The sequence below is a fragment of the Urocampus carinirostris genome, chromosome 5 (assembly GCF_059441175.1).
Source record: "Urocampus carinirostris isolate Australia breed hairy pipefish chromosome 5, RoL_Ucar_1.0, whole genome shotgun sequence".
NCBI classification, from domain to species: domain Eukaryota; kingdom Metazoa; phylum Chordata; class Actinopteri; order Syngnathiformes; family Syngnathidae; genus Urocampus; species Urocampus carinirostris.
The window spans coordinates 27,705,038-27,826,933 of record NC_142353.1 but is presented as its reverse complement, the minus strand read 5'-3'; the positions used below and the strand labels follow the sequence as shown (position 1 = coordinate 27,826,933).

General features: G+C 38.3%; 1 protein-coding gene across 1 annotated transcript; it reads left to right on the top strand.

The window, feature by feature from the left end:
• The first annotated feature begins 274 nt into the window (after window positions 1–274).
• On the top strand, window positions 275–64,046 carry LOC148365909 (uncharacterized). Its single transcript, XM_088336376.1, has 16 exons — window positions 275–501; window positions 34,619–34,674; window positions 36,802–36,914; window positions 37,858–37,932; window positions 44,295–44,432; window positions 44,542–44,619; window positions 45,080–45,231; window positions 45,305–45,359; window positions 46,616–46,690; window positions 46,760–46,868; window positions 48,188–48,676; window positions 49,810–50,217; window positions 51,764–51,844; window positions 51,914–52,038; window positions 57,846–57,894; window positions 58,003–64,046. The coding sequence occupies exons 1-16, from the start codon at window positions 410–412 to the stop codon at window positions 58,137–58,139; spliced, it is 2,232 nt and encodes a 743-aa protein (XP_088192502.1). The 5' UTR covers window positions 275–409; the 3' UTR covers window positions 58,140–64,046.
• Window positions 64,047–121,896: the final 57,850 nt, after the last annotated feature.

Sequence of the window (121,896 nt, the reverse complement as noted above, 5' to 3'; positions counted from 1 at the left end):
ATTTCACTCATAATTTTTTACGGTAGATATTTAATTTTACTTTATCTTATATCAACGCAACAAATCATTCAACAAAATAAAAAATAATGAGAGTTTAATGTACTTAAATAAGTTAGACGACAAATTCTAGCCCACGTTTTGCTGTATTCACGAGCCAATGAAGTCATTAAGATTTCCACTCACTCAACAGGAGGTGGAGCCTTTTTTTCCTCCTTTTTTCTGCTACTAACTTATTCCGCTGCCCACAAAGCGTGCACTCTTGCGGGGACTGCAAGGCTGCTCGTTCCGAACACTCGGAAACTTTAAACCACGGTGCACAGTCTGCGTGGAAATCCTTCCGTGGATTCTTATTTATTTTTTCTTCGTGCGGTGGCTCCAAGAGAGACGAGTTCCCGACTCTGAACGCACCATGAGCAGGCAAACGGTCAACCTGGATACTTACAGCCTGTCATTGCTCACGGCCAAGGAGGACATCCTCAACCAGCGATCATCTACCAACTGGTAAACGAATCTCTGTTTTTTCTTATTCCGATACTTTCTTAATCCTTAAGTGTTGCACAATTGGAGAGAGAGAAGAGTTTAATTTTGCCGATTTGAGAAAATGGCTCATGAACGCACCACCGTGAGCTTTTTGGTCAACTTTGGATCATTTCTAACCTCCAGTGATGGGAATTTCGGCTCTATTAAAAACGGCTCTTTTGGCTCGACTCACTGACAAGAGTCGGCTCCCTAACGGTTCTCCAGATTTTTTTCAATGATATGATACCCAGAATAATAAAACATGCACAAATTGATACCATTTTAAAAACATTTTACGCTACTATACTATAATATCCTTCTCTTGTTTTAATATGCAGTGACTTTCAAATTGTTTGTACTGAGCAACAACACAGAAATGACTCATATTGACCAAAGTGAGAGGATGATTGAGAAAGAAAGGAAGAGAGAACGAAAGACAAAGAGAGAAAAAAAGAGAGACGGGGGAGAGAGAAACAAATAGAGGGAGAGGGATTGAGAAGAGAGAGCGAAGGGCAGTGAGAAAGAGAGAGAAAATGAGAGATCTAATTATTGAAAGAGAGAAATAAAAATAGATAGATAGATACTTTATTCATCCCCGAAGGGAAATTCACAATATAGGGCAAGAAAGAACAATTGAGAAAGAGGCAGATAGAAACAGAGGGAGAGAGAGGAAGGGGAAGGGAGAGAGAGATAGAGAAAAGAGATGGTGTGAGAGAGGAATTAAAAAAAACAGAATCAGAGAGAGAGAAAAGAGAGCAAATCATAAGAAGAAAGAAAGAAAAAGAAGGAAAAAGTTTCGAAAGAAGTCCGAAAGAAAGAGAAAGAGGAAAAATAGAGAACTATATAAAATGAGAAAATGAGAAAGAGGAAGGGAGAAACAGAGGGAGAGAGCAAGAGAAGAGATGGGGTGGGACGAAGAGCGAGAGAGAGAAAACAGAGGGAAAGAAAGAACGAGAACAGGGAGAGAAATTGAGAAAAAAAAGAGAGAAAGATATTCAGAAAGCTAAAGACAGAGAGAAATAAATACAGTGAGAAAAAGAAAGAGCAATGAAGAAAGATAAAGATAGAAATAAGATGGAGTGAGAGAGAAAGAAAAATAAACAGAAAAGAGAGACAGAAATGGGAGGTTCTCAAAGCAAGAAAAAAGAATCAAGAAAAAAACGTTTCAAAGGAAGTCGGCTCCCTATCGATAGGGATCTTGCTCTAGTTGTTAACTTAAAAGAGCTGGCTCAAAGAGCCATTTCTTTCAATCTCATTTTTATTACCTATACTTTGCCTATACCTAGTACTGTGCAATCGGAAAATGCCCCACGAACGCACCACCGTGGGTGTTTTTAGACATCTTTAGGGAGTTTCTAACCTCCCTCCAGACTTAACGGGGATGATGCTTGATGATTAGGCTCGCAAACTGCATGACTCACGGCCTTTAATGTGCACAATTCAAGTTTCCTTTGCGCAAAAGTGACGTCGGCATCAACTTCTTTGCAGATCGGGTTTCAATTCGAATTAGGTGCACACATGACGATCTCATGATTTTTTTTTTTTTTGGTTCCCAGTCACCATGCATTTGCAAAATAATAAAGCCCGATATAAGAAATGAAGTCAGCTCAATATAATTTGTTTGTACGATCTAGAGATGTCTAGTTGTTTAAATTAACTGCATTTGTTTGCGTAAAACCCTATTGGTTGAAATAATAAATAAAATAAACACATGAACTATCTCACAATTTTCATTTGAGGTTGACAAATTGTATTACGCAACTTGAAGTTTAAATGTTTGGCCACCATATACTACAGAAGCCTGAATGATCAACCTTTTTTCACTGATTCCTTCTCCAGCCTCTCATGTTAGCCATTTAGCTGCTGGTTATGGGTCGCCATTAGTGTTAGCTGCTACAGCTTCGTCCCTCGGTGTAACTCGCCTTCCACAGTTCTGTGTTTTATTCTGATATCCCGCTCTTGTCATTTTTTTACTTTTTTCACATTTCCCTCTCTAGCCACTTATAGCTTACCATGAGATGCTATTGTTATTATTACTACTCCTGCTTTATCCTTGGTGTCACTTGCCTTCCACAGTTGATCCCTGTGATATAGGCATCCGATGCTTGTCATCTTCAACATTTTCTCCCCTCTGCCCAATGTTTCCCCCTCTAGCCAGTCATGTTAGCTATGCCTTGTGATGAAGGATCATTGATTCTGATCTTGTCCTTCGCGTTTTAATTGAATTCGGTTGAGGAGAATGTTGGTAAATTAAGACACTGGAGATGAACTCATTTTCAAGATATTATCATTGGCATAATATATTCTGGAGACCACCACAATCAAAGTCATCAATCGGACAATATTAGCAATAGTCTCTCTATGACAGTTTGAAGCAGATTCTATACCTTTTTTGAGGCGTTGTATAGGTCAACAGGAAACTGCAACTTCAGTTTTCTGCTTGTCTACGTTCGCAATTTTTGTGTTATCAGCCAGTTCTCAGTTTCGTTTTGACGTGGTCTCTGTGTTTCTTGACATCAGACTGAACTTTTTTATTTTGCTTAAAGTTCCTGACATTAGTTTGATCATGTATTTTACATTGAAAATATCAATTTGTAATAAAAGGTGATATACTTCATGTACAATAGGTATAGACTTGACATTATTATCAGCTCTCAAAGCTACTTCTACAGTTGAGTTCTGTGTGATTCAGACATCTAGCGCTTGTCATCTTTTACTTTTTTCCCCTACATTTCTTTACTTAGCCACTTATGCTAGCCGCCTGGCTATTGTTATTGTTAGCTGCTCCTGCTTTATTCTTCAATGTCATTCGCCATCCGCAACTGAACGTCGCTGAGTTCCGTGATTCTCGGTCTTGATGACTCAGTCTTTTAGTGGCATTTTTTAGTAGCTTCTCCTGCTTGCTGCTAAAGGTTAGGTTTTCACAGCAGTATCAGGTAATTGCTCTTTTAAGTGTCTTTTTATCGTTTTAGTTGCTTCTCCTACTAGTCGCTAAATTTAGCTGCTTCCAGCTTTTCTGACCAACTCCAGCTATTGTCTCTTTTCAGTTGCTTCGGATGTATCCAGCTTTTGTTGTCCTTTCACACGAAGTTTTACACACTGTCACGTTCAAGGTTGGGAATAAAACCCTTCTAAATAACGCTGTTATGTAACTGCGTTATCTTTTCAGTAACAAAGTAATCTAACAAATTATCTTTTTCGCCGTTACATCATTATCATTACTGACGGCCTAATTTGGTGTGTTACTTTGACTGCAAAAGGACAACGGCGGCTGTCCTCGCACAGTTCACGTCATTATTCAAAATGTTGACTACCATATGATTAGATAGCGATTTAGAATACAGTGTTACCTCTATTTACAAATTTATTTTGTTCTGGGAGTAGCTTTTTCACCTGAAAACTTTGTAAGTAGAGACACATTTTGAATGTAAATGCACTGATACGTTCCAAGCTCCGCAAAAGTACAGTATGATATTTCTTTAATAAATCACAAAAGAGCATCATAACATGAAACAAGTACATGTTAAAACTAAATTACCTCACAATAAACATAAAATGAGAGGTACTCAATGTAAAAAAACAAAGAATAAAGGAAATAATAATATTTTTAGTTTCCTTTTTTGCCTCGCGCTTCCTGAAAAAACTGATCCAATGACATCAGCTTTTGCCAGGTTTTGACAATCTGTCAGAAATGCGAGAGGCAGACGAAACGATAGCCCCACTTGTCAACACTTTTTCTGCGGGATTCTATTCCACATATTCTGAGACTTCATAGAGTTTTGTTATAATGTCTTTCATTTGAGCTAAATGAATGATGGCTCCGTCCCCCTGCCAGCTATCTTGCAGGACCATTTGCTCCTGTTCATCTCTAATCTCTGGACTGTGATGGTGACACGAAGAGGATGGTGGGAGGATGCATGAGCACGGATTTTCCAGGGAGATTTAAAGCAATAGCCAGTTTTTTTACGTTCGGGAAACTCTCGAAGCAGCTAATAGATAGATAGATAGATAGATACTTTATTCATCCCCGAAGGGAAATTCACTTTTCCAGCAGCATCCCTAAGCTGAGAACAATCGAAAATAACTTAGAACAATCGAAAATAACACGGGAGCTGCTGGAGTGGCTGCCATTCGTGACGGCGCCGGAGAAACGATTCAATTTGAATCATGTACAAACAAACAAATAGCAGCGCGTACTGTATTCTTGACTTTGTATCTTGAAACGCCTTTATAACTAGAGGCAATATTTTCCAGTTCAGGTACTTTGTAACCTGAAATTTTCGTATATAGAGACATTTGTAATTAGAGGTACCACTGTATAATATTTACTATAACGCCGAAAGAAAAGGCAAATGAGGGCTGATTTGAGAAAAACGTCAGCCCAATATTTGACAACAACCCGACTCTGTGTCATTCGCGAACGAAACGTCTCTATGAGTCGGCTCTTGGAAGTGAACAAAGAGAGCCAGCTCACTACCAATCAAGAGCTGGTTCCTTCTGGGAGGCCTTTTTTTGTTGTGATTTGTCAATACGCTTTTCGGGGGGATTCCGTGTTGGGGACTTTAAATTAAAAAATGTGAAATTTTTTTGTATTTTATCTATTTTTGTAGATGTGTTTGAATAAATATTAAAAGTGTATTCTTTTTCTTCTATCTTTCTTTTTCTTTTTGTTGTTGTATTTTTATTTGGTTTTCTTATTTTTTAAGTTTGTCTTTTCTTCTATATTTTTCTCCCTTTTACTTGCACAATGTTACATATATAAAGGTAATGTAGGGATTAAAGTGACAAAAACAACCTGAAGAGCCGTTTGGGACCTGAAAATCAAGTCAAGTCACATTTATTTGTATAGCCCTTAATCACAAAATATCTCATAGGACTGCACGGGATTACATTTACACCACCCCCTGATCTTAAACCAACATGCGGGCAAGGAAAAACTCAAAACCTTAGCACGAGGAAAAAAAGAAGCCTTAAAAAGGGGCTTCACAAGTTGTAATCCCCCTGTCACAAAAGAGCCTGCTCTTTTTAGCGTGCCAAGCCGGAAAAAAAATAAGTCGTAATTCCCATCTCTTTTAGTAAACTCCAGTCGAAGACGTCACAACATTGTTTCGTATTTGCTTGTAGAAAATTTCAAATTCTTTGACTTACAACTTCTTTATCAAGTAATGGAAATAGTTACTTTCCCCGGGACCTAGTTACTTTTACTATCGAATAATTCAGTAGCTAGCTTTACTGCTTTTTGGAAGAAGTAGTGAGTAACTATAATTATGATCTAAAGTTATGTGTGGAACACTGGTCACCTTAATAAATACTAGGACGATTGAGAAGAGAGAGAGAGAGCGAAGGACAGTGATAAAGAGAGAGAAAAAGAGAGAACAAATTAGAAACAGAGAGAAATAAAAAAGAGGGTGAAAAAGAACAATTGAGAAAGAGAAAGATAGAAACAGAGAGAGGGAGAGAGAGAAAGAGAGAGAGAGAGACAAAAAGAGGGAGAGTGATTGAGAAGAGAGAGCAAAGGACAGAGAGAAAGAGAGAACTAATTAGAGACAGAGAGAAATAAAAATAGAGAGGGCGAAAACAGACACACAGAGAGAGAGAGAGAGAGACAGAGAGAGAGAGAGAGAGAGAGCAATTGACAGTGAGAAAGAGAGAGAAAAAGAGAACTAATTAGAGAGAGAGAAATAAAAATAGAGGGAGAGGGAGAGAGAGTGAGAGGAACAGAATAAGAGAGAGAGACAGAAAAGGGAACAAATAGAAAGAAAGAAAGAAAGTAAGAAGGAAAAAAAAAGTCGGAATTCCTATCTCTTTAAGTAAACTCCGTTTTCTATTTGCTTGTAGAAAATTTCAAATTCTTTGACTTACAACTTCTTTATCAAGTAATGGAAATAGTTACTTTCCCCGGTACCTAGTTATTTTACTATCGAATAATTCAGTAGCTAACTTTACTACTTTTTGAAAAAAGTAGTGAGTAACTATAATTATGATCTAAAGTTACGTTACTGATCAACTTAATAAATACTAGTTAGAGTATGCAATAACACTCAGCTCGAGGCAAATGAATCGCGACTGCTATACACTCCGACCCAGATGAAAGAATTCTGTGTGTTATCGCGTGTGTGCTGCTTGAAAGATGACGCATGACGTTTTGTGTCCTCGGGATAAATCGGAGACGATTGTGTGCACGAGATTTGTTTGACAGGCGGCGGATGGTAAAGCAAACAATTTGATGACAGGATGACTGAAAGTTCAATACCGTGCTGCTGCGTGGGATCGGATTGCCTCGGCAAACACGATGATCGTCGAGCCCAACATGTCAGTAAAATTATATCAAACAGACAAAAATCAAAGGAAAAGTTTTCTATAAAAATACAAGTTTTCAAATTGAAAATTAAACACAAAATAATTGAAAAAATATTTTTAAAAGCAATAGAAAATAAGAACACAATCATATCCAGAATCACATAGTATATAATCAAATAGATGATGAAATCATTAAAGAAATGATAAAATCTATTTGAGTGACTGAGAGCGAGCGAGAGAGAGAGAGAGAGAGAGAGAGAGAGAGAGAGTGAGCAAGAAAAGAGGGAGAGAGATTGAGAAAAGGAGAGAGAGATTGAGAAAGAAGGAGAAAGAGAGACTGACAGAGAAAGAAAGAGATTAGGAAAGTCGGAGAGAGACAGAGCAAGAAGAGTGGGAAAGAGAGAGAGCAAGAGTGAGATTGAGAAAGAGAGAGAGAGAAAAGGACAGAGAGAAAGAGGGATTGTGAAAGACAGAGAGACAAATAATGATGGATAAATAGAGAAAGAGCAAGACATGGAGAGAGAAAGCAAGAAAAGTGGAAGAGAGAGATTGAGAAAGAGAGAAATAATGAGAAAGAGAGATTGAGAAAGAGAGAGGGAAACCCAAAGACATCAAAAATACATAGCAAATTTATAAATGAAATGACGTTTTTTCGGCAGGGGGTTTTGCTCCACCACATGAAACAGATAGTACTTGTTTCCAAGATTACCAGTGGCAGGAGAAACCTCCTGATCTTACTCGGATACAACACCTCATCATCTGGTCGCCATTGTTTTTCATTTTCCCGCCCATACTTTATTTTTATTTGTTTTCATTTTAATGTAGATTGCCTTCTCGGATCCCTTGCATAAGGCGCGATGCTTAGGCCGGGATGCAACTTGAAATTTGTGTTTTTAAGAGTTTGACTCGTGAAGTCGTCTTTGCACCCTCAACTGCAGTGGAACAAGAGCCGGCTGTTGTTGCGCGTTACCATGGTGAGGTGCCGTGTCGGGTTGCCAGGTTGCAAGGTATCACACGGGATGGATTCATGTTGATAACTGAGCTTTGAAAACTTCATTGGGTACACCTGCACAATTTAAATACGTGGGAAATTATATCGCGTTCATATTATAAAGAAAAGGAGAAATTGGAGAATTGAATCGCCCTTTGTTAGGCTACTACCTGCCTCATTAACTTTTTTCGGTTAGCATGTGAGCTCTCAACTTTTAAGTTGTTGATACGAAGTAGCACTGATATCACTTTGATACCAAGCCACTAAAATTAAACATTGACAATTTGACAGAATAACCCACAATGGGAAACTCTTTGTTTCCTGTTACTAGTAGTGCCTTTATATAAACTGGCCACAAGAGGGCAATAAAGATAGGATGTGTATTGTTAACGTATCATTTTTTTCACCTAGACATCAGTGACGATCACGATAATGGTTTACAGCACTGGTTGGAAACCTATGGCTTGCGAGACCGATGTGGCTCTTTTCATAAGTACATATGGCTCGCAGATAAAATCCTCCGCATGCAAATGTTCTTTGCGTTGTTCCGATTCTGGGTTGAGTGATGCATATTTTTGTTTATGCGGCGCCAAAGGCACACTGACCACCGAATTGATTCCATCCAGTATATATATATAGGGCACAGTCTCAACTACTGTTACACTAAAAAAAAACATGTTTGTTGTCATTCATGAATATTTATATAGGAGCTCGATAAACAATTTATGTTCATTGTTAAGACATCTTATAATGAAAAGCAACAGAACAACCTGTAAACACCCAAAAATACCAGACAAGCCTTCAGTGCAGTGTGTTTGGGTAAGTGGTAAGAGTAGGCAGATCTCTGCACACAAAGTACTCCTGCACTGAAGGGAAATACTATATTGTTTATTAAAGTGATTATTTTAATCTATTTTAAATTAAAAGTAATGTATTGTTGTTAGGAAAAAAATCGATGATTTGATGACCCGATTTAATTGTTTAAAAACAAATTTTTGCTGTAGTTGAGTCGTTTTTTTCACCAAGTACTTTTTTTCTAAATTAATTATTTGGATGAATACTTTTTAGTTCTACTTGAGTCACATCCTTTTAAAGTAACAATAATTTTACCTGAGCACTCTTTTTGACTACTCTATCTACCTCAGAGTAACAACCCAGAATACAACATGAATCCGTCCTAAGGCGGGATCGCAAAATGAAATTGCTGTATGGCGGGGGATAGAAACATATAGTAATGCCTTTGAAAACCCTGATGCACAAACAAAATCCTTAGAAATGCAAAAGGGTATACAGTGAGGACTTATGTTTAGTATACATGCATATGATTTAAATAACAAAAATGTACATGTTATTAAACATGAAACTAGATTGACCTTTGGTGTCACATAACGTGAGGTGGTATATTGGAGTAGTGGGTGGATGCAAAGCGGGGGAAGGAAGACGGTGATAGCAGATTAAAAATTATACTGATTTTAAAACTTCTTGTGAGGAATGACAATCCTTACAGGATGTCCTTAGTTCAATCACAGCCATATTTCTAAGACTCCTAATTTTTAACAGACCATATTCTTTAATAAAGTTAACAATTTCTGTGTCTCATTCACATGTTTTTATTATCTCAGGTTTCGTTTTCCAGCATGTTTTTGCCCCTCGTGTTAGCCTTGGGACACATAGCGCATACAGTCCAAAAAATACAATATTATATTGCCTACTCACTAACTCTTTATGAAAGACGCAAAAAACTAAACTTAAGGAAGAGAGAGGCATTGTGGGATGTAGTTCAGCCAATAGCATACCTGTATTTTTATGATTCCATGGCACATGCCTATAGTAGACCAGTATTTTATATGATGTGGACCGATAGCAAACAGACATCTTGAAGATATAACTTGGCGTACTCCATAAAATTTTGTTGTACATGAAATACTTCATTGATGACCTATTTTGGGGAGAGTACTGTAAAGTGGGGTTCAAACAAGTTAATCATAATCTTATTCCACACTGTGAAGTATATAGGTCTTAAGGTGGTACGCCATATCCTGAGTTTTTCCTGCACTTGCCCTTTTGTAACTTTCTGGATTTGGATAAGATGGATTGATATACTGTATGTTTTTTTTTTTTTTTGCATACTTTCAAATCAAGAGTAAGGAAAGGTCAAATCCCAAATGCCAAACAGTACCTCATCTTGTACTTTCCATGTCCGTGGAATTCCGGGAAAAGCATTTAGCCTAGCATATTGCATTAATTTTCAACAACCCCGCCAATAAAGACATATTGCTGCCAAGTGCAAAAAATGTGAATCAGCTGAGAGAAACGTTTGCAGTGTTGTTAGCGCTAAGCTGATTTGAGGCCTGCGATTATCTGGAGATGGTATTCGTCACGAATATCGAGCTTTTCGTTTTCTCAGTGCACGGCTCCGATTTGGCACGATCGGGGTTACAGACACGGCAGTGACAGAATAAATAAAACAGTCGCTATAGCGATACCTTGGGCTGTTTTGATTGCTGTTTTTGTTCACGAGAGATCCAGAGCAAGTAACGCTTCAAATATTTCGAGCAAGTTCATGCCAGTGAAGAACATATGTAGTCATTATGATGGCTTACTACAATGCAGTATTCTTTTCTGGAGCTTTTTTTGATGCAATCTCGTAATATACAATTTTTATAACATACAAAGGATTTAGGTACATTTTAATAGAAAGTTAATTAATTTTATTTTTTTATTTTATTATATTTTTAAATGTTATATTTTTTATTTATCAATATATATATATAAGCAATTACATGCATGACTTTTTATATTATATTTTGGTTTTCCAAATTATTTTTATTTAGATTTTGATTTCAAATCCAGCTCCAGACTTACTGTGCGGAGTTTGTATGTTCTCCTCGTGCTTGCGTGGGTTTCCTCCGGGCACTCCGGTTTCCTCCCATATTCCAAAAACATGCATTTCAGGTGAATTGGCCGGTCCAAATTGTCCCTAGGTGTGAATGAGCGAGTGAGTTGTCTGTCCCCTTGTGCCCTGCGATTGGCTGGCAACCAGTTTAGGGTGTCCCCTGCCCACTGCCCGATGATTGCTGGGATGGGCTCCAGCGCCCCCGCGACCCTACCGAGGATAAGCGGTGTAGCTAATGAGATGAGATGAGATTTTGATTTCAGGTTGAGATAACACATTGAATAAACTAAGAAAAACATAATACGATGTTTTTTTCTTTTTTTTTCATTTATTGTGTATTTGCTCTCATCTATTTATTTATCTATTATTCATAATTTTCTACTTATTCAAGTCAGTATTTCAGTTATGTTAAGAAATTGATCAAATAAGAAAAATTATATAAAATATATAAATATATATATACATTTCTATTTATTCTATTATTTAATATGATGTCTTATTACATTTCTATTTATTTTGTATTTAACATATATTCATTTTATTTTTATTTGTATTATTCTTCTGATTCTTCTTTTTCTTCTTATTCTTATTATCATTATTTTTCTACTTCTTCGTATTCCTCTTCGTATTCTTATTATATCATACTATTTTTATTCAAGTTTAGTGTTTCAGTTTTTCTGTTTCAGGTATCGATTGAGAAACTGATTGAATAAGAAGAAAATACAATTTGTATTTTCCTATTCATATTCATGAATGTATCATTATATTCATCTATTTTTAACTCATTTTTTTACGTTTTTATTCAAAGTTAGAGTTTCAGATTTACAGTATATTAAGGAGAGTAAAATACTGAAAGTATTACAAATATAAAACTAACAATTCATATAATTTCTTACATAACATCTTTTATTTCATTCGTCTTTATAATTTTATTTGTTTTACTTTTTTATTGTTTTTATTCATGTTTTAATGTTTATTCAAGGTGAGTGTTTTAAGAAATTAAGCATGATATGAAAAACAATGCAAAAAAAATAAGTGAAATCATTTGATTTGGCTTTTTTAAAATATGATACATTTTTACCTGTCAAGTTATATTTAAAATCTAAAATTTTACTTATTGTGTGTTCAGAGATGTAGAGCTGTACTGACAAAAAATATACTTAAAATAATAAAAAAAGTAACCTAAATGCAAAAAGTTGATTTTTTCTATATCATATGAATTTAATGTATAATACTTAAAATGTCATCCGAAAATACATTGAGTAATTCGTATTGAAAAATAATTATTTCGTAATTTACTTATTAACTAACATTTTTTGTTATTTGTAGAACTTCCCACTCGACCACGATGCAAAACAATACCATGAAATGTTTAAATCATGCACACTCTCATAAATTATTTCCGTTTGATGATCTTTTGTCCTGGTGCAGTTTCTTTTGAGCTGAGGTGACCGATTTTCCACTCGTTTATGCATGAGCACACGGAAACAAATGAGGTGTAAAGTTACCGGTATGATGAAAACACTTTAGCGGAGTTAGCGTGCATGGACAGGTGATTTCTTCACGTAAGGGGGAACTAAAGGAAGAACAAAAATGGCATTTTTTCAGGAATTTACTACGAAAATTTAGGTTGACATAAGATTAGGGCTGCACGATTAATCAAAATCATATCGATATCGCGATGTGACGTAGTGCGATAATTGTAACCGCAAAACACTGCTTTTTTTAAGAGTTCCAGTTTAACAGCGCTGGCCAATCAGGAGCAGGTTTTAATGGCACCAGCCCATAAAGGCCAGGAAAAGTTTGGAAGATATGTGTGCGCGACTTTGATAGGCGGGTGTAAAGCTGCCAGTCAATCAAACGGCTCTTGCACAAATGGCCAACAAAACGAACGCCACAGCTCGTAGCTTTAGTGGCTCGTTACATTAAAAATACATTCATTATTACCGTAAATTCCGGACTATAGAGCGCACCTGTATATAAGCCGCATGCGCCCACATTAAAAAATGTAACACAAACACAAAATTAACCCAAACCCGACTTTAAGTCCCGCGATTGAAACTGAATGTCCTTCATTAAAGTACACAGTCCAAAAATCACAGCCGGCAAAATGAACGGAAAATGATACCGGTACTTAAGGTTTGATGCAGACCTGCAGAGTCTGGGTCCCGTTGAAAGTAATCCAAGGAAAAAAGTGTATATTTCCAAAGGTAAGAGTGGGAAAAATATATATCCACTATTGTCCGCTGCGTCCACAAACACGTCTCACCTTTACTCCACTTTCCGTCAGCCCCCGTTTTTTTCACCCCTTCTTTTTGATTTGCCCGTGCAAAACATATCAGAATAAGTCTCTAAAACATACATTACAAAAATATACAGTTGCAAATACATATTATACATGGTTACACATATTTACAAAGAAAGACGGTACACCGAGAGAGTTTTCAAAGCTTTAATAATAATAATAATAGAACTTTCATTCCAAACGGTGCCTGTGACAGGGGAGTTAATGGTAGCAACACGCTAGCAACACGCTCGCAACACAGTAAACGGGTCTGATAAAAAAACCATACCGTACTTGTAAAAATCACGGTAAACCGTCCTCATTTTCCTCCTTAGAACTGAAGCCATCAAAGTCGTCTTCCTCAGTGTCGGAAAGAAACTTTGTCATATAGACGTCGTCCCACGCTCCCGCAGCCGGACTCGCACTGTCACTGTCGCTTGAACTCTAATCCACTCCTGATTCTGTGCCCTCCTCTCTGTCACGCAGCAGACCGGCTTTTTGGAACCCGTTGGTGATGGTGGATTTTTTAATGTGCCTTTCTTTTTGCATTTTGCATGATGAAGGTCTGTTAATGCTAATTCTAAATCTTACCTTTTGTACTCGAGCGCCGCTGGCGGCCGTTAGAAAAATTACATAAATTGGCCGCATCACTGAATAAGCCGCAGGGTTGAACGTTTGGGAAAAAAGTAGCGGCGTATAGTCCGGAATTTATGGTAAATCAGACATTGAGAAAAGTCAGACAAGAGCAGATAAAAGCTAAACACCAGCGTGTGCCGCCTGGATTTTTATCCTGACTGAGGCGGATGGGAAAGCTAACAGTCAGGCTAAGAACTCTTAAGCCACCACTTGCGTGGCCAGATCAATTACCCATGAAACGGACGACTTGGAGCTACTACTCGTGGAAAACTGCGACATTTATGTATCTTGTATTATAGATCATCACAAAGACCTTTCCGAAGTCGTGGTTACCCAACACTATCGTGTGGCTACAGACAGCCTCTATCTTAATCGCTTTCACAATCTTTAAGGAGTAGCCCTCCAATTCGTGGTGCTTTTTTATAATGAGAATAAAGACTACTTATTCAACTGCAATTCCGTTTTTATTTGTAGATCTATAGTTATTTTGTTTGTCGTATACTCTCAGCCTCATACTCAGGACATAATCTCGAGGTAAGCTTGCAAGTCACTATGTTTAAGTCTTTCCCAAAAACAAAACAAGCACAGAATTGTCCTTTTCTTGTAAAATCGAAAACCGCATCGGAATTGCAATACAGGTCTGAAACATCGCAATTATTTTTTTTCCAAAATCGTGCAGCCCTATTTTGAATCATTAATTAATATGGACTGTAGAATAGGAAATGACGATGGCTATGAGAGCATTTTTTGTCAATTTGAAGTGTTAACACGCTGGCTTTTAGAAAATAAAACATTTGATTATGTTCTCATTTTTTTGCTCAGATGAATAAGGAACTCAAAAATGGTATGATTTGCCTATCACTGGTCTTTTTAAGTGGTAATAGAATCGACCCGCTGGTTACAAAGTCCCTAGCTTATGATGTTTGCATGTTACGATGTGGAATAAGGATAACAGTTTTAACAAAAAAAAACTAATACATTTAAAAAAAATGTTTTGCTTGACGATGTCAAAATATAATTTTTTAATTGTGTATTTTTCATCAAATGCATTGTAAAGTATTTTTTGTATCAAGATATTTATCAAATGTCATGTAAAAGAAAAGTTTTTGAATTAAGTTCTTGAAAAAGGTGCTTAAACAATTCGATAAAATGCTCTAACAATAAAAGAAAAATAAAAGTATAGGATCATGTTCATTCATAAATTTTCGTAAGAAAAATAGGATATTGGCCTTTCTCATGCAATGCCAATACAACGGATTTGAGACTCTTTATCAGCAGATGCAAAAAAATCAAATTACTGTATTTACTCGTGTACAACGCGAGCCCCTAATTTAGGATTAATAATTGGTATGAAATTTGGTTTCACCTTTTATCAGCTCAAAATAACTTTGTAAGTGACAAATGTTGTTGATTATGTGCAGCCATGACTGCAACAAGTAATTGCTATTTTAAATTATGAACACAATACCAACATAGAATGTTGAACGTATTCATTGAATGCCCTTTAAAGTCTGATTCATGATCAGATTCCATCGTCCATGTTCGTCATCACATATTATCATCTTTTAGTGTTGCCTGACTTGACCTGGTTGAGTGGAGTAGTGGGTGGATGCAGCATGGTACGTGTTTGATGCTTACTTTTATCGCCTTCTTATTTTTATTAAAAGTACCAATCGATTGGTCTGCCTCTACAGTTAAGCGAGGGAAGTGATTCCTGTGCCCTCTTTGTATTTCTTATTAATCACAAGTTTTGTTTCTATGGTTGTCATACTTCTCTCTTAAGCGTCGTCACAAGCATTAGGACCCACAGAGAATAAACACAGCACAACAAAACACAGTATTGTATAGCTAAATAGCAATGTCTTGATGTCGCAAACAAGATTCTGATCGGCATGGATAGAGAGGCATTGTGGGAGGGAGCTCAGCCTATAGGCAATTTCATAATGCCTGACAAATAGTTTTAGTTTTTTTGAATAGTCATTTTTTTTTGCCACACTGTAAAGGGAAACAGTTTTAAGACAGGAAAGGCACATGGTAAAGCGAAAATGCTGTAAAGCGGGGTTTCCATATCCCTGGGGTCTTCTGCATACAGTAAACGTCACTTCGCGTGTACGACAAATCACCACGGAATCATTATTTATACCTTTCAGGAAGACATTCTATTTTCTCCCTTCCTTTAACATTTGTGTCTGGTACCGTGAATAAAAATAGTGTGATACTGAGTGTTAAAGTTAGTCATTATTAAGACTATTTCGTGGCTGTATTTACACAGATAAAATACATATAATGTTAAAAAGTAAAACGTGATACCAGGAGCAAGTACTTACACGAGGCTTCCATGTTCGTTGAAACAGAAAAAGAGACCGCCCCCAGAGAGGGTGTGGTTTATTATTCGTCAGTGTAAACACATGAGTACGACTTCAAAATAAAAGAATATAAGATTGATAAACGTACAAGAGATATAATTAGACTGATTATTGAAACGTTGTTTTATGTGTGTGTGTGTGTGAAAAAGATTGCTTTTGTATTTAGGAATATAAAAACAAATTATTTACATAATAGAAAATTCTGAGAGATTTAACATCTAAAACCGCCACCTTGACACTGAGATAAAAGCTAATGCGTGGTCATAAGTTATCTATTTCCCTGGTTGTCTAGGGTTTGGGATTTTGCGCCCTTATTTTCGACACCCGGGTTCGATTTTTGTTCCATCCAATGTTTCGTGCTTGTGGTAAGCAAAATTTTTGTAAAGATACATGTTTGCACAAATATGTGATATGCGTAAAAATGTTGTGTATTGTGTGCACCCAAACTTTGAGTTCTTATTAAGGTAAAAAAAAAAAAAAGAATAAATATGGTAATTTGCCCACCTCTGCCATTAACAGTTGCTTAATTGTTGCCTTTTATATTTATGTGACTGCCAGTCATGTTTGTCTCTCATCGCCACGGTTACGAAAGTCTGCTCCTTGGTGCCATCACATAGGAAAATCACACTTAACTCTGATGCCGGTCGGACGAGGAGGGTCCCCGTTGTTGTGGTAACAGTCAGTTTGTTAGCGTTAATTCCATGAGAGCGCACGTCGTAAAACAAAAGCACGCTTAAAGGAAATGTAGACGAAAAAGTTGGGTGGTCCTCAGGGAATGTGAGGATGATGGAGGGCACAGGTGGAGGAAGCAAAGATTAGCTTGAAGGGGGAATTCAACTTTAGGCTTGTTTACATGGAAATGGTTATGTTAAGATAAGTTAATGAGTGCATTTTTGTGGATGTGTGTGTATGGGGGGCACAATGTGCAAGCGGAAATGCCAGTGTAACTGACTATTTTATAAAGTTTATCACACTTTTCTCTTGTATATCCGCTATTTCCTCTCCATCTTCTAAAACCATCTTCCAAAACATTCCAGCTCAGGCTGCAGATGAAAGTCATTGTAACATTTATTATAATATATGTAATGTGGGGGAGCAAAACCCGACCCCCAAAAAACGGAGGGATGGGCGTTGCCAGGCTGTACTTTCCCAAGGCACACCACAGACAGTGGTGCCACTACAAACCTGGCAGTTAAGGCATCCATGAACTATGATCACTTCCTTCATTTATTCATTTATTTATCAGCTGCACTGCTTATCCTCAGTAGGGTTGCGGGGGTGCTGGAGCCCATCCCAGGGGTTTTCGGGCAGAAGGGCAGGGCACACAAAGACAGACAACTCACTCGCTCATTCACACCTAGGGACACTTTGGACCGCCCAATTAACCTGACATGCATGCTTTTGGGAATGTGGGAGGAAACCCACATAAGCACAGAGAGAACATGCAAACTCCACACAGGAAGGTTCGATCTCATTACCTCAGAACTGTGCCGCAAAACCACTGCCCTCCATGATTACTTATTAATGATTATTTAATAGGGCCTGGTGACATACCCCAACATTTTTTGATCATTTTTAATTAAGTCAAGTCATGTCTAGTCATTTTTATTTGTATAGTCCTTAATCACAAAGATTCTCAAAGGGCTTCACAGGTTATTACACAGACTATTTTTTCAGGCTATTATTACACCATGACCGCACATGTGGCATCCCCTTTTCACGATTACCAGACAGCAAAGGATGTTGCATTCACAAATAATACAGAGATATTGTCCAAGAAAAGTATAGGTTATTCATATGCTATAGAGTAGAAGTTATACATTAAAATACTGTTTCCGAGTCAAGATTTTTTTTCTGGTTGTTGTTTGAATTTGAAAAAGTGGTGTATTTAAAAAAAAAAAAGGTAGTTGTTCTCAATGGGTACCAACCTGTCGTGTAACGACTAAATTGATCATGTTGGTTGTAGGTAATGGTAGGAAATACAGATTTGCGAGTGACGCCTGTCTCTGGCGACATCCAGTGGACGTATTTAAAACTGCAAGTCATTGTTTGATGCGATGAGATTACTTTTCTCTTGTGTCTCTCTCAGCATCTTGTCGCGAGCCACATAAAATGACGTGGACCATTAGTTTGACACATGTACCCTAAGACGAATGCAATGGACAATTTTTATTACACATTATAAATACATAATAATCAATTTGTTCAAACTAAAATAAATTCCTGCCCTAAATTTCTCACTTGCGAAAATGTACGAGTTTTAAAGTAAAGATATATTTAATTCTTAAAAATATTCTCTTATGATTTATTACTGGCCATGTTTCCGTAGTGCAGTGTTTAGCAAAGAAAGGTCCCCAGTTTGGGACCAGGTGGAAACATTTGTTGGCCTCGAGAAGGATGAGGGCCACTAGGCTGTACTTGCCCAAGACACACTACAGGAAATGTTGTCCCTGCGACCCTATTGGTTTAGAGATCCAACAAACCAACCAACAATTGACAACCACTACACCTCTCATCAATGTCAACAACCAATGTCCATATTTAAAGAGTTGGACCCTCTTAAAAAATGCATGCTGCTTAGCTACCCTGGCAACCATACGTTTACAAAGCTTTCCCATTTGCATCTTTCCATCCCCCTTGGGTCCCTTGGTGTGAACTCTGTGATGTGTTTGACAGTTTGACAGACCTCCCCTTTTTCTCGGACCCTCAAACAGAGCTTCTCTTAGGAGGAACTAACAAGAGTGTAAAGGAAGTTCCAACCAAGACTAAATTCAGAGTTGTGAGGATCTTGAGAAGTTGAGATAGAACGGCAGAAACACTTGAGACAGGCCAAGTCTCAAGACTTTGAAGCACAAATCAAAGTCAAGTCCAAGTTGTTATGTTCTAAGTCAATACGTTCTACTTTAGCTAAGAAAAACCTCAACAGATGGAAGTCAGATTAAGAAGTTCAAAGTCCCGCTTTAGTTCAAAAGAACCTAAACAGTTGTGAACAAAGTAAGATGCAGTAGACCCCGATAAGCGACATTAATCCGGTTTAAGGTGGGGATCACAAAGTGAAATTGCCATATAGCAAGAGATAGGACCATATGGTAATTAGCAAATGCGTTCCAAATCCTTGAAACCCCCAAATTAAACCAATAAAATAACAAAATAGCACATAGTAGGTACCACTTATGTGTAATAAACATAGATATGATTAAAGAATATCATGAATAAATAGACATGAAAAGGAAAACTGCTTCATTTTGGCAGACATGGCAACAACAAAAAAACAAATTTAAAATTTCCACTTGGAAGATTAAACAATGTCCTGGTTTTAATCACCTTCTTACTTGTAATGGTTCCAATCGTCGATCAGTAATGACGATGCAACTTAGCGAGTGTAGCGATTTATTGATAATCACAGGTTTTTCTTTTTTTTTCTTATTGTGTTTTTGCTTCTCTCTTTAGCATCACTGCTAGTCCTAGGAACTATGGCGAATAAATACAGTACAAACAATACATTGTATTTAAGACTAATACATTAGCAGAATATTTTTTTCTGGTGGCTGTTTTATAGATGAAGGAAAATAAAGTGTTCAAGAGTCTGAACGAATAAAACACCTTCTGAAATTTGCGTGACTGTGTTTGAACATGGTTTCAAAAACTGATGATTGACAGCTGTCAATATGTTTTTTATCCTTTGACTTGACCTGAGCTGATACAGTGGAGTGGCCTTCGTTGTATGTCCTGATAATTGCAAGCTTTGTTTTCATGGTTATTATTTATTTGTTTTTTCCTTTAGCATCACTGTAAACCATTGTGACCCATAACAAATAAATACAAAAGAAAAAATATTGTAATAGCTCGCAAAGTATTGGCGAAGCACACAAAATTCTGAACTGAATGAAAAGAAGTGCATGGTGGGAGGTAATTCAGACAATAGCATATGAGCATTTTTATTAAGCAGTAACGCAAAACAACAGTAGACCTTCATTTATATTTGATCTCCATGAATAAAAACAAGCGTTTTACAAACTCACTTAGTAACTCACTTTACACACTAAATAACATTTTTGAGACTGTGAATAAAGAAATAGTGGTGTATGTCCTACAGTAAGGAATATGCCATAAATGGGGTCTCAAAAAACATTTTATTCCATATCTTAAAGCGAAAACATCACAAGGTGGGACTCCAAGTCAAGTTTCAAGCCCTACCTACAAGTCAAGTCTAAGTCAAAAAGTTCTACTTTAGTCAAGAACAACTTTAACATGTGTGAATGAGGGTAAGAAGATATACTTTAGTTGAAAAGGACCTTAACAGGTGTGAGTATGGTTAAATAGAAATACAGCAACTAATCAATGTTAGCTCATAGTTCTTATTTGAACATGTTAGCTTCCGCTGCTATTGCACTCGAGTCTCCAGTCTGACTTATCATTAGGTGAACTTTAACTTTCTTATCAGCCTCCAAAAGATGAAAAGTCTAGACTTCTTCCTGTTGAATTAGCCATTTTTTTAACTTTCCCAGAATTTTCCTCACAATGTCCAGGTCCTCGAATTACAGTCGAGCCCCAGGATAAGGCATTAATTGGTTCTGAAATGAATATAGTAACCTATGGTAATTACCTAATGACTTTCAACAATATTAAAACACGATACAGTAAGTACTAATTTTGTGGATATGATTAAATAACCCAATAAATAAATATACATTTAAGAGAAAACATATTTTCCTTTGTACGGTGGAGTAGTGGGTGAATGCAGGAGACAGCTGATTGAAGTTCAACTAATTTTATAACTTTCTCTTGCGAACAATGTTATGTCCTTGTAACAGATGTAGACAAACTTTTTGAGACAAGAGCCAAACAGGGATTTGTGTGCCTTGTGTAATTCTTGATGACCGCAAGCTTTGTTTCCATGGTTATCATGTGTTTGCTTTTCTTTTTAGCATCATTTCAAGCCTTGGACCCATAATGAATAAATACAGTACAAAAAATACACAATTTTATCACCAACTCGCAATATGTTTACGAAGCACTTGAGATTCTGAACTAAATTAAGAGAGCATTGTGGGAAGGAGTTCAGCCAATAGCATTTTGGCATTTCAATGTTGCTGTGATGCAAACCAATCGTAGACTAGCATTTTATGTGATCTACCTAAAGCATACAGGGATCTTGGAGACGTACCCCATGAACTCTGCAAAGTTTTTATAAGAATTCAGGAACATGAAATATATTGTTGTTGATGTTGTTGTTGCCCTACAAAACATCTTGTTCCACAATGTGAGGTGGAATTGTCCCCTTAAAGTGGGGTTGCCATATCCTGGGTTCCACTGTGTTAAGAATTACCATTAAACGAAAGAAAAAAAAAATCTTGGGACTGCAAATGGTTCTGGTTGAACTCGTTTTAGGTGTTTGGTGGTAATTGAGGATTCGATCGTTGCTGAAACACTAGAGCCACTGTTGGAACGATTCACACAGCTTCAATATTGGTCACTCGACCTGGACTAATAAGCATAGTTCGAAAAAAAAAACCCCTACGTAATTTGCATTTTGTTTTTTTCACATGCTGCTCTTCCCTTGTAATCTTGCATCAATTTTGTTATCCCTTCAGCCTTGCCCCTCCCCCTTAAAAATTACCATTCCCCTCAAAGAGCCTCTGTGGCGTGATAATCGTCTCCAGGGGCCGATGCTATGCGCTCCACCCAGCAAATATCACGATAATCGGTCACTGTGAATTAATGGGTGGACCCGACTAGGACATGCTTGAGAAGATACATGCTCGAATTCAAACTGATTTACATGGTTTCTGTTTGAAGTTGTATGCAAATGAGGAAGCTTTTATAATGTCATTGATCTTAAAGCTGCAGTGTGTATTATATAGCGTCTCCTGGAGTAAACATGTCATTGCTTCGAATGAAATTTCATAGCATGTCGGTTCGGTGTTTTGACCACAGCATTACCTCATTGTCGCTATTGGCCAATTGTGTGGCTGTTTGGATTCCACATCCTTTAGGGGTGATCTGTTTTTTGCAACCTTGAAGATTTCATAAAAAGTGGGGGCTCGGAGGAGGGCTATGGGTATGGCTGGATTTTTTTTTTATATTTGAGAGCCTTTTTCCTGGTCCTTCATGCAAGTTTAAAATCCATTTAAGTCATTACGCCTTATTTTAAGTGTCTACCAAAGTTTAAACTTAACAAAGACACTGACTTGATTACGAAGATGAATGAACCTAGAGGAGAGGTTTTAAGAGAGTCTTTACTAGGGGTAAGACAAAAAAAATTGCTTCATGTAGTCAAGTCAAGTCACATTCATTTGTATAGCCCTTATTTAAGATCAAGACCAGAAGAGTAGCTTCTGGTGTCACAGTCTTGTTCCACGGACAGACTGAGGAGATCATTTCTTCCTTATGTCATGAGTCTCTTTAATTCCACCCGGGGGAGTAAAAGCCCACATTAAACCCCACCCCCACATTTGCATATACCCCTATTTTTATTACAGTGTGTATTTTCCGTAGCACTATTTTAATACTTTATAAGAAAACGTTATATTGGGTATTTTTGTATTCTATATCTCTATTTTATTATTTTATTTTTCAACACAAGAATACTGCTGGATACGGGGATGAACGTCTGTCTGTCTGTCTGTCTGTCTGTCTGTCTGTCTGTCTGTCTGTCTGTCCGCCCGTCTAATCACAAGATATCTCGAAGGACTGCACACGGTTACAATTACACCATTGCCTGATCTTAAACCAACATGCGGGCAAGGAAAAACTTAAAACCTCAGCATGAGGAAAAAAGAAACCTTGAGAAGGGGCCTCACAAGTAGTAATCCCCCTTCCAGGATGACCAGGGTGCATTTCATGTTGAACATTTCTGTGAATTGTTTGTTAATGCTACATCCATTGCAACCTGGTCATCCTTTTTATTTGATTTTTTGTTTGATATGACACTATAATTATTTTATTTATAATTTTCTTGTCTGTTAATGCAACATCCATTGCAGCCTGGTATTCTGGAAGGGGTATTACCTCATGTGCGGTCCCTTCTCAAGGTTTCTTCATTTTCCTCATGTTGAGGTTTTTGAGTTTTTCCTTGCCCTCATGTAGGTTTGAGATCAGGTGGTGGTGTGATAAAAGTCTGTAGTTTGCAATAATCTGTGGTCTGTGCAGCCCTTAGAGACTCCTTGTGATCAAGGAATATACAAATAAACATGACTTGACTTGACTTGACTATTACACGAGTACAACACTGGACCAAAAAGAGGAGAGACTGGCAATGATTTTACTTTGATTTTATTTCCCCTTGTTTGGAGAGAGGACATGAGCTCTCCGTGCCGCTGGGGACATCTCGGACTTCCACCGAAAGGCAGACGGTGAGCTCGTCTCAAGGCTAAAAATAGCACGGGGAGCTCAGGTCGCCACCTAACCGAGATTTAGGGGTGACTAGGTTTGTGGGTGAGAGGGGAGGGGTAAGGTTGTAATACGGATAGGGGAAAAAGTGGAACAAGTCGACCTTAAAGATGAGGTGTGTCATTTGATGTGTGCTTACATTTTTTAAAGTTAAATATTTCTCTATAAAGTATGTGTTAACAAAGCCCAGGTGAGTTTAAAGAGCACCTATGCTTTTATTTCTACTATCTACTTTTTTAGCAGAGCTGTTTGGGGCGGAACACATTAGGTTTGAGGAGTCAGGGCTATTGCTTGTCCCTGCAGGTTTGTAAATGTAAATGGTTAGCATTTATATATCACTTTTCAAGTCAATAAAGACCTCCCAAAGCGCTTTACAATGTGCTTCACACTTCTCCTAATTAAACACTAACTAACCGATAGCAGCATCAGCCATGCAAGGCGACTAACTACCTGCTATCAGGGGAAGTAGGGATTCAGTGTCTTGCCCAAGGACATTTCGACATTGAACACGGATGAGCCGGGAATTGAACCTGCGACCTCTTGATCCCAAGACCTCCTGAGCTAATGGCGCCCTTTACCAGTGTAGCATGAAAATGGCAAAAGTAAAAAAGGCCTGTTTCAAGTAGAGTCTAAACAGCATGTACTTGCACATGCAGCATAAATGAACTGACTGAGACCGCAATGTTGACACAAGCTAGGAGATAGCGGCAGAGAGTAACTAAGGTCCAAATTCAGTACAGTTTTAATAAAAAAACGATGTAAATATTGACGTTAATGACGTTTAACAGACTTTTCAGTGACAGTATTTATGATCACGTTTTCCAGTTTTTAAGGATTTTTTTTGCGAAATATTTTTTCCAGAAGAGTATATACAGAGCTTTTTTACAGCCTTTTTTACAGCTTTATTTTCAAAACTTTTTTTAAATACACTGTTTCAACAGACTTTTTACAGATTTTTTAGTTTTTCAAATAGCTGCAAAATGGCTTTTAAGTTTTCAACAGACCTTTTTACAGACTTTTTTAAAAATCAAGTTTTCTTTTTACATACGTTTTTACCAAACTTTTTCATGGCAACTTTCTAACAATTTTACAGACTTTTTTTAGATACTTTTTTTTCGACCATATTTTTAGACAATTACCAAATTATTGTTACAGACTTTTTTACAAACCTTTTTTCCTATGGAATTTTTTTTCTGACAGCTATTTTCCATACTTAGTTTTAACTGTCTGCTTCTGTACAGGCTGTTTTCACAGCTTTTTGTTTTTTTTGTTTTTTTGTTTTGTTTTTTGTTTTTACAAATTCTTATTGCAGAAGTTTTTAAAATCAGATAAATTTGTGTCATGGCTGTTTAAATTTCTCCTATATAGAAATTTCAGAAGGATGCCTCCTATGCAATCTCATTATTGATGGAAATACTACAGTTTAAACTATGTTTGAGTTCGTTTTACTTAAGGAATCCGTGAAAAAGGTGAGTTTGTTTTTCCTCAAACAGCTTTCATTTCAAATACCCAAATATGGTTCCTTGCCTTATGCATGGAAAAGAGTATATGAGTGATGCTCTTCTATTCATCCATTTTCATTCTTTTTTAATGTCCACGTAATCCGTCAAAAACAGTTAACCACGCCCGCTGGCATGGGTGACACGAACGAAGAACATGGAATATTTTTCTGTCTCCAGGAAAAGTGCATTCCTAAGTTTGAGCATGAGGATTTGCTTAACTCGATGTAATAGCGTAATTTATGAAGAGGAGGTAAAACATGAACCATAAATTTTGATTTTACACGTATGCGATGACAGTCGACCGTTTTATTCCTTTAGTGTGCTTACACCAGGACTATGGTTACAGACGCCATCCGTTTCTGTTATGTTCCTCTCCATAAAGTATTCGTGTTACATTGGTTCTGAAGGTCCAAAATAAACCGTCCTCATTCCTACTGGCTTGGGTACTGTACTGTATTTTGTCATTTGTTGCCCCAAATGAACATTTGGAATTGAGATGATGACATCATTGTGTTTTCCTGGCCTTGGCTCCCCCCCTTTTCTTTTTGCTCGCGTCTTGTCTTCCTCTGAGGTCATAGCTGGCTCAGGTTCATCCGTGAGTCTGTTTTTCACATTAGAGTAGGTACGTTTACACCTACTGGGTGTGCTTTTCATGAATATTTTGCAAGTTATGTTCATGCGTAGTGCTATCGCATGCCTTTGGTAATAATCCTAATTATTAGTGGTGTGTTAAAACATAACAGATGTTTCTATGGGATACAACATTAATCTGTTCTGAGGTTGGGCATGGAGATCATAATTGCCATATAGCGGGGGATACAATACTATTTTGTTTAGCTAATGCATTCCAACCCATTCCTTTATCCGCGTCCTTATTTTTGATAGCTACTTTGCGAGGGTATCAATTTCTTCTCAATTTTGTCATCTTTAAAATGTTATTGGAGTATTTTCATAACCTGAAAACTTCCTAGGTAGAAAAGAATTGTGTATGTTAATGCACTAACACGTTACAAAAGTACAGTATGCTATTTTTTTAAAAAAGAAATCATAAAAGATAATCAGAACATGAAACAAATATATGTTGAAATTAGATTACTGCACAATAAACATAGAATGAAAGGCACATAATGTAAAAAACGTAGAATAAAGAATACAATGAAAATGTTAGTTTAACTTTTTGCCTCACGTTTATTAAAAAACTGATCCAATGACATCTGCTTTTGCCAGCTTTTGACATTCCGTCAGACATGTGGGAGGCAGATGTAGTGATATCTCGACTTGTCAACACTTTTTCCGGGTGATTCCTTTCGACAACTTAGTGGAATTTTGCTTAAATGTCATTCATTTGAGCTAATGGAATGATTTATTCTCCCCGCTATCTTGCCGGACCCTTTCACTTGTTCATCTGTGAACTCTGAACTGAACACGTAAAGCATGCTGGGAGCGCCCATGATCACTGGTTGCCAAGCAGATTTGAAGCAATGTGTACTGAACTGTATTTTTGACTTCGGAACTAGAAGCAATCTTTGGAATTGAAGGCAATATTTTCCTGTTCAAGTACTTTGTAACTTGAAACTTTCATATATAAAGACATTTGTAAGTAGAGGTACCACTGTATGCTTTTTGCAACCGACCAGATTGCATTGTCTGAGCGCAAACACACAACACACAGACTTGGGTTAGCCTTTTGTTCATTGTTTGTTACTGACCTTTCATATCAGCATGCTAGTCACACAATTGTAAGCTATTGTCCACATACTGCTTGGCTGGAGGAGTCGAGCTTATAAATGTGGACACAAAATTATTTAGTTACAGAAAATAAATTTGTATTGAATAGGGTAAAGATGGCCTGGAGAGGGATGGGCGCCCCCCAGTCTATACTTGCCTAAGACACACCAAAGGAAATGGTGCGTCTACGACCCTAGTGGTTAAGGGATCCAACCAACCAACCAACCAACCAACCAACCAACCAACCAACCAACCAACCAACCAACCAACCAACCAACCAACCAACCAACCAACCGACCATAGTGTAAAGAAACAGATCGGCATTTAAAACCATCTCCAGAATTCAAAGAAATCAAAACTGCTTCAACACATGGTTGACTACACACCTAAGAAACTAGGTCTAAAAGAACAAAACATGAAAATAAGCCAATGCAGAATATGTTGGAACATAAACCAGCTCTAACTGAAAAAAATCATAACAAACAACACAGGATTTTTAGTAATACCCCAACTAGTTGCAACTGAACAAAACACAACCGGAAGAGAACATAGTCAAAGAACAAAGCTGCACTCGTATTAAACAACGACATAATGTTCCAACACTAACTCGCTCTAACAGAACAAAACATAAAAGGGGGACAACATTAACTTTTTTCCAAACAGTCATAGAACAATTATGAGAATTTCATGACGACAACAAAATGAAATGTAATGCAGGCTCACAAGTTCAAACAGAACAAAACATGAACATCCCTACACACCCCTGATACATAAGGTTGAAAGACCAACAAAACCTAAATTAATAAAACAAGAAAATAAGAAGATGCATGATGTGTTGGAATACAAACTATCTCTAACTGAACAAAATGTAAAAGGCAGTGCAGGATGTGTAGTAATACCAACTAGTTCTACTTGAACAAAACACAATAGAAGACTCAGAGAACACACTGGCAATTGGATAGAATAACGACATAGTATTTCAACACCAACCAGCTCTAACAAAATACAACATGAAAGAAAGACTATATGAAAAACCCTTACACATGTGTACGGAACTATAACAAAAATGGCATGACGACAAGATCATGAAATATAGTGTACTAGCTCTAACTGAACAAAACACGAAAGGAACCATGGAGGATATTTGAAGACATTGATGTTACTCTAAAAATAGCTCCCCTGCAAATAATATGTCGGAATACATAGTATCTTATGCTAAAACACTAATTTTAAGGAAACAAAAAACATGAACGAGAATATATTAGAATACAGTCGGCATTTTTGTTATTGATATCAAAGTTGTGAACCATTGTATGCAAGAGATTAGACACGACATTCCAGGGTAAAGCATGTAATGAAGACTTTGAAGAAAAAACATTTTAAAAGAAGAAAAAGACAGTATAGGATATGTTGGACTTTCCTATCTCTAACTGAATAAAAGCTGAAAGTAAGACGAGGCTGGACCCCAGAAAAATAATTTTCCGACCAAACCATGAGTGCTCATATATACTACATTTTGTGACATGATATCTTCAAGACACCAAAGAGCAAAATTCTACTGAACGCACAAATACGATGACAGTACAGAACATGAAAGTAATTGTGTGAGGTACAAGACACCAGCATTAACACAATGGTTGAGTTCTGTCAAACGAACATTTTTACGATCGGATTATTAGCATTCTTTTCACCAGTTCTAACTATCCGATATTCGTAGTTCGCTATGTGGATTTCAACATTGAGTCTGTGAGAGGAATGTGGGAGGAAACCGCGAGAGTCAGGACACGGAGAAGACCTACACAAACACGTGAAGAATTTCGAGTCCTTGTGAGTGCCCTCCAGTTCACATATGAAGCAATTCACTGGAAGGCGCTAGTTCCAACATAACTCGATGATGTATTTAAAATAATAACCAAAAACACCTAAAAACCCGTATTAAAGTCCGTTATTTAAAACCCTCAGCCTGAAATTACGACTTTAGGCTAGATGGCAGCAGAGTAAACTCATGTTTTGAGTTTATTTCCTAGACAAACTCTAACAAACTCTTCTTTTTTCATCTTTTTGGGGGTTTGTTCCGCCAGCGCAGGCCTGATAAAATAACAGAAAATAGAGGCAATGGAGAAAAAAAGCACAAGGGCTCTTTGAACTCATTTGAGTATTGGTGACACACTTAATAGAGAAAAATATTTGAGTTTCAACTTTTTAAGGACACCTCAAACTACGCACCTTTAATGATAATGTTAAAATATGGTAGGGTGTTCTGCTTCACTGGCCTTGGGGTAGGGTGCCCGCCCGACTGGGAGGTCATTAGTTCTGAGTCATACATAAGACTTATAATATTGGTACCCATTATCTCCCTGATTGGCGCTCGGCATTAGGGTTTGGTCACCTAATGACTCCCACCGTTACGTGGCGCGACACATCTGTTGGGTAGAACTATCGTCGCAAGACTACTGGGCACGGTCATACGAATGTGTATCGGTGCCAACCCCTGATTAATCAGGGATGAGGCGGGGAATATGGAATCGAGGGCTTTCTGCTTTCTCCAGTGCACAAGATACAAAATACATTATTGTACCAGTCACCAGGAATCGTACTCTCCTTGAAGAAACTGTTGCTGACTGGTAACACATTTTTGCACTTTACTGCATTTCAATCCCGGTATATTGAGACATATTTTAGTTGAGGTAATGATATAAATTGACCTGGAGAGTGATGGGCGCCACCAGGCTGTACTTGCCCAAGACACACGACAGGAATCGGTGCCCCTATGACCCTAGTGGTTCAGGGATCCAACCAACCAAACAATGAGATGATTTTTTTTTTCTTGAAATTCAATTTATCACACTTTTGATAAGTTAAAAATTATAAGCTACTGATGGTGCTCGGGCGATAGCTTCTAGCATCAGTCTTTTAGAAGAAAATTGCAAATGAATGCACATAATACACTGCAAAAATAATTATTTTAAGTAGCAAAAACATATTTAGCTTTGGCAGTTTGCTATTAGATTCTGTATCTGTATTGTCATTAGATGGTAAGGCGCCCGCTTTGAGACTGGGAGGTCGGTGGTTCGCGCCCCGGCCGAGTCATTCCTAAGACTTAAAAAGTGGTCGGCGGCGCCCTCTGTTGGCTGCGGCTGCATCGGCTCGCTACAATGGGTCAGGTGCAATCGACATTTCGTTCTGTGTACATTGTTACACAGAATGACAATACAAGGAAATTATTATTATTATTATTACTGAGGGGTCGCTAGTTGCAACTAGCACAACATTTGCAACTTTTTAAAGCATTGACATCACAGATGATGTCATTAGCTGTGTTAGTATTAGCAACTAGCCTTGGCATCTAGCGTGGCCTTATTAAAATGTTTGAAATCTGAAAATAGATTGCAAAAATAATTTTTGTTCTTATTTCAACTATTATGTCTTTTGATACTTGGCTGTCGTCAGCCAGGGCATGTATTTATCTATAGCAGTTAGCTGTTAGCTTTAGTAATGTCTAGCATTGCTTCTGGGGTTACTAGCTGCAACGAGTACAGAATTGTCAGCTTATTTCATTTTCAACAATCAATCAGTCTTTGTAATCAATTTTATTTTATATGGCCCTGTGTCAATTTGAGTTGGAGACAAAAATCTGGCTAAAATTAAAGCTAATTCATCTTATTCGCGCATTTAAACGTCAGAATAAATCATACAATCGTTTCACATGCACACCTCCTTCACCTTTGAACTTGCTAGCGGCCTCGTGCACTCGCTAGGCGTCTCCAGATGTTATCGACATCCCCTCAGGAGCCGGAGGGATTTTTTTAAATTTTTTTTTACTGACAACGGCAGACGCATGCACATTCCAACTAGCGTTCGTTTTGAGATTAATGACTGAGATTTATGACCTTATAACGCAAAGGATACTTGCTAAAAGCACATTGGTACGTTCATGCAAAGTTGCGGTAAAGATTTCAAACCTTTTTTTTTTGATGGACTGTCACAGGGTAATGGATCTCAATTCTCGGTCGTTCTCGCCAACTATGATTTCCATCGATTTGTAAACATTTTTTTTTTCTTCAAAACAATCGCTTCCCAAAAAAATTGTTTTGAAATAAACTTAGCATTCTGCCATATGTGTCCAAGGATGGGAATACATTAGATACATTTAATTATTTTGTTGTTTTTTTCTGGGAAAAACCTTTATTAATGTATTTAAACAGGAAAAACGTACATAGATTAATCAACACAGCCCAGAAAATAATTGGCTGCGCTCTGCCCAGTCTGGAGGACATTGCCTGCTGTTGCCTCCTGGTAGGTTCTGCAGGTCCCTTAAAACAAGGACTAACAGGCTCAGAGAGAGTTTATTCCCCAGGGCCATCACCACCCTAAACTGTGAGATATATATATATATATATATATATATATATATATATATATATATATATATATATATATATATATATATATATATATATATATAATCTTGTGAACTGTTTGGGAATGTCTGTTGCTGCCTAATTTCATTGCACTACTTTTTATTGCACTAGTGTTACAATGCACTAGGTGAGGATCATTTTGCGTACAGTATGTAGTACATTTCCCCTCTTGGTCCAAGGATACATGTATGCTATTAAATCAAGTTTTCACCTGCAAAATATCACTTTTTCTTTTCCTCTGTTTTACTTGTCAGTATGATGTACAAAACTCAATTCCAATGAAGTTGGGAAAGTGTGTTAATTGCAAATAAAAATTGATCCAAGTAAATTGCAAATTCTTTTCAACCCATATTTAAATGAATGCACAGCAAAGACAACATATTTATTGTCTTCACTCATAAACTTTATTGTTTTGGGAGAAAATCATCAACTCTGTAATTTGATGACAGCAACACGTGCCAAAATAGTTGGGACAGGTGTCAATAACTACTCAGAAAGTGGATGAATGGAAATCAACCAACTATTTGCAGGTGAACAGATGAATTAGCAACAGGTGAGAGTTGTTACTGGGTATAAAAAAGGGAGACCCGAACAAGCTAAGTCATTCACATGCAAGGATGGGGCGAGGTTCACCTCTTTGTGAACAACTGCGTGAGCAAATTGTTGAACAGTTTAAAAACAACATTCCTCAAAGTACAATTGCAAGGAATTTAGGGATATCATCATCTACAGTCCATAATATTGTGAAAAGGTTCAGGGAATCTGGAGAAATCACTGTGCGTAAACGGCATGGCCGTAAACCATTATTGAATGCCCGTGACCTCCGAGCCCTCAAGCGGTACTGCATTAAGAACCGACATCAATGTGTAAAGGACATCACCACATGGGCTCAGGAACACTTTGGAAAACCACTGTCAGTCAATACAGTTCGACGCTATATCCGTAAGTGTGGGTTAAAACTTTATGTTGCAAAGCGTAAGCCATTCATCAACAACATCCAGAAACGCCGCAGGGTTCTCTGGGCCCGAGCCCATCTAAAATGGACTGATACAAAGTGGAAAAGTGTTCTGTGGTCTGATGAGTCAGTTTTCCAAATTGTGTTTGGAAATTGTGGACGTCGTGTCCTCCGGTCCAAAGAAGAACAGAACCACCCAGACTGTTATGCACGCAAAGTGCAAAAGCCAGCATCTGTGATGGTATGGGGGTGCATGAGTGGCCAAGGAATGGGTAACCTGCACATCTGTGAAGGCACCATTAATGCAGAAAAGTACATTCAGGTTTTGGAACAAAGTATGTTGCCATCCAAACAGAATCTTTACCATGGGCGCCCTTGCTTCTTCCAGCAGGATAATGCCAAGCCACACACTGCACGTCTCACGACAGCGTGGCTTCGTAGTAAGAGGGTGCGGGTGCTTGACTGGCCTGCCTGCAGTCCTGACCTGTCTCCCATTGAAAATGTGTGGCGCATTATAAAGCGCAGAATAAGACAAAGGAGACCCCGGACTGTTGAACAGCTGAAGCTGTACATAAAGCAAGAATGGGAAAGGATTCCACTATCAACGATTCAACAACTAGTCTCCTCACTTCCTAAACGTTTATTGAGTGTTATTAAAAGGAAAGGTGATGTAACACAATGGTGAAGAAGCCCCTTTCCCAACTACTTTGGCACTTGTTGCAATTATAAAATTCTAAGTTTATCATTATTTGCTTATGGAAATAAAGTTTATGAGTTTGAACATGGATAATCTTGTCTTTGTGGTGTATTCATTTAAATATGGGTTAGAAAAGGTTTGCAAGTCATTCTATTCTAATTTTACTGACATTTTAAACTTTTTCCCAACTTCAATGGAATTGACTTTTGTATGTCACTTCCAAAGCTATTAAAGAAAATATAATGATCGATGGTTACAGTTTCTACGATCATCTTTGCAAAATGCAGTTTACCCCCAGGTTCTGTTCTGAGGTGGGGATCGCAGGCAGGGTGCAATCATCGTAGGGCAGGGGATAGGTACCTTTAGTGATTAGCTAATGTGTTATAAAATAGTTTACAATTTAATATGTATATATGTGTATATAATCAATTAAGATTATAAAAAAAATAAAAACAACTTTTATTTACCTTTGATGGGATGAACCCAAGCTGGTACAGTGTAGTTAGTGGTTGGATGCAGTGGGGGAGGTGACAGAGGATTAAAATGACCTTAAAACTTCCTCTGCGTCATTTGAAGAACTTGTTGCTTTAATTGGCTTCTTATTTTGAATTAATGGCCCGATTGTTGACTGGTTACGGCTATATTCCTCGTTACAGTAACGTTGTGTGTGTGCGTCCTTCCTATTTCTTGATAATCGCAAGCTTTGTGCCCATTGTGTTCGTGTTTTGTTTCTCCCTTTAGCATTAATGCAGGACTGGGGACCCATAGCTTCTTTATTACACAAATAAAATTCAATTTGAAATAACATTTTATTTCCCTTGGTGTGACATGACTTCAGCCTTCTTTGTATTTCTTGATCATAAACTTTGTTTCCATAGTTATCATGTTTTTGCTCCTTCTTTGAGCATCACTGCAAGTCTCGGGACCCATAACAAATAAATACAGTACAATAAAAATATTCAGTATTTTATCGCCTACCTGCAAAGTCTTTATAAGGCACACAAGTTTCTGAACTAAATGAAGTAAAAAGCATTGTGGGAGTTAGTTCATTCAAAAGTATATCTGTATTTTTCTGAAGCCATGCCACAAACAAACAGCAAACCAGCAATTTATATGTCGACTAATAGCATCTTGAAGACATAACACGATATATGCAACAACACCACAAAGGTTTATTTTTATAAGCTTTCACAAATAATGAAAAAAATGTTGTTAATGTTGTATAGTGTGGAAAATGCCCTGAAGCGGAGACAAAAAATATCTTATTCTACACTGTGGAAAAAAGGGAAAAAAGCACAAGGTGGGTTTAATACATTCCGGTTGTCTACTGTATAATATTTTTTTTTTTAAATCAAGGTTTATACTTCATGGCTCCTGCCTATCATGAGTTGTTTTTGGAACTTAACCTCCACGAATAGCTTAATGAAGAGAGGAATCGTGGGTGGGAGTTCAGCCAATAGCAAAATCAGCATCTTCTTGATAATGTGACGCAAAACCAATAGCAGAGTAGCATCTTACATGACATTGACCAATAGCAGACAGGCATCTCAAAGAAACAACCTGCACACTCATACTTTTGAATTTGTATGTTTTTTGACATCCCAAAAAATGTGTTGTTAATGTAAATAGGGGTAAAAATGCCATAACGACGCATTGATATGCAACATCGTAAGCTAGGGATGGTGTAACCCTGGGGTCTTCTGCATTTTAACACAATTTCCCTTGTCAGTGCCTCTTGCGTGTTGATCAAAACCATGTGTGCTTTAAATATCTAACAGTGGAAGCCAAAGCAATCTGTTTTTGAAACGCTGATCATTTTCAATCCCTTTTCAATCCGCTAACCCGACGTCCTCCCACTGTCACCTCAAAAGACGTATCGAGATCGTCTCTGTCGCTTCTCCTGACCTTGTATGTACCTCTTTTGTCCGCAGGGCTCTGTTTATATACGAAGGCCTCACCAACAAGCTGAAACTCGCTGACTCAGGCGGTAAGTTTGACTCGCCGCGCCGTCCAAATATGTTGGAGTTACACGTGTTGCATTTCTCAGCGGCCTCACTTAAGCTTGGGAAGAATGCTTGTCCCTGCATGTGTTACAAATGTACGGTGGCAGAGAGGTACAAAACATTGTAAAAGCGTTTCCTGAATTACTGCGATTGGCTGGAAACCGGTTCAGGGTGTCCCCCTAGCCCCTGCTCGAAGACAGCTGGGATGGGCTCCAGCACCCTCGCGACCCTACTGAGGATAAGCGGTCCAAATAATGGATGGATGGATATCCTAAAATGTAAAATTGTTTTTTTTTTTTAATGTAAAATTGTTTTCTCAAATGTAAAAGTGTTTTGCACCTCTTGGCCACCGTAGACTACGCCTTTCTGTGTCAGGGTACCAGGATAGGAAGCAGAACCCACTCGCGTAACGTGACTTACAGTTTATTGGGGAGAAGAGAAAGGAGCGCACACTCGATCCGGAGATTGTTGTTCGCGGGGAGTAGATTTCTCGGAACGCGGGAGTGGTCAAAATCAAGCAGATCGTGGTGAGAGCAAAACAGGAGCAAAAACACAGAAAAACTGGGGATTCACAGGGCTTGGCAAAACAAGAGCAAAAACACAGGAAAAACAGAGATTCTCAGAGCGTGACGTGTCAAACCGAGTTTCGCAGATGCTCCAAAACCAGGCGACTCTGGACAGCGTTTAAGTAGTGACAGGGAGCAATATGTCAACGAGTTTCAGCTGGTGTCCATGGGCGGGGCCAATTGGGGCGCCCTGGCAACCGTGACAGAAGCTGGTGCCACACGGCAAGGGCCAATTGGGCGCCATGAAAACCAGGACATTTCTGCTTTGTTTAGTTTGCCTTTTAAAGACCTTAAGCTAATGTTAACGCAATGTAAACATGAAATATCCATCCATCCATTACTCACTCGCCCATTTACACCAAGGGACAATTTGGACCGACCAATTTACCTGACATGCATGTTTTTGGGAATGTGGGAGGAAACCAAAGTGCCCAGAGGAAACCCACGCATGCAATGCTGCAGCATGTTCAGTTTCTCGCTCTGATCTGCGACAGTATTTAAAAACTCCAAGGACCGATCACACGGAAAGCAAAACGGGCAAAACATATTGCCTTCTCTGTCCATATCCTCCATGTCCTTGCTGCTTGTGTCTCACCATCAACATTTTAGCTCCTTGTAGCAGCCACTTCTTGCCGTCACTTCCGGTTGAGCCCTAGACTTGGGACATTCCCTTTACGTTAAAATTTGAGGAGTAAAAGTGTTTTGGGATTTGTAAAAATATTTTTTGCCGTGTCAAGTTGTTCTCTAAAATTTACATTTGTTTCAAAACCTGTACCGTTGTTTTACAATACAGACGCTCCCCTACTTACGACCATTTGACTTACGAAAAATAGTAGATACGATTTTTCAGGATGTCGCAAAATATCCTGACATTGCTGTAAGTTAGATTTTGTATTGTGGGCACCTTTTTCCGAGTACAGGACATTACTGTAGTGCTTCTTTCCGCCGCTACCGGCGTGTGGTGGCGCTGTGAAAGGTCACCCAGCATCCATCCTGAAGAAGAAATCTGGCTTCTTCTTCCTAGTTCGTGTGTAAACATACAATGCTACGTGTACTGAATATCCAGCGCGCTCAGAACTTTGACATTTTTATCGTTTAATATCTCGTGCATCCATTCAATATGGTTGGTGTAAAGTGTAAACAAGAAGTGAGCTTTTTCTTTTAAAGTAAAAGTGTAAAAAGAAAGCTTGATGTGGTTGACAAAATGGTCAGAACGCTTTTTTTCTGCCACTTTATACCACGGAGGAGGACCGCTTTAAGCGCATCGTCCAAAAGTAAGTTAAACTCAACTTTATTCATCTTTATAGAGCATATTATTTTATGAATTTTTTTAGTACAAAACAATACAGGTTACTCATACAAGCCTCAAATATACATATATAAACATTAAACATACATTCCATACAAAATATAGTACTGAAGCAACTTATGAACGATCGTCCGTAGGGCAACGTCTAGATGTAAAAGAGTTTTCCAAAATGCAAAATTGTTTTCTCAAATGAGTTTTGCACCTTTCGGCAAATGCCCTTCTTTTCTTTGCAAAAGTGGGTGGCGTTGCTGAGTTGGCCAGCAAGTTCCACGCATCCAAGCCACAATATGGATTGTGCAGAGTGGGAAGTGCGGAGACTGGAGGCCCACGCGTCGCCTTGATTGCTTGGGTAAAAAAAACACACACACACAAAAATAAAAAATTGGATTGCACTTGTTTATTGGCCTGCAAAATTATTAGTGATCTGATTCTTTCAAATATAAACCAATCTTTTCTGACAGTATCATAGATTTCAGTAAAATGGTCACAATCTTTGCTAGATATGTAATATATGTTATTATTTTTAATATCACAATTTCATATGCGAATGTAATGTTTGATTGCCTCGCATATATTATTCGATACTTTATAACAGGGGTCACCAACCTGGTACTTGCGCCCCAAGAAGGTTCCCTTAAAACAGACACAGACAAACTTGTTCTGAAATTAGCTCACCAGCGATGGGTCATTGTGTTTTCTTAGGAAATTTGATTTCTGACTAGCATGAGAATGTTTTGTCTTTAATACATAAATCCATTCTTCTAAAATCTTTATAAAAAATAACCTATACTTTTATGTAAGTAAATCACTCAATGCCCTTATACAAGGTAGATGTTTTAGTGGTTGATTGAGTCTATTTCAACCCAACTTCTAGTAATTACAACCTAGTAATAACACCGTAGTAACATAGTATTAACATAGTAATAACAGAGAAATAACGTGATAACTATATTACTGTATATATCCATCCATTATCTGCACCGCTTATCCTCAGTAGGGTTACGGGGGTGCTGGAGCCCATCCAAAGCTATCTTCGGGTAGTGGGCAGGGGACACTCTGAACTGGTTGCCAGCCAGTTGTAGGGCATGCATCCAAACAGTAATAACATAGTAATAACATACTTATAACATAGTAATCACACAATAAGTTGTTATACAAATTCATATTAAAACGGTAGCCATTCATGCTAATCAGTGATATAAAATCAACTCTAAGACTCAAAATTTGGTGACCCCGATCTATGTGGTAGTATGGTATGAAGGGCATTTTTTATATCCTGTGTTTGTTTGCAGGTTGGCGATCACGTGGAAGAATACCGCAGGACAGAATGCGCCGGACACATTCCAGCCGTCAAAAACTTCTTCAAGGTTCAGTTCCGTGCATCCTTTTAAAACGTGAAACATTATAAAAAGTGAAATCCAACCCATTCTAGGTTTGTGAGGTAAATTCACCAAAACTTTGGACGTTTCCTTCCCCAAAAGCCCTCCACGGAGTGACATTTTTCAAGCTTTGTTCTCTATATTTACACATGCAAGCATTGTTTTGTAAGTTTCCTGTGTTTACGCCACTTCCTGTCCTATTCTTGTGTCGGTGGTATGCGGCCCTGGCTGATATCGGGCAAAAAATTTCGTCCGGCCTTGCCTTGGGATTGCTTGCTTGTCCTCCGCATTGAGAGGGGGGCGGAATAGTTATCGTGAAGAAAGCTCCACGTGGGGTTACTATAGCGTCTCGTCTGTTTCCGTGCATCTTGTTTGTTTAGTGGGGACCCCCGACGTTATGAGTTTCCATCACCACGTCGACTGTGTGGAATGTTTGTTTTTTGTAAGGTCCGGACCATTGTGAGACAGGGTCTCAGTCCCCCGGATATCTTTTGTGCCAAGGTTGTGTGCATGTGGAAGTGACACATATGATTTACGAAAGTGAACCTGTTTCACCGGGCCCATAACTTAAAATGTTTTCCCATACATGTGACGGGTATGCGTATACACTAGACACCCTGGAAATAACATAAATACGTACTGAGGTGGGGATCACAACGTGATCACTCACATGACACAAATTTACTTTATCGCCCCCTGGTCTCAGCAACAGTCGATTGGGGATAATGGTTCACGGGCAGCAGTTAGTTTTCTCATACATGTTACAGGTATACATATACAGTAGACCCCTGGGATACGACAGATATATGCTTCAGCGGCTTGGACCTAGCCCTCATTAGTAGTCAACCAAGAATAATGTATCGCAGCTAGACGGGTGCTATTCCTTCCAGGCAGAAAAAAGGTAAATAAAGAGCTACCGCGCATAAACCAAATTTGCACTCTGAGACCCACTCTCTGCTGACTGGCCATAATGGATTGCGGCCAAAGCAGTCCAGTTCATTGCCCCAATGGCAGCCTGAACTAAAAAGAAATCCGCTAATCTGGCCACTCGCTTTCAGCAGAAGTCGACTGTGGATAATGAATAATGGCATTTTAGGCTTGCCAGAACTGCACACCTCTTGACTAAAGTGCCTTCGCTCTGTCCCCGCTCATAGCAATAATGTATTGGGGAGAATGGATCACAGCTGCACAAGTGCAGTTCGTTATAGGAAGTATTACAGTAATGTATTAAAAAAAGCCACCAGGCATGGCCAAAAAAATGTTCTGCTGGTCACCGCAACATGTGATTGAGGATAATGGATTTTGGCCGGACTGAAAGTAGTTTACTTTTGTTGGAGATTATGGCAAAAAAGAGCCATGAGGCCCAATATATTTGCGCTCTGCAAGTCCCTGCTCAGATCAATATGCGATTGTGGATAATAGATGGCGGCCACACGATTACAGTTCACATTTCAATAAAGAGAACAGCAGAAAGAGCCGCCAGACACAACAAAAATAATCCCTGCTGGTCCCCGCTCTCAGCAATATAAGATTGGGAATATTGGATTGTGGTTGTACAAGTGCAGTTCACTTTTTGGTGGACCTAACGGCAAAAGAGAGCTGCTCTGCTGGTCTCCGCTCGCAGCAATTTGAGATTGTCAATATTGGATCGGTGTTGGACCAGTGCAGTTCGCTTTTTGGTGGACAGAAAAGCAAATATTAACAAATAACTGCTCTGCTGGTCCCCACTCGCAGCATTGATGCAATCTGGGATAATGGACAGTGATTGTACAAATGCAGTTCACTTTTTCGTGGATAGCGCGGCAAGAAGGAGCCTCCGGGCCAACAAACGTGTAATATGCTGGTACCAGCTTACTGAAATATGTGATCGATGATAATGATTTGTAGTTCAGAGTACAGTCCACTTTTTGGTTGATAGCATGGCAAAAATGAGGCACGGGCCCAGACAAAAATGCATCCTTCTGACCCCTGGTCTTGGCAATATGCGATTAGTGGATAATGGATCACAGAATATTTTTCTACCATGCACTAAAGCCGCAAAATATACAGCACATCATTGCGAGGGATGACAGTATTTACAGAAATTCGATACTTTTGTGTTGCCCACAAAAAATGGAGATATCAGACTTGGCATCCATCTGCAGTATATTAATTAGCAGCCATATATTTTAACGATGAGGTTGCTGGGACGTTTTCAATCTTCTATTTCATTTCATCTGGATGTCGTCATTCTTCCCAACCTCCTTTCTTCTTCTGGTTATTGCATGTCTCAGCTGGAGTGAAAAAGAGAGAAGGGGGGAATTGTTGTGTCAAGGCGTGTTACACTACAATCTGCTCCACTGAAATGTAAGATGTGAATAGGGCACAGATGTTTCCATTGTTGCACATTTCAACTCCAATAAAAAGACACAATCCAGGCACACAAGTTAGAGATGAAAAGGTCGATACAAAAAGGCTAAAGAAACACAAAATGAGCGCACGGGATCATGGTCGGTGTTTTCTTAACATTTAGATTTTATCATAACACAGTTATCGCAGGTTTGCGCCAAGCAAATAAAACAATTTTGTAAATGGGGTGGATTGGTTTACGCAACTCCAATTCATGTCAGGCAATAGTTATTAAAAAAAACAGTACATTGGCGCTCTCTAGTGGTCTGCAAAGCCCACTTATGTTAGGTTTAGATCTAGTGTTAATATACTTTTTTTGTGCATAATTAATGTCTAAATCCATATGTTTTGAAGTGAAGCTTTCCATTTTGCATTTTTTTCACTTATCCTTCTGGCAAAATAAAACTCTTATTCTGCATAATAAGCATGGAAAATATGTACAAAATTTTACGAAGTATTTAGGAGATATTTGCTTATTTTAAGCTCTTTTTTTTGACTAGACACGAAATCCCATTAATTTGTATTGTTTTATTTTGTATTTTTCTGATAAAATATGAAAAATGATTCCTGAAAATATCCCAAAATAATTGTAAAGATACGGAAAATTGTATCTTTTTAATTCTAATAGGCTAACAGGTTAAAAAATAAGAAGCATATTTTTTACATCCATCCATTATCTGCACCGCTTATCCTCAGTAGGGTCGCGGGGGTACTGGAGCCCATCCCAGCTATCTTCGGGCACTCTATTTCTGATTTCTAAACCAAACCCCCTCCATAAACAAATTAAAATGTATTCAGTCGAGTCAAGTCATGTTTATTTGTGCCCTTAATCACAAAAAGTCTCGAAGGGCCACAGATTATTGCAAACCACAGACTATTATTACACCATCCCCTGATCTAAAAGATAGTAAAACCAAAATAAAATATTTTGTTACTTTTTGGCAGTTGTTTTTAGGTTTTAAGTTTACAAAAAACATAGTAAAAATATTCTTAATTTTTCCAATTTTATCAAAAAAAATAAAAAATAAAATAAACCATAGTAATACTGAAAAATACTGCCTTAATTAACAAATGTATTTCTTTTTAATCCTAAAATCAAATGATATTTCCCATTATATTAAATACGTTTTTTATTTTTATTAGAACAATTTTCATAAATGAAGCAAATTTGTGTCACATTTTATAAGGTTAAAAAGTCTTATTTAAGATGCCCGTTATATCAAATGATATTGCAAGCTTTTTATCTTTTTCTCGTTTAAAAAAAATAAATACAAAATAGAATAGGAATACTAATACAGACGCTGCCCTACTTACAAACAAGGTCGTTTGTAAGTTGAATTTGTTCGTAAGTTGCTTCAGTGCTATATTTTGTATGGAATGTATGTTTAATGTTTATATAAGTATGTTTTAGGCTTATATACGTAACCTGTATTATTTTAAAACTGAAAAATAGATAATATTTAGTAAAATTATATGCTCTATAATGTTAAATAAAGTTGAGTTTAACTTGCTTTTGGGAGATAAGCTTCAAAAGGTTCTCCTTCATGTTAGAGAGTGGTCCAAAAAAGCGATTCAACCATTTTCTCAACCGCATCAAGCTTTCTTATTCCACATTCGTTTCAAAATAAACGTCTCGCCTCTTCTTTACACTTTACACCAACCATATTGAATTGATGCACGAGATATTAAATAATAAAAACGTGGTATGTTTACACACAAACTAGGAAGTGGAATCTGGATTTCGACTTCGGGGGTGGATGCTGGTTCACCATTCACAGTGCCACCACAAGCCGTTAGCTGAGGAAAGTAGCAATCTAATAATGTCCTGTGTTAGGAAATATACCAAATCTAGCTAACAGCAATGTCCGGATATTTTTCGACATCCCGAAATAAATGTTTGTATCTACCTTTTTTCGTAAGTCAAATGGTCTTAAGTAGGGCAGCGTCTGTACTTAAAACAATGTTATTATTTTGTCAGTGAGAGAAGATTCATCATATCATCTATTTTCCAGCAAGAAGAACAGAAGTCCTCAAAAGCTTCTTAGTATTTTATAAACAAATATCTGTTATATGTTTACTTAAGTGATCCAAGCAGCTCTTCCTTACAAGACTGATTTTTTCCCCCTCCAAATATGTTTCCAATTACTCTCTGCACTGTCTGTAAACATTCTTCTCCTGCCAAGCCACTGAGACTTTATTTATCTATTTTTTCACTTTATTTTTCCTCATCCTTCTTTACACAACAGTTTGGCTCGGAGTCTGCATAACTTCAGACCCGTCCAAGTGAAAAACTCCAAAGGCTACTTTTTGGGCTTGTGTGTAATACAGTTACCCCCCGGCATACGATGTTTTCACTTTGAGGTGTGGAATAAAGTGTTTTTACAGCCTTTTTTTTTTAAATATTTTCCCCACTTGACGATATCAACAACAAGTTATGTTGAAATAATCCCGGCATACGTGGGAAACTGATTACATTAGACCACCGGATATGCCATCCCCGCATTATAGTTTTCTTTTCACCGTGTGGAATCATTGTATACATTTTATGACCATTTTTACAACATGTCCTCCTCTGTATGCTTTTGGGTAATGTCGTATAAAATGCTGGTCTGCTATTGGATTGCGTCACAACATTATGAAAAACCATGATATGCTATTGGCAAGCAATACCTTTATTCAGTTCAGAATCTTATGAGCTTATGCGAGAGACTGCGAGTCAGCAATATACTACTCTATTTTTCTATTGTATTTATTTTGTTCGGGTCCCAGTGTTCATATTACCACCAAAGGTAGATAAAATGTTATTTTTCCTTCACATGTATATTTATTTATCATGTTATTTAGAAAATTGTACATAAGTAATACGTTTTAGTATTCTGCTATTTTATTGGTTACCGGGGGTTCCGAACGCATTAGTTAATTAGCATAGGTTTTAATTTCCAGCTATACAACAATTTCACTTTCCGATCCCCACCTCAAAACTGATTCATATCGTATCTCGGGGGTCTACTGTATTCGGATGTGCCTGTGCACCTTATACAGCCTATATTTCTGATTGTTCTGGAGGAGTTACTACATAATTATTCTATCTTAAATTAAATAGTATTAGTTAAATAGCAATAATGTTGAATGATAATGTTTTGAATAACAATTAACTAATTAAGAATAATGTTCATTGTCAAAACATTTAATATGCTGAATACTTTTTGATTAAACTGTTGAAAAGAAAATGTATACATATTTACATGAATAGCCATTATTTTATTCAATTCTTAAAATTAAATTGTTTTTTGGTGGAAAAAAAGAAATATTGTATCAACTTTATACAATCGTTCAACTTTTCCCACTTTAGATTTCTTTTGTTAGGTTTTGAGAAAAAATACTATTCCAGGAAATCATAGTAATTTAATAAGAATAATATTTAATTAACTATTTTTCAGTATTATTTTAATTTCATTATTATTTATAATAAAATAATAATATTTAATCATTTCTCAGATATATATATATATTAAAAAAGAGATAAAGTTGTTACAATAGTTAGTTAAATTAACTCCTTATCAATTAAATGATTGAATACGAAAAATGGCTTTGTTTGTTAATATTTTTTTTTACAAAACCTAAATCAAAAGGTATTCACCATATTAAATGATTGTAAAACAAACAAACAAACAGTATGAGCCCTTTGAGACTCTTTGTGATTAAGGGCTATACAAATAAACATGACTTAAATTGACTATTTATGAAAGTGATCCAAAGAGCCAAGAAGAAATCTGCAGGTTCGAGAGCATTCTCCAGACTCCGGTCCTGTGGAATGCTCTAACCTCTGAGATTCAGTGTGTCTGTAGTCTGTACAGCCCTTTGAGACTTTGTGATTAAGGGCTATACAAATAAACTTGACTTGACTAGAGTATATTTACAGTGTTCATCCCTTAACTGCTGTCCACTGCTCTCTCTTGTAGGAGGCGCACGCCTTCATAAATGCAAGCCATGCAGATGATGTAACAGAAGAGAAGATAAAAGCCGAGCTCAGCAAGACCCAAAATCATCCTCAGTGGACCAGGAAGAGCTCTAGGTTCTCGGAAAGGGAAGACATAGTGGTGAGTTGGATGCAATGTTTCTCATCACCGCTAGATAGCAGCAGAAACCTGCGTTGCTCAATATTTGGGCTTATTTTTGAGCATTTTGTGTTTTTTCCCCACTCATAAGGGTACAAACTACAGAAAGACTAACGCTGCAATGGAGATGAGACTCATCAATCGAGATTCTTTCTGGGCACGTGCAGAGGTATTTAGAAAGAATACCCTATGTTTATTGATGGGCACAAAAAATAAAAATTTGGGGCAGAATCTATATTTTTTAAACGCTTGGCCGGGAACTGAAAATGAAATACTGAAAAGGTAGCAATAAATGACTGATAGATGCTAATTTTAAGCACTTCATTTATGAAATTTTCATAAAACAACGTTTTGACAACATTCTCCATCTTCTTTCTTCTTGTGAGCAAAATAAAGAATACGGAGCATGAACCTTGCCCCAAGTGACGGCCAATTTCCAACATCTCGCCTCACTTTAGCCAGATGTGATCATGATATATTTTTTCCCTGCCTCCTTTTTCCGTTTTTGATTTGGTTCTCGTCCAAATCCAATTTTTGGTCATTCTCGTCCAAAATATTCCAGTGCTAAATTTGGCGCATCCCTATTTATTACATTAGCAATACCTGACGTGTTTTACTGCGCTTCTCAGCGAGAAGAAGAAATGAGAAAGGAAGAGGACAGAAGAAGAGCACTGGATGAGAGGCGGCGTCTGGAAAGGGAACGGGTTTTTAAGGAACGGCAGGAATCGGAAGAGAGAGATCGCAAAATGAACGAGAAGTTGCGGATGATAGAAGAGCAAAGGTGACGAAAAAAAGCTAGCTTTCACGGACGCTTGAAATATACTCGACTTTTTTTCATTTTAAATTTTTCGTAGACGAAAGCAGGCGGAACAAGAGGAAAATATGCGCCGGAAAGAGAAATTTAAATGGGTGAGTGTCTTTCCTCCTACAATGCAAAAAATTTATTGTTATCATATTGGATGGAAATGTTGCTGACATTAAGTAAGATTTCTTGTTTGAAAACATGTTTTTATTTTTAAATATAGAAGAAAAATCCACCTCAAAATAAGATAATGTACATAATCTTGTCCAGCACATTGTAGATTATTTTGCTGATTTTAAGAAATATATTCTCCCAAGAATTGGAAAAAAAAAACCTGAAATAAAAATAAAAAAAAATATACTAAATTATATACTTTAACTTACCTTAAGCATATAATTTTCTATTTTAATGAAAGCAAGTCAAAAAAAAAACAATCTTAAAGAAGGCAATATTTTTTTCCAATGCACAGGAATCGAAATCTATCGAAAGATAATTTTATAAAAATTAAAAGATCTCATTTATTGCACTTGTTTTTCTTATTTTGTGATATTTGGGCTTGTCATTCAAATAAAACAAGTTAAGTCGAATTTAAAACAGGTTACATAATCTCATGGAGCACATGGTAGATTATTCTGATGAATTTAAGAGATACTGTATATACAAGCTGCTAAATACAATATTTTTTCTTATTAGAACTACTTGTTTAAATATGAATACAACTTTAAATATATCAAAACAAAAATATACTTAAAATAAGCACATTTAGCAGTGTTTGCAGTGTACAGTTTAAATATAATATTAAAGAAATGTGAAAAAGTGAGACCCTAAACTGTGATTAAAACAGAATATTTGCATAGAAAGCATGCACTATGGCTATTGTATTGATTCTGGTTTCTTACACAAAAAGCAAACCCACACAATTAGAATAATTTTTTGGGTGTTTAAAGCCAACAATAGCCCTGAATCAACAATAAAAATGGTTGTCAAAAATATGTTCTGAGCATCCCCACTAGTCTTTAAAACAGCATTTTCATCGATATTGTGTTTGTTTAATATGAATTAAAATTTTAAATCTATTTGTTTTTTTATTCAGTTTCAGTCGGCGGCCCTTTTGTCACTTTCTCACGAACAAAAATGACATCAGTTATTTTGCAAAATAAATCTAACATATAGTAAGGAGAATGCTTCAAAGAGGGGGAGAAAGAAAACACATTATTTCACACTGAGAAAACGTCATAAAGCGAAACGCCATATCCCGGGAACGCCGTACCCTCCGGCTCTACTGTATTTGTTGGTTGATAAATGCTTCAATTAAAAAGTCTTTTGAAAAAATATATTTTCGAATTGTTGTCTGTGCCAACAGGAAGAGCAACAAAAAGAGCACGAAGAGGACATGAGAGCTCGTCTAAAAAGGAGCGAGTCCATTGAGAAGGCCGCTGTAAGTCAAGATGTTGTCACTCGGTGTCGGCACACTAAACATTTTTCAATCTCCGTGACATTTTTTTAGGAAGCTGCCGTCTTGGTCTCCCAGCGCTCCATGAACCCTCGGGAGTTCTTCAGGCAGCTCTCATCGTCCTCATCGCAAAGTCCGACCAGCCCTGGATCTACTCGAGCCGGTAAGGAAATACTTTGATTTTCCCAAAAGCTCGACCAATGCATGCTCGACTTGGCTGTGGAAACAGACTACCAAATGAAAAATTTGACACATGTTTAACTCCCCAAAATAAGGTTAGTTAAACTCAGTATAAAATTCAATGTTTTGGTGCACATTTCAGAGGCTTCTCCAGGAAATTGCCTAATTCCTTCTTTGCAAAATAATGCCATTCAGTTTATTTGCTTTGATCAGCCACGCAACTGTAACATTCATTCTTATGAACATTCATCCAGAAGATTATTTTGCCTTTAAGGTGACGCCGTAATTATGCTAAGGAGGTGCTTATCTGTGGAACATATTAGGACGCAAAAGTCGACCTGCAGAATGGCCAAAAAATGCTGTAATCCCTTGTTTATTGCAGTTAAGGGGGGCCAGCACCCCTTGTGATATGCAAAAATCGATGAAGTAGCCCCGCCACGCCCTTTTTATTAATCAGCATAGTCGATATTGTATCGAGCCAGGTGCTGTTCATTTTAGGCAAGAAGAACAGAAAAAAAAGTCACCGTGCATGACACGAATTTGCGTGCTTATCTCCTGTTCTCCACTGGGTATAATGTAACCAGGCCAAAACAGTGCACTTCATTTTTTAGGCGGGCCGCAATGGCACGCCTCTGCCATATCCCCCTAGTGGGAGGTGGCTAGAGTCAAGAACACATTAACATTTCTGACTCTTTCTGTGAGGTTGATACAGAAGAGGGGATTCCCAGCCCCCTCGCTCAACCCGACTGATGTGTTGGGAGTCATTAGGTGACCAAACGCCCCAATTCCAACCCCTAATGCCGAGCGCCAAGCAGGGAGGCAATGAGTACCAATGTTGTAAGTCTTAGGTATGACTCGGCCGAGGCTTGAACGCGCAACCTCCCAGTCTCTGGACCGGTGCCCTACCCCCAAGGCCACCGAGCTCAATATGCAGTTATATTGAATTGTGGATAATGGATCGCGACCACACAAGTGTCGTTCAGTTTCTGATGGCCAGACAAAAATGCACTCTGCCGGCCTTTGCCTGCAACGATATGAGATCAGGAATAAAGGATCGCTACTGCACAAGAGCAGTTCACTTTCAGGTGGACAGAACGACAAAAAGTCCCCCCTGCTCTCAGCAACATGGGATTCGGGTTATAGGATCAAACAGTAAAAGAGCCGCCAAGCCATTAACAGTATTATGTGTATAATAGACTGTGCCAGCCTTGTTGCACCAATATCGGGGATAATGGATCTTGTGCGAAGCGTGAAGTAGTGAGGATTACATTATTGTAATTTTGCTCATCTTGTTTCCCCTAGGCAAACCGTTCAGGCGGTACCAGCGCAGCCTTACTGACACAGCGTTCATCTTCTCTAAAGCAGAGGACAGCGCCCCGACTTCCCCTCTGCGCTCTCCTCTTGTCTCCCCCTTCACCCGGGCCTCCCCCTCCGGCACCCGAGTCGCATCCCCTCCCGTATTCCTCCCCGTCACCTCTCCAACTGGGACCAAGGTCCCCCCTGTGTCACCGCCCACGCTTGTAGAAGCACCCCCGGTGCCACCACAGCCCCTTGTGGAGACCAAAGCGCCCTCGCCCACTGAGCTTTCGGCGCCGCCAGCCTCCCTGGATCTGGAGGCCTCTTCCTTCTTTGGCTGGGAAGAAAGAACAGCCGCCGAATCTTCCCCCGGGCCTCCGCCACCCTCACCCCCAAATACGCTAACCCAACCAGAACGATTGTCTTTTTCATCAGAAGGTCCGCCTCCGCAGCCTCCGTCGTCTCCTCTACCCGAGATAACGGCGCTTGACGCAGGTAAGAAGAACTCGATAATGGGGGCGGACGATGTTTTTCCAGCCAACCGATTCCTGCGCTTAAGATTTTGTCGGCTATTTTTGACTTTCAAAAATGAGAAGATGTGTGCGCCGAAGTCAAATCCACAACATTCTAAACACTGCCAATAGACTTAATCCATTCTGCTACAACACATGGCTTAAAATGTGCGAGCGTCGTAGAAAAAATGGTTCAAGACTGCCTTGACCAAAAGCTACATTTGCCACAATGCTTGTCGATTATGATACCAAATTGACGGCTCAGCAACAATACACTGTAAGTGAAGTTAAGTCAAGTCATGTTTATTTGTATAGCCCTTATTCACAAAGAGTCTCGAAGGGCTGCACAGATCACAGACTATTGCAAACTACAGACTAGTTTTACACCATCTCCTGATCTAAAACCTACATGAGAACAAGGAAAAACTCAAAAACTTCAGAATGAGGAAAATAAAGAAACCTTGAGAAGGGACCACACATGAGGTAATCCTCCTTCCAGGATGACCAGGCTGCAATGTAATATTGATAATAATTAAAGTTGTATACAGTTAACTCTTTAACAGAGCTTATTCCTTTCATAAAAACGTGAAGAAGTCCCATCGTCATCGTCTGGTCAGAGAGGGATGACGTTTAACTACTGAGCTAACTGTTACTTTATTGAACATTATAGGATATATCAATTTTCTTCTATGATTTAATTACAGTATTTGATTTAACAAGCTCAGTTTAGAGTTCAAGCTTTAACCTCGTTTAACTTATTCTAGCATTTTAACTTCCATGTTAAAGCTCTAAAGTTATGTCATCGCAACAGTTTTTTTTTCCCAAATTAATGCCAAACAGGTGGAATTGAGAAATGATCTAAAAAAATGTCCAAGAAGATTTTCCTGTATTTAGTTAACTTCATATAGGGTTTGTACAGGTGCTTGTAGTACTGAAAAAATGCTTGAATTGTAATGTTGTGTTTTAAAGGATGGAAAAGTATTTACATTTGGAGAGTAGTGTTTGTAAATGCTTGAAATTGTTGCTGTGTTTCTCAGCAGTCTACACAGTGAAGTCTATTTTTGTACCATTGTGATACTTTTTAAAAATTGAACCCTGATGTTTCTCCATGGACAGACCACCAGACAAGCATGTTTGTCTGTACCGACACTGGCTACAAAGTGCAAGCCGTCCTGCTGGAAGTGGACGAGGAGGAAGATGATGAAGAGGACAAGGAAGAAGAAGCGGAGGACGAGAAGAATGTGGAGGAGGAAGCTGATGAGCAATTGCAATGTTTGACGTCCAATGAGGAATCCCAGGCACAAACGTTTACATCCGTCGAGGAACCGGACCGGGCAGAGTCAGAGGAACTGAAGCAGCTGAGGGAGGGGCAGGGAGACGAATTGGAACAAAAACTCAATTTTGGATACTTGGAGGAAAAATATGAGGAGGTGCAAGAAGCTGAAGAGAAGGTCAACCAAGGCCAAGAACCTGATGAGGAAATTGAAAATGTTCCAGAAAAATACGAGACGCCCGACATAACAGGTAGGTTATCGCTATCCACAAATCATTACAGTAACACGCCCGGGATATGGTGTCCCCGCCTTATGACATTTTTATTTTACAGTGTGGAATAAGACTGATGGTTTTTGGGCCCTTTTTTACATCATTTTCTCCACTATACAACGTTAACAACAAATTATTCCACGTAGAAAACTTTGCAGCGTTTGTGTAAGTGATAAAGTAAGATGCCTGTGTCCTATTGGTCGACATATTAGATGCTGGCCTGGTATGTCTTTGGATAACGACTTTAAGTAAAAGGTAGATGCGTTATTGGCTAAATGACCTCCCACAATGCTTTTCTTCATTCAGGTCAGAAACTCATGCTTTTCTTAAAAACTTTACATGTCTGCGATAGGATTCTGTATTTTTTGTACTGTGTTATTTTCCATGGGTTTTAAGGCCTGCAGTGATGCAAAGGGAGTTGCAAAAATATTATAACGATAGAAATTAGGCTTAGGTTTGGCAAGAAATATGAAGAAGGTACATAAATTACTACCCTCACCAAGTTGCATGGCCATAACCAATCAACAATTGGGTATTATTATTATTTGATATATGGATGTGAATAAAGCAGAGTTATATCCTAAGAGCAGGACATTCCTCCCAAGTGGAAGTTTTGAAAGCGGTATTATTTTCAATTCATCTACTTCCTCTCTTTGTATCCACCCGCCACTCCACTGTAACACCTCAAATCACGTTTTCTTTTATAATAATTGTTATTTTATCACATAATCCTGTATTACACATAAAGTGTACTTACTGATAAGTTTATTGTTTAGGTGACACTTAAAATAAATAAAGAATACTTCCATGGATTTTGAACTTGAAAGAATACAAGGACCAACTTCCTCAGATAAGAGATTCCGACCTGTTCTAAAAGCCCTCCCTTTGTTTTCATTAAATTTATTAGGTTACAAAAAGCAAACCTGCCCTAAAGGGTGTGAAAATCAAAGAACTTTATTAGTTGATAGTGACAATAATGGGTGGCAGGTGCTCAGGAGGTCGAGCGTTCGTCTTGGCATCTAGAGGTCGCAGGTTTGATTCCCTGCTCCTGGGAATTTCAGTGTTCTTGGGCAAGACACTGAACCCCTAATGCCCCCGATGAGCAGGTAGTTGCCTTGCATGGCTGACGCTGCTATCGGTGTGTGAGTATGTGTGTGAATGGGTAAGTGTGAAGCATATTGTAAAGCGCATAGGGAGGTCTTCAGTGACCTGAAAAGTGCTATATAAATGCAGACCATTTACCATATACTATTAATGTAAACAGCGCATATTGGTCAAAATAACGAAAGGCAAGTAAGTGATAATAGTCAAAATAGAGAATTGGCATCTTATCTGCAGGTGTCCAATATTAAAAAGATAATTTATTTATCAGTTACCATATACTTTTTTCTTATTTTAATGTTTGAATTGGCATTTGGGTTCCATCCCCCACTATAGGCCAGTCTCACTTTGTTAACAGAGCTTATTCCTTTCCCAGGGGTCTGATTTAATGCAAAAAAGATGAAACTTATATGCAATATTTCAGATGAGGACCACATCAAATTTGAACCGGCAGTCCTGCTACCGACTGACCGCTTCACAAATGGAGAAAAAGAGAACGGCTTAGGTTTGTTCGACGATCCGATCCAAAATGAATCTTCCTTCGACTCGAAATTCACGTTCAGACATTCTTCAGGGCGATCCCTCAGCCCGTCGGATGCTGAGATCAGCTCGCCGGAACTGAGCGGCTGTTATGACCTTGACAACGCTGCGGAGGGCGAGGACATCAACCAGGAGGAAGTGTCAGAAAATGGACAAGAGGTAAAACAAAATCTCACAACAATAAAACAAAAACTTTGGTTTTCATAGCCAGGGGTGGGCAAACTTTAAGAGTGGTTGGCCATTTACTCCTCATTTGCACTTATGAATATATATAAATGCAGAAATCTACATGTTATATATTTTTTTATATGTTTAAAAATAGATTTGTTTCATCAAATTGTTTTTTTAAATGCTCAGTATGAAAGAAAAATAAAATATTAGGTCCCTGTTTGAAGCAGTTTAATTGGTGTGTAGTCTTGTTTAATTTATGTACTATTTCTATAGTATTACTGTCGGTGTACTTTTTATTGTATTTCTGTGGTATCTCAGTAGTAGTATTTCTGTAATACTATTTTTCTAGTATTGCTGTTGTAGTATTTCTATGGTAGTATTTTTGTACTACTACCACAATGTTTGTAGTTATTTGGTTTAGGGATTTTTGTAGGTATTTTGGAAATAAGATTTTTGGAAATTGCATGGACAGCTGCTGGAAGAAGTTGAAAGCTTTAGGTACTTGGGTTGTGATGTGGCTGCAGTTGGTGGAATGGAGTGCGAGGTATTGCACAGAGTGAATCAAGGAAGCAAGGTTTTGGGTGCTCTGAGGAGAGTGATGAGCAACAAGAGTATGAGTATGGATGTTAAGAGGGGACTGTATGAGAGTGTGATTGTGCCGACTGTGTTGTATGGTGCAGAGACTTGGAGCCTGAACGCAGATCAGAGACATAAATTAAATGTTTTTGAGATGAAGTGTTTGAGGTACCTGTTTTAAGCACCTACTATGGTATTTATTTTTATTGTAATGTTGTAGTATTTTTATAGTATTTCTGTTGTAGAATTTTGGTTGTAGACACATAATTGAACAATGTGATCATCTCTATTGATCCTCCGGCTGAGAAGGGAAGCTAGGGCGTCGCTGTACTTTTTGAACTTCTTGAACAATTTTACATATTAACTATGTTTATTGTTGATGTTGACTAAATTTCGAGTAACATTACCCAATGCAACATCAATTGCAGCCTAAAAGGGGATTACCATTTGTGTGGCCCCTTCTCAAGGTTTGTTATTTTCCTCATGCTGAGATTTTCTAGTTTTTCCTTGCCTGCATGCCAGTTTCAGATCGGGAAATGGCGTGATTGTGGCCTGTGCAGTCCTTTGGGACATTTTGTGAAGGCTATACTAATAAATGTGACTTGACAAGGGACAGAACATGAAAAACATTTTTTCCATTAATAGTGTATTTTACCATCATGTTATACATTTTAACATTTTGTTTTTAACCGTTCTGTTTGGCAGGGTGCTTGAAATAGCCTGACGGGCTGCATTTGGCCCCGTAGGGTGTAGTTTGCCCACCCTTGTCAAACCCACACGTCCAAGTGTTTCAAGTTCCGCTTAAATCCAGCAGATAGCAGCAAATACTCTTCAAAATTGAGACACCAACCCTTTTGTTACTGATTGGCACATTTACTGATAGGGCTTACAGTTCTAAAATAACAATTTATCATGTTCTCACCAAGTAGTGTAAAAATAGGTTCAGTCAACCACTAAAAAGTCTGACTCTGGTAAAAGGGCGCAGAGCCAATTTAAAAAATGTTTTTAAAGAATTCATCAAATAAAACTAGGATGGTCTAATCGTTCCAGACCCAACTTTCGCTTCCTTTAAGAATAAAACCTGAAGTTTTATTTGCACCTGTTTGACCATAATTGTTACATTCCTGCTGCCTTCCTCATTTATTGACTTGTGTGGTTTCAGATGTGACCAGTTTGCTCACTCTTAAATTCCACTGTAAGACCAGATGCTGGAATTTCTGTTCACTGCTGCTCACTTTAAGTATATGCAGTGCAATATTACTTTTTTAGGTAATTCTGGTTAAGTAAAAAGTATTAACACAGGTCATTTTTCCCTTTTACACTCCAAAACATAAAATCTTACCCCATTGGGAGAAAATCAGTCCATTTTCATTTTCTTCCGGATATCTGGGGTCAGGTCCCGAGGCAGCAACCTCAGCAGGGCAGCCCGGACCTAGTTGTCGCCAGCCACTTCACTCAGCTCATCCGACGGATCCCGAGGCGTTCCCGGGCCAATCTAGAGACATAATCTCTCCAGCGTGTCCTGGGTCGTCCCCAGAGCCTCCTGCCTGTGAGACATGCCTGAAACACTTCCTGAGGGAGGCGTCCAGGAGGCATCCTTATCACCTCAACTGGCTCCTTTTAATGCAGAAGATTCTCTCTTGGATGACCGAGCTTTTCACCCTGTCTCTAAGGGAGAGCCCAGCCACTCTGCGGAGGAAACACATTTCAGCCGCTTGTATCTGAGATCTTGTTTCCACCGTTTATGACCATAGGTGAGGATAGAAATGTTGATGGACCAGTAAACTCAGAGGTTTGCCTTTTGGACCAGTTCCTTCTTCACCAGGGAGGACTGGTACAGGGTGCGCATGACAACATCACCAATCTTTCTGTCGATCTCCTGTTCCATTTTACCCTCACTCGTGAACAAGACCCCGATATACCTAAACTCCTCCACTTCAGGATCACATCCCCGACCCTGACAGAGCATGCCACCCTTTTCCAGCTAAAAACCGCGGTCTCTGACTTGATGGTGCCATCTTAATCCCAGCCACGGCACACTCTGCTGCAAATCGCTCCTTTGAGAGCTAAGGATCAAGGCTTGAGGAGGCCACCAGCTCCACATCATCTGCAAGAAGCAGATATGCAATGCTGAGGCTTCCAAACGGGACACTTTCCTCGCCAAGGCTGCGCCTAGAAATTCCATCCACAAAAGTTATGAATACAATCGGTGAAAAAGGAAAGCCTTGGCGGAGTCCAACTCCCACTGGAAACCAATCTGACCGGCAGCTGGCAATGTGGACCAAACTCTGGCACCGGGCATACAGGGACCGTACAGCCCTGAAGACATTGCAGTTCCCCCCACTCCCAGAGCACCCTTCACATAATTCTTTGAGGAACATGGTCTAATGCCTTCTCCAATTGCACAGTGTGTTGAGCTGGTCCACAGTAGTAGAAAATAGAATAAAGAAAATTAGTCACTTATAATGTTTTTTTATTTTGCAATATTCTGGATCATCTAACACAGGGGTCGGGAACCTTTTTGACTCAAAGAGCCATAAAAGCAAAATATGTTAATTTTATTTTGGGAAAGAGCCACACCATATAATGTGAGGCAAATTTACTAAATTGCTAAACCCGCGCCCCAGACAAAAGCTTAGTCTTCAGCACATTAATTTTTGATGATTTGATAAAAATTATGAAAAGAAAATAATGCCAGAGCCCGTGTCCCAAAATCAACAAACATACCACTTTAAACTTGTCTTTTTCTTGCAATTACTCAAGATCGGTTAAACTCATTTTGACCCTTTTTTCCAACATATTGGTTTCAAAACCAGATGCAAGCATTTATTTTGTAAAAAGGTCACACCATTCTGAGAACAGGGAGCCTGATGTGCTTACTTTTGGCGCAGAAGGAGTAGGGCGAGAGATGGGAGGGAGTGCTTGCACTTTTTGCATAGCTCCACCCATCCCTCCCACTCACCCAATCAAATAACTAAGTTCTCTTCCGGTGTTTACGCATATATACAATTTGTTCCGGGGTTTCATCAAAAAGTATCCGAACACTGAAAACAGATTATATAGTGAGCTTTTATTTAAAGGATTCTTGAGCGTTGTACAGCCAAAACGAGTTTTATTTTGTGTGGCACCTTGGCTGTAAATCGTAGTGAAAACCTGCCCTATATATTCTGAAAAGTACTGTTCTTAGAATCAGGTTTGGTTTGGCTTTGCTTGTGTCAGTACAGGATTAATAGCTCAAGTTTTGAACGAAATGGAGAAAATTTGCATGCAATTAAATTTGTCTCTGAGCCATAGGTACTCAGAGAAAGAGCCATATCTGGCTCGCGAGCCATAGGTTCCCGACCCCTGATCTAACACATTAGGAAAAATCATCCTCAAAATATACATAATTATCTCATTTACACTATTCATTTTTTATAATTATTTGTTAGTGCCCCTATGACTTTATTACAGTGTCCCCTGATGGTGAAAAACATGGAACCTATTTATGTCAGCTATGAATTTTTCAAAGTCACAATATTTTGGGGGTAATTTGGGTAAAGCAGACCGTTTTTTTCACACAGAACTTTTTATTGGTTTGTAATGCACATTTTTTTAACTTGAAGTTTGTTATACACAAGGTTTTCCGTATTTGTGCAATGATTGTAAACATTTTCCTGACTAAAATCGCAAAACATTGGATGCATTGGGAATCAAACCCATGTTGTGGCAGTGAGAGCGCTGGATTCTAACTACTAGTTCACTAGTGATATAGAAAATATAACTGAATATTGCCTGACATTGCCGGACCGATAGAAGATTAGATCGGGCTGCTTGGTGTGGTTGGTGTTTGGGAGATGCAGTACCCAACTTGGCCACCACAGGGTGATAGAGACTCCACAAAAGCAGACCACACAAAGGCAGATGTTTATTGACTTTGTTGCTATTTATTAGAGGTGCATTGACACAAAACTTAGCTAAAGACACTCTTAAGTACAACTGTGTATATTTTCACAAAAAATAGTTCAACCGTTTTCAGAGCCTATTAGTCACAGACAAGCACACAAACACACGCTCACAAATTGGAATTTATAGAGTTGTTTTGATTACATTACATTGACTAGATTTAGATTTATAGATGGATAATATAAGGCATTTGATTTTATCTCATTAATCACACTATTTCTACTCACAGTACCAGAGACAAATCTTGGACGACGAAGAAAATAGGACGTTGTCCTGAAAAATATAAATAAACGCAAAAAAGTACAATGAGGGAAACAACTGTTGATTTCATGATGAATCTGACGATGAAAGGGATTGAATAAATTCATTGTAAAAGTTATATTGGTTTTTATTTATAGTTTATATTATCAATTAATTATTTCAATCATTGCCACACATATTCAACAACATTTTTCACCTACAATGCTTTGAATAAAATAGAATAAAATAGATTATAATTGTAACATGTGAAATACACAACAAAAAATAGTACGCTAATGACATAAAATGTAATGCCTTTTCACATTTCATCTATATCACCGGTGTAGTGGTAAGGTTTTGGTGCTCTCCCCGCCGCGAACAGGGTTTGATTCCCCCTGTATCCAACTTTAAAATTTGAGCTGAAAAAATATATAAAATACATAATTTTATAATGATAATAATACATTGTACTTCGAAGTGCCTTTCAGGACACCCAAGGTCGCTGTACAGAGAGTACTAAAGAACAATAAAACAAGCAAGTAAAAAAATACCAAATAAAAACACAGTAGAGTCAAAAGGGTATAGTATGTGAGGCTGATTATCAAGAAAAGGTAAGTCTGAAGTGGTGAGTTTTGAGTCTGGATTTGAAAGTGGACAGAGTGGACGGAGGTCAGGCGGCAAAGAGTTCCAGAGCTGGGGGTCTGAGCGTCTGAAAGCTCTGCTCGCCATGTAGCTGAGACGTGCAGCGGGTACAGTGAGATGGAGGGGGGAAGATGATCTGAGTGTGCGGAATAGAGTGGCACTGTGAAGGAGGTCTGAAAGATAGAGAGGGGCAAGGTTAAGAATGGCCATGTAGGTGTAAAGCAGGATTTTGTTGTTTCTTCTATGGTTTTTATAGTGATTTTTTGTCATCAAAAATTACGGGTGCACGTTATACACAAATGAATACAGTACATTTTGATAAATGAACCATATATGTAGCCAATGCTACTTGTTTGCTTTATGATTTTTATTTCCTTTCCTTTCCACCCAAGGTAGTGGAGCAACAAATATGCGTCCGAGCTCTTTACGACTACCAAGCAGGTAAGACGCCACTTAGGTGATAATCTCTCCTGAGCACACAGAAGGACTCCCTCCACTTAGCGTGCGATTAGCGGCTTTTCACAACGTATGATCTTTTTGTCCCCACAGAGGACGACTCGGAGATCTCCTTTGAGCCGGGTGACATCATCAGAGACGTGGAAACGTTGGATAAAGCTTGGTGGAGGGGATGGAGCAAAGACGGACGCCAAGGATTGTTCCCCGCCAATTACGTGGAGACCATTTAGCACAGAGGAACATGAACGCTTAGTAGTATTCTCAGGGACCTCGTCATCCCTCATCGAGTCTTAAAAAAAGAAATATATACAGTAGACCCCAGGGAAAAGACATGAATCAGTTCTAAGGTGGGGATTGCAAAATGAAATTGCCGTTTAGCAGAGAATACAAACCTATGCGAGGTAGCTAATGCCCTCCGATCCTGTGGTACCCCAGGTAAAACATTAAAATAGATACAAAGTACATAGTAAGTGTTACTTATGTGTAATATACGTGTATATGATAAATTAACATTATAATTGCATACAAAAGTAAATAGAAATTAAATCTTATTTACCTTTGGTGTTGATGAGCTGGTCAAGTGGGGTGACAGGTGGATGCAGAGGGGTGTTAAACATGCCAACAACAAATTAGAACTAATTTTAAAACTTCCACTTACAAGATTTCCTTCCTTCAATAGCCTACTTATTTTTAACAATAGTCCCTTGCAAGCCATTTTTATCCTAATCATGCTTTTACTTCTTCCTTTAGCATCACTTTAAGTTCTAGCTAATAAATGCAGCACATAAAATTCAGTGTTTTTAAGACTAATACATTAGCGGCATATTTTATTTTTATGTCTTTTAACTGGAAGCATATGATAAAAACATTAAAATAATAAAATAGTTTATAATAAAAACATTATACTAAAACATATACTATAGTAGGTACTATTTATGTGTAATAGAAGTTTTTATGAATAAATAATACCATTAGTAATATGCAATGAAAAATGAAATATATTTACCTTTGGTGTAACTTAACGAGTTAGTCAAGTGGAGTAGCTGGTGGATGCAGGTGGGATGAGACGGCAGTTGAAAATTCACACTGATATTAAAACTTCCAAGGATTAGCATGCCCTTAGAGGAGAAGAAAATAGAAGGGGAAAGCAGAACACATTTTTTTTGCTTTAATCGCTTCTTTATTTTTAATAATAGCGCCGATCTTCGATTGATTACGGCCGTGCAACTTAGTGAAGATAGCTATTGGTTTGCATTCTTCATATTATTTTAAAATAGGAGACTTCATCTGGTTATATTTTTTTGCTTCTCCCTTTAGCATTACCGCATGTCAATAGTGGATGAATACAGTTCAAAACATACAGTAGTTTTTATGAAACACGTGCAATTCTGAACTGAATGAAGAAAGAGAAAGGAAATCAGGGAGGTAGCTCAGCCCATAGCTGGTCAAGTTGTGTAGCGTGAGGATGCAGAGAAGGGGAAGAGATGGGGACAGCCAACTAAAAAATGAAAGTTTAAAACCTTTCACTTGCAAGAATTGTTTTTTTTTATCCGCAATATATTTATTTAATCTTTTATTATTTATTTTTAATAATAGTCCCTAATGTCAATTGGTTACAGACTAAGCTAGGGTAGCGATTCATGCGCATTCTTCATATTTCTTCATCATCGCAAGCGTCTTTTCTTTGGTTATTATTGTTGGTATAATGGCGGCGCCCTCTGTTGGCTGCGGCTGCATCGACTCGCTACAACGGGTCAGGTGTATCGACATTTCGTTCTGTGTACATTGTTACAAAGAATGACAATACAAAGGAAATTATTATTATTATTATTATTTTTTGCCTTTCCCTTTAACATCATTGCAAGCTTTTTGACCTACAGTGAAAACTACATTATTGTATCTCAAAAAATAGTGCAGTCTTTACGAAACACATGAGATTCTGAACTGAATGAAGAGAGTAAAAGGCATTGTGGGAAGTACTCAAGCCAACGGTGGGCAAAGTTTTTTAGACACAGGCTGCAGCGGGTTAGAAAAAATGACCAGATTTGATGATTTGATTTGATTTGTTTTTGTATCTGCTGATATAGAGCCTCAAATCCAATTCCTCTGCAATACATCAGGGAAAAAAAGGACATTAGGGACAAGAGTGGCCCCAAAACAACAACAAACATTTACTAGTAGTACTTTATTCAGCACTATATGTATATTATATGTCGTTATATTTTCACCATCTTTGTTTGGCGGGCCGGATTAATATAATAGTCAAGATGCATGTGGCTTGTGTGCCGTAGATTGCCCACCCTTGACTTAAGCCAATAGCATATCAGCATTTTCATGATGCCGTGACACAAACCAATGGTTGACCAGCCTTTTTTATGAGGTTGACCAATAGCAGACAGGGATCTTATGGAGAACTCGAACAACAATTGTATTTATTGTTGAGGTCTTATGGTGACAAAAATACAATAAAAAGGGGCACAAAAACATCATATTCCACATCATAAAGGGAAAACGATGTAAAGCGGATTGCCATATCCTGGGGGAGGCGGGGTCTACTGTACAATATTTTGTCAGTCTTTTTATTTTTTTATTAATGACCAAAATAACTTATTTCTTCAGGAGGAATGTTGAAAGGCGGGATCATGTCACATCACAATGAAATATACAGTGATCCCTCGCTATAACACGGTTCACTTTTCACTGTCTTTGTATTTCACTGATTTGCATAGTGTACTGCATTTCGATTGGCTAAACAGTTTCTCCACTTCTTCTCTAACTGTGCCTCAATAACCTCGCGATTTAATACTACAACTATGTAAAACAGCTTGCCATATATACGTAAACTGTTATTTCAGGTTTCTCTAAAACCCATAGACAAAACTTTCTGCACCGACAAAAGTATTGTATGAAATATTGTAAAAAAAAAAAAAAGGTTTCTACTTTTAGTTTCCTACGTTTTCGAACATAACCACCAATAAACAAGGGTTCGCTGTAATCACAAACTTACTTAATACGTGTGTTTGTTTATCCATACCTATATATTTCGTTCACTCAAATATATGATAACAATGATTCAGAATTTGGTATCTCACTTCACATTATTATCCAGCATTATCCCTTTCTACTTCACCCTTTGTACTTTGTGGCCTCAGTGCTTTAGCATTGTTGGGTGTTTAATCAATTATTTGAACAAATAATTTGATAACCAATTTAACTCGAGCGATTTTATTCTTTCTAAACTCGTCTTGCCGTGTCGGAGAACCATATTTGTTTTTCAGATAATTATACTGGGGAAACAGAATGAAAAACCTTTAATTTGAAGGCTACATACAACTTTGAGTTTTTCCTTGCCCTCATGTAGGTTTTAGATCAGGGGATGGTGTAATAATAGTCTGTAGTTTGCAATAATCTGTGGTCTGTGCAGCCCTTTGAGACTCCTTGTGATTAAGGGATATACAAATAAACATGACTTGACTTTAAGTGAATTCTTTTTACCGTTTTTGATAGTTCAATATGCTTTAATCAAGACACACACTCTCTTGGATTTATAGGTTTTTTTTACTTAATATCTACAGAAGAAACTTGATTAGAACACAAAAAAAACAAAGAAAGATTAAAGTTGGCATCTTAACTGGCACCATTTAGACAGGAAACAAACTTAATTATTATGCTATTATCATTCGATAACGTCACACCAATGCTCTGCACCATGGGATAGACTGTGGTTATGGTTCGATGAAGGTGAAGGCCCAGTCTGGATATCCTAGGTGGTTTTAGTGGTGAGGGACCCTCAAGGCTGGAGACCCGGTCAGGACGAGGACCACGGAAAGCAGCTTAGTGAAGGTTTCGTTTGCTGTTGGTGGTCGGAGGCTTCTTTGAGGTCGCTGGCTGTGTCCCACTGGGTTGGTATCCGTCTCAATCAGGTTCTCTGGTTCATTGTTATACTGGGACTGCATCAGAACCTTTTTGGTTGCGTGCGTTCCGGTCTGGCCGGCCCCATGTGGGGGGTCGTCATGGCGACCGTTGATGCGCTAGTGCAAGATAATGCCCCAGCACCCAACATGCAGGATAAATATCACAGCCCGGTGTGATCAGAATAATTTAATTAGAGCATAACACTCAGTTCACATGATCTAACATTCTGTCATTATTATCTTTGACATTGCAAAACGAAATTTTGACCCAACATCGAATGTGCTGCAGTGCATTGCGGATTAAAAAATCAATTATCCACAATCAATTATCCCTGTTCTCATATCGCAGCTGGCAAGGGCCAGCAGAGCGCATTTTTGTTGAGCTTGGTGGTTGCTTTTTGTCATTTTGTACAATGAAAAAGGGAACTGCACTGTCGTGGCCACGAGCCATTATCCCCAATTGCATTTTGCTGCCAGCGAGGGCCGGCAGAGCACATTTTTGTTGGGCCGTGAGGGTTTTGTTTTTTTTGCCATTCTTTTCAAGAAAAAGTAACCTGCAACTGAGCGGCTGCGATCCATTATCCCCAATCTAATATTGCTGCAAGTGGGGACTGGCGGACGGCACTTTTGTCTGAAGGCATGCCATTCTGGCTCACCAAATATGAAATGCACGGTTGTAGGCTCAATACATTATCCCCAGTCGACTTACTGAGAGCAGGGGGCAGCGGTTTATTTGGCATTACGCCAAGGGACTCTTTTTTGCTGTTATGTTTCATGAAAAGTGATCTACGCACCCGAGCTTGTGATCCATTACCCCCAGTCAAGTATTGCTGAGAGCAGGTACTGGAACAGTGCATTTTTTTCAGGCTTGGCGGCTCTTTTTTGCCGTTATCTCTTCCTAAAATGAACTGCACTTGCACAGCTGCGATCAATTACCCGCAATCCTATTTTGCTGCACGTGGGGACCAGCAGAAAGCACTTTTGTTGGTAGGTGTGTCGTTCATGCCTTCCTAAAATAAAATGCTTGGTTGTGGCCGCTAGCCATTATTCGCGGTGGCTTTTTTTCTCTGAGCTGGTGCAGGGAGAGCAAATTTGTGTCACGTGTGGTGGATATTTTTCCGGTTCTTTCCTCTTAAAATGAACAGCACCCATGCGACCACTATCCACTATACATGGTCGACTACTGCGGAGAGCAGGGGCTGGCAGAGTGCATTTCTTTCAAAGAATGCCATTGTGGACTGCCTAAAGTAAACGGCACTGTTTTGATTGTGATCAATTTCCCCCAGTTGACTATTTTTGAAGGCAAGGGGCCGAAAGAGCAGATTTGTGTCATGCTCGGCAGTTCTTTTTTTCTGTTGTTTAAGCCTAAAATAACATCACCCTTGTGGCTGTGATCCTTTATCCCTGGTTGACTATTGTTGAGGGCAGGTGCTAGCAGGGAGCATTTTCTTCCAGTTATAACAGTTGAAGCATGCCATTGTGACCCGCCTAAAATGAACTGCACTGTTTTGACAGCGATCGATTAGCACAAGTAAACTATTGTTAAAAGTGGGGCCTGAGAGTAAATTTGTGTCGTGCGTGGCGGCTTTTTTCTCCATTTTCACCGTCTAACGTAAACAGCACTCATGCAGTCGCGATCCATTACCCCTGGTTGGCTATTGCGACGAAATAAATGGGGGAACAGGCTACTCTGCCTGATTTCTACACATCGCAGGAGGTTCTGGTCCCCGTTAACCGCATTAAATGGGGGATTACAGTCCACGTGTACCTCAACTTTTAATCATCTCCCTAAGTTTCCTGAGAAATTTCCCATCTCTATATTTGCTCCTGACTGCCTTTCATTTCTTGATTAACCGCAGCAGAACACAGCGACGCTGTTTGAAATTCTCATATTTGCCCGTATCAGTCTCGGAAACGATGCTATGTTTTGTTGTCATGGTGATGTCTATACTTACATCCTTTGATTAAGTTGTCTCGTGTTGTTCCCGCTGCGTTTTAATTAAGTCATGTAACACAGCCACCAGATACAAGCGGGTAAAAAAAAAAAAGGCTTGAGAATGTAATCGGCTTAAATATAATCGCACACCCTGTATGTATAAATGTATAGCGACAACCAATTTCATATTTGAGTTGTGTATTATGTGTTGTATGTTTGTTTTCTTTGCATTTGTGTCAGTCTTATATATGAGAGACTTCTACAGTTTTATTAAAATGTTCCCCTCATGTGCATATGTGTTTCATATCAAATGTAGGCTTTCTGTATGAATAAACAAATATGACTAGACACTCTGAATAAGGCAAAACATTGTTAATTAGAAAAAATAATATGGACAGTTGTTTTGAACAAATAATGTATGAACAAAACTAAATTTAAAAATACATTAGCGACATGGGCAAAATATTTTTATGCAATACAAATTGTTATAAAAAATCAATAAATCTGACTGGAAAATGTAAAAATATTTTCTTAATTATTTGATTAATTCACTATATTAAAAGTTAAAAAACATTTATTTCGAATTGTGCAGTATATGAGTGGAGGTAAATAATTTACCCTAAAAACCCAATTTATTAAATGAAATATTTTTTAAAATTATTTTAATGTGTTCATTTGTAAAATCATGATTTTAAAATGAGACAAATAATCTAGCAGTGAAGAAAAAAATCCTAACTTGAAAACATGATTTTTTCAAAAATATATGTGTTTTAATTATTTTTTTTTTATTGTAATATTTTTTCAAATTAAATAGTAAAAAAAATAGATCATCTGCCAGTGAGGGCGACGCAACGGCTGAGTGGTGGGCGTGTCCGCTGCAGAGTTCTAAGTTCATGGGATCAAATCCAGCTGCCAGCCTTCCTTTGTGGAGTTTGCATGTTCTCCCCATGCCTGTGACTCCAGTTTCCTCCCAAATTCCAAAAACATGCATGTCAGGTTAATTGGCCGGTCCAAATTGTCCCTAGCTGTGAACGAGCGAGTTAGTTGTATGTCTCGGTGTCCCGTGCGACTGGCTGGCAACCAGTTCAGGGTGTCCCCTGCCCACTGCCCGAAGATAGCTGGGCTCCAGGACCCCCGCGTCCCTATTGCAGATAATGGATGGATGAATGGATCTGCCAGTGAAACTAAATAATAATCAAGTTTGTTTCCTGTCTAAACTCCTAAAAACTGATCTAAAAAAGAAAAATAAGTTATTTGATTATTGAATTATTATTTTTAATTTAATTAAAAAGTTCTAAAAATGAGATCAGTGACCTGTCGGTGAAACTAGGAAATTTACTTTGAAGATCTGATTTTATTTTTGAAAATAAAACATTTCCTAAATTATGTATTTAATGTATTACATTCATTCAATTAAAAAGTAAAAACAAGTATTTCAAATCTACCAGCGGGGCTAAAAAACTTGCAATTTTTTGGACTTTTTAAAAATCTATTCAATTACAGTATGAAAAATATGATTTCTAAGGAGACAAATGATCTCCCAATGGAACCTAAAAATTTACATTGAAACCCAATTTTTCTTGTTAAATAAAATAATTCATTGTTTGGTTTATTAAATAAAAAAAAATACATTTTAAAAAAGTTAAAAAATCTGCCAGAACTCTTAACACCCTTAACCCGATTACTTTTTGAAATAAATACATGTTTGAAAATTCTTTGATTGCGTTTTAAATGTAATCAATAAATGGTCAAAATACTTAAATATCAAATAAAACCTGATTATTTTTTTATTTTTACCGAACATATTTTCTCGAGTATTTTTTCCAGCCACATGACTTTAATGTTCCCTTTGAGGTGTAGTTTTTTCTTTTTCCCTACAGGGGGCGACAACGACTTTCCCAGCAACCCTGAGCATTCGGAAATCTCATGGCAAACATTCCCCCTCAGGTAAAAAAAAGCAAAATATTATCACAAGAAATAAAGGATTCTTTCTGTTCCGAGCACTTTAGAGGTGGTGCATGCAGACATTCTCAAAGCTAAAAATTGCTAATACCGCTACACCTCAAATTGGATCTAGAACCCCCCTCCTCTCCCGTAGTGGGTTATAATAATGATTGATTCAAGGTGACGTTAATATTTCTTAAGCATACAATTTTCACATTTATGGGAAGGGGGGGGGGGTGCAGGTCACGCTCCTGCGCTGCCAGTTGAATAAGAGTGTTAGCAGATGCGCCGCGTTTTGGGGAAAAAAATAAAAATTCAATGTTTGACATGGGGTGGCGGATATTGGGGGGCTCATTCTGCCTGAAATGATACTTGCAGACAGACTGAAAGCATCTCAAGCTAATCGTCACTGATGAGTGTGAAAAGGTGATGCGCTTTATATCAAAAGCTAATTGCCTTGCACGGTGAAAAGCTCAAATGAATGCGATATTCTTAGCTAAGCTTTTAAAGCAGGTATGTCAAACTTGAGGCCCACGAGCCATTTGCAGCCCTCGAGACGATAGTCTGTGACCCCCGTCTTAATATGAAATTAATGTCATTATGGCCAGCAACAGTTTGATATGGATGCTGCACCCAGGGTTCATATGGATGCTTAAAATCCTTGAAACTGCTTGAATTTTCGTGTTGCATCTTTAAGGATTGAAAAGTGGTTGAATTGTGTGTGAGGTGCTTATAAATGCTTGAAATTGTTGAGCATTTCTCAACAAATCTACTTAGAAATGACGGATTGTGGGGGACATACAGGCTCTCAGAGATCTGGTCAATCGCGTGGACAAAGCTTCAAGCAAGTATGTGATGGAAATTGGCACCAGAAAAAAACAATAGTAAATATCACCACAAACATCATCCACAGAAAACTAGAACCTGTCACCATATTAAAATATATTGGAGATTTCATATCAAAAGTGGGGTCAGAACAAAAAATCATGGCCAAGATAGCTCAAACCACAGCCGCACTTGCCAGAACCTATAAGAGAAATTAAAGATCAGACCCAAGCAAGCGCTGGTTACTTCCATCTTCCTCTACGCTTGTAAGACATGGACTCTCACAGCAAAACTGGAAAAGAAAATCCAGGCCATGGAGATGCAATGCTTCAAGAAACTTCTAGGCATCAGTTATGTAGCCCATGTGACAAACAAAATTGTGCGGAACACCATCAGAGGGCACATTGGACCAAAGAAGAACTGATGTCAACTGTGCATAGAGGGAAACCGGAGTGGTATGGTCACGTCACAAGATCATCAGGACTGACGAAGATAATCTCCAGGGCACAGTCCAAGGGGGAGGAGGAGAGAAGGCCAAATAATAACTGGGACGACGACTTTAAGGAATGGACGACCCACGAACAGGCCAGGTACCATCATCAGTGGCTTTCCAGAGTTGCTCCCTCATTGGTGTCCCGAGGACCCTTGCGGTTAAGAGATCCGTAAACCTTGATATAGAATAAACATTTCAAAACTGCATCTGTATTTCATTGGGTGGTCTCTGTGTGATATTAAAATTGGTTTGATGATCTAAAATTTTGTGGGTGATAAATATGCAAAAAACTAGAAATCAAGAAGAGGGCAAATACTCTTTCATGGCACTGTAGCTCTCACGGCGACGCCAAACGTTTAAATTGGTCTGAATGCAAAGAGCATCATCTGCTAGCGCTCCGACATGGCGTTGCTCTTGCCTTGGGCGGGCATCCTTCCCTTCAGACTGTCATTTCCTTTCGTCATATCCACACGACACACATGCACGTCTCGCATTGAACTCGGTTTGCTTCGACCCCGACACGGCGTCTGACACGCCACCCAACACGGCGCCGTGATCCTTTGCCTGGCGGCCCACAAGCTGTCAGACTGACGGCTGACATTTTGACGCCGCCAGACGGGATCAAACGCGTCTTCGTCTCCTCAAACAAAGACGAGCCAGAAATGAGACGTTCCTGTCCCAGCAGCGAGCGAGACGGCCTCGCCGAGTCACTGTTTATGTTATCGTTTAATCTCTTTTGCTAGTGACTTGGCATCTTTACAGGTAATATTCTTAGGGGTCAACAGGGAGGCCTCGCTGACCTCAAACCGATAAAGTAACATGAGCGAAAGAAAAAAACAGGAGAAAGTGACACATCACACCGTTAAACAGTGCCGAAAAGTCATTTACACAAATAAAAGCGTCCGAACAGTTACCACCTGACCAACGGTTCAGATCCCACACGGCTGGAACAAGGAGACTGAGGGATGGTTTCTTCCCAAAAGGTACTAAAACACTACACCAGTTTTGAAACAGGTTTTAAGTGCAATATCCTAGTTGAGTGCAATATACCAGCTCAAGTGCATCTCTAGCTGCAAAATCTAAAGTGAAACATTGCGGTTGTGTACAGTTTTTTTTCAATATGTGAATACTTTATATTAACGGTTAATGCTATATTTATTTTATTATTTGTTTTTATTCTGTTTTTGTATTTTATATTTTGCCAACTGCAGTGCTGTTGTTGTAGCAATAGAATAAAAATAAAGTTAATTCTGCTTCTGAGGAAGAGCTACAAATCCCAATAAAGAATTACTCTACCTAACTATTGCCAAACAATAATGGCATTTTATGTTCAAGTGTGTAGGCATGTGTTTGGTAATATAGTATTGGTATAGATACAGAAAGCAAAAAACACATTTCCTGTAATGATAGTTGACTTGATAGCTCAATCCATATTGATATACTGTATTATTTTCAGACACAATGCATAAAAGTTTTATAGGCATAGGCGACATGTTTTGTTAATTTTTATTTTTCTATATTTTCCTTTTGTGGCTCTTTGGTGCTTCATTATGGCTCCCTGTCACTGTCTCAAAAATGCTTGATAATGGAAAATGATGATGATTGTGTACGAGGACAAACATAGCACAAACATTCTTAAAATTTTCCAGTTACTTTGGATCCATACCGTGTGTGTATATACAGTATGTGCCGCTTTCCTTAGAAGGCTTACATAAAGCTTTTATTTTTTTGCTGCTACAAACATATGTTGCTTTAGTGTTTTTGATCCAATATGGTTGCCAACCGCTCCTTTAGTTAAATGAGAATATCCTTTTTATAGAATTTTAGGTATTATTTTTCTTGTTTTATCTTTACTTATGTTTCCCGTAAAACAAGAAAAATGTTATTTATGTTGCGTATATATATTTTTTGAGCATTATTATTTTTACTACAATAGAAATTTGGGGGGATTAAAAAAAACTTTGGTCACAGTGCTTTCCCAACAAATATATTTCAAAATTTTACACTGCCAAAAATAGATTCCTACATTTTACTAGAATTTCACTTTGGTTTTTATAGCTTTTAAAATGAAATAAATAATATTTAAAAAGGTTCAAATTGCCTGATACAGTGGAGAAATTATAGATTTTTCATTGAATGCATATTTGGAAAAGATTTACAATATTAAAACACTGAAACATGTTCAACAACATAAATAAGGATTCACATTTGCATAATTAACCAACAAATAATTGTGTTAATTTTAAATGACTTACTTATTATTAATGTCTGTTTTAATAAGCGATGTGATGCATTTTGACTTGAATGGATATAATTGAAATAAGAAAATATGTATCCAATAAAAATAATTATCCAACAAAAATAAAAAAAATAAATACACACTTATTGTATCTTAACTGTGTGTTGGGCTTCCAGGATTGTTGGGTGGAGAAATTATTTTATTTTTTTATTGTATATTTAACGTTTCATTCATCAATTTGAGTTCTAATTGATTGTTTGAAAAGTGCTACACCATTTTTTTTTAATTTGATGTGATGTGGATTTTTTTTTCTTTATGCTGTGTATTTACAGTAGTTTCAAAATCTTGTTCCACTTGAGGTATATCGTAATCAAACATTTAACATATACCGTTAATCTGTTCCAAAAAGTCATTTACACAAATAAAACCTCCCGCTTAGACCGGCATCCTGCCATTTGCTGTTGAGCAAATAAATATCCCGTGCCACTATTTGTGGAAACTCCATATACTGTACTCCTTATAAGTGTTGAAGTTCCAATGGCATCATCCCAGGTCCAGGCCACCCCAGACCACACATCCACACCTCAGCTCTTTATTGTTCCTTCTACTGCGGTCATGGAAACAGGCAATGCGGCGTGGAGGAGAGGAAGCGGCGGCTGAGGGGGGGCCCTGGATGTTTCCCTGCAATGGCAACTTACTGTTAACCCTCGCTAATTCGAGCGTCGTACTCTGGGGACTCAATGCGAGAATATTGCGCGATCCTTTATTCCCGGTCGCTTATTGCTACGAGCTGGGACCGGCAGAGCTCACTTTTGTTAAGCCCGGTGGCTTTTTTTTTAGCCTTTTTCGACCCTGACTCCCACCTCTCCCGTTTGTGCTCTCGTTTGTCACCGGCTACGACCTGTTTTGGTCCCGACCATGTCTGCTCTCCCGTTCCTGCTTACGACCTATTTTTGATTCCAGCTACGTCTACTCTCCCGTCCTGGCTTACGACGCGTTTCCGACCCCGACCACGCTTTGCCCGCCAGTCCCGGCTACCGACCAGTTTTTCCGTCGCTAACACCGCCATCGCTCGCTACGGAAGATCCACTTCCATGTTCGGATCACAATCCGAGTACGGGAGCGACTTGCTTCCCGGGTCAAGCGAGCATCAGATCGGGGGAGCTGCCCTTCCTCTTTCTTCAATAAAATTGTGAGAAAACGTTACGCGATTGGGTCTACCCTGCGTACTGGTCGTGACACCTTAGGCTTGCTAAAATGAAGAACAGGGTTCTGGTTGCAATCCATGGTCACTGCTTGATTATTGCTGAGATAAGGGACCAGCAAAGTACTTTTTCTTCGGTCAGGGTTGCTGAAGCGTGACATTGAGGATTGCTTAAAATGAACTGCACTGTTTTTGCTGTGATCCATTATGCCGAGTTGAGAATTTTTGTGATGTGTTGCGGTTCTTTCCATCTAGAATGAACAGCAAGCAGCTGCGATCCAATGTTCCTGGTTAACTACGGCCAAGAGCAGGGGCCACTGAAGTTTGCCATTGTGGCCTGGCTGAAATTAAATGCATTGTAGATGTCAGAACCAGAATAGATGGTAGACCCAAACGACCAACGTTTCACACAAAGCTTTATTGTAGAATCGTGGAAGTCAGGTGCGGGAAAACAAACGACAGTGGTCCGGTGTTCGTTGGGCAAGAGGAGCAAGGAGCTCATGGAATCGGAGCGTGGGCGGAATGCGGAAAACGAGTGGAGTTGCCGGGACGGGCGATTGGAGCGTGGTTAATGTGCCAAAACGGGTCAAGTAGCTGGAGCGGGAGATCGAAGGGTGGTCGATGTGCCGAAACGGGTCAAATAGCCGGAGACGATTGGGAAGTCAGGGACAGACGAGCATGATACCGATGAGGACGGGACAAACGGGAGCCAGAGTCAAATAGTGCTTGCCTTGCGTATGCGGAGGTTCGCTGATGGACTGACGAGGAGTGAGTATTGAGTTTAAGTAGGAGGGGAACCAATCATGCAACAAGCAGCAGCTGGCGCCAAACAAGCGGGCACGGGTGAGGGCATGAATAATCACGACAGTGAAAGGCACTTTTGTTGGGAGGCGTGTCAGTCTAGCCCTCCCAGGATGAAATGCATGGTTTCGCCATAAAACCATTATCCCTGGTCGACTATTGCTGGGAGCAGAGGCCAAGCAGAATACTTTTGAAACATATCAATTGGATGGTTTTACTCTCAATCCAGTATCCCTGGTTGATGATTGCTAAGAGCAGAGGTCGGCAGAGTATTTTTGAAGCATGTCATTGTGGGCCGCTTAAAATGAACTGCACTGTTTCGACTAAAATCGTTTCTCCCTAGGGGACTATTGCTGATCAGGCGGGCTAAGAAAACAAATGTCTATTATGTTTGGTGGCTCTTTACCGTTTCTGTTCTCTATGCACAAAATGAACAGCACCCATGCAGCCACATTCCATTATCCTTGATCAACTATGCCCAAGAGATGGGGCCAGCAAGGCATTTTTTTAGGTTCTGGTCCTTTTTTACCGTGATGAACCAGATAGTATTTCATCCTCAGACACAACCTTACATTTGAGGTCGGAAAGGAAAAACACACATTGCCTCAGCATCCTTCTCAAGTGAAAGGAAATCCTGGCTGTGTCAAAGTTGGTGCAGAATCGGGATCACCTCATCTCGAAGTAATATGAAGCTGCATATATTAAAAAGGAGATGGGTGGGGGCTTCCATATGGAAGCCATTGCAGACTTTTGTGTGTACGGATCCTAATCAAAGCAACTCCAATATGAGCGCTAATGAGAACGTTTTGACGTTGTTATGCTGGCTTAGGTAAGGAGGTGGTTGAATCCAGGTATCATATTGTTACAGTCTAAGAGCTAAGATAAACATGGAAGCACATGCACTTTTGAAGAAATTTACTTCTGGTAAAACCTTGGCAAGCTCTTGTTTAGATATTGTTCCCACTCTCTTTCCTTTTTGTGAGCAAAATGAAAAATAGGTGCATTGTGCATCAAGTCCGCACCCAGTTAAAGCCAGCTTCACCAGGCTCGTATCACTATTGTTGTCAGATCATCACAACATCAGTCTTTCTAAAGCTTTTTAGGTTTTTCATTTTGTTTGAGCTGAACTTAAGATGCTAGTAATTTTCAGCAGAAAAAAATTCAATACCGAACATTCGGTGAATCCCTAGCAAGTACAACTGTTTGGGTTCACAGTTCGTTCAGCACACCACACTGTAGAAATCACGTGAATTTTTTGAGCACTGCCCTTGATGCCGTTCCGAAAGTGTTTGTGCATCTGTGTATGTACTCGAATGTTACGGCGCTATCACTCTTGGTCAGGTTCCCAACCCGGTTGATGTGGTTTGTCTTCTCTGTTGTCGCAGGCTGTGTAATCAGGGTATTAATTATTAGCTTTTTTGCTTTCCATCCTCTCCATCATTTCCCTCCCGCGGGGCGGGGCAGCGGACCCGGCACTGCCAAGGGGTTCACCTCACGCGTCTTATCCGCTATAAATCTGCACGATTAACATCTGTATCACCGCCGCAGGAGCTTAAAAGCAAGCACTGCTTTTAATTCGATTACAATTGATTAAACTCCAAAATGCAACGTGTGAAATTAAAGATGAACAATGAGAGCTGCAGATGAATGAACTCTGGGCTAATTCTGGCTCGTATAACATGGAAAATCCCAAGGCGCTGTGCAAATATCATCTAAGGCAATGACTCAAAGCGTGGTTCTGCTAGTGTTATAGAAGCTCTGTGGGTAAAGCACTCAATGTCTTAATGCAGTTATTTAGGAATACTTTTCCTTTGTTTTGAGAAATATTAGCATCATTCTTTCAAAATTAGCGCTGTAGTACATGGATTTGAATTGAAAATAACGTTTTAGGTGAAAAAATGGTCAAGAAAAAAAAGCCTTTTTGGCACTTGCTCTGTAGATTATCGTCATTTTGTACACTTTACAATTTGTTCGAAACTTAAGGCAATTAGAATTTAAAGAACAAGATTCTGTTTTTTTTATTCCCTTCAGACACTAACATTTTATTTTTCATAAACACATAGTGTACAAGCACGGCGGCGCAGTGGTTAGCGCGTGTGCGGCACAGTTCTAAGGTCTTGGGAACCTCCTGTGTGGGTTCAAATCCAGCTCCAGACTTCCTGTGCGGAGTTTGTATGTTCTCCCCGTGCTTGCGTGGGTTTCCTCCGGGCACTCCGGTTTCCTCCCACGTTCCAAAAACATGCATTTCAGGTGAATTGGCCGGTCCAAATTGTCCATAGGTGTGAATGAGCGAATGAGTTGTCTGTCCCTGTGTGCCCTGCGATTGGCTGGCAACCAGTTCAGGGTGTCCCCTGCCCACTGCCCGGAGATGGCTGGGATGGGCTCCAGCCCCCCCGCGACCCTAATGAGGATAAGCGGTTCGGCTAATGAGATGAGATATATATATATATATATATATATATATATATATATTACAACTGGGAATTGGTTAAAATAAATTACCTAATCAATCACAATTATTAAATAAATGAATCACGATTATTTTTATTAAATCCAGATTTTTCAAATGGCAGTAAATATAGAAAAATATATGCATAGAAAAATAAAATTATATTTTTTATGCAAAAAGGTATATACCATGTACAGTAAACGTGCATACAGCTCGTAATGCCAAAGACGGCTTTCATAACAAAAATACTCAAGTACTTTATGTAAACAATTTGGAACTGTAAATCTGCTCTTAAGCTGGGATAATTATTTTAACAAAAATGCATACCAAGTGAAGTAAAAGTGCATAATGCTTGTGGTGTAAAAGACAAAGCTTCCATAAAAAAATATTCAATTTGTTTGCTGTAAAGCTGCCAAAAATAGCTTATATAGATATTCCTTATGAATCAAAACATTTCTTGAGAGGTAGTTACTTAATGTGAGAAACATTCATTAAACATTTCTCATGTAGTTCTAAAATGGCTTTTTCCCCCCATTCACAAAAAAACCTTTTACAGTACTGGATCAATTATACCCGTTAAATCAACCCTGTGCCCCTTTCTCATTGAGCGACCCACCCATTGCACACCGAACGGATCTAAAGTTGTTTGTCCAGGCAGACACAGGCAGAAAAGGGGCGGGTGACTTTTTAGCCAATCAGAATGCAGAACACAATGCACAATGAAAATAAGCAAAGTAACAAAACCGCATTAAGTGAACCAAGAAACAGCAAGGGATTACTGTACACCCTAAGGTATTCATTTAAATCCTTAAAAAAACAACCTGTCCCCGTGGGCATGGCTTAAATGGTGTGAGAAAACATGTCTCACATTATCCGCGTGTCCTCGGGCAAGGCTGCGGATGAGACTGGAGTCAACCTTGTCCTTTTCCGCCTGCCATTATTCACTGGCGCGCTCCTGTTTGTGTTCATTCGTCTTGCTCCGATGGCGCCGTGAGCATCGCCCTTTCCAATGTACTTGTGAAATGAATCGTCCGAAAGAAAGTCACAGCATCTGGCAGTCATTGTCACCCGCGGGCGGCGTCGATGACGTTTCCGAATTGTGTCACAGAGAAGACGGGGATGGTTAACCTTGCTGGTCTTTAGCGGAAGATACGATAAGGAGACACATCCATTTGCGAGCTACCCGACGAGAGATGGCTCGTCCAGAATGTCGTCACAGACATGTTTATTGGTATATCATCCAATGTTTCTGTGGATGCATGTGTTAAAGATAAAATCATTTAAAAACGTTATTTCAATAGAAACACATGTAATACTGTAATCCCTCATTTATTGCGGTTAAAATATTGCAAAAAAGCACCCCAATACTCTTAACATACGCTCTGCCGGCCCACTTTTGCAGCAAGTCACAAGCGGCGATAATGGGTTGCGGCCGCACTGGTGCCTACTATTTTAGGTAAAAAGAAAAGGAAAAAAGCTGCCATGCATGACACCAATTGCTCTATTGGCCACCACTCTCAGCATATAGGATATTGGATCATGGCCGAAACAGTGGAGTCTTTTTTTTATGTGAGCTTCAGTGGCACGAACTAAAAAAAAAATACCACTTTGCCGCACGCCCCCTGTCAGCGAATGTAATTGGTAATTGATTGCAGGAAAACAGAGCAATTAATTTAGGCGGGCCACAAAAGCACCCCCTTCAGCCGGCTGGGCAAGAATCTATCCCTCTGTCTTGTAGAAAATGTTGACCGCGGATAATGGATCGGGGCCGCATGCGTGCTGTTTACTTTAAGCGCAAAGAACAGAAAAAAAGCTTATATAAATTTGGTGTCGTTGGCCCCGCTCTCCTCAATAGTCAACTGGGGGTAACGGACCACAGCCTAAACAGTACAGTTCATTTTAGGTGGGCCACAATGGCACACATTAGCAGCACAAATTGAAAAAAAAAATAGCGCTCTGCCAGCCCTTGCTCGCGGCAAAAGTGAAGCGGGAATAAAAGATCACGGCCACAACTGTGTGTTATTTTTAGGCAGGCCACAATGGTACCTTTCCTTGACCTCTGATGTTCTCTGCTTGCAGAAATATGGGTTTGGGAATAAAATATTGTGGCAACAATAGTGCAGTTCCTTTTAGGCAGAAAACACATTAAAAGAGAGCTGCCAGGCCTGAGAAAAATACCAAAGACCCAACCTTTTTTACAGGCTCAAGCATTTGTTTAACACATAAAAGTAATATATACTGTACCTGTTAAGATAATTTCAATTATATTTCACCAATACCTACTCTCTTACTTACTTTAGCCAAACAGAATAATGAACAAAACGCATTAGTGAAGCAGTGAGACTGTGAAAAGCGTTATAGCAAGGTATTGCTGTATTTAAAACTTGTTTTAGTCACTCTTTGACTGTAAAAGATAGAAAGAGATAAGAGATAAGTAGGGGAGTACAGATATCATAGTTTACAGGCAAACATTTTGACTTTAGGTGTTAAGCACTGCGTTTGTCAGGTTTTCAAACTTTGAGAATTCTTGAAAAACAATAAGAGGGAAGCGTTTTATTATGCAGGTAGTTGGTTACATTTCACTTCAAAGAAAAATTCAGCAAGTATGTAGTATTTTGCAAAGGGCCCACTCAGTCGTTCAAAGATAACTTAAAATCGTGCTTCCTAATACATGAAAATGAAAAAATGTAAGAATGCATGTGTCCCTGAACTACAAGGGCTACAACCAAAGCTCTTGCCCGTCTGCATACCATTTGGAATCCTTAAGCCAGTTTCAGCAGGGCACTTTTTTAACTTTTGAATTATTTTCGAAAGAGTCACTTTAAGTTAAAGCTTTCAAATTCTTGAAAAACAATGAGAAGAGCTGCTTTGTTACGCGGGTAGTTGACTGCATTCCACCTTGCTGGATAATTAAAGTTTACTGTGTTTTGCGTAGGGCCCACTACAGAATCAACACCTCTCAAAAAAAAGGAAAAATAACTCCAGCAAAAATCAAAGGGAAATGATTTCTTAAGCAAACACCCGCAACAATAGAATAAACCTTAAAAGACTTTTGTTTTCATGAAAACATAGCTTCTCAGAGGACCAGCTATCCACGATAAAGGGGGATGTCGATGGATTCAAGGCGGGAAAAAAATGTTTGTTTTCATCTTTGAAAATCAGGAAAATAAATCATTTGTACTGAGTCTGTTGTATTAATTAACAACTCCCGATGTTCCCTTGCGGTTCCCGACCGCTTTGAAGATTCCTCCACAATGGAAGGAGAGACTTAACCATGTTTGCATGAAGACGGGGGATAAAATCCTGTGATTGGATCACAATGCCACATGTTGGCTGATTGCAAGCCAAGCAATTGTGTCGCGGGAGGAGGCGAAGCCCTTCGGGAATCCACATAAGAAAACGTTGGCAAACCCGAACGAGTAAAAGATTTTTCCTCTTCGATTGAAGATAGCGAAACGTTGTAATCCTCTGTCCATTGTCAGATGGGCCAAGGATAATTTGACGGCAATGGAGTGGAAAAGGGAAGCTTGCCAAAGAGCGCTTGAGAAGTTAATGGGCCGGTTTTGATACCGACAGTAAAAAATCTCCAATCTAATTCATCCGTTTTGGAAGATAATCTCGGAAGAACGAAACATCCGTCGGCGAAGGTTTGATCTAGCCACAACTGAGCGGAATTAGCGCCGAGCTAAAGCAGCTTTACAATGTTGTTCTTACGGGATGAATGTGACATAGCCTTAAAACGGGTGTCAACAGTAAACAAACTTTGTTATTGACTAAAGCCTACTTAATATAAAAATTGTTTTACTTTCTAAAAAAAATTTGTGAATAATTACCGTTTTCATATTTTACTAGTAAAATATAATTAAAATACAGTGATACCATGTTCGCGATTGGTTTTCAAACACTAAATTTATAAAGTGCTGAAACATCTTTCCATTTGATGGTATTCCTATCCTGCTCTTCTTAATAATGATTGTAATTCCCCCCATTTAGCTAAAATAAACCTTAAAGACATAACAGGGCGCCCATTTCCTAACAGCAAGGCGGACTATGAAGAATACAAAGATTTTTGTATAAAAAAGTTTATTTTGTTTACCAAATAAATAACACAAAACATTTCAGCATCTTTCGTTAAGAAGATTGTATTTATTGTCAGTAACAAATGGCAATGTAATTATCTTTGCAACCCTGGTGTACAGTATTTTTTTAAAAAAAGTCTAAAACTGTCATGGTTGCCCATTGCCCTCATTTGGGCCCGCCCGCTTGGTGCCAGCTGCTGCTTGTTGCCTGATTGACTTCCCTCCTTTTTAAACTCAGTGCTCTCTTTCACTCCAAGTCAGTCCGTCAACAAACCTCTGCTCTTGCAAGACTTGTATTTTGACTCTCTCCGGTATCCTGCTTGTGTATCCGATATCGATCCCGCCTGTCTCTTCCTGTCCTGTATCTTGCTCCAGTCTCCAGTATCCGGTATCGATCCCGCCTGTCTTGTCCTGTCCGGTATCTTGCTCCAGTATCCGGTATTGATCCTTTCTGTCCCGTCCTGTCCAGTATCTTGCTTCGGTTTCGACTCTGTCTGTCCTGCCCCGTCCGGTATCTTGCTCATGTATCCAGTATCCATTATCGATCCCGTCCGTCCTGTCCTGTATCCTGCTCGTGTAACTAGTACCCGCTATTGATCCCGTCCTGTCCGGTATCTTGCTGTTTTATCCAGTATCCGGTATCGATCCCGTCCTGTCCTGTACCTAGCTGTTGTATCCAGTAGTCGGTATCGATCCCGTCTGTCCTGTCCAGTTTCTTGCTCATATATTCAGTATTCGGTATCGATCCCGTGTGTCCCATCCTCTCCGGTATCTGCTCGTGTATCGATCCCGTCTGTCCTGTCCGGTTTCGATCTTTTCTGCCCAACGATCGCCGAATCGCTGGCGTTTGTGTTCACGCGCATGACTGCCCCATTCCCGTAAAATCAAGCTTGTGTGAAAACGTTACGCGTCTGGGTCCACCGTCTGTTCGGTTTCTGACAGAAACAGGATATAAATAAAATCAAATAGTGTGTAGTATGTTTACATCCTGTGTTGTTTATGTTCATCTAGGTGCAGCAGAGTAGAAAAAGTGTGTTGTGCTGTGGCTCTTAATTATTTTCCCACTTGCAGTAAATTTAGTTTTCTTATAAGAGGATACTATTTGCTAGTGTACAGGGACACTATTATCAATGCGCAAGATAGGATTGGGGCAGCACGGCAGCGCAGTGGTTAGCGCTTGTGCGGCACAAATCATGTCGTGGGAACCTGTCGTGGGTTCAAATCCAGCTCCAGACTTCCTGTGCGGAGTTTGTATGTTCTCCCCGTGCTTGCGTGGGTTTCCTCCGGGCACTCCGGTTCCCTCCCACATTCCAAAAACATGCATTTCAGGTGAATTGGCCGGTCCAAATTGTCCCTAGGTGTGAATGAGCGAATGAGTTGTCTGTCCCTGTGTGCCCTGCGATTGGCTGGCAACCAATTCAGGGTGTCCCCTGCCCACTCCCTGGAGATGGCTGGGATGGGCTCCAGCCCCCCGCGACCCTAATGAGGATAAGCGGTACGGCTAATGAGATGAGATGAGAAGATAGGATTGGTTTGACAAAAAAGAGGGATCATTTATTGGAATTTTATTGGGTCTCAAGAAAGTTAGTAATCAGTGTAAGAAAAAGAAGATTAAGTTGAAGAAGGAAATTATTGTAAAATAAAAGAATAGGGTACGAGTATGTGCAATCAAACTACTACTCAATGGTATGATTATTTTGTGTTGTATACATATATGAATAACAGTTATTCATATTTTGGGTATCTTTAGTTATTTAGGTACATATTATATTCATATTTTTCCTATCTTGGAATGTGTAGGACGATCTACATGTGGTCCGGAAGCAAAGTGCAGAAACACTAATTAGTATAGGTCCTTTAAATAGTGATGAGGGAGAGTTGTTTTTGTCTAGATTTTTTAATCAATATTGTTTTATTTTAATGAATGAAGTTTTTTTTTTTTTTTACCACTCGGAGGCGCTAAATAATAGACACTGTCCCTTTGATCTAAGCAAACGTATCTGATATTCCAAGTTGAGACATATTTTTTGTAATTCTAAAGATTATGACTTATTATTTGGTATTTTGGGGGGGGAGTTTTGGATAATGTTCTCTTTCCGGGATGAACGCTACATCGCCTTGAGAAGGGTGTCAAAAAGTAAACAAACTCTGCGGTGGATTTCGCATGAAAAGAAGCTCCTATTGGCTGGCTTGTTTGATCCGCCGGATGACATGTTGCCTGAGGTAAACATTGCCCCGGCACGACAAGAATCCAAAATGAAAATGAGATCAAATTTCCTTCGTGGAATGCCGATGCCTGCTCCAGAACGCCAACCTTTACTCCGGCAGAAAACAAAACAGGAACTTGCTCGGTATTTTAGGAACAGCGCCTCGCTGCCAAACAACAGCAGAGTGCAACAGGAAAATTCAAGAGCACTTTTGAATCGGTAGGTGGGAGAATGCGGCCTTCTCCTAAGAACATATATATAAGAACAAATATATATAAACACATATATAGAACATGTATATGTATATATATATATATATATATATATATATATATATATATATATATATATATATATATATATAGTGTATATATATATATATTATGTAGATAGAATAATTTGAGGTTCTCTTTAATCCGAAAGTGTGTGTCTTGATTAAAGTACGTTGAACTGTCAAAAATGGTTAAAGAAATTCACTCAAACTTGGAGTGTAGCCAATCATTCTGATTACCGAAAAAGGTTTTTTTATAAGTTTTCCTAAAAAAATATACAAAAACGTATGTGGTGCTCCAAAAAGGTGAGATGTGTTTAAAAAAAAAATACACTTGTTTAAATAATTTAGAACAGGTTGAAATAACTAATCTGATATATGGCTTCTTTTTCTCTCTTTGCAAGTTCAAAATCCATGTATGCCTTCTCTCCTTGTTTTGAGTGTCTGCTAAACTTTAAACTTATCAGAAAGCAAGATTAAATTATAAATGATGGGAAAAATTATATGACAATATTCAACTTTTAAAATATTTTGTTTCAGTAGGTGCCGCTCAAATAAAGCAACTAATACAGCGAATTGTATCTTTATTTTCCTCTGCTGTACCTGTCCATATGTTCATTACATGACTGACCTTTGCTTCTATTGCAGTTGAAAAACAAAAAACTCTAGCACAAAACAAGTCTGTAGACATTCTTCCCAAACATAATTAATCACAAAAGTTGCGGCAAAACATCACAAAGACAACAACAAACCCGGGGTTGATAGCGGCAAGAAGAAGCAGGTTGCATCTCAAACAGGAGCTAAAAATAGCAGCGGCTGTGTGTAAATACATGAGTCGGGCACGTGTTCGCTTATCCTTTCCCTTGGGGGGTATTCCAAAGTCTCCGGGGGTTGCGTTCGAGAGCCGTCGAGCCACCAGCGGCCTACTCAGTTTATCTGGGCGTGGTCGGTCTCAGCGCTGATACACATCGCTTGGCCCGGGTCGGCCCCCCTCTTGTCAGCCCTCACCTCCCGGATAGCTTTGGACAGTTGAGTGAAAGATAAAGACAAATGTGTGGTTTCCTTGAAGGGACTATGCAAACAGATGAGGGTCATGGAACCAAGGAAGAGCCCGAGGACAAAGGAGGAAGGGGGTGTTAATGAGAACAGACAAGGGCTTTGGTTGTCTGGGTGACCGTGGGAAGACAGTGAGACCAGGACTCAGATGTTTGTTTGTTTGTAATCAGGTATCACTCCATACCTGCTTTCTTTCAGAACTCTTAACGATTAGGGCACATGCAGCTAGCCGAAGATGCGACCAAGTGTCCCTTGCCTACAGATTCACCCACCAGCAGCAACAGAATGTCGGTTACTCGCAAGCTGAAGGCCTAAGCACTTGTCAATGATGTTACCCTCATTTCGTAAACAGACGCTCAACGATCAAACCTGCAGCTGACCGGGGGAATGAGGATTCGCAATCCAGAAATACATCTGAACGTTTTCTACCCATCTGGGCTTGCCATTGTCCCCATACGAGTGGTACCACTAGCTAGGCAACACTCAGCTCTCTCAGTTCCCGAACAAACAGTCAATATGGCCCAATGAACAGAACACTCTTGGGACATAGTCAAGCGTGCTGTGCCCAGGGGCTGGGAGTAGCTGTCTGTGACACTTGTCCCCCAATTTATTGTCATAAACCAGGGGTCAACAACTTATATGAAGTTAAGAGCCACCTTTTTGTTACTAATAAGCGTAAAGGGCTACAAGCTTGATATCCATGTGTACAATAATATCTTATCATGTTATTAATTAAATAAGCTACCTTCTCAAATTGGTCATTTCGGCTTCCAAAGTCATAAAATGGCTGCCAAACGTGTCAGATTCTTCAAGTAGTGAAACATAATTAGAAATTTCTCAGCCTGGAATCACATTTGTAGGATAGTTCATGAGTTTTTGTTTCTTATTTATATCAAAAGCCTTTTATAAAAGTATTTTTACACCACTGGGTTTCGCTATACAGGCTTTAAACCAGGGTTCTCAAACTCAATTTACAGGGGGACTGTAATCAAAGACCTTTTACACGAGATAATATAAAAAATAACAAAACAAAAATTGATGTTAAGAATTAATAATAGAATTCATCTGAAAAAAAAATAATACCACCAATAATTAAGACTTAAGAAACTAAATAAGTGAGTGGAAAAATCTAATTTACAAACTTGACTTAATGGCAGAAACTCACCCAAAATTTACCTGCAAGGTGATCCCACTGTCGTTTGAGGGGGTTTGAGATGGTAGATGGCCATTGCAGCCCAAACTGAAAGGAATGTCAAACCTCGCTGTTGTCAACATTGTGTTAAAAACCAGCCTACAGAATTTCATTGTGTTTATTGTCTATTTTTTCATTTTAACAACACTCCACATTTACAGTGTGAACTTAAATGGCAAAAAAATATAACATGGTTGTGCAACCCTGTTATAATAGAATTTTTTGTAGCTGAAAGCTGCCTGTAATTATAACAGGAGAAGTAATTTGATTTAAATACAGCAGATTGCTTCTCTTTTGGACCAAAACGTTTCCTAAAGAGACACATTCATATGAATATATATATATATATATATATATATATATATATATATATATATATATATATATATATATATATATATATATATATATATATATATATATATATATATATATATATATATATGTAACCGCGGTGTACTTGTCCCACCAATGATCCACATTCACGCTGGACTGGATGATGAGGTTTTTATTACAGTTACTGCAAATGGATGAGTCACAACATTAGCTTTTCTGTTGGCTTTGATCTCTTTGATCTCTACAAGGGGAATTCATAATTTAGTAAAACAGAAACAAAACGAAAATAAACCTAAACAGCTTGACAATATCAATCACATTGCTGTGCATGTTGAGAGATTTGTCAGCTGGGGTTATAATGTTTAAAATTAACTTCTTTTGTGGAGCACCAAAAGATGTGTCTTACCAATGCAGTTCTCTCTGGTAAGAATGCCAACAATCCCCGCCTCCCGGTCACATGTCAGAAGCCAAAACCAAACCCCACCCCATACCAGCAGATAGCACTGTTGGACTCATCATTGCAGGACATTTACCAAAAACTATACACATATTTCAGCAGGAATTTCAATAAAACAAAAGTTATTATTACACCCGTTACATATATATAATCTGAAAGTTTGTGAATTATGTTTATAGCCCCCATTGAAGGCATATATATATATATATATATATATATATATATATATATATACATATATATATATATATATATATACATGCACATGGGAGAAGGGAGTAAAGTAATAAAAACGATAGATTCAGAAAACTGATGCTTCTCTTATGTATTAATGTCAAGTCAAACTGAAAAGATCACGAGCACTTTGAAAGACTACAAAAATGGCCACTGGCCAGATGTGACCCGGAAGCACATCTGCAGACAGCTCCTGCCAGAGGTTAACACGAGCTACCTCACAGGTAGTAGCGGGTGTCCAATATGAGTGGACGTTCACCTTCTTGGACTAATTTGGATTAAACGCTAAAAATGTATGGAGCATCTGGTTAGTGTAAAACAAAATACTATTATGAACGTGTAGGCAGTTTGTATGAGTTGTTTGGTGTACTTTGATTATTTTGGGGTACTTTATTATTAACTTAGGCGGCAAGGCGGCTGAGTGGTTACCGTGTCCACGGCACAGTTGTGAGGTCATTAAATCAAATCCATATACAAGCCTACCTGTGCGGAGTTTGCATGTTTTCCCTTTGATTGTCAGGTTAATTGGCCGGTCCAAATTGCCCCTAGGTGTGAATGAGCGGGTGAATTGTTTGCATCAACCATTTAGGGTCTTCCCCTGCCCACTGCTCGAAGATTGCTGGTATGGGCTCCAGCACCCACCCAGATGGAAAGTGGGGGGTCACATATAAAATGATAAAACGCAAAAATAAAAAAAATACTATATATATATATATATATATATATATATATATATATATATATATATATATATATATATATATATATATATATATATATATATATATATATATATATAACTGAAAATAACAACTGGTCAATTGAGTGAGTTCTGCCATTGAATTTGCCAGCTAATGACTAAAGACTAATCGCTAATTTTAAACAGAAAGTGGATGTTCTCGAATAAAAGACCTTACGAAATGAATAATTGCCTAGTCTTTTGAAAATAAATGCAACCCTCTTTTCAATCAGGAAAAAGCAAACAATTCGGCGATTAAGGTTTATAAACAATATATGCAGGTGAAGGTTGTGGTGCTGTGGTTTTAAATCTCCAGAATGTTGAACCTTAAAACGTTCCTGGCCAAGAAAGAAAGATAATGGGAAAAAAAAGCCAGGCTTCCATCTCATTTATGGTTTTATGCAGTTGAAAAACTATAATTTTTGTGGACCAATTTGGACCAAAAAGATAAATACGAACACAATTCCATTTTAGATATCTATATTTGGACTAAATCCTGACTAAAAACAACCAGATTAATCTTAAATTCCAATGCCAAAATATGGCCGGTGCTGGGTGGGTTATCGTCCCACGTATTTTAAATATCATTACGGTAATCCAATTGTTAGAAGATTTTTCAGTTCTCCAGCTCCAGGAACAAAAAAATGAATATGCATTTTTCAAGTTTGTGGATTTAGACGCCAAAATCGATTCTACCGTGACCGTATAAATGTGACAAATGACATAGCCATGGTAGCTGCGGTCTTAAACTAACAAATCACTCGCTCCACGTTGCACAATTTTCAAACCTGCTCAACAAGGAACCTGCTGTCTTTCAGAACAGTTCTTGTGTGGAAATTGTCCAGAAGATATGAATAGTAGCCCTGTAATAGTTGTGGCTTTCGAAACGGCACTTGCTTTTGGGGCCTGACTTTAACTGTCAGGTCCAAAAGCTCCCCACATAAGTCTAGGGAGCTCTAATGCTTTTTTCAGGGCTGAAAGTGTCTGGGGGTGATTGTTAATGGGTGGTGGCAGCCGGCCCCCACTTGTGCCACCTGGAGAATGGCGGCACCCTAGCTATAACCGCTGCCTCTTTCCTCCTTGCATGGAAAGATGTTCCTTGGAAACAGAAGCAGCGAAAGCTGGCTCTCGGGACGGCGGGGTATAAATAGTCCTCACCCCGCACAACATGTTCTGTTACGGTGTAATTATGGTCTCGGTTTAACAGGGAGAGATTTTGGGCATCTTGTTTAACTCTTAAATGAGATTTGCTGTTGTGAGCAGATGCACCTGGTGGAACCTTTTTTGGATTAGGGAACATCATAGAACTCTTTATTGTCAAAGATAATCCAAGTATTTAAAAACGATTAAAATTTAATACAATTGCACTCTTCATTTTGGGAAGGACAAGAAGTAGGATAAGTTGAGGCTATAATGTATTTTTCTTTGTCGGCAGAGATTTTTCTGGCTACATTTATCTCACCCTGCTTGAATGGTTTAGTCCTCTTAAAATCATAGAATCACTGCATTCCTTGCTACTCGTAAATCATGGCTTTTTATCAGTTCACTTCGTACATTTTATGTCTGGGATTTGGCACATCTACTATTGGTTAAAAACCCTTCAGCATTAAAATGCTCTGATTTTTGCATCATTCAATATTTTATGGATGTTTTTTTTCCCTGATAAATGTCATGCAGTTAGCCTTTTTCACACATGGTTTTAGATTAAAACAGAATTTTCTCTACTGTCAATGATAACAACAAAGTGTTCATTAACGCGGCACTCCAGGATAAACGCTCCTTCGTGTTATATGTCGAAGTGTCCTTGAGCAAGACACTGAATCCCTAATGCCCCCGAAAGCAGGTAGTTGCCTTGCATTGCTGACGCTGCTATCGGTTGGTTAGTGTGTAAAAGGGAAAAGTGTGAAGCACATTGTAAAGCGCTTTGGGAGGTCTTCATTGAGTTGAAAAGCGCTATATAAATGCAGACCATTTACGTGTATTGACACTAAATTGTGAAAGGTGGAATTGTTGATTTTGGAAAATGCGATCAAATTAGTTCAATGAATGGCTTACCCTAATTATAAAATTCTATTTTGGTAAGCGATTACCATAGTTTAAAATTAGTTGAAATACTCTAAAACAGAACAGTCATCGAATATACCATTGTCGACTAGAAGTAGACATAATTCACAGACTTTCAGATTCAGAAAATTGATTCCGAAAAAGGGGTAAAACGTTAAATATTTTCCAAAGGAAATATATATTTCTGGTGTCGACCCAACACATTTCCCCCAAAAATAATCTTATAGAGAAACCAAAATCTGTAAACAATTTGTGAAAAATAACTTCTGGCTTAAGCTGTATGAAAGACGACAAAAACATTTCTGGTTATCGCTCAACACAAAGATAATTGTTTTGAGATGATGAGGTAAATCAATACCAGGTTTATACAAAAGTATGTAAACAATTAGTGCATTCTAAAATGATTGATGATTATTGTCATAAACTATTAGCCACAGATGACAACGCTGGATTATTGCACTCTGCTCTACAAGATCATGAGTAGGGATGTCCGAGGCCTCTTATTTGGCACCGATACCTCCTAAGGATGATCAATATCACTCAAACATTTGCTTGATGAAATTATTTCTCAAAATAAAAGTAATATTTGCCTCACATTACTCAACTTTTTTCATTAAATTGCCTAAAAGTAATCGTTTCCCCCTTTCATTGTAATTTATTTTTGTGTGTGATTGTATGTGAAGTTGCATTGGTCTCCAAATGAAATCAATATGAGTGCTTAGATTTTCGAGCACAAGGGGGCGCGCTTAGCCTTTGCCTTCTGTCCCACATGCCGTCTCTGTAAAGCAAAGCAATCTTTTCCAGCCTATTGTTCCTCTTCTAAACCATCAAGTCGTGAGCATGTCTTAGCCACACCTTCCACGGTGCACTTTTTGTGGGATGATCACTTCAAAAATGTTTCAGCCTGTGTTTTAAACTTGGTAAATATGCATCTAAAACATTATCAGGTCTTCATTCCAGAAGACAATAGCGTTCCGAATAGTCCCTCCTAACACTTGTTCGAGCCTATGTCATTGAATGATTTGAATTCTCATTCTGGTAAGTTTTCACCCCCTCTATGAATTAATTAGTCTTTGCCAAAGCGGACCACATTTGTCATTTGAAATTATGCTAATGACTGCCAAGCTCTCTGATAGGCCAGAGCCGTTGCTCTGTCCTTGCGGGGCCTAACTGTCCCCCATCCTCCTTTTTTTTTTAAATCTCTCCATCTCTTCTTTCCTGACTCGTTGCCCATCCCCATCTTTGCTACTCTCCCCCTTCAGCTCCTTGGCTCTCTCTCCAGCTTGATCTTCACCACTTGTCTCTCCTTATGTGGCCTTATCATCACAACACCTCCCTGGCTCCTTAGCCCCCGCTGGTCCTGGGCTGCATGACCTGTCACCAGAGAGGAGAATGGCCCCGGCCGAGACTGATAAGGCGGCTAATTATCCAACATGTCTGCACACCAAGGGGAGAGTATGAGCGAACACAAAGAAACACTCAAAAGAAACCTGTGTGGCCTGCTGCAAAAGCTATGTCAGACTGGAAGAAGTGACTCTGTAAAAAAAAAAAAAAAGGGGGGGGGGGGATCTGTGTGCCATTTTTTTGAGGAACTGGACATCCTAGTCCTGCTGAATGCCCATTTGATCCAGTAGGAATGAGCGCTTTGGTTGAGTTGCTTGTCGGGAGATGCCCGTATACGAGAAAGCTATTTTGAAAATACAGTATGTTTTAAGTAATGGACAAGCTCTTTGTAGTGTGTGTTGGAGGGACAATGGATCTTATTTTCTTGTTTGGTCCGGGAGAGGGATTTGTAACTAGTTCTACCCTTAGGATGTGGTTTGAAATATATTTAATGGTGTTTTAAGTGGACGGTGAGATTTAAAAAAAAAAAAAAAACTTTAAAAACATTTATTCAAAAAGTGCATATGGTCATCGTTGTGTTAACATATTTTGTATTTCTTTAAATTTATCAGGTTTATCCCGGAGTGCCACATCTTATCTTGTGTAAAATGTTCACAATGACAATAAAAACATTTATATTCTTGCCTATCCCCGAATCTTGAGTTGGACACCAGGTTTTGAACTGCAATTATCGTAGACTTAATGGTTTACAGTGCAAACATTCGATGAAGGTAAAGAAATACAAAAATTAAAATACATTTTTCACATGTTGGTGCTACGTGCATACTTCATAGTACAACAACAAAAATTAAAATCCAAAAAACCATATTCCATTAGAAAATTGTGTAAAACAAACTTATTCAGTCACTAGCAAGGTTCAAGTCATGCTAAAATCTTTTTTGGTATCTTATTTTTATATCTTTTTATATTTCAGTTTTAATGTAATGTTAATTCAAAAGTTGGTTTGTAATCCACACACAGAAAAAAATCCACCTAATTATTGGCTTTTCTACATTTCCTTCACAATTTTCTCACTGGACTCTTTGTAGTGCATAATTTGGATCTGTTAATAAGTCAACCAGGCACCTTAATATTTTAACATATTTAATTTGTTTGTTTATTATTGGAAAATAACCCTAAAGGAGTAAGATAATACCAAAAATATGTACATTTGAAGTTGACATTTTAGTAGTTCGAAAAAATTCAGTCACCTGAAATTTCAAAACCATTTAAAGCAGCAAATACTACATCAAACTTGTTGGATGGAATCAAATAACTTAAAAAACTTGTCAAATGAATTCAGTGTGAAACAAGACATATTTGCATGCAATGAGTGGATATTCTTCGTTCATGTAGAGCCCCTAATTGGCTTAGCATGGCATCCCCAAAAGATGCCATATTTATACTTTTTTCGACTTAATCAAATTACACTGCGAACTTTGTGTTTATCACATCGCTCCCAACACCCTTGAGTGTCTTCAGTCATTTGGCTGGGGTACATTCCACCTACTCAAAGAGGAAAGTAAGGACTAATGTCATTTTCAGAGGATTATTGCCATCTTTCAACACATCTCTACATGATGTTGAAGGGAAGAACACGAAAAATTGATAAAACCGCCACCATAGAGCTTCTGTTTTACCCTCACTTGCTCATCTCCGAGCTTGCTGGTTTCTCCAAAAGCCATATTATGTGCTTGTCAAGATGGATAAACCCCCACAGCCAAATGTTCAGATGAAAACAAATAAGTAAGGGAGACGTTCATGTAATCGCTTGTGCCAGAGAAAGGCTTTAAGAAGAACATCAACACTTTCTGGAAATGTGCCTCGCGTGCGCTAATTCCCTCCTGCTTTTGTTTGAGTCTCATTCAACTTCAGGACCATTTTCTACCAAGCCGTGACGAGTTGTCACCGTGGTAGACTACTTTGCGGCATGGTTAGCATCACCCAAGAAAAATACCAGCTCGTATTACCGTGCTGCTTGTATCACAGACGTGATTATATTCAGGGGAATTTGAAATGATGGGGGTGGTCTTAATTAACTCGGCTGCATGATGAAGACAAGAAGGGGATCCCTGCCACGGCTTTTTAAAAATGATCAAACTCGGCGAGCGCTATTATCAGGTCATGGTTGTGCTTTGTTTGGACTGGTGTTTTTCTATGGCACCATTGGGTCGTTTTCACATGCGAAAAAGTCCCTTGACTGTCATCGAGCTCCCACCGTCCGGCGGAGCCAGCCCTCTGCTTAAAACTCCCTTGGAGGGGGTCCTTGGACCGCTCACGGATGAACGTTTAAACTTTCTCAGTAACTTTGGTAAGGGAATGGAAAAATATTTAGAAGATGAGTGACAAAGTTGAATTGTTGAATTGAATAGTTGAATTGTTCTTTAACGGTCAATTATATTCGTAAGGAAAATTTAAAGTAAATATAATTTAATGCTGAGTGTAAATTAGTGTAAATTATGTGTAGTATACATATACATGATTATATAACACAAATAAATAAACATATAAATAAAAAATACGATTTTATTTTCCTTTAGTGTTATGTGACCTGAGCTGGTTACATGCTGATGGATGCTGAAAGAAAGCTGATAAAAAATAGATTTTAAAACTTTCACTTGCAGGATTGTCATTCCTTAGAATATTTTTTTTCTTTTAATTGCCTCTTTAGTCTTATTTATTGTCTCGATTGTCTATCTGTTATGGCCATGCAACTTAGCAAGGGTTAGGATGCCTTAACCTTCGTTGCATCTCATAATTCATGTTTTTATGAAATATTTTTTCAATTTTCTCCTCTTCAAGTATTTTCCAAAATATAGAACAATAAAAAATCTAAATGCTTGTCAAATAACTCAACCCCATAACGTTCCTGGAAAATTCGCCTAAAATACCAATCCAAGACGTACTCAAAGAAAAATGAATGTTCTTGAACCATTTGAATAATATGGAGGTAAGACCCTGACGTGTTGTCCCAAACTGAAATAATCACTGCAAGTGCTACTAACATTGAGTAATCTGAGTTGGAACAATATATTTCTGCAGCACGTTCTGTTCCCTTAAAACTTTGTAGTGCAAAGAAAATTGGCATGAACCAGTCAAGATTCAATAGAAAAACGATTTTATTCCCAAAATAATATATATTTCTTTATTATTTTTTTCTTTTAATAAAAACAGTCTTGATGCGCCTGCTGCTGGAGTAAAGTGGTATCCCAACTTTTTAATTCACAAGGAAATGCAAGGCTCTTATTTGAATTGATTTAAAGTGCTTTGTGGCTCATAAATCGTGTGACACAATAAATCGATGAATTAATAAGTTAACGCTTTAAATGATCGATTTTAATAAATTTCATCGATGTGTTGTTGCAGCCCTTATTGACTATCCGACTTGCAAAGTCTCAATGATCCACACGAGACTAAACTGAATAAAGAGAATTTATGGGAAATAGTTCAGCCAATAGCATATTGGTCTCTTAATGATGCCGTGATGCAAACTAAAAGCAGATCATCATCATTTTATACAACATCAACCAATAGAAGACAGGTAACTTGTCATACACCAAATTTGAATTTTATAATTTTTTGCACGCAAAATAATTTGTTGTGTCAAAATCAAATTCCTGTAAAGAGGGGTTGAAAAAAATCGTATTTGGCATTATAGAGTGAAAACATCCATAAGGCTGGGGGGTACACTCAAATGGGAAAATGATTCAGTAGATTAGTTTATTAAGTGTAAATTATATTTTTATCCTGTTGCATAACTTCGCGCATCGCAATCGTCTATAAACAGACGTGTGTGCATCCTGGTATGGGCAAAACGAGTCCAAAGTGGATACCTTGAAAGTTTGAAAGGAAAAGCTCTGATCTTTTAAAATATTGACGTATGAGAACACGCAACTTTCCCCAACAACCACTCAGCTCACCAGTCCATTTCTTCTCGGAATCACGGTTTCAGAACTAAAAGGTCCGCTTCTGGGGTCACGGATAAAGCTTGAAAGCAACGTTTCATCTTAAGTCACATCCACAACAAATCGAGTCCTCGGATGACTTTGAGCACTGAAGAAATGGTAAACACTAACGTTGTGCTATTATTACAATCTATTAAAATTGTCTTGATTGTCATTGATTTCTATGTTGTGAAATATTCTATGCACTGAGATTGGACATGGCACTCCAGGGTCAACGTGTAATAAAGACTTAAAAGGCAGATATAAACATTTACCATGCATTATTGTCATGTTGTAATAATATTGCTATGTTTGTGAATGATGTGAATAGTGCATCTTAACAATAGTTCTTTGGAAATAAGTGCAATAACATTTAGCACAAAAAAATAACCCACAAGGTATTCATTTTCAGTTTTGTGCAATAACATTTAGTAGAAACAACAACGACAAAATAAAATGAGTCCCAGTGTGTTTTAGGTTTTGTGAGCTCCATTTAATAGGGTGGTGAAGGCCTGAGGAAGAAGCTGTCTCTGAGCCTGTTTATCCTTGTTTTGAAAGACCTGTAGCGCCTACCAGAGGGAAACGGTTCAAAGAGGTGGTGGCCTAGGTGGGAAGTGTCTTTTATAATGTACATAGTGTGGAAAGAGTTATTTAAGCATTTGCTTCATTTGTTGATTAACAAATTGATTTATATCAGTCTACATGGGTTTATTCTAGATCAAAACATTCGTTCAAAAAGGGAGGAATGTATGATGGCCACTGTCCTTACAAGTAGTTGGGGCACTAAGGCTTTGAAATGATTATTTACTGAAACTTAACAGTTCATGTATCAGTTACTGTACAAAATTGGCAGAGATTCATGTCTTGGTCAAGATTTGTAGCATTGATATGGTGAAGCCCCTTTGTAGAGAATTCCTGTTGGCCATAACGTAAGGGCACTGGTGAGGCTAACGAAGGAGCAGGCCTCCTCCAGTTTGGGTTGCTCCAGCTAAATGAAGCAGATCTATCACACTGCGACAGCGTGTTAAGGACGTGTGGCGCGGCACAGCATTTTTGGACACGGCAGCCTTTTGGCGAGCCCGGCTCGCCGACTGGCAGATGCACACAGCCGTTCCTTTGGCCCGTCAAACAGATGGCCGTGGCAAGGACACATGCGGCAAACATGGCTCTTGAGCTGCTGATAGGCGAGAATCTGGAGCCAGATCTCAAGCAGCTGATGAGGATGGAGAGAAGACTTGTCAGCCGGGTCTGGGTTGGATCACAGGTCTGGTCTTGCTTGAGGCGGGGTTTACGAGGCGTGCCCCTAATCGTGGTTTGGGAATACAGTGGCAATGGAGGTTCCAGACGGTGATGCAGTCCGGTAACGTTTCTGAGGCTTCCCTGGCCTGACATGTGTCAGCGTATATGTAGGTCCCATGAGGACATGCGGGTTATGGGCTTGGTGGCATTCAGAGATTGGGCCAGTCTAGTGAGATACTCAAGAGACACAGTTGGAGGCAAATGTGACCTACATTACCTCGTAGGAAAACAAAAAACACTTGTCTTAGTGATGCTGGGAACATTCACAACTTTACAACAAAATCATCACGTGATCGAAGTATTTGTTGAAGCTACAATGTATTTTTCATCTGCAGGTTTATCCCGGTTACATTTATTCTCCACTGCATAAATGGTTTGGTCGTTAAAAATAATAAAATCACACTGCAGTTCTTTCTAGTTGTAGACAATAGCATTCCATCAGTTCACAAATACACTTTGCACATTTTAGATTTTGTCTCATACATGGTTTTAGAATAAAATTGGATCATCTTTATCGTCAATGTTAGTTGTGTTTGTTGTTTACAACGAGATTAGAAGTGACACCTCAAGATAAACGAGCAATTAAAGACTTGAATTTTTTTTAATTTTTTTTATCAAAAAACAATTTCCTTCTGACTGGGCAGTCTGGGGGCAATTCTTTTCTGGGCTTTGTTGATGACTCTCTTAAAGGTATTTTAAAATACAACTATTTGATGTTTGCTTTCTTTACTGCCCTGAATAATTTGTAATACGAAGTTTGTTGTCTGTATGTAAAACTGCACCGTTCAGCCCATAAAAACTGCCATTTTATTATTATTTTTTTATCTTGCCACATTTCGACATTTCGTTCTGTATACACGTGTACTAGAATGACAATAAAGTAGATCTGAATCTGAATCTGAATTTTAGGTGTTTTATTTTACAGTAGTTGTTCAACAAAGTATGAATATGGCTGCTCTTCGTGACTTCCCACAAATGTAGGTCATTGACTTGGTCACATGATGGAAAAAGTGCTTCCATTATACTTGAAGTTTTCTCCATGTTTCAAAAAACACCTCATGAGTTACTTAACTGTTGTAACATTACAAAGGATAATATAAACGTGCCTATTGCCTTCTAACTTACATGGCGAAATAATGTATGCGCCACAGTTTTGTGTTCGTCAGTGACTCAAATTCAAAAAACATGTTTGGCATCCAAAATGTAGGAAGCAGGGCGGTGTCGTGGTTGTGGTCCTTCATATATATGGCCTGTCACAGTAGCGTTGGGTTCTAATCTTGGTGCAGGCGATTCCGTTTGGGGTTTGCATGGCTCCTCTTTTGTATAAGAACTTAGATTTTCACTCCAGAACTTTCTCACCGTGCTGCACACCCCAGCGAGGCGACTTAAGTGGAACATTGTGAAAAATTACAGTGGCTCTTCACCACACGCCAGGCAATTGAGAGTCGCGAATCTAAAGGAAAGTTGCAACAGAAAAACACGACGTGGCTTGGAGAGTCTGGGTAAATTACTGTACACTGTTACATATTATGTATTTTTACAGAACCACAAAAACATGGCGTGATTGTAAAGGAAATATAGGAATATATTGGTTGGCTAGGTCTAACTGATAATTATAAATCATTGTTTGAACTTTTAACCTATCATATATTTTCTTTCAACTATCAAATCATTCTCCTACTGTGAGGTTAATTAAATGTGTCAACTGCAAACTCCTGATTAAGCGTTGTATTATCATTATTATTTTATAAATGCGATCCATTCATTTTCCTCCGTATTGGACTCTAGACTGATTCTGTGGATGGGATCTAGCCACGGCCTAAATTATTCATGTGCCTTTTTGTTATTGTGATCCTTTTAATGTTAACTTTACTGGTTAAATTTAAACTATTTGTAACTCTTATAAAAATAGGAATTGTGCAGCCAAGACATATTACCTGTAAATGTTGTTTACAATATCTTTTTCACTGCCAACTGTAACATTATTTTTAACATTAAATATTGCAAACTTTAATTCAGTAGATAGGAATGGAAAATGGAATATCTAGAAATGTTACTTTCTCAGAAATGATTCTGAATCTTGCACAATGATTCAAATTGACTCGTGGCATTTAAACAAGTTTTAGGCATGGTAGCTATTATTTGATGATAACTTCAAATCACTGTTTTATTGTCTTTGAATTCCTCTCAGGATTTGTTTTTTCCATTTATCCATTGTGTTGGATGGAGTTAATTGGTTAAAATGGGTAACCTTGAAATAATCCAAACTTATATATGTTTTTGCAATATTCCCCAATTGTCTCTGAGTGCCAAAAAGTAATAATGGATTTTTCTTGTTTTATTTTAAAAGACTATTATAAAAGGTGTGGCACTGCTCATCGGTAAGTATCAAGCCTTTGGCAATGTTTTCAGTGTGATGATTCACCGTTAGATGCCAGGAATGGCTTTGATCAGATTTGTGTCCACACATCTAGGTAGCCTAACTTCCTAGTGTTGCCTCTTGTATCCAGCAAATGAGTGTATGTAGGAGGCCCTATGTGGCGAGCAGGCTTACTGAAGCAGTGGGGTGAGGGTTGCGAGATTTGGACAAAAAGGTTTACTCTTCAACTGAGCGTATTCCTTTCAAAAAATGATGATTGTTGTCGTGATTATCAAGAAACTTGTTTACTAAACACAGAGCCCCAAAACATCGCTCTGCAGGGGATCTGCAGGGAGGAATGGGCCAACACACCAGCAACCATGCGTGAAAATATTGTGAAAAGTTGCAGAAAACATGTGGCTTTTGTTATTGCCCACAAAGGGTCTGTTGCTGTTGTTTACTAAACAATGGTAAAAGCTACAGACATCCTTATTCATAATGAAAGTTGAGAATTCAAGCTTTCTTTTGGTATGCCCTATATAGCTACACAACATATTCCGTAGGCCTTCAAAAGTTAAAATGGCAAAGATCTGCTTGCACCGGCTCTTTCAATTTCACAAAAAACGTCTGGCATTGAATGAGTTGATCAAAATAATCTTTTCTTTTTTTTTTACAAATAACTCTAGTTCTGACTTTTTACGTTGAATGGTCAGAAAAAAACATTTAACTTGTTCTTGTCAATAACTTGAGATGATTACCAGCAACAACTTATACAAATCCTGGTTATCAGTGCCCTCACTGTGATCGCCAGTGCTCTGGACGCTGTAACTAATTGGAGATCCTTTTTTTTATTTATCACTCCTCTCGTGGCGGTGGAAATGTAAACAGCGGTGTGATGAAAGTGCCCTTATAGCACGGAGGGAAAAAGGAGCGAGGCCACTCGGGCACTTACACCGCATGCCTTATGAATAAGTAATGCTACTGGACGTGTAGCGGTTAGCCATGGAGGGGAAGGTCTGCGCATCAAACCCACCTCTGTTTGCCTTGTACATATTTCATGGGTGGAGAAACGTTTATGAGGAAAGCAGGCTTGGAATAAAGAGACTTTCATCGTCATAGCTTTAAGTTAACAATACGAATTAGGTGTTCCCATGATGGTTCAACTTTCGCACCATCAGTGCATTGCGGATGATTTTTCTATGAATATTGCAAAATTTCTGCATTATTTTGAGAGCGCGGGTACTCTCAAAACAATCGGAGAACTGTCTTCGCTTTTCGGGGCCCTGAATGTAGCAATCCGAATGAGTCGTTTGAATCAGTGGATCTCAACTAGTTCCACTTCTCAAATGTATCCAATGAAAGGATTGTGTCTTTTGAAGCAAATATGTTACAATGCAGGGGGGGGGCTACCTGGACCTCGAGAGCCGCATGTCCTGCATGATTTTGCAGTATTTGGTCACCTAGAAACAAGCAAGATTTCTGGCAGTCAAAGAGGTCTAACTTCTTCTAACCAGGTCTAATGAGGCTCTAGCCATTACCTTTTTTAATGGGACATGTTTTAAGTCTTCATCGGTATAAAATACACCTGTCCACAACCTCAGACAATCACACTCCAAAGTTCACTATGGGCAAAACCAAAGAGCTGCTGTAGGACAGCAGAGACAAAATTGTAGGGAGACTAAATCAGCCTGAAAAGACTGAATCTACAATAGGTAAAACGCTTGGTGTAAAATCAATTGGGGCAGCAATTATTAAAAAAATGAAATACATACAAGCGGATTGATAATCTCCTTCAATCTGTGTGTCCATGTAAGATCTCATCCTGTGGCATCAACATGATAACAAGAACGGTGAGCCAACATACCAGAACTACATGGAGGGACCAAGTGAATGACCTACAGAGAGCATGGACCACAGTAACAAAAGCAACCATCAGCAGCACAATGCGCCGCCAGGGAATTAAATCCTGCACTGCCAGATATGTATCCCTGCTGTAGCAAGTACACATGCAGGCCTGTCTGTGATTCCCTTGAGAGTGTTTGAATGATCCAGAAGAAGACAGGGAGAATTTTGTTATGATGAAATCAAAATAAAACCATTTTGGTAGAAACAGGTTCTTTTGTTTGTAGGAAAAAGAATACTGAAATGCATCCAAAGAACACCATAACTACTGCAAAGCCTAGAGCTGGAAACATCATGCTCTTGGGCTGTTTTTCTGCAAAGGGACCAGGACAACTGATTTTTGAATAAAGAATGAATGGTGCCATGTAGATATTTTGAGTGAAAATTTCCTTCCATCAGCAAGGGCATTTAAGATGAGACGTGGCTGAGTCTTTCAGTGTGACGATAACCCAAACACAACACTAGGGTAAGAAAGGACTGGCCTCGTAATAAGCATCTCAAGGTCCTGGAGTGGCCTGACCTGTCTCCAGATTTCAAGTTGTCAGTCTGTGTTGTTGAACAACAGCCCCATAACATCGCTGCTCTACAGTAGATCTGCATGGAGGAATGGGCCAACACACCAGCAACCGTGTGTGAAAATATTGTGAAAAGTTGCAGAAAACATGTGGCCTTTGTCATTGCCCCCAAAGGGTCTGTTGCAAAGTATTAAGACACACTTTTGGTATTGATCAAATACATATTTTCCACCATGATTTGATGTTTCCAAAAACAATTTAATTTTCTTTTTTTTTTCATTCTGTCTCTCATGGTCAAGGTTTCCCCATGTTGACAATTACAAGCCTCCTTTATTTTCAAGTGGGAGAATTTGCACTTACTTGCCCCACTGTAAGCCTACATTGTAAATAAGCGACCCCTAACAATGCTCCAAAGAAGCCACATAAAAAAAAAAACTCAGAATATTGATAAAGTTTGGACCTATACATCAATAATCAATTTAGTTTATTAAGATCAATATATTGGTAAAAGGTTAAGAATATAACATTTTTAACCATTTACTTTGGCTTTTCAGCAGCACATTAACGGCATACACTTATACATTTTTATGTTTCCAGTATTTCTTTCTTCAAATCAAATGTTGTAGTGACTGCTTTCTACGTTTCCTTCCCCATGAAAGTTAAACCAAAAAAAAAAAACACTATAAAATGGGATGTGGTCCCTTTCATACGAGCTGATTGACTGAACAGGTAGTAAATATCAAACAGGGCATCTGTAATTGACCCTCTGTTTTTAATAGCATTATTTTGCCAAGGCAAAGTCCGGCAACCCACTAAAAACGAGTACGCGACCCACTTTTGGGCCCTGACCCACCAGTTGAGAAACACTGGTTTGAATGACTTGTGACAAGCTAATAAATTGTTTGCGAGCAGTCTGATCAGAGGGGGGGGCACGTTATTACGAATATGGTCGTTGTTTTTCGCATATACCTTTTGATAGGATGCTCAATTATGTCACTCACCAAAATCAACGTACTGTGCTGCTAAAGTGAGCTCTATTGCCAAAAGCATGGACTTGTAGTAAATACAGAATGATATAATGGTTCTATCCACTATATGGAATATAGCATTTTCCACAATGGCATCAGAAAATAAAATGAATGCCTCTGGAAATCAACCAATACACATGAGGCTTTTTAAGCATGTAAGCGTTTGTGTGTATCATTCATTCTCTGTACTACAAGTCCCGCAGTGATTCGCACCATAAAAAATAAGCCGGATAAGGGAAACTTTGTGTGTGCAGTAATGCATAGAAGTTAGTATTCCTTGGGTTTTTATAAATCCATTTTTACACAAGGTTTGTACGGATAATTGAAATGCTTGAATTTGATTTTATTTCTTAGTCTGAAGGTAGAGCGCTCGTCTTGGGATCAAGAGATCGAATCCCGGCTCCTCCGTGTTACATGTCGAAGTGTCCTTGGGTAAGACACTGAACCCCTAATGCCCCCAATAAGCAGGTTAGCGCCTTACATGGCTGCACGGCCGCTATTGGGAAAGGTGAAGCACACTGTAAAGCGCTTTGGGAAGTCTTGACTTGAAAAGCGCTATGTAAATGCAGATCATTTCATTTCTTTTCAAGGTCTGGAAAATGCTTGAATTTTCAGTGAAGTGCTCAAAAATGCTTGAAATTGTTTGTAAGTAAGTTCGACGTACCGAAGCTGTGCGGTTAATTGTTAGAGCATAATGGCAGGATTCCAGTCTGTTTATGGCAGCCCATTGACACAAAATATTGTAGATCATGGATAAGAACAGCCTCAAAATAGCATAAAGTATGTGCTAGAAGCAAGGTAGCAACTTTGTTTTAGTAGTCAACGTCAACAAGATTTTCTTTTGATTGGGACTGGATTTCTTGCATTCAAGGTACTGGAAAACCAACAAGTTGGCCTTGAAAGTGCTTGAATTTGGCCATGAAAAAGGTGTATGAACCCTGTTTATACATAGACTTCGTGGAAAATCACTTATGGAAGTTGATGGAATAAATGAACCGCTAAAATGGAGGGAACACTGTATCCTGTCTGTCTTTACAGATATGTGTACATAATTCCTACCTTGTGCAAAGTTAGTTACTATAGCAGTTAATGGAACAGATGAACCGTGAAAATCGAGAGAATACTGTATCCTCTTTTTTTTTCTTTTTTTCTTTTCTGAAGGCCGCCTAAGTTCTCACTGCGGGACATGTAGAACACAGCCCAGTTTGTTAGTGTTGGTTTTAACAATTAAGACAAGTTTTCCTTACAGAGTCCAGATGACCATTTCCTGCAGAACTCTGATCAAAACTGGCATGGAAAAGTACACCTAAGCTCGCCATGCCTTCAGACTAAGAAATAAAACAGCTGAAGTTGTCTTAGGGTGTTTATATGATGTCACTCGTTACTTGTTTGATGTTTTGCATTAGCACGGGGATTTTTTTTTTAAAAAACCATTTCAATCCAGCTACAGCGCCGTTGGTCCGCCACCGATCGATGACCTTGGCGATTCCGTAATGGAGGTCGTGTCATCCGATGAATAGATCTGGATCCTATTTACAAGCCGTTCAAACAACACCTTGAATTATTGATTGAAAGGAAGGGAAGCTTGTCCTTCAGAACGATATTACACACAGAAGACCTCTCAAGAAGGAATAAGAAAATTGTTGGCAATTAACTGGTGCGTAGGGTCTTAACTCAACCTATTTATTTTCAACCCTTATGTACGATTTGTACAGGTGCTTGAAATGAATGAAAATGCTTGCATTTTAATGTTTTGTTTTCAAGATTTGGAAAATTGCTTGAATTTTGGGTGGGGTGCTTGTAAATTCTTGAAATTGTTGCCATGATTCTAAACAGGTTACTCCGACACAATGGTTGCTTCACTTTGCCATTGCATTTCTTCTTCCATTGTGATTGACGGCAGCTGGCATAAGTTAGTATGGCATTGTCCTATGGAGCGTCATCACCCGCTACGGGTCGGGCCCAAGAAGACCGGTATATGCTGTAACGAAAGAGCACTATGACATGTGTATTACTGCAAAGATTACATATCAACTATGTACATTTATTATGGGTCATGCAAAAAAATGAAGGTTGCATTTCCCAGTGGTTTTATAATGGTTAAAAACTTCCTGCAACTGTAAATGTAAGCTACATAATACTGTCATTTTTGTCCAGCACCTAAATGGAGAGGGATTTGTCTCAAAAACAAATTTAACTGCAATTTACTCAAGATCAAAACATGTTTTGATAAGTGCACACGCAAGGTTAAAAAGCACATATTTAAAACACTGATATATTTGTGGCTGTGCAACATAAATAATTCACACCGGTTACTTTGTTTTTTTATAGTACTAGATAAATTGGAAAATTGGCTTTTCAAGTTCTTAAAAAGATTAAAACTGTTTGCAAACCCTGCTTATTTGTGACAAAATTTAAAGGTGCAAACATTTTTGTTCTAGGTGGATTTTTGTTAAACTAACACGTTTTCAATGTTAAAATGTAACCTTTACATTAACTCAATGTAATTATTTAAAAAAAAATAAAGCACAAAATTAATACAAAATAAAAAAATCGTGACAAAAATCAACAATTACAAGTAGAAAAACAACAATTTGACGATTAAAAAATACACAATAGGTAATTGACAATTAGAAATGCAACATAAACAACTTTAAACTAATTAATGAAAAGCAATTACAATTTTAAAATTCTTAAACAAGTAAAAAAAATGACACCAAATTAATATTTAAACAGATCACAAATAATTAAGTTAAATGTAAATACAAAGTAAAAAAAAATACGTACCTGGTTAAACAAGATGGAGTAGAAAATTAACCATAAACCATTTTTAAGCATTTATCTATCTTATTTTAAAGATTTCAATTGAATATGTCAGGACTCCTGCACTATTTTTTTTATTTTTTTTACTAGAATTGTCTTTATTGTCATTGATAACAGGATAGTGAACATTGTTTACAATGAAATGGGACGCTTGGCTCCAGGACAACCATGAAAAACTTGAAAAATAAAAATGAGAGAAAAAGAATGTTGGGATAAATAGGCAAATATTTACAAATTAATGCTCGGAGGCTGGCTTAAGTTGTAAGTGCATCAGAGCAATAATGCAATGAAATATGAAATTGTAAAATATACTTAGCAAACAAATAATGCTATTGGGGTAAATATTGTCTTTGGATTTTATTTTGGGGATAACAAATACAAAATATAAGAATATTGATATTAAGTTTTACATAGAAAAGACAATGGAATTTGAAAGAGGAAGCACCTTGTCTTTAAGAATTTCTTGCAGGGTTTGTACGGGTGCTTGAAATCCTTGAACAGGCTTGAATTTGTGCTTTTAAAGAACTGAAAAATGCTAGAATTTTGGGTGGAGTTGTTATAAATGGTTGATATTGTTGCCATGATTTCAATAACACTGCTTGAAAATGACGCAGTCAAGTCAAATAATGTTTGTTTGTATAGCCCTTAATCTCAACACTGAAAGTTTTTGCATATTACTCCTGTATTGGCCAACTTGCACTGGCTCCCAGTCCACTTAAGACGTGACTTTGAGGTTCTCTTATTAACATATAAATGTTTGCATGGACTTGCACCCTCTTATCTCTCTGATTTGATTTCCCCCTATGTTCCTGCACGGAGTCTGCGCTCGGAAAATGTCGGTCTACTTGTGACTCAGAGAGCCAAGAAGTCTGCAGGCTTGAGAGCGTTCTCTGGGCCCCGGTGCTATGGAATGCCCTGCCTCCGGAGATAAGATCTGCAACCTCAATGGAAGTTTTTAAATCAAGGCTTAAGACACACTTCTATTCCAAAGATTATGATTGATGCCCACCTCATATTCTGTATTGTCCTGTCTTTTTCCGACTGCCTGCCTGGTGGTGATACAAAGGAAAAGGACAATTTGAGATGAGTCAGCAGACCAGCGTTTGACCTGAAGCACGTGAACGCCTGCATGGACCAGCTGGCAGAGGTGGGAAGCTGCGTCGTGGCCGTCTTAGACTTTCTGGACAAGTTTACAGGCTGGGGGCGTCGCTGCTGTCATGCACTTTCCTGACAAATTTTCAACATGTTACCTAGTGTTTACGATATTTGTGTACTGTAATGCTAAATATAATTCACCCTGGTGAAGGGGATACCACTTGTGAGGTCCCTTCTCAAGGTTTCTCTTTTTCCTCACGTTGAGGTTTTGAGATGTTCCTTGCCCGCATGTTGGTTTAAGATGAGGTAATTGTGTCATTGTAATCCTGTGCAGTCCTTTGAGACCTTTTTGTGATTAAGGGCTATATAAATAAATTTGACTTGACTTAACTTGACTCTCTCGTGGATTTGCTTTGACATGGCTTTTCTTTTTCACACCCGAAAAACAGCAGCTGGCATCAGTCTGTAAGATATTGTCCTATGAAGCGTCATCGCCCCCTACAGGTTGTTCCTAAGGGCACTATGAAATGTATATTGTTCAAGGATTATGTATCAATTATCAACATTTATTATAGGCCATGCAAAAAAAATAAGGTAACAGTTCCCACTGGTAAATTATAATGGAAAGGACTTCCTGCAACTGAAAAGCTTCATATTCATTTGTATCCATTTCTCAAAAATGAATATATTTGTGAGTTATTCAAAATATAAAAATATGTCTTGACAAATGCACACTCAAGATTAAAAATCACATTTATGAATTCCCAAAATATTTGTGGCTCTGCAAAATACATGATTCTCAACTGATTCTTTATTTTTTTATTGGCACTGGAGAAATTGGAGAATTTGCTTTACAAGTCCTTAAAAAGTGCTTGAATTTGGACATGAAAAATGTATCCAAACCCTGGTCATGGCTTGCTTTAGTCACCTTACAATTTTTTTCACAGGAGATTGGTGCTCTTATGAGCCTTTCACCTTCTGGTTTCTCCCTTCTTCTCCTTGACAGCAATTTCAACCATTTTCACTTACAGCATTACCCGAACTGTGATGCACAGGTAAATATTTCCTCAAGAGAAGAACTCATTAGGTTTCCCTAACCTCTTACCACTATGATAGCAATACCGTTTAAGATGGACCATAGAGTAGATGGAGAAGGTCACTAAGGAGCCTTGGCTGTAAATTTCTAAAGACAAACTATCCAGCTCTTGTCTCTTTGCAGTGTTTTTCCTGTTGGGAATGGGTTAATCGGAGGTGATAGTTGCATGCCCCAGAATGCTTACGGCCATATTTGTGTTCTGCCCTCCTTTCTGAGGAGTAAACGGTGGCTAAACACAAAGATTACTCAAGGAAAGAATGAAGGCAATTTAGTCAATTAATAGGAAGTGTCAAAAACTAGTCAAGTCATGTTTATTTGTATAGCCCTTAATCAAATAGAGTCTCAAAGGGCTGCACAGACCACAATCCCGCTCAAATTAAAAGGATTTTGTTTAAATGACTTAATTGTATGTAAGTGCACAGTCACATTGTGTCATATCAGATTCCCCTGTTATAATAAAAAATGGATATTGGAAAATTTAAACTGATTTTTGCTTATCTTCAAGTAGAGTACATTCACTTGAAAACTATTGAAAGGTGGGGTGTGTTGTTGGAGGTAAAAGTCGAATATTGTCTCTATTAAGTATTTGTTAAAAATGTCCAACTGAGTTTAAAGAGCCTATATGATTGTTATGTCCACTGCTCTTATCTGATTTTATCTTTATCAGTACCGCTCTTCCAGGACTCGCAACACATTAAGAAGCACGAAAGGGGATAAGAGGGTCGGAGAGTTAATTCATACTTTTTCCCCAGTTCTTTTTTTTTTGTATGGACTGAAAATGGTGAAAGTAAGAAAAGGCCTCTTTCAAATACTGTCCAAACGCCCACCCAAAGTCCATAAAGATGAAAAAAGAATGTATTAGTCCTTGAAGCACAAGTTCACTGAGCTCACTGATCATGACTTAAACACCCCTGGAAATAGTATGTGTTTATGTTGACCTCTGAGAAAAATGAATAAAGAAATGAACAGGAAAATGCATAATAAACTATAAAAAGATTCTGAAAAAAAGAAAAACATACGATTTGAAAAAAAACGGTGTAGATATCAAGGCATAAAAGTACTGCAAGACACATAAGAAAAGAAAAACGGCAAAAAGTACTCTGAAGAAATAAAAAAGGAAAACAAATCCAAAAAGCATACAATAAAAGCACAAAAAGAAAAAAAAAATCAAAATAAATTAATACTGAAATAAAAACCCTACATAAATAAAAAGAGTATTCAAAAAGCAAGCTCTACACTGTTTTTTTTTCTTTCCTTCTTCTTGCCTCATCCCCGATCAATCAGGGGTCTGTTCCATTCACACAGATGGGACTGTGTACAGTAAATGATGCGAAAATAGTTCTATCCAACCGATGCGTCGAAACACCAGTCGTTGAGAGTCATTAGGTGACAAAACCCCCTAATGCTGATCGCCAAGTAGGGAGGCAATGTGTACCAATGTTGTCTTAAGTATGACTTGGCTGAGGTGCAAACCAGCAACCTTAAGGCCACTGAGCTGGTTCATTAACCCTCCTGTTCTTATTTAAAAATTAAAAAAAAATATCATACAGCTTACATTAAAATGTGAACATTTTCTGTCATGAAATTTAGATGTTTAAAAAAAAACATGATTATTTGTTTGGAGTCTTCAAAGGACTTGTACTGAATTTGGATCTTAGTTACGATCAGCTGCCATCTCCTGGCTTGTGTCATTATTTCTGCCTCAGCTCATTCATGATACGTGTGCAAGTGCTTGCATTTCTAAGATGCTCTCAAGTAAACTCTTCTTTTTCATCTTTCTTGGGGTTTGTGTTGGCATTTGGACTATACAAGAAGCAGGCTTTTTCTTACATTCACCATTTCCATGCTACACTGACAAATGGGTATACAATAAAAACAGCCGGGAAAATAAGTCACTCACCAGCACTCTCCCAGGCCCCATTCCACGAATCAATTGTGATCCGCCCCAGACAGCTCTGCTAAAAGTGAGATAAAAGCAGATAGGCACATTTGAAAATGAAGCATCTGTGCTCTTTGGACTCGGTTGAGCATTCTTAACACGTACTGAATAGAGAACATAGAGAAAACATTTAACTTTCAATTCTTTAAGGACACCCCAAATGAGGCACCCACCATTTAACAACAAAGTACCGGGTCATTTTGACCTGAGGAAAACGGGAGGTTTTTTTTTTCTCTCTTATGAAATGCAATGAGCGTCCATGCAAGTGGACTATTGCTTCAACTGAATCCTGAGCGGCTGCACTATATTTCACGTGGATTTACATTTGGGTCAGTCCGAGTTCCTGGAGGCCAAGTGCAGGCTGCAATTGAGGGATTGGGCTGAGTCAGCATCTTGGAGATGCAGCTCTTTGTCCCGCTGTGACCAGGCAACCGGCCTCACTGTTTTGTGCATGCATACAAGGGCTGTGTCTCTGAGTCCAACCGTGTCCTACATAAAACCAGCGCTGTCAGGCCAGAAAACGGCATGTCTTATTTAGGCTGGGCCAGAATGTCGAGCTTTTATAATGTGAATTGTTTTTCTAGGTTTGTGAAATGGCAAATCTGTCTCAAGTGAGATATGGTATTATTGCAATAAGAGGTAGCTTTTAATATCCAATAAATACATTTGACCCTATTTTGTAGTTTTTCGATATTTGCCCTTTTTGTCTCATAAAATATTCTCACAATTGTGGTTGAATTTATAATTACAATTCGAAATTTTATATACCAGAGTGTAGACTGTTTTGATCAATTTTAATAAGCAAAATCATCCATCTGCTAAATAATATATTTTAAATTTTTTTTTTCATTATTTTTAAGGATGATTTTTCTCATTAAACAAAAAAAGATATTCTGAAAATAATATGAAAACTTAAAATAATGAAATGGTTAATGAAAAAACAAAAGTAATATTTAAAATAATAAAGTTCTAACAATTGTATGGATTAATACTAAGAATACTGTAATGAAAATAGTAAAATAATAAAAGTAATACTAATACAAAAGAAATACGAGTGGTAAACAAAACTACATTAAAAAATTGATAACACCAAAAATAATAAAACATTCTTAGTAATTAAAGTATAATGGAGAAAACAAGTAATTTAGTATGTTTTGTGACGTTAGTATAAGCACTATAATTATGATAAAACGTAAAATACCAATATTTAACCAGATTACAATTCTGACTACAAAAAGGATCTTTAATTGTTTATTGCAGTTTTTGATATTTAGCAGGGGTAACATCATTATCCGCTTTAAGTAAGTTAAAATCTTATCTTTTTCTTTTTTTTGTTTTTTTTTAATCTCTAATAGAGTAAAAATGTTTTAATAAAATAATCAGACGTTTCTCCTGTGTGTCGTATTGCTATTGAATGATTATTTTCTCCTACAAAAAAGAAAAATCAAATCTCGATATAAAAAAACAATACTATTTGGAAAACCCTTATGGTTGATATCTGCTTAAAATGTTTTGACTGAAATTGCAACTAGAGAATCATATATATCTTGCTATCAATTAGACTGACGATTTTTCTGTTATGTCACATTTGTATTTTTCAGAAAAAAATTGAGGGCATTTATCAATTTGTTAATGTCCAGATACCAAAGCATGAAGATGGGATTCATTTCTGTTAATTTTTTAAATCAATACTTTCTGATTGACTAGATGCCGGATTAAAAATACTGGAAGGATGAATAAAGTATCTATCTATCTATCTATCTATCTATCTATCTATCTATCTATCTATCTATCTATCTATCTATCTATCTATCTATCTATCTATCTATCTGTCTGTCTGTCTGTCTGTCTGTCTGTCTGTCTGTCTGTCTGTCTGTCTGTCTGTCTGTCTGTCTGTCTGTCTGTCTGTCTGTCTGTCTGTCTGTCTGTCTGTCTGTCTGTCTGTCTGTCTGTCTGTCTGTCTATCTTTTTAAAGGCTATTAAGAAGTTTGGCATGTCTTCGCTGCTGTGCATTCCACTGGTTTAATTCAACACTGGTTTACTCGTCATTTACCATGTGTGAGTAATAGACATATGACATATGGTGACATATGCTCTAACTAACATGTCATTTAAGGAACATAACCTGAATTTTTCCTGGTATTTGTAATTAGGGTACTTTATAAGTGTAATTGTTTTCCTCACGGACCCTTCGAATGAGTAACGAATGGAAAATCTAATTTTCAATGCTGCTGAGATTCAAAAAGTGTTGACCAGGGACCGCTAAGCAGCTCAATTCTTAATGTCGGCAATGACGGGACAGAGATGTTAGGGCGATGCAAATGGATATATTGTGTTCACCATTTCCCAAACGCCAATGTAGTGATGAATTATAAAGTCTTATTCATTTCTTCCATCTTTGGCCCTACGTGATGAAACTGAAAAAGCTAGTTTTTAGTATTAACAGCTGAAGTGAGACGGAAGTAGTCAAATTGATATTCATCCACCAAGTGGAGCTATTGCAATCAAACAGCTTCTCTGTGGAAGGTTGCTGTGGATATAAAGCTAGTTAGTACTTAAGCATATATAATTCAGAAATGCCTCTCACAAAAATCTTCTTTTGTCATGTAGAATTGTTTGTTCCGGTTTTTGCTACTTTTCAAAAACTTTTACGCTTTCATTCGGTCTAGGTTCTGTGTTCAAATTGTGTTATTTATTTTAGAGTCGTTAATGTTGTTTTTCTTTCAAAATGTCGGACTCGCAAGCTTTTCTTGACAACATCATTAGCGTTTTATTTTCTGCTGTATACAGGGTTTGTACAGGTGCTTGAAAACCGTGAAAACGTTTGAATTTTAACGTGTTCTCAAGGATAGAAAAGTGCTTTAATTTTGGTGAAATGCTTGAAATTATTTCCATGTTATTCAAAAGTCTGCTTAAAATTGACTTTCTGGTGTGTTAACTTTGCCATTGAAAATATGGGTGTAGCCTGTGAAATAGACCTCTGCTTACTCAAAACTGTTGTTCGATACATTAAACTACTTTGTTATTTAACAAGGAGGGCCAATTACTTTTTCACGTAGGGGCAGACTAGCCTAGATTTTATTCTGCTCTAATAAATTCAGTATTTCAAAACTGCCTTTTGTATTTCCTTGGGTTGTCTCTGGGTGATATTAAAATTCGTTTGATGATCTAAAACCTTTGTGAGTGATAATTATGCAAAAAACACATAATTCGGGAAGGGGGCAAACACTTTTATAGCACTGTAAATAGCAGATACATCCGTGGCTTTGCAAAATATGTGACTCACATTGGATTTCTTTTAATGACACTTGAGAAATTGGAAAGTTGGCTTGAAGGTCCTTAAGGAGTGCTTGAATTCGGCCATGAAATAGGTGTACAAACCCTGCTCATAATGCATTCTTGGCTTAGCTTGACTCGATTTGGTTCTCAAAATCTGGCCATTTATTTTTGCACAATACATATAAAAATAAAGATGGTAACATTTTTTGTCCGATAGAATACTTGCCGGACAACTCACTTGTCATGCATATGTCTGACCATGTGACGCTTTATTTTTAACTCTGCTAAGGAAACACCGCAAAAACGCTATTGCTTACAGGAAGCATTTGGTCAAATGCCCATTACACATCCTGATCTTTGCGACTTTGGTTTGCGCCGTCTCTAAACACAATTAAACAAATCTTGCGGGCTCCAGCCTAATCCGCAATAAGAGCAGGCGAGAAGATCGAGGGGGAGAAACGGTATTTGGCAGTCCATCCTAGCAGAACAAAAGCCAAACCCGACGTCTAATGTATCAAACACATGGATTAGCGGTTAGCAGGGAGCCCCGGGCCTGAGAGGGAGCCTGCGGTTTGCAGTTTTTTCGGAGGCTGACTCTGCCCCAGGAAAGACGAGGGGGCCCATTTCAGTCTCGTGGGTAGACTGCAAGTGTAAATTGACATCTGTATAAAGATAAGTAAATATGTTATAAATCTGTCAAAGGGAATTTATTTTTCTTGTGCACAGACAGGTGCCTTGATTATTATTGTTTCCCACATCCATGTAACCAGAATCCCTGGACGAAATGTAAGAAGGGGGAAACTAAGAAATAAGCTTGGACTGTTCTGTGGACGTCATGCGGAACAGATTCCCTGTAGGGTAAAAGACGATTTGATGTTTAGGAAGTGATTTGTTAGTGTTGAAACATAGAGACAATCATTTCTAGTCATTAAAGTAACAAACAGTTCTAGACTTTTTTTATTATTAACAACAGTGACAACAAAAAATAATAATTTTTTGTATCAGCAACTTGAAATTACGTTACTCTCTGTCGCCATCTCCTGGCTTAAAGTCGTGATTGCAGCCTCAGTTAGCTCATACCCCAAGTACCGTATTTTCCGCACCGGCGGATCCGTTTTATCATTTACAGGCTGGCATAGGCTTAAACGGCAAAACAAAGCCTGCAATTGGCCGAAAAAGATGAATGTGTATAGGACGTGGTTGACGGCATACAGAAAGCATTTTTCACGATTTTGTATTTGTAAATATTTTATTCTCCTGGATTTACTACACTCACGGATATAAGAGGCTGCACATTATTATGAACACAACGACTTCGGTGAGCTACCCGGGCTATATATTATCCCTGTATCTTGTTTCAGACTGAACTCGATGTTTCTGTGATAAGCGGTGCAGATAATGGATGGAATGGAGTGTCTATTTTTAAATTAAACTCAATTCCAAGTGTTTATTGTCATATGCACAGTAAAGTTGCGAGCGAAAAAGAAAATAGAAACTAAGGAATGGTTGGCATTTCTTGAATCCCAAGACTTTAACCTTCCGAATGATGGAACGATGCATTTGAGTGACATCGTACGGACACCGCATCCGCACGTGTTCTCGACACGTATTTGCGTCTTTGCAAGCTTTCGGAATGTTAAGGGGGTAATAAGTTTGACTGAACTATCTGACTGTTTTGTCGACGTTCCCATTGTAGCGCCTTATAATCCGGTGCGTCTTATGTATGTCAAAAATAGGACCAAAAACTATTTTTTCGGGGTGCGCCCTATAACCCGGTGCGCCTTATAGTGCAGAAAGTACGGTACTAAAAAAACCTTTATTTTCATCTTTTGGGGGGTTAAGGTTGGAGTTTGGACTGTGTTTTTTCTTCATACCATTTTCAGGCTACACAAAGAAAAACACTCGGGAACAAGCATTAAATCGCTCTTCACCCCTCCTTCCCCCTGCCCCCTCTCCCACTTCCTAATGTGTTTTGATTCCAGGAACACAAATGCTAAAAGTGAGATTAAGCAGATAAACTGCCATTGGAAGAATAAAAACTCTTTGAACTCAGTTGCCCATTGTTAACACATACTTAATAGAAACGATATATTACTTTCAACTTTTCAAAAACACTTTAAAAACATGGGTATAATCTGATCAAATCCAATCTATTTTTATATGCGTATCAATTTGTCTTTACTTAATTGTTGATGCATGTCTTGGAAGGTAACATAAAATTCACGCGAATATATTTTAAAAACCAAACTGAAAAGTAATCATTCTTTAACCTCCTTTGTAAATTTAGAACTGAATAGTACCTCATCAAATCAATCTTTTTCCAATTGTCCTTGAATCGTTTCACATCTCACATATCAAAATATTTAATGGCTTATTTTGGATTGACATTTTTACTGAAACACGAATTTCTCGAGGCTTCTTTTGAATTTGTTTTTCAGTAACACGGCAACAATCAAAGTTTGTAAATGTGCTTAAAATCCTTAAATGCTTGAATTTTAACATGTTTTCGAGGATTTGAAAGTGCTTGAATTGTAGGTGAGATGCTTATATGTGCTTGAAATTGTTGCTATATTTCAAAACAAGCCTGGTTTAGACCTAACTTCGACATTGCATTTCTTCTTCCCTCAAAGTAAATGGCAGCTGACATTAGTTTGTTCGGTGTTGTCCTATAAAGAGTCATCACTCCCCAATAGCACATGTGCATGCTACACTTAAATAGGGCACTCTGACATGTGTATGAGTGCAAGGATTAGGCATCTAGTATGGGGCATGCAAAAAATGAAGGTAAGCGTCTCCCATGGTAAATCGTAATGTGAAGAATTTCCTGATACTGAAAATGTAAGCTACATATTACTGTCCTTTTACCCAACACCTATGTGGTGAGATATTTACACACGTACTGTTCACAAATATATTCACAATTTCCTTAAGATCTAAGAATCAAATCTATTGATAAGTGCACACAAAAGATTAAAAATGGCATATGCAAATCACTGTAAATCACTGATATGTTTGTAAATAATTTACACCAGATTTCTTCCTTTATTGATACTGTAGAAATTGAAAATATGGCTTTGAAAGTCCTTAAGTGGTTGAATGTGGCCATGGAAAAGGTGTATAAGTCCTGAACATTACTCATTCAAACCAAATCACTGAGTGACTCAAGAGTATTCAGAGTTTACTTGGATGATTGTTGACTTTTCAATGGATAGAAAAGCTACATTTTTGAGGGGGGTATTTCCGGTACACTATCCTTACATTTACGAGTAACTACCTACCTCATACACTAATCCTCTCACATTTCCTTTTGGGTCATAATGACCGTAATATTTTCATAACCACAGGAAGATAATCTTGAACTTGACTCCTCATATTGAGTCATTTGGACAGAGCCACTTTTGAGCATATATTATTCACGTGTATTCAAGCCCCACTCCGGCCCAGGGAGGAAGTGCTCTCTCCCGATCTCCGTCACAGGATATCAGCCTCTAATTCATTATTCAACGGGCTGGAGAAGGGCCACTCAGTCTTAACTTGTATGCTTCTTGGACAGAGGACTCTGGTTAGGGAGTAATGAAGGTGGTCCAATCATTCAATGTTACTGTACTTTGCGCTTTTAACGCATTTTCTTGAATCCAACATTGAATAAAGTCACAAAGTCGAGGATAATTGAATGGGAAGACATAGAGAAAAAACTGATAACAAGATGATAGTCTTTAACCTTTTTCTTATCGGATGGTTCTACCTCATTTGAGACTGTGTGTGGCACAAGAATCGGGGTTCGTACGGGTGCTCCGGGTGCTCATTAAATTTGCTTGAATTTGAATGTTTTTTAAGGTTTGAAAAGTGTTTGAATTGTTGATGAAATGCTTGTAAATGCTTGAAGTTGTTGACATGTTTCACAACAAGTCTGCTTAAAAATGATGTTGACACTGCTCTCTGATGGCTTTGCTTTGCCATTGTATTTTCTCCTATCTCATAATATACGACGGCTGTCATTAAATTGTATGGCATTAGCCTATAAAGTGTCATAGCCCAAACGAGTTGCGCCCAAGAGGACCGGTATAGGCTACACATGAACATTGCACGACAGTGTTTCCCGTAGATTTTGTGAAACCCCAGTGGGTGGACAATCTAGTTATAAAAGGCAATGGCACAGCAAACAAGTCACTCACACAAAGCATGGTGAACGAGACAGTTCAATGCAAAAAAAAATCTGCTTGTTATCTAAATTCACTAAAAATAACTAGTGTTGTTCCTATTCTGTACTACTTCAAGATCCTATAAGTAAACACACCAAATCACCAATATTAATTTTAAATTCAATTATATCTAATACTCATATCAGTAATTTACTAAATTTTAGTATTAAATATCAATACTGCTGCTTTTGTTATTGCTGCTATTACAGGATGATGGGCTATGATGCTAAGCTAAGGAAGCTACATTGGCGGTACCGCGAAAGTGATTTTAGAAATGGCAGAGATTGTCATGACGATGACGGAACTGTGCCTCCCACCACTAATATTTCTTCACCAATCTCGCCTGTCAACATTAGTACTGTGATGTGGAATTATAACCGCACATGTCATCAACCCAACCCAACATGGCCGAAGGGCGACATCTTTTTGGCAATTACTCTAGGTAATAAAGCTCAGCACAGCACAAAATCGGTCTTCTGAATATAAAATCACTTGCTTCCAGAAAATACAAACAAAATCTTGCAAGCGAGCACACGAGCGGTTGCGAACTTTTGTATAATGCGATATCAAAGTCATTTTGATTAACTTTGCATTTATTATATATTTAAAAACATTCTTGTATTATTCTGAGAAATGCATTTTTACAAAATCCTGGCCAGGACCAATTAAACACTGGCAACCCGCCGGAGTTTTTATATGGCATGGGAAACACTGCTCTATGAAATGTGTTTTAGTGCAAGGATACATATCAAGGCAATATGGACCATGCAGAAAATTAAGGTAGGGTTATCCAGTGGTGAATTGTAACTGCAAAACTTCCTGCAACTGAAAATGTAAGCTCCATGTTTTTGTCATTTTTACCCAACACAGATACGGGGAGGGATTTGTCTTCATAGGTAAATTGCATATATGTATTTGTGGCTCTGCAAAATACATAAAACACAATGGACTTTTTTCTTTTAATGGTAGTGGAGGATAAAAAAAGCATTTAAAGTCCTTAAGTTTTTTTTGGGTTGTGCAAAACGTTTATGAGCCCTAAAGAATATGCAGGTTACGGCTTCACTTGATTATGTTATTTTCATGTTAACGTGGAATGTGATTTTTGGCCACTCGCTACAGCATTTTCTGCACCATACAAAATCAACAACAAATAATAGTTTGGGGCTATGATGAGTTACATCTCTAAGATGCCTGTCTGCTATTGGTCGATGTCATAGATGTCATAGATATCGGTAAGATGTTGGTTTGCATCACGGCATCATGAAGTTGCATCTATTTTATTGGCTGGAGTTACCTCCCCCATTACTCCCTTACCTCTTTTTTCAATTCAGGATCTCATGTCACAAACTTCAATTTGTTTAGGTATGTTCCTGATATTTGCAGTGATGCCAAAAGAGAACCCAAAACATATTAACCATGGAAAGAAAGCTTACAATTACCAAAAAATACATAGAAAGTACACACATTGTTACCCTCACTAAGGAATATGGTTTTAATGATCGAGGATTAGGACAATTATTAAAAACAAGGCAACTGAAGCAATAAAATATTCTAAGGTAATAAATTCCTGCAAGTGGAAGTTTGAAATCAGTTTTTATTTGGATCCTTTGTCTTCTCTCCTCTCTTCGCCCACGCACTAACTCCATTGTACCAGCTACAGTCACATGGACAATTAAAATCGGCTTTTTCATCTTGATATGTATACAGAGGCTCCCCTACGACCATATGACTTACAAAAAACGGGAGATACGAAAAAAAAATGTCGTGATGTCGAAAAATATCCGGGCATTGCCGTGAGTTAGATTTTGTACTGTGCACCTTTTTCCCGGGTACAGGACATTATTGTAGTGCTTCTTTCTGACGCTATCAGCATGTGAAGCTGTGAGAGGTTACCCAGCATCCCCTCTGAAGAAGAAATCAGGCTTCATCTTCCTAGTTTGTGTGTAAACATTTTATACTATCTTCAACGCACCAAGAACTTTGAAATTTTATCGTTTAATGCCTTGGAATCCATTCAATATAGTTGGTATAAATAAGAGGCGAGTTTTTTAATGAAAGTGGATTAAGAAAGCTTGATGCGGTTGAAAATGTTTGGATCGCCTTTTTTTCGGCTGCTTTTTACCATGGAGGAGGAAGGTGCTCATCTTTTAAAAGTGAGTTAAACTTCACTTAATTTATCTTTAAATGTTTATTTTTTTTACTACAAAACAATACAGGTTACTTATACAAGCCTTAAACATACTTATATAAACCTTAAACATACAAAATATAGCGCTGAAGTAACTTGCGAACGATCGTCCGAAATCTCGTTGATAAGTAGGGCAGCGTCTGTACCTATAATATTGGTAGTACTTATATGCTAGTTTTTTTTGTTTTTTTTAACCAATGTTTAATATCTGTATGTTATTTTACAATGGTTTTGGAGTGTTCAGAAAGCATTGACTAGTAACCGAAGATTTAAACCCTCGCCAAATAACATTATCAATTTGTGATCCCCCCTCAGCACATTTATGTTGTATCCCAGTTGTCTAGTGTACTGATAAATTACTATAGCAGCACCTTGGACAGCCCTTCACAGTGATGCAATGTCCCTAAATACTGCTTGCTCGTCAAACTCAGTGAAATTGGATGAAGTCCTTTCTAATTTGGTACTGCAGTATTATGGTCAGACAGGCCGAGCAAAAACTGACATTTACTTATTTATAGAGCGGTTGCCACTGTCTAGTACACTTACATGATGTCGCAGGAATTCTTAACCAAAATAAACCAACCCTGCTGATGCTGCATTTTTGCAACACTATGCCACCTTCAACAAAAATAGTTCTGATACACTCGACGTTTCTTTTATTTCATAGCATTTGCGGTAAAACTTCAATCGATATAAAGTTGCAGTCAAAATTTATAGGCTAGCGAGAAGTGGCGCAGAGATCACATCGAGAGTCTGGAAGAAGATCAATCTTTAATAAATTGGGTCAGCGGACTCTTGGTCTCAGGAGATGCTTGACAGAAGGGTGGGAAACTGGTTTTGGGTCACTCGTACCCCTGACACTGGCAGCTATGGAGCAACGAGCCCCACAACTCTTGCTTCCTAACTTTTTTTTTTCAAGCTTGCCCATGACACTTCCATCATGCTTGTTATCCTGCTTTTCTTTCCCTGCTGCACTGTAATTACTTTTGGGCAGTTTTTTTGCTTCGGTTTCAGTGAGAACCATCAATTACAGCACACACTATCATCAGTGTTATAAGCTGATCAAAAATTATGTTTCTTTTCATCTGGAATCACTTAATTTCCAGCCTTTTTGTGACCCAGTACTCCGAAGTCATATTTTTTTAATTCCTTATCGAATATTGATAATAAAATACCCAAAATTCAGAAAATTATAATGAAAAAAAAAAACTAAATACAAGTAGCATCCAGCTTATGATTGGCATCGGTTCCAAAAAACGGGGCTTGAATTCATAACAATTGCGCCATCTGCTGCTGAGACCTTAACTTATTACGAAAGGTATTGGTACATTGCTGTGCAAACTGATTCGTCGTACATTTTGCCCGGCTGCTATGCGTATTGTAGTGTGTTGTTGATGTTTGTCACAGTTTCATTGATGTTCCTGACATTTTTAAACATTTCTTTACAATAAGAAAATACATATAGCTTACCACTTGTGTGTTGCTTTTTGTTTATTTTTTAAGGAGAAACACATTAATCTTATACAAAGTTAGGTTCGTGATTTTTGTACAAGCAAATGACCTACATTACATTACAGTTTGAGCAAGCTTAAGCCATTAAGCAAACTTTTGTAGATTATCACTTATACAGGTAATATCCGACTTACGACCGAGACCAGTTCTGACCAATGGCTGTAAATCCATATGAATTGTACTAACTGCTTCCAAGATGCTAATTATTTACTAAGTGCAGTGGTACATTGGTATCCCAGCTGGTTGCCCAAATAAAAGTCGTACACATTTCTGAGGTGCCGCCCACTTCTGTGCCAGGCATCGCATAAAAAAAGGTTTTCTGGCCGCGGTTAAAAATTACGGATACAGGCAGTCCAAAAAGTTGCAAGACAGATGTTACCTATTTCTCTCCTTTTTCTAATCACTGCTTTTGCTGCAAATAGCTAGTTTTTAAACAGACTAATGCAAAAAAAAATTGTCAGTGATGAGGGAGAGTCCAAGGACTTTGTTCGTGGTGGTGGCTGTTCTTCGATGTTGTTCTTCGCGTTTGTCCTTGTGTGTTGGTTGTGGTTTCTGCTTGTGGTTGTCAGCTTCATTGTTTCTTTGTTAGTTGCTATTTTCCTTCTGTTAATGTGGGTTCTCTTCCATTTTGATTTTTGTGGGTTCCACGTGTCTATTACCAAACGTGTGTTCTAACTTTTAATTCAAATTTCAAGATTCGCTAAAAAGTCATCCATTTACGCGTAAATATATATATATATATTTTTCTACTGTAGATATAAATTAATTTGGAGCAGCTAACCTTAACAGCAGCTCGTGTCACACCATAGACCACTGCCAAAGGACTAACAAATGGCTTATATTGTAAAGAGGGTTTTTTTAGGTGCTTGAAATCCTTGAAAACAAGTTTTGTGTTCAAGGATGGAAAAACGCTTAGATATGGTGAAGTGTTTGTAAACACATGAAATTGTCAAGTCCGCTTAAAAAATATGCTGACATTGCTCTCTGGTGGCCATGCTTTGCCATTGTTTTAATTCTTCCCTCATGATTAACGACAGCTGACATTAGTTTGTATGACATTGTCCTATGAACCGTCATCTCTCCCTACGGGTCGCAACCAAATAGACGGGTGCAGGCTACTCCTAAACCGGGCACTGTGGAATTTGTGTTAGTGCAAAGATTATGTATCAATAATGGACATTTATTATGAGTCATGCAAAAAATTGTTAGCATTTTCCCAATGGTATATTCTTGCAACTTAAACTTTAAGCTACATATTATATTACTGACACTTACCCAACACTTATATGGGGTGAGATTTTTCTCAAATATTTACATGCATATTGTTCGATCCACACATATATTTGCGGTTTACTGAAGATCTAAAAATCAGACATGGGGACTTGAGACTTAGTGACTTGGACTCGAGTCGACTCGAGTCGCTGTTTTTATGACTTGTGACTTGACTTGGACTTGGCAATCTAAGACTCGGGACTTGACTTGTGACTTGACTTGCCCAAGAAAAAAATACTTGGGACTTACTTGGGACTTGAAGGTGAAGACTTGAGACTTACTTGAGACTTGCACATGTGTGACTTGGTCCCATGTCTGCTAAAAATCATATGTCTTGATTAGGGTTGGGGAGTCACGGAATACATGTAACGGTATTTTGTAATCAGGATACATTGTCTTTAAAAATGGTATTTCATCAATTACAGAAAAAAAAGAGAATTAAATTAGATGTACTTTTAGTTAAAATAAGAATAACATTGCAGTATTACAATTTTAGTGACGTATACATAATTTACTCACTGACATTTGACAGAAAGAGACATTAGGTTTTGCACACAATGTGCACTAGGCAGCTCAATTGCTCCCTTGTGGTGCGATCAAGGACATTTAATAAATGTGATTATCTTTTTGTATTTTGCAGGTAATTGTTCTAAAACCACTATTTATCTATATCGTGTTATAATTTGAGAATAATGAACCTAATAAGTCTGAATGCTTTCAAAAGGTTTGACATCCCCACCTCAAACATGTAAAAAGGTTTTTGGAAATTTCAAAATTTAAAACAATATTGGGTTGTTAATGTCCTCTTAATGTAAACCAAAACAGAGCATATCTTTTCTGCCATGCGAAGGAGAAAATTCTATTTTTGCTTAATAAACTAAAGTGGTTAAAAGTTCAGGATTTGTTTGTAGGACTACATAAAACTACCTGACCTCGATTTCCTACGATTCATTTTCAAGGTTACATTGTTCATTATTTCATAAACAATTTAGTAGATGTATTTTTATTGCTTATGTCTTTTATTATCATGTTTAGAGTCGCAAAAAGTAATTGAAAGTAATCCAGTGACATTATTTTGATATTATAGTATTCACATTTTGTTACTGATTACATTTTTCAAAAGGTAACTGGTATTTGCTTCGGATTACAATTGCAAAGCAACCCCTCCCATCCCTGGTCTTGATAAATGCACACACACAAGAATAAAAATTGCATGTGTAAACTGGAGATATATTGGTGGCACTGCAAAATAAATGTTTCGTACCGGATATCTTCTTTCATTGGTACTTTCTGTAAGAGCTAAATATGATATAGACTCTTTGGTGGCAGTATTACTCAAGTAAAAACAGACATTGAGTTTTAAAATCTGCCTCGAGGATGAACCAGCCCTGTCGGGATGGCATCTTGCCAAAAACTTGTCTCCGACAGAACTGGGGACTTCCGGTGAGGTGTGGTTTTATTGACACAAACAGGAAAAGGAACACACATGAGCGCGACTTCACAATAAAATAATATAAGATTGATAAACGTATAAAATATGTAATTAGACTGATTTTTGAAACGTGACTTTATGTGTGTGTGTGAGAAAGATGGTTTTTATATTTAGGAATATAAAAAGTTATTTTCATTGCATTGAATTCTGAGAAATGCGCATATCCAAAACCAAAACGGCAGCCAGGCTTTAAACTAAGACAAGAAAATTTGATCACATTACCCTGATTTTAGCTAACCTGCACTGGCTTCCTGTTGGCTTAAGATGTGATTTTAAGGTTCTGTTGGTATTCTACAAAGTTGTGCATGGACTTGCTCACTCATATCTTTCAGATTTAATTTTTCCCTATGTTCCGGTCCAGAGACTTCACTCTTAGATTTCTAGTCTACTAGTGATCCCAAGAGCCAAGAAGAGAACTGCAGGAATGAGAGCGTTCTCTATTCGGGCCCCTGTGCTGTGGAATGCTCATCCCCCAGAGATTCGAGCTGCAACCTCAGTGGAACTGTTTAAATCTAGGCTTAAAACACACTTCTATTCTATGGCATATGAATAACCTATATTTTATGTTGACAATATCTGTGTATTATTTGTTATAGCAACATCCATTGCAGCCTGGTCATCCTGGAATGGGGATGACCTCATGTGCGGTCCCTTCTCAAGGTTTATTCATTTTCCTTATGTTGAGGTTTATGAGTTTTTCCTTGCCGTCATGTAGGTTTTGGATCAGGGGATGATGTAATAACCTGTAATAGTCTGTGGTTTGCAATAATCTGTGGTCTATGCAGCCCTTTGAGACTCCTTGTGATTAAAGGCTATACGAATAAACTTGACTTGACTTGACATAACTACTGTAAAAATTAGGAGACCAGCTTTTAAAGTATCAAAAAGCGCTCAAATTTGCATCTTATATGTATAAATTAAGTATTTTGACGCCACAAATGTTCGCTCAATAATAAATACAGTGGGACCTCGCTACTTCGCGGTTCCACGTTTGCAGGTTCAGAGCTTCGCAGGTCTAAAAAATAATAATAATAAAAAAAGTGGCGTCACGACTTTGCGGATTTTCACTTTTCGCGGGTGGTTTTGGTCCCCATTAACCGCGATAACCGAGGGTTTACTGTACTGTGATTTACAGAGCATGACGTAGCAGTGAAAACTTATTTTCAATTTCCTTACATGATACTCTAGTAGTCAATGATGTTGAAATTAGGTGGAAATAAGTAGTGAAATTGTAAATATTATTTTCTTCCCCACTCATAATTATATACACGAGCAAAGTGTTAATACATTGTTTACTTGCCTTTGCAGGTTCCTCATTGCGCTAATAGGGCCTGACAGACTTTGCTTGTTAATAATTGTGCCTGTTGCTCGCTAGAAATGATAGATGGGGTGCAAACAGCTGTGGCATCAAGATGCATTTCATGTAAAGCTGGGATGTGTGTGTTTGCGCATTGTTTGGCACATTTTCACGGAAGGGTGTATGTTATCCTCGTCTTCGGGAGTCAGACCCCAGGCTACGTCTAATTGGAGTCTTCACACTTTCAGGCTTGACTCACACTGACACGCTTCGACCTTGGCTCTCCTTCCTTTGCCATGAAAAAGGAAAACGGTGACACAGAAACTCAACGCCTCCGTAGCCCAGAAGAAAAACTTTGCTGCCGTCTTTCATTTTTTTCTTGGGTTTTCCTCCTCGCCGTCTTCATTCTCGGCTTCAAGAGTCGTCGTCGACATTCTCGCTTCCATTTGTAGATATGAACTTTTCAACCGTGGAAGGATGATTTCAAAGACAAACAAAAAGGTCAAATGTGTCACTGTGTGATGTTAAATGGTTGACAGGTTCTTAAATTAAATTTGCAAAAGGACACAACTTTGTATTACTCAAATGAGGGGTGGGGGGACTCATACTGTATATGCCAAGCCTGAGGGATCAAGGCGAAAGGACATTTCGATGTCTCGCCACGTGTTCTTCTCCTGGACCTGACCGAGTCTGGAGGGAAGCAATGTAGTTGAGGATTTCTATTACAACGTTTCGGAATAAAGACAAAAACAGAGTTTAAGTCTGGTCCAATCGATGGGAAGCGTGTCTACCATCAAGAAAGGTATCAACATTTGTTGAGGTGCCTCTTTTGTACGAGAAAGGTGTGGATTATGCAAAACGTAAAAATGGAACTAAAACAAGCTCTCCTGGTAACTCACATTACAAGATAAAAGAGATCTCA

What these genes read in the sequence shown, in the direction of transcription:
- LOC148365909 (XM_088336376.1), top strand. Translation starts at nt 410, where the DNA reads ATGAGCAGGCAAACGGTCAACCTGGATACTTACAGCCTGTCATTGCTC. An exon ending in GATAACGGCGCTTGACGCAG is followed by an intron (nt 48,677 to 49,809) that starts GTAAGAAGAACT and finishes CTCCATGGACAG; the next exon opens with ACCACCAGACAAGCATGTTT. An exon ending in CGAGACGCCCGACATAACAG is followed by an intron (nt 50,218 to 51,763) that starts GTAGGTTATCGC and finishes GCAATATTTCAG; the next exon opens with ATGAGGACCACATCAAATTT.